Source organism: Eschrichtius robustus, chromosome 3, assembly GCF_028021215.1.
Source record: "Eschrichtius robustus isolate mEscRob2 chromosome 3, mEscRob2.pri, whole genome shotgun sequence".
NCBI lineage: Eukaryota > Metazoa > Chordata > Mammalia > Artiodactyla > Eschrichtiidae > Eschrichtius > Eschrichtius robustus.
In genome coordinates, this window is record NC_090826.1 from 83,799,135 (window position 1) to 83,943,313 (window position 144,179).

General features: G+C 42.7%; 3 protein-coding genes across 4 annotated transcripts; 1 reads left to right on the top strand and 2 right to left on the bottom strand.

Moving 5' to 3' along the window:
* The first annotated feature begins 321 nt into the window (after positions 1-321).
* SLC44A3 (solute carrier family 44 member 3) lies at positions 322-83,554 on the top strand. Of its 2 annotated transcripts, none has more exons than XM_068540362.1 (15): positions 322-348; positions 824-931; positions 4,308-4,450; positions 6,644-6,780; positions 7,708-7,801; positions 25,817-25,977; positions 27,639-27,728; positions 29,207-29,331; positions 33,418-33,604; positions 43,919-44,084; positions 54,761-54,917; positions 57,374-57,460; positions 78,127-78,264; positions 80,346-80,582; positions 81,667-83,554. In XM_068540362.1, the coding sequence occupies exons 1-15, from the start codon at positions 322-324 to the stop codon at positions 81,763-81,765; spliced, it is 1,956 nt and encodes a 651-aa protein (XP_068396463.1). In that variant the 3' UTR covers positions 81,766-83,554. The 2 variants fall into 2 exon arrangements, with proteins under 2 accessions (XP_068396463.1, XP_068396464.1); XM_068540363.1 differs by having other exon boundaries at positions 57,377-57,460.
* On the bottom strand, positions 83,430-110,669 carry CNN3 (calponin 3). The gene is made up of 7 exons (XM_068540364.1): positions 110,367-110,669; positions 89,530-89,651; positions 89,256-89,322; positions 88,292-88,429; positions 87,824-87,940; positions 85,834-85,980; positions 83,430-84,534 (listed from the first exon to the last, which is right to left on the bottom strand). Exons 1-7 carry the CDS (start codon positions 110,421-110,423, stop codon positions 84,193-84,195), a joined length of 990 nt encoding a protein of 329 aa, XP_068396465.1. The 5' UTR covers positions 110,424-110,669; the 3' UTR covers positions 83,430-84,192.
* Positions 110,670-139,259: 28,590 nt separating this feature from the next.
* On the bottom strand, positions 139,260-140,117 carry LOC137761167 (regulator of G-protein signaling 2). Its single transcript, XM_068538071.1, has one exon. It carries the CDS (start codon positions 140,109-140,111, stop codon positions 139,476-139,478), a length of 636 nt encoding a protein of 211 aa, XP_068394172.1. The 5' UTR covers positions 140,112-140,117; the 3' UTR covers positions 139,260-139,475.
* Between the last annotated feature and the right edge of the window lie 4,062 nt (positions 140,118-144,179).

Genomic DNA, 144,179 nt, shown 5'->3' on the forward strand with positions numbered 1-144,179 from the left:
TCACTGCGGTGGCCGCCCGCTCACTAGGCCCCAGAGAGGACGCGCCCAGGGTCGTGGCGGGGCCAGCGCGGACGTCGCGCTTCAGCGGGCGACACGGGCTTCCCGGGCGCCGCACCGCGCGGAGGGTGAGGCGGGCGGCCCGGGTGCTCGCGGCGGCCGGGGGCCCCTCGGGGCAGCGCCCGGGGCGAAGTCCGTGGCGCTCGAAGGCGGCCGCGGGGCGGCGCTGCGCCCCTTCCCCCCGCTTGACTGCCGGGCCCCGGGCCGGCCTGCCGCGGGCTCTGCGTGGGCTCCCAGTGCGCGGCCCCTGGGGCGGAGCGCAGGATGCAGTGCCTCCGCGCCGAGCACCTGGTAAGGCCTGCGCCTGGCCCCGGGGGAGGGACCGCGGGGGAAGGCTCGGGCCCCTCCAAGCACCTGCCCTCCCGGACGCTTCCGCCTCCCCGGATCCCCTCGGATCAATACCCACCGCCCCCCCCTCCCCCGGGCGCCGCCGCGTCCTGGGGGCACCTGGCGGGGAGGACCTCGGACCCCACTCCTCGGGCGGAGGCGCGGGAGAGGCTGGCCGCCCAGCACCAACTTGGGGCCGCCTCTAGGGGCACCTCCAGGTAAGGACTCGGCGACTGGGACCTTAACATCCGCTCTGCACAGGACAGGTGTTTCAAAGGCTCCATGAGAGCTTCAGGCGGCCACGTTTTTAAAACAAACAAACAAAAAAAAGGAATGGGTTATTTTGAGCAGTCTTCAAGTAAGTTTCGACTCATTTTCCAGGTTGGGACCTATATGATTATCCTCTTTTCCTCAATACTCTTCCTTCTTTTTCTGGAAGGTTTCCACGGAGAGAACCCCCAGGCAAAGACGGTGGCGACCTCAGATTTATAGGAAATGCACAGATAAGGCCTGGTTGTTCCTGTTCTTTCTCTTTTGGGCTGGTTTGGTAAGTGTGAGCGCCTGGCAGGGAAGAGACCAGAGTATGTGTGTGTGTCCCGAGATAGCTGTGCCCCAAATGTAAATCGCGTCCCCAGGGCCTTTCCTGGGGAGAAGGCTCCGGGTGGTACGAGGTTAAAGTTTGTGCTTCAGGGAGCGATCTATCTGCCAGTACCGCAGGGTAAACAGCTGTTCTCGGAAATTCCTGTCAGGTGTCTCAACCTCCTAGGCTCGGTAAATTGGAGAGGTTGGCTTATTGCCGTGAGTCACGTTCTAATGCGAGACTCTGAGAACCACCGTTTGCAGTGGGATTGTTATTTAATAGGCCAGTGTGTGTTCTCTTATTATCGCAGCTCACTGAGGGGAAGTTCTTTTACCATCTCATCTCAGCCCCCCAAATATTGATAAAATGTTCCTCTAACAAAGGGAAATCCATTGTAAGCCTAGAAATATCAATAAATTCTTCTTACTTTAGCTGAGTGTAACGCCCTCTCCGTATGTTGTGTTTAGCAGCTAATAGGTAAACAAGCCTTTGCTATAAACCCTCTAGTTTGATAGGTAATGGGATTCCCCCTTCCTACTCTGGTTTCCAGGTGTGTCTGATTGATGGTAGACCTCATCATGCTGTGCCATTTTTGTCCTGGGAGGGTCTCTTGGAAGCTGAATCTTGTAGCCTTTGTACTTATGTTAGAGTTGTAGGTAACAGCAGAAAAAAGCTCAGTCAACTTCTTCAAAGATTATGTTCATGAAATCATCCATTCCAGACTGAGCCATAGCTATTTGCTGCATAGTAAATGATCAATCTATAAAGCTGGACAATAGCTATCACATAATTACCTCTGTTGAAAGGAAACAAATTTGAATAAACCCTAAAATATATTTGTTCTTCTTTCCAAGTAAAAAAGGCATTTATTCAGTTGTTGACTTACCGACTCGTTTCTCACAGGCAGATGGGTAACAGGCACAATGGAAGGTTGGGCCTTAAAGGCATAATTGAATGTTCTGTGTTGCCTCTATTATGACCCTTGGATCTCTTCTCTAGGAGCTGCAAGAAACTGTACCTACAACACCTCCGCCTAAACTTGCCCACAGATGCTGGTATTTCTCTCTGGCCCTGCTATTGTATAAATGCAGGGAGCAGCTGTTCTGCCAGTACCTGGCAGCTTTGAACTTGGGCTGTTAATGATCTTCCCTAGCCCCTCTACAATTCAAACCTAGTGCAGCACTACCAAACCTTCAACCAATGGCTTTCTGGGGAAAGGATTTGTAGATGGCCCATCACAGCCTGAAGAATTAAGAACCATCTGAGAGGTGGTACAGAGCTAGAAACTGCTTTAAATTTATATGTCCTTTGCAAAATAAATCTGAAATGCCCACATTCTCTTTACTATATTAAATTTGAATAATGATAGTTCTTCCTTAGGTGACTAGCTTTTAGTATCTTTGCAACATTTTTTTAACCACAGCCAAGATAGCAAGGAGTGTTTTTTCTGCCTCTCTGCTGTTCGGCTTTCTGGTCTTTCCTGTGACATCCTGACCAGTGACAAGGCACATGAGGGATGGGATTATTGATGGTGCTGCCCTGAGTCAGGGCTAGACAACGGAGGTTTGGGGTGAGGGGCCAGAATTGTGAGCAGGGACAGTCTAACAGAAAGAGTGCCAGCCTTTCTTTATATGTGCGTAAGACACAGAACAGAACGGCTCAAATCCTGGACCATCTCTGCCTCTACTACCTCTCCAGTGTCCTCTCCCACCTTGCCTTTTCTTACTCATCTTTCAAGACTCCTTTTTCCAGATCTCCCCCAGTACAGTTGACGGTGACCTCCTTGATAACCCCACCATAACTGCTATACATGCCTACTGTTTGGAATTGCAATTGTGTGTTTGAAATTGGAAAAAAATTTTGATGGTTTAAAGTAGTAGTAGTATGACAGGGACTCAGGATTACCCAAATCTGTTCCCCCCAGAAAACCCCCCCCAAAAAAAACCTTCCACTCCTCCACACAAGCTTCCCAAGGGGGACATTAACATAAAGAATGCTGATAAATGGGAAATATCACTTCATTATTAGATCTCTGGTGAGCCGGGCAGAAGCCCAGGACTCCTTTCCTCCCTCTAAGTCCAAAACCAATCAGGATCTGACCACACTCTAGAAGGAAGGGCAGGAGGGGAGCACCTGGGGGCTGGGTCAGCCTATCACGTCAGCCACATGGGCCCACGGTCACACCCAGAGCCACAGCCTCAGAGTAAAGGGTAAGGGGTCTGTCCACCGGCAAGGGTGACCCACTCGTCCTGGAGTTTGACCTCAAGACTGAGGAAGGAGGTGCTGGCGGAGTAGGAGGGGCAGAGAGCCTCCTTCCCCAGGAGGTCAGCTGTTTATAAGCCCTGAGCCCTGCCTGTCTTCTAAGCCGAGTTCCTCGGGGGGGCAGGGGTTCGGTTGTGTTTGTTTCTATGTCCCTCAGCAACAGAGTCTCTAGCACACACTGGGCACTTTAAGACTGTTATTTTGATTCCTAAATTAGTAATGAATGTAGAGTATCTGAAACATATTTGACTTTGGGACAACGTACCTTTGGAACATATGGTACCAGTGCTATATATTCCAAGTATTAAATGGTATTCTACGCATTGTAGATTGAGAAACTTACAACACTAAGCTTATGTTATGGGAAGATACAGACTCAATCTGAGTAGAGGGCCCGTCAACGCATATTAAGGGAACAGTCGTTTGAGCTGAATATTTTAAATATTCCACATTCATCATTCCACATTCAAAAGTGACTATAGATTGCATGATGTTCTTGTCCAGCAGAATTCCTGAGATTCTTTATCTTGTGTATTCTTAAGGACTTACTCCAAAACACCATTTTCTCACTTGTTATGGACAGAGGGTTAGAATCCCCTAAATACAAGACAAAAAGAAAAGTTGGGGAGGGGAGTGGGAGGAGAGGGAGGTGGAAGGAAGTAAGGGTTGGACGGATGAATAGAACCTCAGGGAAGGTAGCATAGCCTTGCTTATGACCTTAGATAAAACAAGAACCTCAAGTGGAAAAAAATTGAATTATCCTGGTGAACTTAGGCCAAGAAGAAAAAAATGACAGACCCTTGGAGAAGAAGGTGAGAAGCACAAACTGGTGAGAAAATAGAGAGGAATCTGCTTCAGTGTTTTAGAATGTCCTCCCTCCCTAACCTGTTAAAGTGCATAGTAGAGGAGCAGCGCGCTACCTGCTCTGATTTGCTGGTATTACTGATGAAGGAGGAAAGTGCAGTGATGCTGGGGAGATTCGGTTCCACCCGGTTCCATTTTATACCAACATCCAAGGATGTGGGGGACCGGTTTCCAGCCCTTGGCCAGGCTCTCATGGCGGCTACTTGGGTTTTGCCAGGTGTTCATCATGGGCTACTCAGTGACGGCTGGGGCCACAGGAAGACTCCTCTTCGGCTACGACAGCTTTGGCAACGTGTGTGGCAGGAAGAACTCCCCAGTAGAAGGGGCCCCTCTTTCGGGGCAGGACATGACCCTAAAAAAGTAAGTTTTCAAGTAAGTCCCCAACCTACAGAGGGGCTAGATTTCAAAACTTTGTATAAATTAGTCGTTTGAGCCTGGAAACTGTTTTCCCGCTCAAAACTCTGTCCGCCCAACTCAGGAGAGGGAGGCATGTGTGTGGTAGTAAGGACACAGGTTTTAGAATCAGCCAGTCCTGAATTGAGATTGGGCGGAGTACTTAACCTCTCTGAGCTGAGTTTTCCTCTTTTTAAACTGGTTATTAGACCCACCTCACAAGATTGTTTTAAGGATCCACTGAGACACTGCATGAGCTAAGGCTTAATAAATGTTAGTTGTCACTATTATTATCCATAATGTATCAGAATCATGTTACTAATTATACACCATCCACAGTCTTGTTTCTATGTGGAAATACCTGAATCCCACCTGGGAATGCTGCAGACCTGTGTCCCACTCCCTCCCCAGCCTGCACTCTCAGCTATGGCACTCTCAGCTTTGGTGTCTCACTTTTCTCCCACCGACTCCAACACAGAAACAAAAAGGGGAGAGAAGAGACAGGAATCCCCTGAGGGGAGAGAAATCCCTGGCCATGATTTTCTAAGATGGATACAGCTTTGTGATAATTTCAAGACTTGATAATCAAAAGCAGCTCCTAGGAAAGAAATCTTAAAGGTCTAGATAGGTCCTGAGTATAAGTTTGGAATCACCAAACACAAATCTCCGACCAGGCCTCCTCTACCCCTGAATTTGCTCTTGAGGAGGGGGCTTTGCACTGCTGAACATGGACTGCCTGAGGGGCATTTCCCCCTGCACTTGTGGGTGTCACTCACAAAGAAGACAGGAGAGGAAGGGGCTCCCCAGATGCACCTGTGCTCCTGTTTAGACATTGTATTCATAATGCAATGCTGGGAAATAGTCATCCTCTTTGAAATGAAAAATACATATTTTATTATTCTCAATAGCCAAAAGGTAGAAGCAACCAAGTGTCCATCAGCAGATGAATAAATAAACAAAATGTGTGTATATATATATACTGGGATATTGTTCAGCCTTATAAAGGAAAGCAATTATGACACATGTTACAACATAGATGAATCTTGAGGATATTATGCTAAGTGAAATAAGCCAGTCACAAAAAGATATTTTATGATTCCACTTATATGAGATATCGAGAGTAATCACATTCATAGAGACAGAAAGTAGAATGGTGGTTGCCAGGGTTTGGGAGTGATGAATTATTATTAAACGGGTACAGAGTTTCAGTTTTGCAAGATGAAAAGAGTTCTGGGTGGTAGTGATTGCTGCACAGCTATGTGAATGTTCTTAATGCCGCTGCACACATAAAAGCTTTAAGATGGTAAAATTTTATGTGTATTTTACTACAATTTTTAAAAATTAATAAGTAGAATAAAGTACGTATTTATCATACACCTAGGAAATCTGTTCCCCCATCTCCTGTTACACCACCCACCTTTCTCCCAACCCTAATTGGAGGAAAAAGAAGCTTCTGGCACCCCTTCTCCGGTCCCTCCCCTGGAGGACTGCCTACAGGGCTCTTGGTCTGACATTCTTGTGATCTCAGCAACCCGGATAAGTGTAGGGCATGGGCCTGAGAGCTGCCACTGCCAACCAGCATGTGACCCTGTTAATGTCAACAACCAGTTTTGTTCTTGTGCCCACTGGCTGGGCAGCTGCAGCAGGAAGGGTCTCATGAGTTTCCTGTCTCAAACTGGGAGGCAGGGGGAGGGGCAAGCCTTTAATTCACAGCCTCGGCCTCCTCCTCTCCACTTCTCACTTCCCTGGGTTCAGCTATTCTCTGAGGTATAGTTGAACACTCTTGGGTACAAATATGCTTTCTGTGGACTTCATGAGTAGTTCATGCACTGGCCTCACCTCGCAAACCAGGGACAGTTTAATCAGTCCTTTCCCTTCCTCAGGGACTTCCTCCCTAGTGTTGTTAACATCCCAGAAAATGCTGAATCTGGCAAAGGGAAGTTTTGTTAACATTTGAATATGATTCCCAAGCTGCACAACTCCATAGATGAACCCAGGTAGGCATAATACATGTTAAATTATGTGGAAGTATTTGATGATGAAAGTTTGCCTTAATTATTCCCACATTTGATAGCGTGTGGATGTTTTTAAGTCCCACAATCAAACTCAATGACAGGAAATGCTCTACGACATTCTTCTCCTGTTTCATTTGTCTCCTAGACATGTGTTTTTTATGAATTCCTGCAACCTGGAAGTCAAGGATGTGAGGTTCAGTTCCCCCATTCTCTGTGTGTCCAGCTGTCCTGAAGAGCAGCTTAATACCCTGGAAGAGGTCCAGCTCTTTGCAAACACTAGTGGTAGGTACCGAGGGATGGGGTCACTCTTCCTTCTGAGGCTGGGGACCACGGCAGGGTAACCTGTGCAGACCTAGATAACTTGCCCTGCCCTGGCTTTCTCTGCAAAACTGGAAATTGTCCTTCCTGTGGGTGCCTCTCCTTGTGTAGAAAGGGCCATAAACATTTTCTCCTGAGCTGTTCAATTTCATTCAGGTTTATCTGGAATTCATCTGAAACCCTAGCTGTTCTCTGCTCACTGCCAGGGACTGGTCTGCGGTAGAGAGCGGGAGGAGACAGCAGACATTTAGGGCCCAAAGGCAAGGTCAGATGGAGGTCAGAGAGCTCTGTGCACTTGGCACATCCAGTCCTAGAGAGGCACCCACAGGCTTTGGGTTGAATTGCCGACAGGTATGTTCTTTCATTAAGATGTTCGGGCCATGGATAGTTTCACTGACCAGTGGGATAGCCGTTAAGCTGTTCCAAAAGCATTTGTGTAACTTGCTCTGAGCCTGCTTTTCAGATTTATATTTTAAGCATTAAATAAGCAAAGGAAAGTAAAAAGAAATTCGAGACAACCCACTGCAAATTTCATCTGCCTGTGAAATGGGGTGCCAGAGTTTTAAAAACTGTTTGCAAGGCTGGGTTAAAAATATGAAGCCTATATAATAACTCATCTTCCTATCGTTTTAGTACCAATCATATAACTTTCAGTTTCGAATTTGGCATTTTGGAGAGAGAAAAAGAGAGGACCTAGCTCAGTCTCAGTTTTGATGCTGATTCTTTTTGTCTTAGGTCACCCAGAGACCTGTTTTCTAAACCTGAATGATTTATTCTGTTGTTTTTTTTTTTCCCAGTTTGGTAAAATGACTATGGTTTCCTTACTGGCTCCCCTAGAAAGATAAGCACAATGTAGGAAGGTGGTATAGTCTGTGTGTCTTCTGCTTCCAGGGTCCTTCCTGTGTGTTTATAGTTTGAATTCCTTCAACTACACCCAGAATCCAAATGCAGATTCGCTGTGCCCCAGGCTACCAGTTCCTCCAAGGTAAAAGCTTCCATACGTTTTCCTTATCCATTAACAAAAGTTATTGGGTACTTGGTGGGAGGCTGTTACTCTTCTGGGTATCACAGAAAGCAGCGCAAAGGAGTTATCCAGTAGACCCCCTGCCTGCAGGGAGCTTACAGTTTACAGAAGGCCAGGGATAAACAAGGAGGGGCTATTTGCAATATACATATTGGTTTAGGACTATGGATTAGAAACCAGGCTAAATAAGGAGAAAACTCAACAAACAGTAAAAATACACGTAGTCTCCAACTGACAACCCTGGAGCTAGCAAAAAGTACTATATGAATTATTACCAAATGAATGATTTTATAAAGTAGTTGGTGTGTTTTTTCTACTCCAGCTATTTATTACAAAGTAGAAATCATTTACTTTTGCTTTTTTATTGCAACCAGACATTGTTAGATTTTTTTAGCTCTAGATTTCTCCCTGAGAAACAGGCCTTGGTGGGCAAGGCCAAATGGGTCCACACCTTTCTTCTCAATGAGAATAGAAAACAGGTCCTTCTCAAGAACACCACTCAGTGAACTGCTTTCAGCGTCTTATTCATCCCTATCAACTAGGGCAGTACTTGGCACAGAGGAGGTCCCCTGTAATTAAAGTTGTAATGGTGAAGCACTAGTTGCACTGCCATGGTAAATGGCTCACGTGTGAGCCATTGAGAAGACTAAGGGGAAAAATGCAATTAATAATCATTGCCACCATCAGGATGCTGAGATGTACTGAAGGAGGACTTGGGTTTATTTTGCATTACCATTCTTTTGAAAATTGTACATATGTTTACAGTGAATAGGACCTCTGTGCAAAATCCCTTCAAGATAATGACAATTTAAGTAGAACCAAGGCATCATGCCAACCCCCTACTATAGTGTTCATCAAACTCGTGACTGGGATTCACAGTAAGACACGTATTACATCACAACCCCAGTATACATACCTTCATACATACTTCTGTATATGGAACAGAAGTAAAAGTCTCACAAAACAAGAATTCCCCTTACTGCATATGATTCACACTAATAGTTTCTATTCTATTTCACTTTTTTAAAAAGTAATCTATTTCATAATCTTCTAACAGGTTGCAAATGCAGCTTGAAAAATGCTGAGATAACAGGTGCAAAAAAATGAGATTTTAACAGAATAGGAGGAAGAATATATCCTTGTGCTTTTCTTTCCTAAAATAAATACTTTGTGTTATAAGTAATTGAAAGAGGGGAGAATTATTTCCAGAGGAGAATACCATATCATTTTTCTATAATAACTTATTTTTTTAATTCTGCTTTTTGTTAGATGTCATAAACATGTCTCAATGAAACATAACTAAATCCAGGGAAAAAAAAACCAAAAATGTTGTAGTAACTTGAAAGAAAATTATTTAACAGGTGGAGAGAAGTTTTCTTTAACTTTATACCTTTTGACCAACATCTCCCGTTTTCCCTCCCTCCCCTGTGGTGACCACCATTCTCTGCTTCTGTGAGATTAACTATTTTAGATTCCACATATAAGTAATGTAGTGCAATGTTTGTCTTTTGAGAAGGATTTTTTTAAAGAACACTATTTGTAACTGGACCTGCAGAAGGAACTGAAAGAGAATAGAATTTTTAAGGCTGTAATTTAACCAGAGTTGGATGAACTCTCCTCTTACTGTAAATGCGATGGTAACTGTAATTCCATGGGAAGCTTATATCTTGATATTGATGATGATAACAGCAAACATCTATTGAGCTCTGATACTTGCCAGGTACTTTTCTAAGCTCTTTACATGTATTAATTTACTTGGACCTCATAAAACCTCTGTGTTGTAGATATTGTTTCAACCCTATTTTACAGCTGAGAGAGCTGATGCAGGGGTAGGTTAAGGTTGCACAAGTGGAAGAGCTGGCATTCAAACCCAAACAGCGTCCATATTTGTTCCTATAACCCAAAACACACAGTCAGGACTTCGTTGGTTCTATTCTGCCTGGCAAATGGCCTCCTTAGGCCCACACCAAGCTTGGGGGTGGGGGGCGGGGAGGATGGTCCTGTACCATGTGTCCTCGGGGCACCATCTTTTCTACCACTCAAGCCGATCCTACTCCTTTCACCCCTTAAATGCAGACCTTTCCAACACTAACTTTTCAAGTGAAGACAAAACTGCTGATCGACTGGCTTTTCTTGGATGGAGTTAGGGAGATAGAAATAGGCTCGAGGGCTCCATTTCCTTTTCCTACACAAGCAAGTGGTTGTTTTAAGATGGAAATTATCATATTTATCATGGACGAGCAGTGCCAAGAGTGAAAAGCTTGAAAACGTGAGAAGTGTGGCTATACGGCCAAAGCACATTTTCTAAATACCTCTTTTTGACTAAGCCAATTGTTTCTTCTTTCTGGGTTGGTCACGTGAGGTATAACATACCCTTTTAGAGCAATGACTGAATATCAAGAAGATTTGTATACCTAGGAATGAGCTTCTAAGAGCAGTGAAAAAATACTGCAGAAGATGACAAGCAAGCATATCTTTTTCCTTTTGGTGTTCTGTGTAATATTCTATTTTGAGTCCCCCATATATTTAAAAATGTAAAAGGCTTAGGGCTTTTCCTTCCAGTAAATTCTGTTTCTAGCCTCTCACGTTGGTGCCTGTGCATGTCACTGCATTGTTTGCTTGAATAAATTCCATGTAGAGAGTCACCTAAATATACAGTCAGCTCTCCAAATTACTTCCAGCATATCTGAGTGGCTTTGCTGGTGGGGAGAGGAAAAGCAGAAGTGGGGAAGAAACCGCAGTTTGTGGCCAATAGATGCATCTCCTGCCCCAGCTAATGAGGTACTCCGTAGGCAGCTACCTGGTCAACCACCTACCAGCTAGCTGGTCACCAGGGGTGACCCACACTTTACATGCCTCTCTCCATCACTCTCCGGGGTAAGATGGGTCATTCTTTACCAGTACAGGGAAGTTAAATGCCTAAAAAGCACCATGTTTAACAAACTATGTTGACAAAATTAAGGTCTTAGGGAAAATTATGTTTGGGGAAAAATAAAATGACATTGAATCTATATATCTGAACTTATTTTTCAGAAACACTAAATGAAAGTTCAGAAAACATTTTCTTTCAGAACAATTCAGATTCTTTGGTATTAAGACTGTTTAGTAAAAGCAAAGAAAAAGAAAATAGAGGTTTAGAAGTTGGAAAGCAGGAGGTAAAATTATTACTCTGTAGGTGGTAAGAAAATTAACTGAAAAGGTACAAATGACAAGAAAACTTTGGTGGCAGGGAACAAGATAAATATACTGAAATCTGTAGCATTCATATATTTTTTGAAAAGACTCTTTTTACCACAGCAAGAAAAAGCACCTACAAAAGCACAAAAGTGCCTAGAAATAAATTTAACAAGAAATGTACAAGAGCCACAGGAAGAAAACTTTCATATATTCCTGAGCTACAAAGAAAGCTTGAACAAATCAGAAGACAGAAATTGTTCTTGACAGTATGACTCAACATTATAAAAATGTTACTTCTCCCTACATTATTAAGATGTTATTTCTGCCTAAGTTGAGCTATAGGTTTATCATGATTAAAATAAAAATAATAGCAGGATTTTTTCAGTAGCTAGATAAGCTGATGTAAGTTTGCAAGGAAAAAAGTTTCTTAAATGGCCAAGAAAAATCTGAAAAAGAAAAACAATGAATGAAAACCAGCCCTTCCAGTTTTTAAAACAATGCTTAATAATTAAAATGCTGGGTACTAGTTCATATGTAGAAAGATCAGTGAAAGATATTATATAATCCAGGAATAGACCCAAATTCTTACAAGAATTTAGTAAATGATAAAATAAAATGGCATCTCAAATCAGTGACAAAAAGATGGACTATTCAACATATAGGTTGGAACAGCTGGGTGGGCATCCAGAGGGAAGAGCTGGATCTATACCTTGTGGCTTATACGGATAAATTCCAAATGGATTAAAGATTTTAACTTATAAAGTGAAACCAGGAAGTACTAGAAGGCATGGGAGAATTCTCTTATAGCCTGGAAGTAAGGAAGGCTTCTAACCATGACTTAAAACTCAGGAGACATAAAATTAAAAATTCATTGACTGCATTAAAAACAAATATTTCTGCATGACAAAACACTAGAAGCAAAATTAACAGGCAAATAAGTTGCTATTCATATAAAGACGATTAATCTCTAATTTATGAAAGGTCTTACTAGTCAACTTTTAAAAGACCAATATCTCAATATAAAAATGAAACAAGAATATGAATAGATGCTGCAGAGAAAAAGCACAATATTTTTTAAAGATACTAAAAAAGAATGAACCTCCCTCACGATAGGGGAAATTCCATTTAAGACTCTAATGTTTTCACCCCATAGACTGGCAACATATTAAAAAAACACCCTTGGCAGGAGTGTAGGGAAATAGGCACTTCCATACAATGCTGAGGCAGGATCCTAAAGAGGGTAATTCATCAATATTCATCAGTCATGAAGGTACATACATTCATTAATTTTTTTATTGAAGTATGGTTGATTTACAATATTGTGTTAGGGGACTTCCCTGGTGGCACAGTGGTTAAGAATCCGCCTGCCAATGCAGGGGACACGGGTTCGAGCCCTGGCCTGGGAAGATCCCACGTGCCGCGGAGCAGCAAAGCCCGTGCGCCACAACAACTGAGCCTGCGCTCTAGAGCCTGCAAACCACAACTAATGAAGCCCACTAGCCTAGAGCCCGTGCTCCACAACAAGAGAAGCCACCGCAATGAGAAGCCCGCACACTGTAACGAAGAGTAGCCCCCGCTCACCGCAACTAGAGAAAGCCCACACGCAGCAACGAAGGCCCGATGCAGCCAAAAATAAATAAATAAATAAATAAATTTTTAAAGAACTCTTAAAAAAACAATATTGTGTTAGTTTCAGGTGTACAGCATAGTGATTCAGTTATTTTTTTTTTTGATTATACTGATTATATGTTGTTATAAGATATTGAATATAATTCCCTGTGCTATACAGTAAATCCTTGTTGCTTATCTATTTTATGTATAGTAGCTTGTATCTGTTAATCCTATACTCCTTTTCTCTCCCCTTTGGTAACTGCAAGTTTGTTTTCTATGTTTATGAGTCTGTTTCTGTTTTGTGTATAGATTCATCTGTATTATAATATTTTTTAGATTCCACATTATAAGTGATATCATATAGTATTTGTCTTTGTCTGGCTTACTTCACTAAGTATAATATTCTCTACGTCCCTCCATGTTGCTGCAAATGGCAGTATTTCATTCTTCTTTATGGCTGAATAATATTCCATTGTATGTATATACCACATCTTCTTTATCCATTCAGCTGTTGATGGACATTTTAGGTTGCTTCCCTGTTCCGGTTATTATAAATAGTGCTGCTGTGTACATTGGTGTGCATGTATCTTTTTGAATTAAGAGTTTTCATTTTTTCTGGTATATACACAGGAGTGGGATTGCTGGATCATATGGTAGCTCTAATTCTAGTTTTTTAAAGGAACCTCCATACTGTTTTCCCTAGTGGCTACACCAATTTACATTCCCACCAACAGTGTACAAGTGTTCTCTTTTCTCCACACCCTTTCCAGCATTTATTATTTGTAGACTTTTGATGATGGCACTTCCAACTGGTGCGAGGTGATACCTCACTGTGGTTTTGATTTGCAATTCTCTAATAATTAACGATGTTGAGCATCTTTTCATGTGCTTGTTGGCCATCTACATTTCCTCATTGGAAAAATGTCTGTTGAGTTCTTTGCCCATTTTTTAATCGAATTGTTTATCTTTTCAGTATTGAGTTATATGAGGTATTGGTATATTTTGGATATTGACCCCTTGTCAGTCTCATCATTTGCAAATATTTTCTCCAAATCCATAGGTTGTCTTTTCATTTTATGGATGGTTTCCTTTGCTGTGCAAAAGCATTTAAGTTTAATTAGGTCCCATTTGTTTATTTTTGCTTTTGTTTCCTTTGCTCTAGGAGACAGATGCAAAAAAATATTGCTACAATTTATGTCAAAGAGTGTTCTGTCTATGTTTTCCTCTGGGAGTTTTTTAGTATCTGGTCTTACATTTAGGTTTTTAATCCATTTTGAGTTTATTTTTGTATATGGTGTTAGAGAATGTTCTAATTTTATTCTTTTACAAGTAACTCCAGTTTTCCCAGCACCACTTATTGAAGAGGCTGTCTTTTCTCCATTGCATGTTCTTGCATCCTTTGTCATAGCTTAATTGACCATAGGTGTGTGGGTTTATTTCTGGGCTCTGTATCCTGTTCCATTGATCTGTATGTCTGCTTTTGTGCCAGTACCATGCTGTTTTGATTGCCGTAGCTTTGTAGCATTGTCTGAAGTCTGGAAGGGTTGTACCTCTAGCTTTGTTCTTTTTTCTCAGTATTGCTTTGGCAATATGGGGTCTTTTGTGGTTCCATATACATTTTAGGATTATTTGTTCTAGTTCTGTGAAAAATGTCATGGGTATTTTGATAGGGATTGCATTAAGTCTGTAGGTTGCCTTGGGTAATATGGTCATTTTAACAATATTACTTCTCCCAATCCAAGAGCATGGGGTGTCTTTCCATTTCTTTGAAACTTCTTCGGTTTCTTTTTCAATGTTTTATAGTTTTCAGCATATAGTCTTTCACCTCTTTGGTTAATTTTATTCCTATGTGTTATTTTAAATGAGATTTTAAATGGGACTTTTTTAAAATTTTTGATATTTTGTTATTAGTGTAAAGAAATACAACAGATTTCTGCATACTAATTTTGTATCCTGCTACCTTGCTGAATTCATTTATTCTAGTAGTTTTTGTGTGGAAATTTTAGGGTTCTCTACATAGAGTATCATGTCATCTGCAAACAGTGACAGTTTTACCTCTTCCCTTCCAATTTGGATACCTTTTATTTCTTTTTTTGTCTGATTGCTGTGGCTAAGACTTCCAATACTATGTTGACTAGCAGTGGTGAGAGCGGGCATCCTTGTCTTTTTCCTGAATTTAGTGGGAAGGTGTTTGTTTTTCACTGTTGAGTATTGTGTTGGCTATGGATTTGTCATAAATGGCTTTTATTATATTGAGATATGTCCCCTTTATACCCACTTTGGTGAGTGTTTTTATCATGAATGAATGTTGAATTTTGTCAAATTTTTTTGCATCTATTGAAATGATTATGTGGTTTTTGTCTTTTGTTAATGTGGTGAATCACATTGATTGATTTGTATATGTTGAACCTTTCTTGCAACCCTGCAATTAATCCGACTTGATCATGGTGTATGATCCTTTTTATGTATAGATGGATTTGGTTTGCTAATATTTTGTTGAGATTTTTGCATCTATATTCATCAAAGATATTGGCCTGTAATTTTCTTTTTTGGTAGTGTCTTTGTCTGGTTTTGGCATCAGCGTGATGGTAGCCTCATAGAATGAATTTGTGAGTGTTCCTCTCCAACTTTTTGGAATTGTTTGAGAAGGATGGATATAAGTTCATCTTTACATGTTTGGTAAGATTCCCCAGTGAAGCTGTCTGGTCCTAGACTTTTGTTTGTAGGGAGTTTTTTTTTTTTTTTTTTTTTTTTTTTTATTACACATTCTATTTCACTTCTAGTAATGTCTGTTCAAATTATCTGTTTCTTCTTGACTCAGCCTTGGCAGGCTGTATGTTTCTAGAAACTTTACCATTTCTTCTCGGTTGTCCAATTTGTTGGCATATAACTGTTCATAGTATTTTCTAATGTTTTAATATTTCTGTGGTATAAGTTATTTCTTCTCTTTCATTTCTTGTTTTGTTTATTTGGATCGTCTCTCTTTTCCCGTTGGTGAGCCTGGCTAGAGGTTTGTTGATCTTGTTTATCTTTTAAAAAAACTAGCTCTTGGTTTTATTGATCTTTTCAATTTTTTTATCTCTATTTTATGTATTTCCTCTCTGATCTTTATTGTTTCCTTCCTTCTGCTGACTTTGGGTTTTGTTTGTTCTTTTTCTAATTCTTTGGGTGACTGGTTAGGTCATTTATTTGAGATTTTTCTTGTTTCTTGAAGAAGGCCTGTATCACTGTGAACTTCCCTGTTAGAACTGCTTTTACTGCATCCCATAGATTTTGTAAGGTTATATTTTCATTTTCATTTGTCTCAAGGTATTTTCCAGTTTCTTCTTTGATTTCATCATGGCCCATTTTTTTTTGTTTGTTTTTTTGGGGGTTTTTTTTAGTAGGATGTTGTTTAGTATTTTCCTCTTTTTCTTTCTGTGGTGGATTTCTAGTTTCATACTCTTGTGGTCAGAAAAGATGCTTGAAATAATTTCTATCCTCTTAAATTTGTTGAGGCTTGTTTTGTGACCTAGTACGTGGTGTATCCTGGAGAACATTCCATGTGTGCTTGAAAAGAACGTGTATTATGGTTTTTTTGGATAACTGGTTTATTGTGTCATTTAGGATCTCTGTTGCCTTATTGATTTTCTGTCTGGATGATCTGTCCATTGATGTCAGTGGGGGGTTAAAGTTTCCTACTATTATTGTATTCTTGTCCATTTCTCCCTTTATGCTTGTTAGTATTTGTTTTATGTATTTAGGAGGTCCCATACTGGGTGCATAATATTAAAGAGTGTAATATCCTCTTCTTGTATTGAACCCTTTGTCATTATTTAATGTCCTTCTTTGTCTTTCTTTATGGCCTTTGTTTTAAAGCCTATTTTGTCTGATATGAGTATTGCTACCCCTGCTTTCTTCTTGTTTCTATTTACATTAAATATATTTTTCTATACCCTCATTTTTAGTCTGTGAGTGTCTTTTGCCCTGAAGTGAGTCTCTTGCAGGCAGCGTATTGTGGTTTCTTGTTTCTTTTATTCAATCTGCCATGCTGTGTCTTTTGAGTGGAGCATTTGGTCCATTGACATTTAAAGTAATAATTGATAGGTATGTATTTATTGCCATTTTAATCCTTGTTTTCCAGTTGTTCTGTAGTTCTTCTTCATTCATTTCTTCTTCTTTTTGTTTTTCCTTTTGTGATTTGATGACTTTCTTTTGTAGTATGCTTGAGTTCCTTTCTTTTTTGTTTTTTGTGAATCTGTTCTGTTTTTGATTTGTAGTTACCATGAAGTTCAAGCATGTTGACCCACAACTATATCTATTTACTTGCTTTAAACTAATAGTCATTCAAGGTCAAACACATTCTAAAAGATCTACATTTTTATACTCCCCCGCCCTCACATTTTGTGCTTTTGATGTCATATTTTACATCTTCATGCTTATCCTTTTACTATTTATTGTAATTACAATTGCTTTTACAGTTTTTTATTGTTGTTTAATCTATGTACTGGCTTATTTAAGTAATCTTCAACCCTTTTATATATTTGCCTTTTCTATTATGATTTTCCCTTTCCTATAAATTCTTGTGGCTTTTCTATTTAGAGAAGACCCTTCAATGTTTCTTTTAGGGTAGGTTTAGTATTGCTGAATGATTTTTGTTTTTGCCTGTCTGGGAAATCTTTATCTCTCCTTCTATTCTAAATAATAATCATGCTGGGTGGAGCATCCTAGGTTTTCCCCTTTCAGGACTTTGAATATATCTTGCCACTCCCTTCAGGTCCTGCAAAGTTTCTGCAGAGAAATCAGCTGATAGCCTTATGGGGGTTCCCTTGTAACTGACTCTTTGTTTTTCTCTTGCTGCCTTAAGAATCCTCTCTTTAACTTTTGCCATCTTAATTATGATATGTCTTGGTGTGGGTCTGTTTGGGTTCATATTGTTTGGGACCCTCTGTGCTTCCTGCACCTGGATATATGTTTCCTTCTTAAGGTTTGGGAAGTTTTCAGCCATAATTTCTTCAAATACAGTTTCAATCCCCCCTACCTTCTCCTTCTGGAACGCCTATTATGTGTAGGTTGGCACATTTTATGTTATCCCATAGATCTTGTATGTTGCTTTCATTTGTTTTCATTTGTCTTTCTATCTGCTGTTCTGACTGGTGATTTCCATTATTCTATCTTCCAGTCACTTATTCATTCTTCTGTGTCATTTATTCTGCTATTAATTGCTTCTAGATTGGTTTTTACCCTGGCAGTTGAATTGTCTCTTTTTGATTGGTTCATCTTTATAGTTTCTAGCTCCTTGTTACAGTGATCTGCATTTCTATCAATCATCTTTCTTAATTCAGTTATCATTTTTATTGCCAACTTTTTAAACTTGGGGTGTAGTGGATTGGAGAGGTCTGTTTCATTGTTTGTTCTTTCAGGGGATTTTTCTTTTTCATTTAATTGGGAGTAGTTCCTTTGCCTTTTCATTTTATTTAACTTTCTCTGTTTTTATAAATTTAGGAGACACAATTATCTACTGTGGTCTTGAAGGGGTGTTTTTATTTGGGAGCATCTCTGTGTAGACTGTGCTTGTCCAATGTCTTTGGTGCAAGTTGCTGGTTTGGGTATGGCTGCCATCCAGGTCTTTCCTCAGAGTTTGCTGGCCATTATCCCCTTGATAGGAGGTGTAGTTTGTGTTGTAGTTTCTAGACCCTGTGCAGGATATGAGGTGGGGCTTCCCTTCTGCTCTGTGGCCATTGTCACCCTGTCAGGGACAGGGTCTGCTCCCCAGTTGTTGGATTAGAAGCCCTGAAGGTCAGGTTAAGTCAGGCTCTATTGCCCTTGAGTGCGTGCCCCACCCCTAGGGAGGTGCATACTAAAGCAAGTGAGGCCCGTGCAGTCACAGAGGACCTGTGGGCCCCCATGGCTCTGCTTAGAAGCAGCCCAAGATCGCATCCCTTTCTCTGTTGTGTTCATCCCAGATCTAGTGCAAGGCTGTGGTGTGGAGTGGGCTGGGGCTGCAGGTCAGGATGTTGTGGCTGCAGGAGTTTAGGTGGCTGTGCTCCCGCCTGCCATCTATGCTGCTTCGGTGCCAGTTTTCTACCAGGACCTGTCTGCCCCAGGTCTAGGGCTAAGCTGTGGTGTGAAGTGGACTTCGCTGGGGTGCTCTCACTGGGAGATAATCTGCTACTCCTGAATGCACTGACAGTGGCCATCACCGCCCCACCCGGACCGCATTCCAGGCCCTCTGGGCTGTCTCTGTGTAGCTAGATGAGTTCCCAGGGCCTGTCTGCCCGAGATTCAGCCCTTAGCCTCTGTGTGCTCTTGTGGCACCTCCCTGTGCTCACCCTGACAGTGGCCACTATGGCTCCACTCGCCCCATCCACGCGCAGTGGCCTCTGTGGCTTTACCTGGATCACACCCCAGGTGACCTGGTCTGGTTCTGCATGGCTAAACTGAATCTTTGCCCTGATCTCGCAGCAGGCTGTGGTGTGGAGTGAGCAGGGCCAGGGTGTTTGCCCCTTCTGGTTAAGAAGTACGACGAGGCAGCAGCCGCCCGTGCATGGCTCTCTCCACCCTGATTGTCAGCAAGACAGCAGTCACACACTCCTTGCAAGCAGAGTCTAGGCTTCTCTAGCCCTTCTGTCTGTCGCAACAGATTTTCCAGCAGGAAAGGGGGCTTGCTTCTCCACACAGGAGCCCAGGACTCGGATGCCCAGATTGTGGCTTGACCTGCTTGCTTCTCAGGGGCACAGGTCCCAACCCAGTGCCTTTTTTGTCCTAACTGGTTATGTAGAAATCTTTCTTGCAGCCTTGGTGGTATAGGAGTTCTTCTGCTGGTTTCCAGTTAGTTTTCCATGAGAATTGCTCCACATGTAGATATATTTTTGATGTGTTTGTGGAGGGAGGTGAGCTCCACATTCTCCTGCCCCGCCATCTTGATCCCACTCCCTACATTCATCGCTTTTTAATCAAGCATTTCTACTTCTAGGAATTTAATCTTCAGGTGTACCTGTACCACTGTGAAATGACATTTGTATAAGGTTATTCACTGCAGCGTTTATAATAGCAAAATAATTAAAGCAATCTAAATGGCTTTCAATAGAGGGCTGCTTAAATAAATAATGGTATATCACTTAATGTAACACTATTTAGCTCTTTTTTTTTAATAAGAGACTAGCAAGCTGGGAATAGCTGAGAACTTTCTCAGTCTGATAAAGGGCATCTATGAGAAATCTATAGTTAATATTATACATAATGGTGAACTATAAAATGCTTTCCACCTAAAATTAGAAACAAGGCAAGGATATATGCTCTTACCACTTCTACTCACCAGTGTAATAGAGGTCCTAGGAATTGCAATAAAGTAAGGGAAAAAAATAGATTGGAAGAGGCAAAACCATCTTTATTAATAGATGACCTAATTGTTTACATCAGAAAATCCAAAGGAATCTACAAAATAATTACTTAGTGAATTTAGCAAATCTGCAAACTACAAAGTCAGGTTACATTTCTATGTATTAGCAGCAAACAATTAGGAAATAATTTTGAAGTCCATCTTCAGCACTATCAAAAAAGTATAGAATAACTAGGAATATATTTAACAGAAGACATGTAAGCCCTCAACTGAAAACTTTGATAAGACATTGCTGAGAGAAATTAAAGAACACCTAAATAAGTAGAGAAATATACCTAATTCATGAATTGGAAGTTTTAATATTGTTAGGATGTCTCTTCTCCCTAAATTGTTCTATAGATTCAACACAGTGCCCCAATATAATTTTTGTAGAAATTGACAAGTTTATTCTAAAACATATAGAAAATGCTAAAGACATAGGTTCACACACACACACACACACACACAAACTTGAAGAAGAACCAAGTTAGAGAGCTCATAACACCTGATTTCAAAAGTTATTATAAAATTACAGTGATTAAGACAGTGTGGTATTGGAATGAGGATAGACAGATAAGTGGATCAGAATAGAGAGCCCAGAAATAGAGTAACATATACATGGCCAATTGATTTTTAATGAAAGTGGCAAGGCAATTTCATGGGGAGAAGAAGCCTTTTCAACAAATGGTGCTAAAATAAGTGGAAAGACACGGGGAAAAATGACTTGGTCATTTTGACTGAGGACTCTTACCTTATACCACACACAAAAACTAATTTTTAGATAGATCCTAGACCTAAACCTAAGGCGCTAAAACTATAAAGCTTCTAGAAGAAAAATAGAAGAATATCTTTGCCGCCTTGAAGTAGGCAAAAATCTGAGAGGGCACACAAAGCACTATACATAAAAGAAAAAAAATGATACATTGGACTTCATCAAAATTAAAAACTTCTATTCATCTAAAGATACCGTTAAGAAAATGCGAAACAACAAAAAAAAAGAAGCAACAGTCTTGGAGAAAATATTCACAGTATGTCTATATGACAAATGCTTAAATCCAGAATATGTACATAAAGAATTTCTTTAAATCAGCATCTGCAATCTTCTTCTTTAAAGGGCCATATAGTAGCTATTTTAGGCTTTGTGCACATTATCCTCTCAGTAGCCACTAGTACTTAACTCTGCCAGTGTAGGGCAAAGGCAGCCATAGAAAATACGTAAAGAAATGGATTGTGCTGTGCTCCAATAAAGCTTCATGTACAAAAACAGATGGTGGGCTGAATTTGGCTGATCCCTACTGTAAATCAATAACAAAAAGCCAAACAACCCAATAAAACCAGGCAAAAGACTTGAACAGACACTTTTCAAAAGAAGACAAACAAAGAGCCAGTAGGTACATGAAAAGATGCTTAACATTGTTAGCCATCAGGAAAATGCAAATTGAAAATACCATGAGCTATCACCACATGCTTACTAGAAGGGCTCCCATTTGAAAGGTGAACCATATCAAGTGCTGGTGAGGAGGTGGAAACAGAAGTCTCAGCCATTGCTGGTGGGATATAAATGCTGCAGCAACGTTGGAAAAAGTTTGGTGCTGCCTGTAAAGCTAAGCATACACTTTCCATATGACCCAACAATTCCACTTTTAGGTAGTTACTTGGAGAAATGAAAATGTATGTCCGTAAAAAGACATATACGAATGTTGCTAGCAGCTTTTTAAACATTATGATGATGGTGCATCTGTTTTTAACTGAAGTATAGTTGATTTACAGTGTTTCAGGTGTACAGCAAAGTGGTTCAGTTATACACACATATATATGTATGTATATAAATATATTCTTTTTCAGATTTCTTTTCCATTATAGGTTATTACAAGATATTGAACATAGTTCCCTGTGCTATACAGTAGGTCCTTGATAGCAGCTTTATTTTTAATAGCTCAAAACTGTAAACAACTCAAATGGCAATCGACAGGAGACTAGACAAACAAGTGGTAGTATATTCATACAGTGGAATAGTACTCAGCAGTTAAAGGAATGATCTGCTGATACATGTGACAGCTGAGTGTAAGAAGCTGGACACAGAAGAGTGCATACTATGTGATTCCATTTAAATGGGATTAGACAAGAGTCAAAACTAATGTTTAGTCATAGAAATCAGATTAATAGTGCCTGTAAAGGGATGGAGATTGATTGGAAGGGGGCATGAGGGAACTTTCTGGGGTAAAAAAGCTGTTCTGCACCTTGAAAGGGCTGGTGGTTACATTGACATATGTATTTGTCAAAAGCCACTAACTGTATGTTTAAGATCTGTACATTTCACTATATGTAAGTTTTACCTCAGTAAAAATAAGAGGAATCTCTTATATTCTAATATGAGCAGAGCTACAAGATGTGTTAAGTTAAAAAAAAAAAAGCAAACTATAAAGCAGTATGCAGTGTACCACCTTTTCCATAAAAAGGAAATGTCATAAGTGTGACTTATGTGTTTATATACATATAAGTATGTATACGTGTGTGTGTGTATATTTGCTTGTATAATCATTACATCAAACATAACCTATAGGATGTAGTTAGAAAGCTACTCTAGTTTTGTTTCTCTGTCTCTTTAAATTTATTCAGCCAGGCTAGTTTTTTCTCTGCGCCTGAATGAAAACACAGTTCCCAAGACTTCTCTGGTTACATTTAGGTAGTAAGGACTCAGTCACTTTAAGTGGTAAAAGACACTTTCAATTCAGGAATTAAAATGTTCAGCGCAGTGTGACAGACTTCAAACTTGACCGGAAGTTGAAGCTTCTCCCTCCCCCAGGTTGGGTCAGGAGCAGGGGGGACGGCTTGGGTCAGGGGAGGTGCAATCCTCTGCTTCTCTCTCCTCTCCTGCTTACTCACCCCTTCCTTTCCCAGCTTGCTAAAATGGGCTTCTGACTCTTGGGGCTGACACACCAAAAGCGAAGAGAAGACAGAAGGAGCCAGGAGCATTTTTACTTGACTAGTACTGATTCTAGGATGAGTCTTCTGGGCTTGGGAGGTGTTCCAGACAGCTTTCTCCATGAAGCACTTTTCGGGTTATTTGGAAAGTTCCACCAATGGGCTTTCTCACCAGCAGTGCCCCTTACATGGTCGAGTGCATCTCTGCTCTGGCTGATCATTTCCCCATTCCTCTGGTCGGGCCTTCCCCTTTCCCGAGGCACTGAGCAGCTACCCACAGCTTCTTTCCGCTAAGGTCCCCACAGTCGTCCATGTGGCTGTTCTGGACACCAGCCCCAGCCCGTTCTCAGGACTCAGACCTTAACCCGTGGGTTAAGGTCTGTAGAGCCTCTGAATTTTCCAGGAAACACTTCTCATCTGATTTAGGAGTAGTATCCCTCACCCTAAGGGACAGCGATATATTCACATGGCAGTTCTCTCTCTCAAAACGAAAACAAAACCATCTCTTTAGAATTGCTCTTTTACATGAGTCTATGCACTTGCCAACACCTGTACACAGTCAACTGTATCCAAATAAAAAATACAATCAACCAAGGTATCAGGAGGTCTCAGGATAAAATGTAGACTACAGCAAATGAATTTAACTTATTATAAATGTATGACGTAACCTAACTGAAGGGGGTAGAGAGAAAAGGAGCTGGCCTAAGTAACTTTGGGAAATAACCCTGTGACTACATACTGTAAGCTAAACCAAAAAAAAAAAAAAAAAAAAACCAAAAAATTTAAAATACTGTACATAAACACTGCGCTCTAGTTGGTAAATTTGTTTCTCACGGGGTACTATTTAGCAATTTTGAAGCAACTTACTAGGGTTGATGATAAAGTAAATACCCATGAGTCCATACTTATATAAATAAATTACTGATTAAGTAAATAAATAAATGGGAGAAAGGGGATAAATCTTTACAGAGGATCTCAGATAACGTGTGTAGATATTCCTCCTCCAGGAGGTGGAACTTAATTTCCCTCTTCCTGAGAGCAGGCTGGATTTAGTGAATCACTTCTAAAGAACAGAGTGTAGAAAGAGAAAAATAGTCACATTCCAGTGGAGAAAACTGGCAGGTACCAACCACCTTAACCAAGTGATTTCGGGCAACTTCAGCAGTAGTGTCATGTTGCTGTTGTGTCCCCTGATGTGATCCTCTGAGAATAGCTCTTTGCCTCTGTGGTTTTCTTCCTATAAACCCATAACTGCAGCCTAATCATGAGAAAATGTGAGGGTCATTCTATAGCTTGAAGGACATTTTATAAGATACCTGACCATGAATCTTCAAAAGTGTCAAGGTTATGAGAAATAGGGAAAAACTAAGAAACTGTCACAGACCGAGAGAGACACAACAAATAAATGCAGTGTCGTATCCCAGAACAGAAAAAGGAATTGGTGGAAAATGGTGACCTCCAAATAAAGACTGTGGTTTAGTTAATAGTGTAGCACCAATGTTGATTTCTTAATTTTCACAAATGTACTGTGGTTATGTCAGATGTTAACATTAGGTGGAGGTGAGTGAAGGTACATGGGAACTCTGTGTACCATGTTTGCAATTTTTCAGTAACACTAAAGTTATTACAAAATTAAAAGTTTATTTTATAAAATGCTCTTCTAATCTCCAACTTCCAACACTCTTATATTCAGTGCGGGTGAAGGATTTAAGAGAATAACCAGTTTTCTCCTACCTCTCTTTTGACAAGCCCTGCTTGGTGGCGTCTGGCATCTCATTTGGGGATATAATTTTTATTATCTTTGAACCTCAGCAGCAGACTCCTATTTAAATTTCCTATCATGTTCGTGTATGCTAAAAATGTCTCTAGAATGATATACAAGAAACCAAAACAACGGTCGCCTGTGAGGAAATGTACTTCCGTGGCTCAAGGAGAAGAAAGTGCAGTTTCTCACAGTTTATCCTATTGTACCTTTTGGAATCTGAGCTGTGTGAATGTATCACACTTGCAAAATTTTTAATTTAAAAAAAAAAACAACGGCTCGGTTGTATTACTCTTCTCTTAAATCACCATTCAGTGACTCGGGAACTCTTATATACTGTTGTGACTCCTGAGAAAGATCCTTCCGTATGTTCTGTGTTGAGCTTCACTGGGGTTTCAGAAGCCATTTTGCCTTCATGGCAATGCGATGTTGGTGACTGCCTAATGTTTTAGCAACTTGTCAGATAATTTGGCACTTCTTGGGTCAGGATTATTTCCATTGTTTGGGGCCCACAGAAGGAAAGAAGAGCAGGATGTTATGAAGGTATGTGTGGCCTCATTAAGATTCATTAGGATGAACATTCCTGGGCATTTTTCCATTTCAGGAAGGGCCCCAAAAGAGGTCAGCTTTCTCATCTACCCAAGGCAGTGATCAACCACAGCTTCATTCATACATTTATCACTCATTTATTAAGCACTCACTCTGTTTGTAGCAAAACTCTCAAGGCTTTTACGTCTTCTTAAAGAGGATAGAAATAAAGCTGGTGGTTTCATTAGTACAGCTTCTGATTGAGCCAGTCCTTGTCTCTAACAGTTCCTAAAAGAAATGTGATTCTTGTGTTGGAGTTGGTAGTTTCTTATCCAGGAAGGGCCAAGACATGAGAGTCAGAAACGTCACTCCCCAACATTAGGTTTCTGGTGTCTATGGGCCTCCATAATCAGTTTCCCATCCAGGCATCAGCTGAACACTGTGGCAGCACAGATGCCTGGCTTTCTAAGGTGTAGACTGCAAACAAGATGTTAAACTTCTTTTTATTACTGTGGATCTTATACATTTTGGTTGCTGAGAATTTTAAATAAACATCTTTTTTTAAGATAAGTAATTAAGTAAACATCTTTGCCACTTATTCTTTTATTTTTAGCAAGTCTTTTCCCTTGTTTAATCGATGCATCCCTCAAACGCCTGAGTGTTATTCCCTGTTTGCGTCTGTTTTGATCAATGATGTTGACGCCCTCCATCGAATTCTAAGTGGAATAATGTCAGGAAGAGACACAATCCTCGGTCTCTGTATCCTCGCCTCCGGTAATTTTCAATTAATTTTATTTCAGTGACTATTTATACCAAAGTTTCTAGCACTTATGTATGTTGTACAATGGAAATTAGCCTCTTGACTTCAATATAAAACTTCACTTCATATATCTTCTTTGTAGTTATTTTCAGTGTTTCAGGTTCCAGTGGAGGAGGGGGCAGTAAGACTGGGGAAAGGCCAACTGGCTCTCTGCCCAGAGGCCTCACTAGGTGGGGCTGCCTTAGAGAATGACCACGTTCCAGGGCCTGCTCCTCAGCTCTGAATAAGGATGGATGTGCAGAGCAGATTGCCACTTTGTGAACTGGCCATGATAAGTATCAGGAACGCATGTCCTCTGGCCCGTGTGCCCTCTTCCCCTAGGCAAGCCCGATCACAAGGCTGCTTGGCGAGCAAGGGAAGGAGGTGTGTGCATCATGTTAAATAGCATCAGAGGGCATTGGCCTGATGTCTCCAGCTCCTCCTAGGAACAGGCCTGCTGGGTTGGAGGAGGGTCGAGGTCTTGAGCCAGATCATGCCTTTTCCCGGCCTTTCTGGAAGCAGCCCCCCAGCCGCTCGTGACTGACCGTTTGACTTCCCATTTGCTGTTTCAGCTCAATGAGCCCCTTTAAGAGTCGACCTTCTCTTTGAACGAATTAGTGCTCTCTGCTGCTGTAGGCAATAGTAGTGGCCTCTTATTTACCCCGTTATTTACAGCGGCTGCCTCCCAACCTTGGGAGGTTGAAAGAAACTCTTTGATCAGCCATTAACATAATTTTGCCAGTTTACAAATTGAGTTTTCCATAATTTCATTACCCAAAGGTTACTAATTCCTGAATGCTTGGGGATGCTTAACTAGCCGCCATCATGTAACTTCCAGACTTCTTATGACCCAGATGTGCCAGACATCGTGCTTGCTGTTAACACATTAAACCTCATCAGAACCCTATCACCGTTTGTAGGAGAGGAAGCTGAGGCTTAGAGAGGTCTGAGGTTTGGCCAAGCAGAGGTGCAGAGCTGAGACTCAGCCCAGACCTATCTGATTCTAAACCCATGTTCTTAACCACTACACCCAGATATCTATATGTAATCTTGAATTCTTATTCAGAAAAAAAAAGTAATATAGTATTTATAAATTCACTGAAGTACTGAGAATAAATTCATAGGCTTAAAAACCCCCAAATTGGAAAATGATGTGCAGATTTTTATACATATATCTTATAATTATAATCATAAATTTTTCATGTTTAAAGGCATTCATCTTTCATATTTGATGAGAGTATCTGAGAACACAAAATTAGAACTTTAGATAAGTTATGAAATCAAAAGGGTTAAGTTTGATAAAAAATTTTAGATGGTTCATTTGGACTTAAAAGAAAAAAAAAGAAAGTTTAGGGTATTTGGGAATAACACCTGCTTTAAAAGAAATTTTTTTATATTCCGAAAGAATGCTAGCCCTTTCAGGAAGTGGCACTGTCACAGACCTAACTTGTGTATGCTTCAGAGAGCGGCCTGGGTGTGTCTTGTTCTTCTGTTTGGTAGATGTCCAGGATATTTAGAGATTGCAGGCAGTCCTCAGCCCTCACTCCTTTGGAAGGTTTAGGCATTCCAGCCCCATCATCATCCCCCGCAGGCCTTGGTGGTTGTTAGAATTTATACGTTTTGCTTAATTTTCTAGCCTTGTCTTTGGCCATGATGATCACCTTCCGATTCATCACCACCCTTCTGGTTCACATTTTCATTGCACTGATTGTTTTGGGGTTGCTGTGTAAGTATTTCCACTTGATTGATTTCTTCTTGATTAAATGAAAAGCCTTTCCATGAAGTGTAGAACTTAAAAGCTGGCATTTCTGAGCTACATGGGGTCTTAGAGAGTCTCTCGTCCAACTCCCTCACGTTACATATGAGGAGACTCGGGCCCAGAGAGGACAGGGAGGGCCACAGGATTGCTTCTGTCTCACAGATAACAGCAAAGTTCCTGCCCAGCCTTCTGTCTCTTCTGCACTGTGCCGCCTCTCAGATGAGCCGGCCAGGTGAGTGGTACTGGTTTCCACACCATTAAAAGTCAGTTCCAGTGCCTGTTGGAAGCCCTTTAAAGCAGAGGTCCCCAACCCCCGGTCCGAGGCCTGTTAGGACCCGGGCTGCACAGCAGGCGGTGAGCGGCGGGCGATTGAGCGAAGCTTCATCTGCCGCTCTCCATCCCCCACCCCGTCGCTCGCATTACGGCCTGAACCATCCCCCCACCCCCCACCCTGTGCGTGGAAAAAGTGTCTTCCACGAAACCGGTCCCTGGTGCCGAAAAGGTTGGGGACCGTTGCTTTAAATGATGTCTTCTGAATTTTCACATCACCCATTGACATGTGGGTACCCACACTGTCATGCAGAGGCTCCGGCCAATCTGAAGAGACGCAGGCCCTGAGCTGGGGCAGGGTCCTGGAGACCCTGCCCGGTGCCCACTGTTTTCCTTTTCAGTGCTGGATCCTGGATCCATCCAAAAGTTGTCGGGGAAGAAGGTCCGAGGGGCAGAGGCATGCAGGGAGCTCAAGGCAGCAGCTGTTTCCAAACTAGTATAGGGTATTTTAATTTTTAATAATTAGCATAACCAAATAAATAAATAAATAATTGGCATGACCGTAGGTGTTTCATCCCCTAAACAATCAGTTCTGCAGATCACAGGTGCCCAGCGTGCAGGCGCTGGAGGACACGCACTGTGGCTTGTGAGGGTGCCTTCCCCACCTACGGCTAGTAAAGACCACTGTGACCTCCCTGTCGTCACTGTGGATGCAGTGCAGGTGGCACTGAGTACCTCAATGCAGAGCATTTGCAATGTCGGGGCATCCGCCCAGTTTTGTAGGTGACAAGCCAATATCCAGGCTGCCCCTGGAGTTGTCACCCGCAGAGCTCATTTGGAAATTTTAGACTTTAGACTCTAATATTGTTCCTCTCACCATCCCCGTAGGTGTAGTTTCCTCCCTGCTCACACCCAGCCCCACCCATGGGCTAGGCTGACAGGACACATCTGTGTTCCGGAGTCACCTCCCTGCATCTCCCAGAGACAGGCAGTCACCCCAGGTCTGGCAGGTCCTCAGCTGGCCCCATCCAGCTGCTTCAGAGGGCCGGTCATTGCCTGCAAAGCCCCAGGGATTTGGGACCCACTGCCTGAGCAGGGCCGCCTGGTGTGAAGGGAGGGGCCGGTGGTTAGCTCATGGCATACGCGCTGAGTTCTGCTGGTGTTTTGCTTTCCAGTTGTCTGTGGTGTCTTATGGTGGCTGTATTATGACTATACTAATGACCTCAGCACAGAATTGGACACAGAAAGGGAGAATATGAAGTGTTTGCTGGGGTTTGCTGTTGTGTCTACAGTTATCACGGTAAGAAACACCCTTCCAGCAGTAGATCAAGTAGCCGGCCAGAACTCTGAAATCCAAATAATTAGATTTTAACCAAAAACAATGAGCACTTGTTTTTCTTTCACTGCAGAATGTATATACATGTTAGTGTAGTGAGTGTACATATGTGTCTAGTGCCTTTGTGTTTTATTTGCGATACCTACGTAGGAATGCATTGCAGCCTTCACAAAGATGAGTAAACGCTCTGACTTCGTTCCAGGTCACTTCCTCCATCTCAGAGGTTGGTTCGTTCCCTTTGCTGACTCATTACCCTTGCACACAGTAGAACCGCTTTCACCCACAGGCAGCTATAGGGTGGACGCTGCAGCGTGGAGAGGGAGCCAGACATACAACAGTTCCCATTTCCTGGTTTGCGGAGAGTCGCCACCCCTCTAGCCAGTGGATGCTCCGCTCTCAAGGCTGTGACAGCTCGCACTGCCCTTGAACACAGAGAGCCCTTTGTTTCCAGACGTGCGGCTGCTAGGCTAAGTTGGTTTGAGAGAACCGCCGCCTCCTTGGTGAATTCCCTAGTTGAGAGCCGGCAAACAGAGAACATTGAGCCTGGAGATACTGGTTGTTGGGGGAGGGTGGTTGGCAACTGAAAATCATTCTGGTCCCTCCCCTGGTGCCGATAGCAGTTCTGGAATCACAGGGCCCCGGAGAGGGTCAGCAACTGATTTCAGGTGGCCCACGGGCATCCTTTAGTGTGTGGCTTGCTAACCGTTTCATGGAGGCCTGGCAGCCGGGGTTTCCACACGCCCATTAAATCTTTCAGCAAGGGCAGATTCTCTCACCAGCTCAGCTCTCTCCTCTAAGGGAATCCTTCGGTTCTCACGTTTGGCACAGGCTTGCCGTTTTCTCCTTTCTAGTGAGGTGTCAGGTTTGTGTTTGTCACGAGAACTGCATCTCAGTGAGCAAGTATCCGAAAAAGCAAAGCTCCTGGTTCGTCCTGGGACCAGGCCCGTAGCTGAGCCAGGGCGTGTGCAGGAGGCTGGAGAAGAAAGGCCCCCTTGCACCCCAGGCGGCGTGCTGGGCTCTTGGGCACTAGAGGCAGGGAGGAGCAGGGCTGGGAGCCGGGAGAGCTTGCTTCTCCCCCTTCCCCCACCCCCAGCCCTCCACAGGGCTCCCTTTGTCTTCACACACTGAACCATTAATGGCCGCCAGATGCCAGGGTCGGGGGAATGCTCTTCACCGAGGGTCAGGCTAGGGAAGAGGTAGGCTGTGAGAGCAGAGCGAGGAAACGCCCCACGGCTCGCACACCATTCATTTAACACGTGTGTCACTGCTGCTCAGTCTCTACCAAGGACTGGGTGCTGGCGCGCTTGTTCTCATAAGAGCCCTAGCTTCTCTGTCACCATCACCATTTACTGAGCGCCTGTTATGCCCAGGGCCCTGCACTAAGCAATGCACCTGGCAGGACAAAGCACAAAGATAACACATGCCCCACGATGATGTGAATTACAGGGCTAGCAACGCCATGACGTGGTACACGGGGAGAGAGGGCGGCCTATGAGGGGGGCTGCCTAGGAATATTATTTCAGTGGTTTCAATAAAACCACTAGCAGCGATGAAGAAAATGGGACGAATGGCATCGAATGCTCGCCTCAGTGTGTCAGCCTAGGGGCACAGGCTGAGGTGCAGCAGTTTGCAGCTTAGAGCCCAGAAGGGTGACGTTGAGGCTTGACCCCTGCGGTGAGTCAGCTCTGCTGTCCACCCCGCCCAGCCCGCACCCCTGGCACCATCCCCAGTGGGTAATGCTGATCTCCCTTGAGACTGGGGAAGTGACGGGTTAGAGTTAACTCATCACTTGTGGTCAATATCCTGGTGTACTTTGAACGTGAGGGGAGCATTTTATACATATATATGTATATGTAATACAATTGAAAAACACACGCATTGAAACACACACATTTTACCATTCCACTCAGGAGCTAGAAGCCAAGTTTATTTGCCTAAAGATTGTATCATTTTGCCTCATTAAAATTTTTAAAATTTTAAACGTTTTAACGTAACGTAACGTAAATTTTAAACGTTTAAAAAACGACAGCAACATAAAATGTCCCTCTCCCTTGTTGATTGTGCTAGGCATTGAGGACACAGAGATGGAAATTCCTACTGTCTCCTCCGGGCATCTTCCCTGGCTCCTCAGGCCAGTCCCCACAGCTACGGCAGGAGGCCCTGTTCCCAGCCCCGGGAGCAGTTTTGCAGAGTTTATCCCACTGCCCTCTGACTTTCCTCCACTTGATTATGAGGTCCCTGAGGGCAGCAATGCCCAAGCCCAGCTGGAAGAGGAAGGGCATCTAGGCCAAGGGAGTCGCATGTGAGGGGTCACATAGACAAGAAAGGAACCTGCAGGAAGTTCCCTCGGCAGGAAGGGACGATGCCAGGAAGATCCTGATTTACAGTGATGATGATTTCGATATTTATCCAGGAGCTTTGGGGAGATGTTGAAGGATTTTGAGCAGGGAGATGATATCCTTGACTCTACCTTTTACAAAGATCCCTTTAGCTTGGGTTGGAGGAGGGATTGAGGCAGGGGTAGGGGGCTAAGGGGATTAAAAGCAGAAGGTAGTGCGGAGGCTACCGGGGTCTGGATGAGAGACGTTGAGACTTGAGCTGTGGCATCAAGGTGGGAATAGAGAGGAGAGGATAGATTGAGAGCTCTATCGGGAAACTGAGTCCGAGGTGATTGAGATTGTGCTGTGTGCTGGGACTGTGCCAGTCCTTGACAATAACAGACGGCCCTGCCCTCAAGGAGCTTGATGTAATGTGAAATGCAGACAATAAACATCTACAGTAGAGTATGTTGAGTGCTACAGTAGGGTAAGTATGGGATAAAATGGAAGCACGCAAGAGAGGAACCTGATTTTTTCTTGGAGAGTCCAGGAAAATTAGGGCCACTGGAGTAGGGAATACAGGGGAAATAAGTTTTTGTATGAAGATAATGAATTCGGTTCTGGACAAGTTGAGTTTGACACCCTGTAGGACACCCAAGGCCTGGTCAGTAACTGAAGTGCTTACTCATCCAGCACCTAGAGAAAGGTGAGGCTGGAGATTTTTTTTTAATTGGCCGCAGGATCTTAGTTCCCCAACCAGGGATCGAACCCGTGCCCCCTGCAGTGGAAGCGTGGAGTCCTAACCACTGGACCCTGGAGATTTTTATTTAAAGGTTATCAGCATCTAAGAAGGATTCAAAAACCACAGAGGAGTAGGAGAGACCACCCAAAGGATCCCAAGAAATAGCAACTGAAGAAGTAGAAGGAGAGCCAGAGGAAAGAGCAGTCACAGAAGTCAAAGAGAAAGTTTTAGGAAAAGAGGAGGGGACAAGAGATTCACACGCCATGCTGAGGTCAAGCAAGATCTGGAATGTTTCCGTGGGATTTGACATTCAGGAGGTCAGATGAGGTGACCTTGGGGAGAGCAGTTTCAGGAGAGTCTTGGGGTCTGGAGGTTTACAGGCAGCTGAAGGATGAGTGCAGGTATGGACGTGCAGGTGGCTGGTGTGGACCAGTACTTGAAGAAGCTCGCCTGTGAAGGAGATGAGAGATGACGGTGGCTGGACCGCGGTGTGAGGGTAGAGGGAGGTTTGTTTCTTTCATACGATATTTATATACAGGGAGGCCAAAGCCAGCAGAGGAGGAGGCACAGAAGGTTGCTTTGAGGCACGATCACTGTCCTCTTCCCTCATACATGTGTCCCCTTGACCTTCTGCAGTCCTTCAGCATTCTCTGAGCATCTTGGGTGCTGTGGAGGGAAAAAGAAATAGACAGTTCCCCGACCCCAGAGGACCTTATTCTCGTTTTCTCTCATTCTCTGACCAGATTGCAAGCTCCTTCAGAGCAGGGGCTGTGTCTTGTCCACTGTTGTAGCAGCAGGATCTAGCATAAGTATCAGCACATAGTAGATGCTCAGTTAGTATTTGAGAATATGTCTATTCTATTATAATAAAAGTAGGGAGTAACTATCTTAAAAGAGTTGTTTGCCGAGATGTCAGTAAAATATTAGGGTTTGTTTTCAGCTCTTCTCAGTTCTTCATTATTTTGAATAATTTAACCCCTTTCTCACCAGGCAGTTCTGCTCGTCTTGATTTTTGTCCTCAGAAAGAGAATAAAATTGACAATTGAACTTCTCCGAGTCACAAATAAAGCCATCAGCAACTCTCCTTTCCTGCTGTTCCAGCCACTGTGGACATTTGCCATCCTCATTTTCTTCTGGGTCACCTGGATGGCCGTACTCCTGAGCCTGGGAACTGCAGGTAAGGGTAGTGGGAGTGGGGTCCATCACCCTGGAATCATGCACAGAAGGCCTCACCGTTCTGGAACCATTGGCCTGTTTTTGTAAGGACCAAATTTCCCATGCAGCTAAAGGCATCTGATGGCAACAGTGACGGTGCTTGGGGCTCTGTCATGGGAGAAAAAGCAGGAAATTCTTTTTCCTCTTTTGTATCAGTATATGAAAAAAAGAACCCAGGAAAGACCCTGTTAAAATGTTGTGCTCAGAAGAACGAGCTTAAGTTTAAAGCAAGTGTGCACAGATGTTCACATTGCTTTGCTCCTGGGAAGACAGTACTGTCCTCCATTCTGCTGTCATATCTATACAGTGGTTTTCCACCAGAGATATTCCTCAGAATCTGCTATGGTGCTTTACTAAAATACAGATGCCTGGGCCCCATCCTCAGAGACTCTGATTCACTCGGTTTGTGGTAGGGTTATATTTTTTTGGATGCCTGTAAGAGAGCAACCACATTCTAGAACAGTGCTATTCAAAGGGTTGTCTGACACCGGATAAGGAGCTTATGCCAGAATGTATATCCCTCCATCACTTCCTCCGTCAAGAAAGTCTTGCTGTGAAAAAAAAAAAAAATGTCAGCAGAACAAGACGATAGGCCTAGTGATGCAGCTGACCTTCCTTCTGGCACAAGCTCCTTATCTCACTGTGGACTAATCACATACAGGGTGAGCCCAGGCCACTAGTCTATGGCCCCATTTGAGTGATACTGCTCTAGATCTTCTCTCACTCACTCCTCGATTTGATTTAGTTAAGGCCCAAACTCACACTCTGATGTGAGTACAAAAGAGTAAGTTGCTTTCGGAGACTGTCACCAGGCAGATAAGAACCACAGCAGATGTCAAAGCAACAAGGCTAACATAATTTCTTAATGGTTTATCAAGTTTATTCTGTCCCCTGTAGGCTCCAGTTGTATATGTAGGAATAACTACATGTAGTAGATTCTTAGTAAACTAGGTTCTCTTACCTCTCTTCTGGAGTAAACTGAACCCATGGAGATTACTCCAAGATGGGCAGCCAGCTCTCTGGAGGTCCAAGCCCTTGGAAGCCCATGTTTCCAACTTAGAGATGCTCTAGGGGCAGTCTGTTCTGTCGGGGGTCTCTGGAAGCTTGCTGAAGGCCCGCAGTGCACTTCCGATAATTATCCAGCAGGGAACCTTGTTCAAACAGGCACAGGAGAGTAATCAATCAGGATGAGGTTTGTGTGAGAGTGACGGAAACCTCAGAACAGTGGCTTAAACAAGATGACAGGTAATTTCTCTCTCATGTAAATGAAGCCCACAGGAGGAGACCCCATGCCAGCATGGGCTGCCAGAGGTCACAGACCCACGCGCCTTTTTTCTTGCTGCACAGCCTACCACTTGCTTCCACCTCATAGCTGAAATAGACACTCGAGTTCCAACCACCCTGTCTTATTCGGGCTGTGAGGAAGGTAGCAGGGAAGTCATGACAACACTTCCACCTACAGCCATTGGCCAAATCCCAGTTACATGGCAACTCCTGTGTGCAAGGGGGGACAGGAAATGTCATTTCGTTGGTGGCAGCCATGCACAGCCTAAAAATGAGAGGTTCTGTAAATGGCAGGGCAGTTGGAAGTCTTAACTAGGGCAACACTGAACAAGCATCTTCCAGCTCATTTCCTTGACGTGGTCTTAGTCCTGGTGGAAAGGGAAGCAATGGCCTCGGTGCCTGCAGGAAAGCAAGCATTTGTTGAAACTTTCCCAAATTCTAAGCTCTGCACTAGGTGCTTTCTTATGTTCTCTCCTTTAAGTGTCTCAACCCCCTTTTGATGCCTGTGTTGTTATGTTCAAGTTACAGGCAAGAAAACTGAGGTTCTGAGAAAGCAATTTGCTGAAGGTCCAGCTAGAAAGTGTGATGGCTCTTACTGACGCCAGAGCTCTAGAACAGAACCTGTGCTCTTTCCACTACCTCGCATGTCCCTTGTGTCTGGGATACAAAGCTAGGAGATCAAATTAGACCTCCTCAGGTTTGTCTGTTCAAGTTGAAGCAGTATTGTGACCACAGCAGCTGGCTGGTGAATGCAGGCCTGTAATGTGGTGTTTGGGACCTGCGGCCAGAGGGCAACATGACAGGGCCAGAGGCTAAAGCCAGATCAGGCTGGGAGTGAGGTGTGGCAGGAGGTGGCAGGGCTTGACGCTCTGGTGGTGGACTGTGGCGCTGGGCCCTCGCCCTAGAGAACCACAGAGGAGAGGTGAGGCCTCGGGAAGTACAGCTCAGGACCAGGGAGGGACCTTCCTACTCCAGCCTCCAGGGCACAGCTGCCCGCCCCGCTGTCCTTATGGGCTGTGAGTCTGGGTGAAGGGAATTGTCTCTGTGGTTAAACCCTCAATGATTTGGAGCAGGACACGTTCTTTCGTTCTTTAATGCACAGATGTTAGGTGAGCACTGGGGGGACTAGGCCCTGGCAAGGCACTGGGGAAGAGTGGTGGCCTCTCCCCACGGTGAGGATGGCAAAGGCTGATGAACATCGCAAGAGGAGAAATTTGGGGAGCTATGGAGCGGCACAGTGGAGCTCCAACCCCCTCTGCGAGTCAGGGAAGGCTTCTCAGAGGATGGGCGGGAAATTACCAGAAAAAGGGAAAGTACGGAGAGAGGCAAAGGGGATTTAGTGGGGTCATGTCCAAGCACAGGAGGGAACCTGCTCACAGGGGACAAGGTGAGAGCTGTTCCTGAGAGTTGGGGATGTAGTCGGAGAGGAACACGCCCCAAGGCCAACTCGGGGTGAGCTACTAGCAGGGCTCTCCTTCAGTTCCCCCACTTCGGCCCCAGCTGGGCCCAGGGCCTGGGGACATTACACAGCCTCAGCCCAGGACCGAGAGGAGGGGCAGGGAGAGAGTGGGCTGCTCTGTAGGGCCGAAGGCAGCACATCAGAGGGTCACATATAAAAGCCCAGCCCTTCTCTATCTGTGGAGGGAGCAAAATGAGCACAAGGGAGAGGAGTTGAAGGACAGAAAAGGAAACCGGGTGCCCAGGACCTACCGTAGGGGTCTGTGGGCAGGTGGATGTTCGGCTTCGCAGGAGAGGGTGTCACACAGAGTGACTGCCTTCCCCCCTTCCCCGCGGCTGGGCGTCATAGAAACCAGATCCGCTGTCCCCTTAGGCCACCTGCCTCTCCTTTCCACTCACCTGTGGGCCGACCCAGGTGCACAGAACTCCCTTTGACTTCAAAGGCCTTTTCATGCAGTGCCAGGACGATGGGCTCTGGGCCTGGGCAGGTCATCTGCTGCTTGTTTTGATCTTCAGCAGATGCCCAGGTGATCCGGGTGGTGAGAGATGCCTGCACAACACCTGACTGTCTCATTTCATGTCCCTCAGGAAGTCCCAGAACCCTCAGGCTCTCTCTTCAGTCTCCACCCAATGTTCCCAATGCTGTGGGGTGTCCTCAGTGGGTAAATACTCTAAGACTTTTATTGTGTCAGATGATTGAATGAGTTAATATTTTAATGTGTAAAAAAGAAAAGAAAATGCAGAAAAAGTGAACTTTAGGTTGATCATTTTGTGCCATTTTTTTGATGAGCTATTTCTCTAGTGACTGTTAATCAGTCTCTTAACTAGTTGACAAACTCTGGCTTGTTTGAGGATTGTTTCAGTGGAGCATAACGAGGCCCTCAGTAATGACAGCAACTAGTCAGCTGGGACTTGTCTGCCACCAGCAATGTGACAGTGACTACTAAATCCAGTGAAAATAGTAGTTACAGGGAAAACGGAAATAACCTTGGGAATCCAGTAGGTGCAGTTGGCAGGTTGGAAAGAACCCAGTTGATCTGATGACCCCCAGTTACCCTAAGGTGGTTGGGATGCCCCAGAGTCAGAACAGTAGAAGAAAGAGGCCCATTTGGGGAAGGGGGTCTTTCTCTCCCAGTGGTACTGCAGTTAGAAGAGGTCATCGCAGGGATGTGCTCAGCGTGCTTAAAGGCAAAGGACCATGCTTGGAAAGGAGGCAGCAAGGTCGGACAGAGGGTCTCCCATCCAGCGACCTGGGATCCAGGATGGCTCTGGCCTTCCTTGTATGTTAATCCTCTGGGCTTCCTGTTTTCCTTTTTATACAGTGGAAAAATGGTGCTTTCCCCAGGCTGCCTCATAAGGATGTTAGGAGGCTGAAATGGGACCAGAGCTTTGCTCTGCAAATAAGAGACAGTATATGTTCCTTATATTAGGAACTAATGTCAACTAGAGAATGTCTAGTACTAGCTTCAGCTTTGTGGTTTATTCTCTGCTCTGCATGGCATATTTGAGAACACAGTCTAAAAGAAAATTGTCCTTTTTTTAAGTTATCAGAGATCTAGAAGATAATTGAAGTTATTTCACAAAAGTTTCCTAGTGGCCCAGTCCTGTCCTAGGAACAGGGGGAAGGGAGATTGATCAGGAGAAATTTAAAACAGCTCCTGGTTTTCAGAAGTTTATGGTCCCTGTGGGGAAGTGTGAGGGAAAACAATCTCCATGAACATCTAGGTGCCTTTGCACCTGCTGTGGTCTTTGTCTAGAATCTGCTCCTCTTCCTAACTTTCACCCCAACTTTTTCCCCCAAACTTCATGGAAAACTAGTCATTATTCAAGATTTGTTTTGAGTAATATATTTCTTGGAAAATCTCCTATAAATTGCCCAGGCATACTTAGATATTTCTTCTTCATTTTTCCCTGCATTTTTTATATTCTTCATTCTTTCAACAGATATTCATCAAATGCCTGCTATGTGGCTTGGGTACTGAGATGCAGCAGTGAACCAAATAAAGGTACTAGTGAGTGGGGAAAGAGAGCATAAATAAGTAAATAGATTATGTCAGGTAGTGATAAGGCCTATAAAAAACAATAATGCAAGATAATGACTTGTGTGTTGTCTTCCCTCAAGAGAATGAACATCTGGAGGGCCTGGGCTGTGTCTTTTTCTTTCTGTCTCTATGGTCAGTGCACAGCCTGAGTGAGTTCAGTAAGTGTGTGCTGAGTCAGTAAGTGAATTCACATCAATGTTGTGTTCAATGAGATGTATACACAGAAAGAACGAGGTGAACCACAGGTGCGCTGTCAGTGAGATTTTCTTCTCTTTTGCCCTAATCCTCGTGCTGTCAGAGCAGAAGCTGAGCCAGCAGGGGGCACAGGCAGGATGGGTGTCAGCAGGACACTGAGCCAGTTTGCTGGAAGAGGCCAAGTGTACAGAATGTGCCAGAATATAGAACCCTTTTAAGTCGGGCCTGCATCCTTTGGGAAATTATCCCAACCAACTGGACTGCCTCCCTTGAGAAACTGCCATTTACATTGATCATTCATATTGATATCCATATCACCTCATTAATATGATATCAATATCACCTCAGTCTTTCAAAATGCTTTAAAGCTTGCTTGTAATACCCAGACTTATAGCTAGCTGCATGATGCATTTCCTCCAGGCTATAATGATGATCTCTAGGAAGACTTCTAGAAAGTTGTCTCGAATCTCTATGATAGGATGTATTACTTGAGGAAGGTTGATTCATTCATTCATACAATCATTCATTCAACAAATATGTATTGAACATTTATTATATCAGACCCTGTTACAGATGCTGGAGATACAGCTCTCCTTCTAGTTTGGAAGCTAGAGGGAGATTGGTATTAAATGAGTAAGTGAATTTTATAGTATATTAAAAGTTGATAAGTGGTAAGGAGAAAAATAAAGCAGAGAAGAGTAATAGGAAATGCTTAAGGAGGGGGGTCCAATTTTGAATTTAGTGATTGGGGAGGGCCTTGTTGAGAAGATAATTTGTGAGCAAACATTTGAAGGAGGTGAAGGCAGAGCCATGAGACTATGCAAAGGAAGGGAAAATGTTCTAGGCAAAGGGAACAGCAAGAGGGAGAGGTGCTGGGGACACAGCAAGAAGGCCCATTCAGTGAGAGTGGCCTGATCGAGGGAGAGAATGGTTCAGGTGAGTGTCAGAGAAAGCACAGGCTCAGATCCTGGCGCGTTGTAGGCCATTATAGGAACTTTGTTTCTGAAATGGGAAGTCATTACAGCATTTTAAGCAGCATAGTGGCATGATCTGACTTACATTTTCATGGCAGTGCTCCAGGGAGGAGGTGATGGTGCCTTAGAACAGGGTTGTAATGGTGGACATGGTGTGACATACCAGATTCTGAAGGATTTCCTGATATTAGATGAAGAGTGTGAAAGAAAGAGGAGTTGGGGATAAAACTGAGGTTTTTTAGCTTGAGCAACTGGAAGATGGGATGGCCATCAACTGAGATGGGACAAGACTTTGGAGCGTTTTCGGGGAAGAGCAGAAGTTCTTTTTTAGTTGTGTTGATTGAGATGCCTTTTAGACAGCTGGATGGAAATGTCAAGAAGGGAGTTAGCTGTTTGAGTCTGAAGTTTCTGGAGAGGGCCAGCTAGAGATCTCATTTGGGAACTGGGGAACACATGAATAGTATTTAAAACCATGAGAGTTGAATGAATGTAGATAGAAAAGAAATTCAAGGGCTGTGCGTTGGGGCATGTCAATGTTAAGAGGCCTTGGAGATGAGGAAGAATAAGGAAAGGAAACTGAAAGGGAGCAGGCAATGGGCAGGAGGAGAAAAATGTGCTGTCCTGGAATTGGGGTGAAGGGTTCAATGTGTCAAGTGCTGCTGATAAGTCAGATAAGAACTAAGGATTGACCATTGAAGTTAGCAACATGGAAGTCAAACAAAACAGTTTCAGAGAAGTGTGAGGGAATGGATCACGATTAGAGCAGTTTAAGAGAAAGGCGGAGAAAAAAGAATTGGAAAGAATACGAGACAGTCTTAGAAGTTCAGCTGTAAATAGGAACAGAGAAATAGGAAGGAAGCTGGAGGAGGAAAGGGAGTCAAAAAGTAGGTTTTTTTTTTTTTTTAAAGATGTGAGGTGATTAAAAATGATTCAGTAGAGAGGAATATTCTGATGAAGCAAGAAAGAGAGGGAAAATTTCTGGAGTGATATCTTCAAGTAGGTGAGAAAGGGGATCTAGTGCAGGGGTTGGCCTTAGGATCACAGACAGTTTATCATATTAAGGGGGTCCGATTATGGACACATGCTGATAAGGGGTAGAGATGGGGGTAGGTGCTAGCAGAGATTTTCCGATTCCTTCAGTTTTCTTAGAGAAACCGGAAGTGAGGCCACTGTCTGAGCATGAGGATGGGAAAAAACTCTTAGAGGCTGGAGGAGGAATTATAAACAGTCCAGAAAAGGGAAGATGAATAAACTAAAGTAGCAAATGTGGTATTCACTCTGATGATATCTTCTTTCTGATTTTTGTGTTTGCCTTTTTCATTTTTTCCCCTAATGGCTAATGTCCAGCATAATTCTAGCATGCAGTATATGCTAAATAAATATTTGCTCATTTCAGACCTGGAATCATATCTACTTATACCTCAACTATAGCTAACCTTATATTGTACTCACTGTTCTAAGCACCTACCTGTTTAATACTCGTAACAGCTATGTGTATGGCTTTTAGAGCCGTGAGACTAGATGGAATCAACAAGGGAGTGGAATTAGTGTGGCATGAGTGTCCTCAGATTACAGATGATGAAACAGAGATTTTAAAAGGTCCCACAACCTCATAACTTGCCTGAGGTTGGTCAGCCATTAGGAGACAGAGCAGAGATGTGAATCTCAGCCTGCGTGACTCTCAAACTGTATAACTACTGCCCTGGAGTTCATCTTGTCTTCCCTCTTCATCTTTACAATAAGAGAACCGAGGCCCAGGTTGCTTATCACAAACGTCAAAGCTGAGATTGGAACCAAGCCCTCTTCCAGTTCAGTGTCCTTTCCACCACCATCCCCCTAGATCAATCTTATCTTGGGATCCAGTTCCCAGGCCCGTTAGCTACACTTAGTGGTAGCTATATTGTAATGGTCCTTAGTAACCAAGCAACTGGTATTTTGATGAGAGGCTCTTGCCTGCACCGACCCAGCCATCCAGGAGAGGGCAGTCCTGTGCGCATAAACACGCCTGCCCCACCCTAAGCTTCTTCCTGAAGCCAGAGCGCCTGATTCTTCAGAGAATGTTTGCTTAAAGCAGTGGTTCTCAAGCAGCAGTTCTGTCCCCCACATGGCATTTGGCAATGTTTGGAGACATTTCGGGTTGTCATAACTGGAGGAGGGGAGGGAAGAAGCTCCTGGCATCTAATGGGTAGAGGCCAAGGAAGCTGCTAAGCATCCTACAATGCACAGGACAGGCCTCCATCCCTCCCGCCCCTAACAAAGAATTATCTGACCGCAAATGCCAGTTGCTATGTTGAGAGGTTGAAAAACCCTCCCCTAAAGGAAAACCTTTAAATAGTCTGGTATAATGGAACCAGAAAAATAAATAGATGATGGCTTCAGTAAAGATGTTCAAAAACAAGTAGCCAGTCAAGAATAATTTATGAATTCTGCTTCTGTGAGGAATGCCAAGGGTGTGAAGGCCTGCGTGGATCATGATTTATCCCTTTAGCCATTCTCTACTTGCTGACTGTTGCCATCAGTGTGCCAAGCTGGGATGTATGTGAATGTGCCACTGGCAGCACAGGGCAGCCCCAAGGAGAGACGATCCCCCCTTAGCACCCAGGGCCTTTGTACTTACTTGCCTTTTGTCTGTCAAGGAAATCATCCCTCCTGTTCTTTGGAAACGTCATCCACCCCCAAACCATGTGTGATGTTGTAGACCTGTTCTTGCAAACTGTAGTCTGTCCCCATCACTGGCGACCTTGTGGGGGCATCAGTGTGCATGTTGACTGGCCCCATCACTTCTGCTATTCCAGGAGTGGCTCTCCAAGTCTCCACTCACCTGATCTACCTACACTTGCTTGTTAGTTGTGAGGGGTCACCTCCTTTGGGATTGGGAATGCTTTTCTGAAACACACCCATTTTGGAAAAGCATAAGCATTTATCAGTGCCTTACCTGAACCAGAGATTGCTTCCAAGCCAGAATGAGCCCAGTGTTCAATAAGATATTAACTTCTCTCTGTAAACCAAGCTGCTCCGCTATTTCTCACAATGTGACTCTTGTTCAGCAGAACACAGAGCGTGAGTTACTAAGACCAGCCTTAGTCTGTGGAATTAGTTTGCTCTACAGCATGATTATCTTCTCTCACTTCGTTTGCACAGACCCTATTGTGAATGTCTAAAGACACATGAATTATGAACCTAAAAGCAATTTATAGCTGTGAAAGGAAATATGAAACTATCTTTAAATGTTCTTCAAGTTGTAGGTTTTGCCAAAGACCAAAGTGCCATCTTCTTTCTTACAGTAGTTTATTTAAAATACACAGCAGAGGACATCTAGAAATCAAATGCAGTTGCAGAGCTGGGATTTGGTTTTACTAGATCCAAATGGAATTGAATTGAATTGCAGAGCTAATTCAAAGGCTTCTTTAGATGAGAGCAAATAAAGCAGGGTATAACCAGTGAATGGCAGAGCATTGCTGGGGTTACCTCACTGGCCTCAGTTTAATACAGTGTTGTGCTCCTGAAATTTAATAATAATAATAAAAATCGTTATCACTTATGTAGCGATATTTCTTTGGGCCAACACTGACCAGGTAATCCCACTCTACTCTCTCTTGAACTACCACCAGCATATGGGTATTACAGATAAGGATACTAAAACTCCAAGAGGCCAAATAACTTGCCCCAGGCTACCCAAAAAGGGGTGAAGCTGAGATTTGAACCTAGAAGGTTAACACTGAGGCCCAGTAGATATTTTAAATGTCCTAGAAGAGTTTGCTCTTGAAATGAAATCTGAAATGAATCCCTTTGAAAAAATGAAGATCCTTGTCTCTTTTATTAAGTCTAAACTTTTGGTGAAGTGAGGTTCTATAACAGTCCTAATGGCTTTGTGTGCTTTCATCAACATAAGTTTTGTTTGCATCACTAAGTGTTGTGGTAGAAAAACCATGGGTTTAGAGTCCAGTGTGTCCAGGTTTATATTCTCCCTCCACTAGTCATAAGCAATGAGACTTTGCAAAAGTCACTTGACTCTTCCAAACCTCAGTTTTCATATCTGTAAAGTGGGGTGAGTATTAGAGTATAGGTCAAGTGCCTTGCAAATTGCCTACCAATCAGTCATCATAATTATCCCTGTTAATATTATTCATAAGTTAAATGTGTGTTCTCAATTTTTAGTTTTTCTATGAAGATCTTATATTATGGTGGGTATTTCAAACTTTACTTTGGCATCTGTGTTTTGTGTAATGCCAAAGCCCAGGTATGAGGAAGCATGGCCTGTTGAACCTTCTTCCATACTTAGGAAAACATAGGTATAAAGCATGTTTGTGTTTTAAACTTTAGGAGCTGCACAGGTCATCGAAGGCGGCCAAGTGGAATATAAGCCTCTTTCAGGCATTCGGTATATGTGGTGGTACCATTTAATTGGCCTCATCTGGACTAGTGAATTCATCCTTGCATGCCAGCAAATGACTATAGCTGGGGCAGTGGTTACATGTTATTTCAACAGGTAGGTCTAGCATGTTATTCCTATTGATTTGTCTATGTGCTTCATGTTGTGTATCTCAAAAGATATTTTGGAATTTTGACATGACCTCTCAAAAGGGATTGGCAAGAGTAAAAGACCAAGCTCAAAATTAGGCAGGATGTTCATTTGGTAGTAAAAAGAAATGTTATATCTTAAATCTGTCACATTTCCAACCTCTTTTACTTTAAGCTAGAAAACCCAGAAGGAAGACCAACAGGGAAGTATTTGTACAGCTTAGAATTGAAAGATATCCAAAAGAAAGGGTGGACTTCTCCTGTAAATATCCATTCTTACTGACTTCAAACTTTAAAAACATTACTGATCTATTTGGAGCATACTTCAGTAAATTCTGCGAGCTTCATTTCATCCTCTGCAAAATGAGGAGAATGTTTTCTTGGAAAACAATTTTAAACCCTAAGGGAATTGTACATGACTATAAAATATAATTCATGTTCAGATAGTTAAGTGCTAGTGAATTAATTACTTGCTTCTCTGTTCGCTATGATACTTATTTAAGTGTTTATCCTCCTTTACCTCATCAAAATAATTGAGGACACACACACACACACACACACACACACACATACACATCTCAACCCTTTACCTTTTTTGTGTGTGCTACTCTCCATGAGGCAAAGATAAAGCCACAGGCAAGAAGAACACGGCCAGTAGAATGACAGGGTTGGACTCAGAACAGGAAGTTTACTCCTATGGGGCTGATCCTCCTCTAATCTCTCAGCCTAAATGAGCAGAAAAACATGAGGGTTCGTGGGGGTAAGAAAGTCAACCAGGGATGATTCATGCCATTGATCAATTACCTCTTGATGATAAGGAGTACTGTGGGTTTTATTACAGAGGTGCTGTTGGGAGCCTCCATCATTAGAGAGCCCATAGGATGCACAAAGGGCTGTAGCCCTTGGCATTGAGAACCTTTGAGCCGTTGGAGGGGGTGGTGTGTGCTGCTTACTCCTGAGTAGAGGAGCAGAGATTATTCTAACCAAATTGGCCAGCAAGTCATATCTCTCTGACAGCAGTGATTCTGTGCTATTTTAGTACCACAAAATCAAAGCATTTTCATTGAGAGCTTTTTATTTAACTTCCAGTGAAGTGACTATCTCCCTATCTCTGTGCATTCCGTGGGAGAGGAGGCTGGTTTGAGCCACAAAAACCTAGAGAGGCTCAGTGTAAAATGTGCTTCCAAAGATTAGTTAAAGGTCTTCCTAAGGAGCAGTTGGGCCCCAGGGCCCCTCCTTCACACCGGCAGAAGACAAGACGGGAGCTTTGCTCTCTGGAGAAGTCATCAGAGAGGGTCTGGATGTGGGGCATCTGATACAGCTGAGGCTGGGGCAAGGCTCTGCACTGAAAGAAGGGGGAGCAAGTGAAAGTCTAAATATTGAATAGTATTCTACCTACTACCAACCCACACTCCACAGCTTAGCCTCCAGGATGTTGACAGCCAGGTTGATATTTCATTGGCAGGAGATTATCAGATTCTTCTTTGGAGAAATTGTCTAACCCAAAGAAAGGACCTACAGATGGTGCCATGTGGGGGTCCCCCAATGAAATGGCCTGTTTCCCTGACTCTGAACCAGGTCGTGAAACTCACCGGTCAGCAGTCACCCTCATATAGAACCTCTAATTCACTTTTCAGTGCCTCACTCTTAAATGTGAACTGATAACCAATGATTGTTAAACATTAGAAGAAGCCTCTAGTGAAAGAAAAAGATCAAAATGAACAAAACAAACAAACAGAAAGAACTTAGGGAAAATAGGGACAATGCAGGCAGCAGAAGAAAACTACAACAACGACAACTATAGTATCCTCAGAAAGAACCAAGAAATGTTGCTTCCATAAAATAAGAATAAAAAAAAAAAAGAATATTGAGAGAACAAGAAAGACCTCTTTGTAGTTAAAAATATGATTGCAAAGTGATATTTTTCTATTGAGGGATTAAAATATAAAGTTGAAGAACTCTTTCAGAAGGTAGAACAAAAAGATAAAGAGATGCAAAATGGGAGAAAAAGGATAAAAAATCAGAGGCTAATTTAGGACACCCAACATCCGACTAATATGAGTTCCAGCAATAGAGAACAAAGGAAAAAGAAGGGAAGAAATTATCAAAATTTCCCAGACCTGGAAGACATGAGTAAAGAGAAGATCCCAGAAGCTTTACAGAGAAAAACAGATCACAGGCAAAATATCAAGAGCTAGAATGGGTAAAAGACCTATATACTGAAAACTATAAAACTTTGATGAAGGAAATTGAAAATGAAACAAATAAATGAAAAGATATCCTGTGTTCATGGATTGAAAGAATTAATATTGCAAAAATGTCCATACTACCCAAAGCAATCTATGGATTTAATGCAATCCTGATCAAAATACCCATGACATTTTTCACAGACATAAAACAAATAATCCTAAAATTTATATGGAACCACAGAAGACCCCGAATAGCCAGAGCAATCTTGAAAAAAAGAACAAAGCTGGAGGTTTCACACTCCCTGACTTCAGACTGTACTACAAAGCTACAGTAATCAAAACTACAAAGCTACAGTGGCATAAAAACAGACACATAGATCAACAGAACAGAATAGAGAGCCCAGAAATAAACTCATGCACTTATGTTCAATTAATTTATGACAAAGGAGGCAAAAATATACAATGGGAAAAGAAAGTCTCTTTAATAAGCGATGCCAGGAAATGGACAGCTACATATAAAAGAATGAAATTAGAACATTTTTGCATACTGTATACCAAAATAAACTAAAAAGGATTACAGACCTAAATGTAAGACTGGAAACCATAAAACTTGCAGAAGAAAACAGGCAGAACACTCTTTGACATAAGCCATAGTAATATTTTTTGGATCTATTGCCTCAAGCAAAGGAAACAAAACCAAAAATAAACAAATTAAACTTAAAAGCTTTTGCACAACAAAGGAAACCATCAGCAAAATGAAAAGACAACCTACTGAATGGGAGAGATATTTGTAAATGATATGACCAATAAGGAGTTAATATCCAAAATATATAAAGAAGTCATACAACTCAATATCAAAAAAATAAAGAACCCAATTTAAAAATGGGCAGAAGACCTAAATAGATATTCTTCCAAAGAAGACATACAGATGGCCAACAGGCACATGAAAAGATGCTCAACATTGCTAATCATCAGAGAAATGTAAATCAAGACCATGAGAGATCACCTCACACCTGTCAGGATGGCTGTTGTCAAAAGGACCACAAATATCCGGTGTTGGCAAGGACATGGAGAAAAGGGAACCCAAGTACACTGTTGGTGGGAATGTAAATTGGTGCAGCCACTATGGAGAACAGTATGGAGGTTCCTTAAAAAACTAAAAATAGAACTACCATATGATCCCACAATTCCACTGCTGGGTATACATCCAAAGAAAATGAAAGCACTGATTCAAAAAGAAATATGCACCCCAGTGTTCAGGCAGCATTATTTACAACAGCCAAGATATTGAAGCTACCGAAGTGTCCATCAGTAGATGAATGGATAAAGAAGATGTGGTATATTTATACAATGGAATATTAGCCATAAAAAAGAATGAGATTTTGCTATTTTGAAACAACATGGGTGGACCTGGAGGGGATTATACTTAGTGAAATAAATTAGAGAAAGACAAATACTATATGTTATTACTTACATGTGGAATCTAAAAAATAAAACAAATGAATGACTATAACAAAACAGAAACAGACCTACAGATTTAGAGAACAAACTAGTGGTTTCCATTTGGGAGAGGGAAGTGGAGAGGGTCAAGGTAGGGATAGGGAATTAAGAGGTACACACTACTATGTATAAAATAAATAAGTTACAAGATATATTGTACAACACAGGGAATACAGCCAATATTTTATAATAACCTTAATGGAGTATAATTTTTAAAAATATTGAATCACTGTGTTGTACACCTGAAACTAATATTGTAAATCAACAGTACTTCAATAAAAAGTAAAATTAAATTAAAAAAAAAAACTAGAATGAGATCTGGGGCTTCCCTGGTGGCGCAGTGGTTGAGAATCTGCCTGCCAATGCAGGGGACATGGGTTCAAGCCCTGGTCTGGGAAGATCCCACATGCCGCGGAGCAGCTGGGCCCGTGAGCCACAATTACTGAGCCTGCGCGTCAGGAGCCTGTGCTCCGCGACAAGAGAGGCAGCGATAGTGAGAAGCCCGCGCACCGCGATGAAGAGTGGCCCCCGCTTGCCACAACTAGAGAAAACCCTCACACAGAAACGACCCAACACAGCCATAAATAAATAAATTAATTAATTAATTTAAAAAAAATAGAATGAGATCTGATGTTCAACAGCAACTCTGAAGCAGGGAGACAGTAGGACAAGGCTGTCAAAATTCTAAGGAAAGATTATTTCCAACCTAGAATTCTAGACCTACTCATACTATCAGTCAAGAGTAAAGGAGGATAAAGTCCTGTTCAGGCATACAACATCCCAAAAGATTTCCTCCCCACATCCTTTCTCCACTGAAACTAATGAGTAAGCCAGGGAGGAAAGCATGAGTTTCAGGAAATGGGCTCCAACACAGTAAAGAAAAGAAGGGAATCCCCAGGAGGGTAGCTAGTCAGCAGGTATAGAGCACAACCAGTCCAAGGAGGAGCTGGAGAGCAGTGGGCTCCAGGAGGGATGTCTCCAAGAAAAAATAAAAAGGAAACTGAGAATATAAGATGTGTTGTTTGAATATGTGGAGAAAAAATTTATACTTTGGTGAAGCATTTGGTGAAGTCCATGGAAAACCAAGCAAATAAAAAATGTGAAACATTATTAACTTAAGGAAAAACCAAAAGTTGTACAGAAAAGGAAATATAATCAGAATACACTGTTTGGATTAGTTGTATTTTTTTTTTAAGTACTGATTTTATTTTATATATGTACTGATAATGTAAACCCTAAACATTAACTAAAACATAGTGGTGAAAGATTGAAAGTTTTTTCTCTAAGATCAGAAACAAGACAAGAGTGCCCACTCTTACCATTTCTATTCAACATAGTACAGGAAGACCTAGCCAGAGCAATCAGGCAAGAAAAAGGGGGGGGGGGGGGGGAATGCATCTAAATCAGAAAAGAAGAAGTAAAATTACCTTTGTTTGCAGATGATATGATCTTATATATAGAAAAATCCTAAAGACTTCATCAGAAAACTGTTAGACTTAAATCAATGAATTCAGTAAAGTTTCAGGATACAAAATCAGCAGACAGAAAATGGGTGCATTTCTATACTCTAACAACAAAATATCTGAAAAAGAAATAAAGAAAACAATCCCATTCACAATAGCATCAAAAACAATAAAATATTTAGGAATAAATTTAACTAAGGAGGTGAAAGATCTGTTTACTGAAAAGTACAAGGCTCTGATGAAAGAAAGACACAAACAAATGGAAATATATCCTGTGTTCATGGATCAGAAGAATTAATATTGTTAAAATATCCATATTACCCAAAGCCATCTATAGATTTAATACATTCCCTATCAAAATTTCAATTATATTTTCCACAGAAATAGAAAAAAAATCCTAAAATTTGTGTGGAATCACAAAAGATCCCAAATAGCCAAAACCATCCTGAGAAAGAAGAACACAACTGGAGGCATCATACTTCCTGATTTCAAACTATACAACAAAGCTATAGTATTGTATGGTACTATATGAACAGTATGGTACTGGCATAAAAATAGACGCATAGATCAATAGAAGAGAACTGAGATCCCAGAAAGGGGAAAAGATAATATCTTCAATAAATGTTTCTGGAAAAACTGGATAACCCCATGAAGAAGAATAAAATTAAACCCCTGTATTACACTGTTCACAGAAGTTAATTCAAAATGGTTTAAAGACTTAAAACATAAGAACTAAAACCATAAAACTCCTAGAAGAAAACATAAGGGAAAAGCTCCTTGACATCAGTCTTAGAAATGATTTTTTGAATATGACACCAAAAGCACAAGCGACAACAGCAAAAATTAGTGAGACTACATCAAACTAAAAATCTCTACACAGTAAAAGAACCAGTCAACAAAATGAAAGGGCAACCTGTGGAATGGGAGAAAATATTTGCAAATTGTATGTCTGATAAGCTGTTAAAAAACAAAATATATAAAGAACTCACACAACTCAATAGTAAAAAAAAAAAAATCCAGTTAAAAAATGGGCAGAGGAACTGAACTTCTTTTCCAAAGAAGACATACAAATAACCAACAGGTACATGAAAATGTGCTCAACATCACTAATCATCAGGGAATGCAAATCAAAACCACAATGAGATATCACCTTATACCTGTTAGAATGGCTGTCATCAAAAAGACAAGAGATAACTGTTGGCAAGGATGTAGAAAAGAGGGAGCCCTTGTGCACTGTTGGTGGGCATGTAAATTGGTACAGCAATTATGGAAACAGTATAACAGTATGGAGGTTCCTCAAGAAATTAAAATCAGAACTACTATACAATCCAGCAATCCCACTTCTTGGGTGTATATCCAAAGGAAATAAAAAAATTATCTTGAAGAAATATCTTCACTCCCATGTTCACTGCAGCACTTTTCACAGTAGCCAAGGTTTGGGAACAACCTAAGTGTCCATCGAAAGGTGGATGGATATAGAAGATGTGATATATATAATGGAATATTATTCAGCCATGAGAAGGAAGGAAATCCTGCCATTTGCAGCAACACGGATGGACCTTGAGGGCATTATGCTAAGTGATATAATTCACAGAAAAACAGTTACTGAATGATATCACTTATATGTGGAATCTAAAAAAGCTGAACTCACAGAAACAGAGTAGAATGGTGGTTACCAGGGGCTGGGGGTAGGGGAAAGGGGAGATAACTGGTTAAAGGGTATAAACTTCTAGATAGAAGATGAATAAGTTCTGGGGATCTAATGTACAGCATGGTGATTAGCTTAATAAGACTGTATTATATACTTGAAAGTTGCTAAAAGAGTAGATCTTAAATGTTCACATCACAAAAAAGAAATGGTTAATTATATGAGGTGATGGAGGTGTTAGCTAACGCTATGGTGGTAATCATTTTTCAATACATAAGTGGATCAAATCAACACATTGTGCACCTTGGACTTACATAATGTTATTTGTCAATTATATCTCAATAAAACTGGGAAAAAAACATTAAAAACTTCAGTGTAATTATGTTGAGAAGAAGAGGGGTGGGAAAATGAGTGTGTTGGGGAGTTTAGGCTGTGTAGGAGAACGAAACCTGCATCTTCCATGGTGGGAAGTCGGTTGACAGTCTCTGAGGCTGAAAACAAAATCAAGAAATAGCAGTAAGAACAAGTAATTTAGAAGTGTGAGGGTGAGTTCCAGAAGAAACAGCTAAAATATTACCTCCAGGGAGAGAAAATTAGTGGTGGGGAGAGAAAACTGTTGTTTTTCCTGTTACGCCTAGCAGTACTATTTGACTTTTTAAGATATTTCATATATTTGATTAAAATAAACAAACTAATTCAAAGTAAAATGCATGCTGATTTATTTTTAGCACTACTATTTCATTTATTAAAGAGTTCTGCATTCTTTTTGACTGTGTGCTAATTTTGAAACCTCAAGGTTTTTCCTTATCTCAGGGCTCACAATTCTTTGATCTCATGTTCTAGCCTGCACGCAGGGTGAGAATTAAATATAGCCAGAGTGCATTCATCTCTGTCATTCATTTAAGCAGTAAGAGGGCTGAAGAGTTCATACAAAGACCATCAAGTACCAGGACATGGGCAACCTGTGTAATTTCCCTTTTACAAACATTTGCTTGAAGAGGGGTCAACTGAGAGCCATAAAGATGTGGCTGAGGTGTGATGGGAAGGAACCAGCACTGCTCAGTTTGGAGAAGGGACGCACGAGGCATGACTTCATCCTTTGCAACTGTACAAAAGATGGCTTCCAGCTGCTTTGGATTTGCTGAGGAGGAAGTGAGGAAGTGGAATCACGGCGGAGCCTAAGGAATTTAGGTAGGAGACAGATGAGTTTCCTAACCCTGACAAGAGCTGCCGAGGACCTGTTCTTCATAGCAAAGAGCTTCCATTTCCTTTGGGACTGGAAAGATGAATCTCACAGCTTCCCCACAGTCATCACCATCCCATCTTGCAGTAGTTTTACTGAAAGAAATATCAGGAAAAGGGCAAGGTCTCTGCAGGGACACACCATGCTCCTTTGCTCAGGACCAGATTGACATTGGAGGCCATCCATCCTGTGCAGCCCAGTCCTTGTCCAGGAGCCGTAGCACAAAATGCATTTTCCATACTGTTGAAGAGTTCTCAGTGAGCGCTAGGCTGGATCTAACCGGAGCTAAAACGTGCCTCTAGGACCCCGAAGTTGCTGGATTCAACTTATGCTCTACTGTCCAAGCAAATAGTAGTTGCAACACAGCACTTACGTACCATGACTCAGAGGCGCTACAGACTTGGATGAATGGAACCATTAAATGCTTTGCCCAGTGACTTGAGCTGATGCAGTGTCCTGGGGCCCTGGCTCCACTGCACAGGGCCAGGCACCTTTAGCACTCAGCAGGCACAAGTTTAAAAGTAGGGGAGCTAGGCGTATGGGGCGCATCCTCGAACCTCCTGCTTTCTCACACTGCCCAGGGTCTTCCTACTGCCACCACCCACAGAACCCGGTAGAAGATGCTCAGCACGCAGTACTCCCTAGAGACAGAGGCGCAGGCCTGACGGGAGGACCTAGCATCCTCACAAGCCCGTCACTGAGCCGCCCAATACACCCCTCGCTGCACTGCAGTCCCGAACGCCAATTCTCAAAATATGGTCAAGTCTCAGTTTAAGCTTCACCAGGTGTAATCAGAGCCTCTTCCTGAAGGCAGTTTTGGCTGGTTGTGAAGGTAACAGAGATGAAGGCCCCAGCCACATGCATAGCGGAGGAGGGGTGATGATAAGATGATGTTACCTTTGAACATGGAAAGAAGGTCTAGGGAGAGAAAGTGGGGACTCCAAGACCCTCCGCTGATTGACCTTTCCCTGTGGGGTGGCGTTTAGTTCCCAGGGCGGGTATTGAGTGACGCCTGGCTCCACAAGCTGGCCTGGTCTGTGAGCTGGCCTTCTTTTCAGGTTTTCTCTCTCATGTGGTAACTCAGCTTCTGGAATGTCTACATCTTCTTCCAGCCAAGCCCTGGAGTGGCTGGAGCCGTCACTGGGGTGCAACATGGATGAGGGCAGTGCAGACAATGCAGACACTCCTCTGCCTGAAATGGTTAATCCCATCCCAGCAAGACCTCGGAAAGCGGGTGCCTAACCCCAAACTTCCGTACCTGGAGGACCAGCCCCCAAGGCCCTGTTCACAGTGGCCTGTGAATCCTTTGTTTCCCTACCAGATGGAAAGCAGGTGCTGCCCTCTTCTCCCCGCATCCCCTCTTGAGCACCATAATATGTTCTAAGGCGCATAAATCTCCTAAACGGGAAAGTAAACATTCTTCCTTTTAAAAAAAAGAATGAGGAAAGGGGAAAAAAAATGTGTCCGATTTTCCTGGCTGTGCTACTTTTCTAGTTTATCAGATCTAAATGAATTCATATCAGCAATAGCTTCCCTGGTATTTCCTATATTCAACAATATTGAGTTGAAACACACATCGCCCTTTTTGTGGCACAACTGGATTGCAGTTATTCTGCTCCCAATATTACTTTCATATTCTCTATTCCTTCCTGGATGATTTAAGTAACAGCAAAATACGGCTGTTGCCAACTCTTGAAACATTTCTGGCCAATTTCCTTTTCCTCCCTCAAAACCTAGATTCTTGTCAAAACCTTAATTCATAGTGACTTATTAGCAACCAGAGCAAGTTGTAGAATAATCCATTATGAAGAAAGCAAGCTTCACTGGGAATCAGTGAAGTAGCTTTTCGGACAGGGCCTCATTTTCTAGAACTGGCATCAGAGGGTCGGGGGAGGGGTTGCATCAGCCCTCCCTCCTTTGTTTTATCTTTCAGGTTTGGGTAGGGGATGTGCCCATTCTGTTCTTTTTCACTTTTTTTCCTGCCTGTGAAACTGACTTTTGCATTCTTGAGAGCTGTGTCATGACAAGTCCCGTAAATGATTCACAGTGAAGTGACCTTTTCAGAGCAGAGTAGAAATCAGCTGGGTTTCAGGAGCTTGGAGCTGTGTGAAAGCCAGAACGTTTCCTCCCTTCGCTGTAAGCTGGTTCCTCTCTGGCTGCCAGTCCTGGTCATGTGATTTGGTGGTGATTTTAATCACCGAGCTAATACTGGCAATATTTACAGATGCATGTGTGTAATTTAAACGTTGGGGATTATTATATAATTAAACTTCTGAAAATGAAAATGGGATCAATACGCAATTTAATGGATTGGTGGAGGTGGTAGGCGTGGTAAAGAGGAAAACTTATTTAACTCATCAGTATTTTTTTTTTAATTTTCTGTTCCATGTTTGTAACATTGAGCACCACCAAAAGGAATTAACTTCGTCCAAGAAATCATTTAACCTTAGCTACCAAGTAGTGTAAAAATTTTGCCAAATGCGGATGGCGTCCCTGCTTTCTAAATTGTTAGTACCACGGATGATTTGAACCAGAGAGAAGTTTCTCGTTTCTTTCTAAATAGTGTTTTTTAAGTGCTGTCTTTTTTTCTCCTGTTCCCAGAAATAAAAATGACCCTCCTGATCGCCCGATCCTTTCATCTCTCTCCATTCTTTTCTGCTACCATCAGGGAACAGTTGTCAAAGGGTCATTTTTAATCACTGTGGTGAGGATTCCAAGAGCCGTCCTCATGTACATCTATAACACTCTGAAAGAGAAGGTAAGGCAGCACCCTAAAACAGAGTGCACTCCGTGTTTGGGTTACAGAAAAGTTAATCGCTGGAAAACTACACTGGGTCCCGGGACAGGAATGTGACCTGTGCCAGTGGCCGTTCAGAAAGCTCCAGTGTTCTTCAGGTCCCATCCCCCCACCCCCAGAAATCTTTTTGTCCCCGTCCCTGTTTTGTTCATAGCTTTGTTTGTTGGATTTTCTCCAATGTGGTGGCAGAGGTGGGGTGGAGAGGGCATAGCTCTGAGTTTGCTGGTTTTCCTTCTTATTTAAATGCTGAACAAATGGGAGGAATTCTTAAGATGCAATTTAAGCAAGTTTTTACGGACATTTATCATGCTTTATTTTTTAAAGAAAGAAAAGTACACTATAAGATAAGAATAATGTTTGTTTGTTTCTGTTTTAATGCTAAAATATTCCCCACCTTTTGTGTTTCCTGGAGGGTGACCTGGGAAGTTGCTGGGGTGTGTGTGTGTGTGTGTGTGTGTGTGTGTGCACGCACGTGCTTGATAGTTAGAAATGGGCAAGCTGACCTCAATCTCAGCTCAAAAGACAGAAAACTGTGGGGCTTTTGTGCCTGGGGGTTTTTCTCCTCCCTGGTTTTTATTTCCATGCACATTTGGTTATGAATGGCAGTGGAAACCAAAACACCAGGAAAACAGCTGTTCTCATGGTATTTCTGGCCTGCCAAACAAGGGAAGGTTGGATTTTCCCCAACTTTTCTGTTCTCACACAATGTTAATCTCCACCCCATCCCCACCTCAGTGTTGGTGACTTGGTCAGAGTTTCTCAAACGTGCATGAGTCCAACCTTTTGGGTATACGTATGTGCTCTTAGTTAATTGGGGAAGTTTTACATGTGGGTTCATAATTATACTTTAGAATTGTTTTTGTTTGCTCTTTTAAGCAGAAATCTGAATTGTTGATATTTAAGTCTGTAATCAAGATTTAAGATTAGTATATTAATTAGGAACAATTGATTGAATTTCACATAAAATTATCTAGCTTCCTCATCTTGAAATGCATGCTAAGCCGTTGCCCCTGATCAGAGAGTATTTTCTTGTATTTCTGCTGAAGTACTGCTTAGCTACATGTCTGTGACTTGAAGAAGCATTTGCACATCCAGGACAAATCAAGCTACTCCGGCTCTTGCATTTTGAAATTGATCCTTCAATCTTAGGAAACTTGGGAGAAGGATTTCTTGAAGAACAGAGCAGCTTTTTTATTTTAAATATATTCATATAGTTTATATATATTAAATATATTCATATTTAGGTATTATAGGTATATGTATGCATTAGTAATAGATACTCACAAATTAATGAGCAGTAGGGGACTAGCTATCTCCCCTAGAGCTAGACACCTGAAATTCTTTGGGGAAACAGCCTCCATAAATCTGAAAGAGAAGTTAGTGGGTCATCCTCTCTGGCAGAAGTCTAAAAGGTTATTTATCACTCACCAGATCCCATAAGGACTAAGGGGCCAAACTCCCTTTTAGTGGTGTCACTGTTGGAGAAATGTGTCCTTTCTTAGGTTAAAAAAAATGGTCTTCCTCAGCAGCCTTACAGCCCCATACTGTACCTACAATTTAAACATTTCACACGGCCACTGTGAGACCCTTCTTACATTAAGTGGCTTATTTACAACCATGGCCAGGCTGAAAAGTATCCAGGTCAAATTTCATCCAATTGAATTAACATTGGGACAAGAAAATGTCCATGTAAGGCTGAGTTATTCCTGGGGTCCTCAAAGAGAACTGTTTCAGTATTGTTTTCAGGAATCCTCCACCCTGGGTCTGGGCACATTCCATCACCCCTTCCCCCAACAAGTTTCGTTAAATTATTCATTCCTGAGTTATACACAAGTTCAAGTTATATTTCGAAGGACTAATTTATCCCTAAAAATTTAGCCCTGAAAATCTCACTATAGGATGTATTTCCAAAAAAATTAAACCTGACTCTTTTTTTATGTGGATACGTAACTAGTATCTACAGTGCATTAGTTTTATTGTCTCAAGGATGTGAATTTTTCATGAATACAGACTTTGGTTTGAAAAAGCAGAGTTTATAATTGAAGACACTTAGGGGAAGGTGAAGAGGGAAGAGAGATTCTTTTTTTTTTTTTTTACTAGAACCAGGAGGTCTAGTTCACCTTTGCTAGTAAATATGGAGTAACCCATTTCCCTTTCTGCTGAAGTCAACAGCAGTCCTAACAGGTAAGCCCACAGGAGAGAAACCTTGCTCATCAGTAGTAGTAATGATAATAATTAGTAGTAGGAGTAGCATATACAGAATAGAAGAACTTCTGTACCGAGTGAGAACTGCTGCAGTGCTTCCCCAGGTACGTGGATCTCCAAGTAGGAACACGGTATGTTCACAGAAACTGCCTGCTTACCTCTTTCCTGTGTTGTTTCTGACACTGATCCTTTCATTCTTAACCTGACCCCAGCAGCACGGTGCCTGGTCGAGTTGTGTGTCCCGTTGCTGCTACTGCTTCTTCCGGTGTCTTGACAAATGCCTGTGCCATTTCAACCAGGTATGTCTCCTGCCACGTGCCCCAGGGACACAGGGAGGGGCCTGCCAGTGGGCATCATCTCTTAGGTCAGGGGTTGGCCAATTTTTCTGTAAAGGCCAGATTGTGTAAAAGTTTTCAGCTTTTGGGTCATTCAGTTTGGGTCACGACTACTCAGCTCTGCTGCGGCAGCAAGAAACAGCCATAGGCAAGATGTAACTGGATGGGCCCGACTGTGTTCCAGTAAAACTTTACCTGTGGGCACTGAAATCTGAATTTTGTATTTTTCATGTGTCAAGAAATATTCTTCTTCTTTTGAATTTTTCCAGCTATTTTTTTTTTAAAGTAACTATTTCTTTTTTTTTTTTTTTAATTTTATTTATTTATTTATTTATGGCCGTGTTGGGTCTTCGTTTCTGTGCGAGGGCTTTGTCCAGTTGCGGCAAGCGGGGGCCTCTCTTCATCGCGGTGCGCGGGCCTCTCGCTGTCGCGGCCTCTCTCGTTGCGGAGCACAGGCTCCAGACGCGCAGGCTCAGTAATTGTGGCTCACGGGCCCCGTTGCTCTGCGGCATGTGGGATCTTCCCAGACCAGGGCTCGAACCCGTGTCCCCTGCACTAGCAGGCAGATTCTCAACCACTGTGCCACCAGGGAAGCCCTCCAGCTATTTTTAAAATGCGAAAATTATTCTTAGCTCTGGCCAGAGGGAAGCACTCTGTGTCTGATGGATCTGGCTCCTCAGCTGTAGTTTGCAGACCTTTACCTTAGAACTTTAGGTCACTAATGCCATTCTTCAAATTCTGAAAGAAATGTGTCTCTCTTTTCAGAAATAAAAAGAGGAGGGGGCTTTAGAAACGAACACAAGGCGTGTATATCCACTGAGAGCTAATTTTCAATGTCTTCTCCAAGAACTATAATTTTCCTGAAATAGGAAAAAAATTGCCTCCCTAATTTTTATATATTTTGCCAGCCTTTCCCTTTCAAGCTATAAATACTCCTTTGAAAATCAGAAAAATTGCATACTGTGATTGTTTGAATTTCAGATTTTTTTTCTCCTGAGTCTTTCAAACTGATGGAAATTTAAATATATGTTTTATTTTTCTGTAGATAATTTAGGAAATTTTAATAACCCTTAGTAAAATTTACACAAAGCATTATTTTTATAAGTCAGCAAGCTGTTTTATACTTTGTCTCACTTAGAAAAGTACTTCTTATTATTGCCCCTCTTCCTAATAAATATACCAGTAGAAGCAAAGGGACTAATTAGGCCATCTATGTTTAATGTCTTGTAAGTGGCATTAAGAATATCTTTCATTGTTCAGGGGAGATTGTAGTCATCTTGTAGTAAAACCCTATATTTAAGGCTCTTCTTAAGAATCTTGGAATACATTTTAGAGTGTATTTAGTTTTCACTTGGATCACTTCAAGCCAGCATGTATAAAACACAGTAAAATACCACAGCACCTTCAGAATGGTGGGTCCTGTAGCAAAGTCAGGCCAAACTCTATGAGTGTCTTGTCACAGTGTAATATGCCAGCCTCTCTCCCCTAGAACTCTGTGCACATATCCAGATACCAACTTATTCCGCAAAGATTTTGAGATGCATTACAAAAAAGTACTGTGATAAAATATACGTACATGAAAATCAAGCTAAGAAACATATAGACAGACGAGAAAGACAAAAGCAGTGGGACCATTGATATACTAATATGTTGGCCACATGGCCCTCTAAGAACTGAAGTTTGAGTTGCAGTGCCCTCATTGTATTATGTAAATTCAGTTTCTTTCCATGTCCCTCGTTCACTGCCCCATGGAAGCCTAGGGGCTCCCTGTGGGTGCTGCAGGGACCACCACTTCAGGAGGGGAAAGAAATGGGTGAGGAGGAGGAAAGGTGGGTTCTGGGCCCATACCACCACCAATACCACCACCATCACCACCACCACCACCATCACCACCACACCACCACCACCACCACCAGCACCAGCACCACCACCAGCACCACCAGCACCACCACCACCACCAGCAACACCACCACCAGCACCACCACCACCAGCACCACCACCACCAGCACCACCACCACCACCAGCAACACCACCACCAGCACCACCACCACCACCACCACCAGCACCACCACCACCACCCACCCCTGCCTTGCAACCAGAGCAGCTCCACTTTTATCTGGTTTAGGAGTGAGATTCCACTGAAGATTTCATTTGAAGACAGGCTCTGCTGCTTGAACATGTTTGAAAGCCACTGTCTCATACTGTGTTCATGTTTGTTTTCTCTGCCCTCTTATCCTAAGTGATGTATTTGCTGCATTCTGAAGTTTCAGCACCTTATATTAGCCCAGTACCTTTTCTTTGGGGAGTTCAAAATGTTTCCAAGATCCTAGGTAGTGTTAGTATTAATCACACTATAATTACCATTATAAAGGGGAGGAATCCTTATAACAGATTTACAGTGGGAATGATTGTCCCTGAATCACAGAAAGGCTCAGCTATCCTCGAGGATCCAGCTCATAGTGAATCAGTGTTGCAAACAGGGATAGGTCTTCTGGATTCTGTTCATGGTGCCCGTGCACTAGGCCTGGGCCTAAACCAGCTGTCGGAGCAGCTTTAACGTGGGGTGACTCCTACAGGACTAGGCACTGCCAGCTGATGTGGGCACCACTGGGAGGCCTAAGGGTTAGGAGATTGAGAAAGAAGAGAAGGAAGAATGGAGAAGAAAGAAAGAAGTGACGTGAATATTGGCGGGGAGGGAAAGGTCACCTCTAGTCTAAACTACTGGAAAGCAGAGTGAAATAACGATTTGTAAGAATAAAGATAATTGTTGTATAATGGTAGTCAAAGCTATTGTTGATCTCATTTGGCAGTAGACAAAGGAAAGTGAGCTCAAAGTGAGAGAAGGAATTTAGATTAGCCTCTTGAAAAATTTCCTGGCACGGGAATGAGTTGCTAGGAAAAGATTTTCTCTGGAAATCAGATTTATAAGAGTTGAGGCTTATTTTTTATTTTGCTAGTTTTGTGCAGAAGGAGCTAGGAAATGCTAGAAGAGAATGAGATCCATTTGTTACCAACAGAACCCAGATGCTCTTCTTTACTTAAGATCAAGTAGCCGGCTGTGTTTCAGCATTGCTGCTTAAAAGCCTAATCCGTCTTCACCGGTCCTGGGAGGGAGGCTGGTGGTAGTTGCCACATTTGTCGACACCCAGCCTAAGACTACACGGTAATTCACTTGCGGGGTGGGGGATGAAATCCCACATCTCATCATTTTTCATTACTTGTCTGTCTACATCATAAATGCCAAATGTGTAGATAGCTGAAAATATTATGTGTGTACACCTCACACATTTATTTATCCAACATCTATTTGTATATGCTGTATTCAAGCCATTTGAACCAGGTGTAATGGGGGAGGGGACTGTGGTGAAACAGAGTCAATATAAAGCAAGCCAGGCCTTCCAGGAGCTGACAAGCTGGTGTGGGGAATGAGGAAGATCATGAGGCACTTGCATGAGATGCTTAAAGAACAATATGTGCTGGAATGAGAACTGCGAAGTTCAGGAAAGGGGAGTCTTGGTATGGGGAGGTACTTTGACCTGATGATTAGGAGAGCTTGCACAGAAGAGGTTGGATTTGTCAGGCGTGAGCATAGAGCACCACCGGAGGTCACCAGCTGATAGCGACAACAGTAGCCGTGGCCTCCTGGCACTCACTGTATGGCTAGTTGTGTGCTCAGCACTTTCCCTGCATTGGATCAGTTTTGAGTTTGAACTGCAGCCCCCTGAGATAGTTATCTCCAATTTATAGATGAGGAAACCGAGGCTTAGAGAGGACGCATAGTTAGTTAGTGGCATAACTAGGGTTTGAATCCATATCTGTCTTGCCTCTGGGACCCAAGCCCATACTTACTGTGCATTTTGAAACAGTCGGAGAGGGAGTCACAACTGCTGTCTGGGGTGGATCGCTTGAGCGCCTGCCCAAGCCAGAGTCCAGACAAGTCAGTTGCTGGCTGTTGAGCAAGGCTGGCTTCAGACAGACTTTTGTAGAGGAGGACAGGAAAGGTGTGGGGACTGTGAAGGCGTTGAAGGCTGGATCATGCAGAAAAGGCTAGTCAGGGTGGTCTGAGCCCACCTCCTCCCCTCAGACAAGTCAGTGTCAAAGCTTCTGGGAGGCCAACTGGCCTGGTTGTTCTCAGAGATTTTCAGACGAGGAGATCCTGCAGCCTCCCCCTCCCTCCCAGCACTTTCCAGGAGCCCGACTGAGAAGTCCCCTCATGGGACTCGAGGCTAACCCTTCGGCAGGAACGGCCTGCCCCTTATTCTTACGGTCCACACACGGTTCCTCGTGAAATGTCTCCCTGAGTGCATGTTCTGTCCACGGAGGACACAGATGTCTGTCCCAGAGCTGACGGTGGCTTTAGGTCAGTGTCCCTCTAGGTGTGAAACCCACTGGTGGGCCACAGGGCTCTTCCTGATGATTCCAAACTGATTGAATATTCCAGAGTGTTCTTTCTTCAATTCTTACAGGCACATTCATTCTTCTTCAATTCATGGATTTTAATTTTCGCATACAACTAAAGGCTTTTTACCAATCAATAAAGTGCATAGGGTGTTACTTAAAGCTTACTGAAATGTGTCATTTATGAACCAACATTGATGTTTTACTTAGTTTCCTGAGGACTCAAATTCATAATTCTGTTAAGATGTCTTTGACTGCCAAGGCAATGCCTGGTGACCCTGCAATGCTTGTGAATGAGCCCAGGCAGAGCTGGGATTTTGCAGACTGGGGCAGGAACCCTTTGCTATGAGTGCCACCAGAGTCGCCTTGGATTGGCTGTGTTGTTCAACTGCAGTTATACTTGCCTTGTTTACCACTTTACTTCTGGTGAGTATTTGGCTCTTGTTTAATGTGTTGTATTTTTATCATGGTGAGCATTGCATTCCTTTTCAATTCTTTGTTCTTCCAGCAGAAGTGGGAATGGGTATAGGAAATGAGCTGTGGGCTGAGGTCAAACAAGTTTGAGAACGACGATTTCCATTCCATCTCCTGGGAGGAGCTCTTAGGTAAAGGCAACCCCTAGTCAGGTGTGGCAGCAGCTGGCTTTTGCCGTCTTTGTGGAACTTGGGTGAATCCCTCCACCTTACTGAGCTTTTGCAGAAGAGGATCAGCTTAAATGACCTGAGGTCCTCGTGGGGCGTGCTCAGCCTTGCCGTGGTGCCGGCCGAGAGCTGGGGCACGCGGGTACCATGTTGCCGCATCATATCCGTGATCCGCTTTGTGCGGGATGTGGGGCAGGATGGAAAATGCGAACTGTGTGTCCTCCCACTGTGTCCCGAATGGCAGGATCTTTTTTTTTTATGTTGGTTTTCTTATCCATGGTGAGGACTTACCCTGGGATCACAAAGATCAATGATGCTTTACGTTGCCCGGATCTCAGGCCTCCAGAATCTTTGTTGAGTGGACTGAGCATGTGAGTGGACCGCTATCTGCATCCCCTTCCAGCGATTCTCCCAACACTGCTGCTGTAGTGACAGCAATAAGTACATTGAACTGGTGATGAGATGCTGGTAAAATGCCAGTCACCTCGGTCATTCTCAACAGTGGAGAGTAATGTCCAGCAGCTTTAACCTCCCATTTCTGCCGTGGGCCATTATGCAGGGTAGCTGGGTGCCGAGTGGATCTCTGCTGTATCTCCTGGTCAGATCTGCCTTCATGCAGCCCATCAAGCTGCCAGCTTGCTTTACTGTGGCGTCCGTCTAGATATGAGATACCAAGAAGTGCACAGATTATTGCCTCTTGGCATTTGATTTGAAATGCCCATAGCTTCCTGGCTACCTAACTAACAAATATACTGGTCAGAAAGGCTCCAGATAATCTTGTCGAGTCCAGTGCAGAGAAAAACTTGCTGCTACTAGGAAAATATACACATCTCTCCCCTCCCTGCTTCATAGCCCACCCCTACACCCCCGCCCACACTGCCTGCCAGTGCTTGTTTCTCAGGGCACGTAAAGTCGGTCTCTGTCTTCGAAGCCTTTGTGGCTGACTGGACTCTGTAATATCCCAAAGCCTTCTCTCCCGCCTCCACTTCCCTTGCAGTTAGCTCCATTTCAATGCTTCTCTCTCTCACAGTCCCTCAGGAGCAAAGGCACTGGGTAACTTTTCCATGTCTGATTCTGGTTCATCGTCAGCCAGCTGGCAGACCTCCAGGAACTCCTCTCCTCTCCCCAGAAAAATGTGTGCAGCTCAGAAAAGAAAACTAATGAATATTGTGCAATTTCTCGAACTCGATTATGAAAATGATGTAAAGGTTCTTAAGAGGACACAGTTCTTGGGGTAGTTGACATTGCCTCATCACAGAGCATGCAGACAGCTGTTCTTTCCATGACAGCAGTGGTTCTGAATTCTCCTGTCCCCACCGACTGGCTTAGAGCTATTCTGGGGCAGCCAGCTGATGCTGAGAGCCCCGGAGAGATGCCTCCGTGTGTGCATGCTGTAGAAGAAACTCGCATGTGTGTCAATATGATAGTTTACATTAAAGTCCATTTCTAGATGATGGTAATCCTCACAGCCCAGCTGCCTTGTGGCACATGCTACTGTCCTGACTTTAGATAGAAAGGAATTGAGATGCCTATTTGTCAGAGACCCCAGGCTGTCTGGGAGAAAACCAACTGTATCCTCATGTTTCTTGGTGTGTGGCTCAGAACCTGCTGGGCTTAGCGCTGAGGCTTTATGTGGCTTCCTGGAGAGCAGCCTCTCTGGAGCCCGGCTCCCACCTGCTGTGGGTGTGTTGCAAGGCTTGGGGCTCAAGAGGGTGTGGCCCTAAAGCCCTCTGCCCTAAATGGGCCTCAGCAGCCTCTCCTCCTTCTGGAGAAAGGCCCAGTGTGCAGCTGCCATCTGTCCTTTCTGACTTGAAATTCTTCTACCTTCTCAGAGAAACAGTTAATGTTTGTTGAGTGAATGATTGCCTCACTATAGGGAAGGGAGGGTGAGTTTTGCAAGGGGCCCTCAGCTAATCAGAAAACCTCTTGGGAGACAACTGTTAGGCTCTCTCCAAGGTGTGCAGCTCCTCAAGACAGGAATTCCTACCACTTATTGGGCATTTCTGTGCAGCAAGCACCATGCTAACTGCTTTACATGTATTAACTCCCTTCATCCTCACAAATAATCCTGTGAGAAAGGTACAATTATTACCCTTTTTTTTTTTTTTTGTAATATATGATGACACTTAGGTTCAGAGAGGTTAAGTAGCAACCTGCTCCAGGTTAGACAGGAGGAAAGTAACAGAGTTGAGTGTTAAGGTTTGGGAGACATAATAAGTCATCCCTCTTCCTCGTAAAGTTCTGAACAACTGAGAGACCCAGGAGGCAGCAGATGAAGATTAACAATATCACCTTGAGTACCTAATGGCTGGGTTGGAAAATACATTGTAGGAGCAGCTTATTAAAGTTTCACCCTTGAAATGGAGAGACCACCTCGCCCTGTCCCAGGCCCAGCCAACAATGTAGACCTGCCCCTGGGGTCTCCCCTGTGAACTCAGCTGATAAGCTGAGAAGGTGTGTCCTCAGTGCTAGGTAGATCCCAAAGAGAGTGACAGAGGGCTGCGACAGCCTGTGCTCTGCTCTTCCCTCCAAACTCACCCTTAAGTCCCTCAAGTCCCTCAAGTCAACCACCTCCTCTGGGAACGAATGGCCGTGGAAATACAAACACAGGGTTACCTCCACCAGGATTTAAAACCAGGTCTTTACCAGTCCACCAGGGCACCCCTTCCCCAGGGAGGAACTCGGACCCCAGAACTTAAGAGATCATGGAAACCCTGCCCCTCATTACAGCAGAATCTGGGGTCCACAGGGCTTGAGTGCTTCAACCAGGCTTACACAGTGGGCAGGGCTCTTTCTGATTCTCCTCTTCTCTACCTTGCATCTTCTCTCCCCCCACCCTCCCGAGCTTCACTGAGACACTGGGGACAAACAAGTATGTCACAGTACACAGAATGTCGATGGGAGCTGCCCCGGCTCACCTCATAAACAGAACTATACGTAGGTCACCCCACTCCCTTGGGCAACATGGAAGTCAGGGCTCTGCTCACAGGGCAGAGGGTGGGGAACGCTGGGATCTGGGAAGGATGGGATCTCACCTCTTATTAATGGTACCAATCCTCCAGCTTCCTTCTCCAAGCATCCTCCCTTCTCCTTACACCTTAGCGCTCCCCTTCTTCTGGAAGATATTTGTCCACCTCTTATGAGAGCTCCTCCTTCCTCCCCCTCCTCCCTCTCTGGACCTGGACCATCTGTTCATTTCCCAGCAGTGTGATGGAATGGGAAGAAGGCAGACAGGTCGGGGTTTGGATCATAGCTTCTCCACTTACTGTGTGGCATTGGACAGGTCACTTCACCTCTCTTACTTAGCCTTGGTTTCCCCATATATAAAACAAAGTTCTTAACACCTACCTCATAGGCAGCTGAGAGGGTTAATTAAACTAATACACATAAACATGGTGTGGTGTCTGGCTCTTAGTACGTGCTCCATAAATGTTAGTTTCTTCTGTGAGGGGAAGGAGAGGCTTAGTTATTCACCACATACTGGAAGTCTACCATGTACCAGACAAATTGGGTATAACAGTGCCTGTCTCCCAAGATTATTATAAATAATTAAAGAGATAATGTTCGCAAAGCTCTTAGTTTTGTGCCTAGCATGTAGAGGTATGTGCTGAATAAATGGGAGTCATTATCATTATCAACCCGCTAAGTGTACAAGCTCTGATTCTGTCCTGTGCACTTAGAGCAGTGCTGGGTTCCTGGGGTTATTATTCAGCCAGGGGTATATCAGCATCCACAGGGAACTTCTCCAAAAACACCTTTCCTTCCCCACTACCCTCAGCCAGCATCACTGCACTCATGACTTGCTGGGGGGAGTTGAATTGCTAAGAGCAGCCCTTCTGGTCCTTGCAGTCCAAGGAACTTAATGACTAAGTTTCCCCTCACAAAGGATGATGGTGAGGGAAAGCCAGTACTCAAATCCAAACCCATAACCAGAAAATGACTGTGGCCCGAGGTTAAGGAAACATCCCCTGCATAGCACATCGGTTTGGCCCCCTCTTTTCTGCATCTAGCGTTCATTTTCTTCCTCTTCACTCCCATTTTCAAGGGTAGTTGTGTCACTGCCTAGGGAGGATGACTGGGACTGTTTCCAACAACACTGGTTCAAAAGGTCATCTGATCCAAGGAATCGCCATTTGCTTATCTGTAAGACTCCTTTCATAAGTCTGAGCTCCATGCAGGACATAAAGCAAACCCTAATGTTCTTTGTCCTTCCCTTCCTGTCATGACATGCTCTAGGCATGCTGCAAATATGCTGAGGGAGATTGCCTGTGTTTTTAACTTTGATCTATGAAAACTATCTTTGGAGTCAGCAAAATTCAGTTTCCCCAGAAGTAAGGAAGCAGGTGACCCATGAAAACACTGTGCTCTGATGGACAGTGTTCCACGTGGGGCTGAGGCAGCTGCCCATTGGCTCCCCCTGTGTTCTTCTCGTCCGCAGCCTAGTGTCCGCTGTGGGCACCATGCTTACCACCGACGCTGGCCCATCATCTGTGACGGCAGCCAGGGTGGGGGCCGGGTGGGGGCATGGTTCAAATGGAAGATAGAACTTTGGTAATCCAAGTTCTCAACATTGCCCTAAGTGCTTAAGAAATGGAAAGATTGTAGATTAGTTTCGACATTTCCCAAATTCATTTAGTGTGGGAAATGAAATTAAACCATTAAATAGCTCCTACCCCAAATCTAATCTTCCTCGTGATGGAGAGCAGGTTTCTTCATGTCATTTCTCTTTATCTGCATCTGCTTCTGGAACAGAGTCATTGTCAGAGTGGCCACCTCTGAAGCCCATGCTTCATCCCCTTCCATACCCTTCTAAGCAAGACACTGACTGTGAATACTGTCCTCAGCTGTCACTCCCCAATTGTCTTTGTCTTAGACATTAGACTTGTTGGGAGAAGGTAGTGATTGTTGGCCAGAGACTAGAGAATGCATTCATAAAAAGATTTTAAAAAAAAGGAAGGCGGTGCGAGTCACAGTGGTCAAGGGAATAAAAGCCACTTTGATGCAGCGGCTACTGATTCCATGTTCTGCTAAAAGCTAGAGTCTGACAGTGCTCTGTGCCGCCACTGCCTGAGTCTCATCTCTGACTGACTTCCACACAGATGTGAACCTCATCCACAATCTCAGATGTGCAAGAAATACTGTATCATGTCTCTCAACCTAATTTCTGTCTGTTAACTCCCATTCCACTGGACTGGCAGAAAGTTTAATCCATTATTCTTGGGCTATCCCCCCATGGGTTATATGAGGTGTCAGGTAGCCCCAGGCATTAGTACACACAGGTTGCCCTTGAGACATCCATCTTCCCATCTTCATGGCTCCTTCAAGCTCTGCTTGGGAAGCAGGAGTCTTTTGGAAGGCCACCTATGGCCCTGTCTGCCTAGATGTGCTAGTGGTAGGGTAACCAACCCTCCTGCTTTGTCTGGGACTGTTCTGGTTTTAGCAGTGAAAGCCTCCCATGTCTCTGGAACCCCCTCACTCCTGGCAAACTCAGACCCTAGGAGTGGGCACTCCCCTTTAGAGTCTTGCTACTTTTCCGTGCTCTGCTTTAAAAAAAGCAGAGCTGGACGCCTGGTCAGGACCCCCAGATCTCTAACCCCCCCTTCTTTCCCCAGTGCAGGGGAGTCTCATTTTCTAATCCAGGGGTGGAGGAAGACCTGCACACCCACCTGTTGCTCCCAGACTCGGGTCATGTTGGGAACCCCCTTCGTTCACCTTCTCCACTGGTAGGAAGGGCCTGAAGAGCTTAAAATTTTGGAAATCAAAAGCCAGTAAGAATTGCAGACTGGGTGTCTTCTCCTGCCCCCCACCAGCTCCCTCCCCTCACCTGGGGGAATGAGCACAGGGCCCCCGAGTCCTGCGGGAATGAGGTGGGCAGAGAGGCAAGAAAGGAGGAAATACATGCGGGAAGCGAAACAGAAGTCAGGATAGCAAAGTGAACCATCACACACACACACACTGGGGATAGCTGGACAGTCCTCCTTCCATTTAGAGTCTCATCTCTATAGACATTTCAGAAACGAGGTCTGTGAAAAATAGGAGAGGAAGTGACTAAGAGAATTTTGGCTCAGCATTCTTATCTAGGCAGGACCAGAAAGTTCCTAAAAGTTTCGGCAATTGGATCCAGTCTTTGATGTTCTTCAAGTGATTTCATCTTCCCCCTCCTTTTGCCTTTTATAGAAGGCCTCAGCTGGCATAGGGGTGAGGCAGAGAGAAGCATTTGCTAGACTTGCATTCATCCAAGCAGTGAGACAGCTGAGGCCAGATGACTTCATGAGGATGAATCTCAGTGGGGGTGAGAAGGGCCCTCTGGGCCTGCTGGCCATGCCCACGTCTTGCCTCCATCAAGGTGGCAACAAAAACTTCCTGAGATCCAAGAACACAAGCCTGCCGGCCTGGCTCAGTGCCCTGTGCCCAGCCCCGAGCTTAGTAGAGGCACACCCTCCATACGCGTCTGTGGATGGAAGGACGAGCCCCTACTTTCTCAGCCCAGCCCTGGTTCGTGCTGCCTTCACAGAGCCTGGAGCATCTGCTAAGAGCTGCAGGGAGACAATAAAGAAAAAGGAAATACAAGCTCAAAGAGCTGCCCTTTCTTGTTGGAGCTGCCCTAACAACACCTATGACTGACTGCAAGAAAAGCTGCTTTCCAAGCAGAAGTGCCAGTGGGTAGAGAAGGCCAGAATGGAAGGGCCGATAGTCTTTGGAGCTTCAGAAAGAAGAGTTCTGTTATTACAGCCAGTGTCTTTAAATAAATGCATTTTTCTTAAAAGAGTTTTCATTGCATACTGGGCCAAGCCATGCACAGAGCAGTAATTACTCCCAGCAGCCTGCGACCTTTCAATCGACTACCAGGCTCTCTGTCAGCAGGCCTTTCTCGTGCAGCCTAACAGGTCAGCTGTTGCTTCGCCAGCCCCACACCCATCAACAGTGTGTTCATGGAGGGACACACACCTGACTTCAAAAGTTATTCCCCCAGATGTGCAACATGAGAAAACATGTAAACATTCCCATTTCTGCCCTCCATCTCCCTCTTGCCATTTCCTCGGGCTGAGCTTCAAATCAGAGATATTTGGCATTCTCTTAACTAAAGAACCAATCTTCTCAGGTCTGCAAATAACATAGCCATTTATTGAGTTTTGAGGGTCTGCCAGGCACCCTGGTACACATTTTACATATGCCGTCTAAGTTTGTCCTCTCAAGGACTCTGTGTGTTAAGGGGGTATTACCCCCATTGTCCAAATGAGGAAGCTGAGGCCCAGAGGCTGAAGAGCTTATCTAGAATGCTAGCTGCTCTGTGGGGATCCATACGACTCCAGGTCTGTAGCCTTACTGGCTTCATTGTGCTGCCTGCAGTTCCTTGTCAAGGGTAAGAGTAAGGAGGAGAGGAAACCAATGGTCTTCACTCACAGGGGACAGCCCATCCATTTAGTCTTCTTTCTCATAAAGCCTAAGATCAAAATACAGTCCAAGCATTTCCCATCCCCTGCGTTTCCTATTTCACAGGCTGCAACTTTAATTTTGCCTCATGGAAGCCCAGGCCTCCCTTCACCTCTCTTATTTCCTCCACTGATTATACCCAGGTCAGATGAGGTGAACGCAGGGAGAGCCCTCTGTGGGCCTGTGGGGAGGCAGGCGGCACTCGCTGCGCAGCCCTGTATCCAGATCTGCTCATCACTAAGCATCACGTCCTTGTCCCGGTGGCTTTTCACTGGGAGGGCGGAGCTCTGCTAGCACATCAATGATGGCCAAGTTCAGCAAGATGCAGGGGCCTCCTTGGCTTTTTCTGGATTTTGGGGAGGAAGGGGCATGGCTGTGAATATCTGATTCATGTCCATCTTGGTCACCTCTGTCTGGTCACTTAGCCTGTTGAGACTTCTGTTTCCTCATCAGTAAAACGAGAGGGTTTTCCTGGGTGACATCTGGGGTAGCCTTTTAATCCTTTGGCTTTGCATGAAGAAGTATTATTTGGAGGCCATTCTTGATTTGCCAAAGCATCTTCCTGTATCCATTCAATGAGCGTGAACCTCACGGGGAGGGCGTCTTGGCCAAGGAATCCCACCCCCGCCACCACGTCCTGCAGGAGAGTGACAGAGCAGCTGGCACAGAGCAGAATGTAAGGCGGCGGGCACAGCGGCTGTGCTGGGTACACTCCATTAAGTAACTAAAGCCATCACCACAGAAGAGGCTGTAAATGTTCAAAACCCTGACAAAGTCAGAATAGTAACGAAACGCACTAAATTCGGGACATGGGAGAAAGCGTGAGACAACTAACTCATCTTTCACCATCCATGCTGCTGAAACTTAAGCCACAGTGTTAAAAAAAAAAAAAAAAAAAAAAAAAAAAGCACTCTAACCTCTTAATGTTTTTCATAATAATTTTAGAAAGTTTTCTTTAGAAACCTAGGTCTTGTGTGTGAAGATACATTTGTCTGACATTCAAATATTCCTTCAGTTTCAGTTTCTTTTGCTGAAGTCAAATTCACATTCATGCTTTTACTTAAACCGTACTTTTTGTTTCCATTTTTATAACTGTTGCTTGCCTGCCCATACTTCCTCCCTCTGTCTGTCTCCCTTCTGTGTATCTTTGCAGGGAAACATTGGGGTGAGGTCCATGTGATGTGAGCAGTGGTTATTTCTGAGGGGTGGGATCAGAGCGATTTTCTTGCTTTCTTCTTTGTCTCTATGTTGCTTGATTTTCTTTAATGATGAGCATGAAAATGATAAAGCCATTATTCTAAAAAATAAGCCAAAAGGAAATACATTTAAAAGGAGCAAACAGGACAGCACTGCCAAGCGCCCGGCTTTACAGTGCCTCCACCCGACCTGGTCCCAACCCCGAGGCGCCGGCAGGTTCCCCCACCCGCCGTCTCACGGGACTTTTGCAACTGGTGAGCGGTGAACTCTTGGGCTGATCCGAGCAGCGAACGCCAGGTCTGGAGGTTGTGCCCCACCTCCCTCAGCATGTGTTTGTGATAAAAACAGGGCTGAGATGAAACTAGCTTGTGATGGTTCCTGCAGGTTTTACCAGAAAAGACCCTTGGATGTACGGGGATCACTCTGGGCTCAGATTTCACTGTATTACTTTTGGTTCTGAGGAAAGTATGAATACCAGTGTTATTTATTCATCATCCAGTTTCTCAGGTTTGTTTTCGTAGTTCTTGTTTTATTTTGAGTTAACAAATATCAGAATTTTGTTAGGAAGGCATTCCAGAAATAAAGCTGGCTATTCACGGCATGGCTTTTGGCAAATGCCTTTCCTCCTGTACGGAGGGAAACTCTGTTTACCTTTTTGAAGAGTCAACAGAAGCTCGGGTTCACAGTTCTGCCACCGAAAGAAGGGCTCGCTTCAGTTTTGTGGGAGGACGAATGGCTGCCCTTCGCTGATGAAGGACACAGCGTGGGCTGGGCTGGCTTCCGGCTTGAGTTAAGGAGGAAAAATGTTCTTTCTGTGTAAAAGCTGTGATTAACATTCTTGGACAACTCTCAAAGTAAAGAGGTAATCCGACTTTTCTGTTACCTAAAAGTACACTTAAATCTCTTTCATTTCTCTTCAAAAATTAGAATTTCCTGTAAAATGGGAATAATATACCCATGGTGATGATTTCAGTGAGTCGTGGTGAGAAGCAGATCAAGTAAGATAATAGCAGGAGGGTGCCTAGTGCACTTTGAAGTACTGCACAAACGTGAAGCATCTTTAGCTAGAACCTGAGGGCTCGTGTAAGTGCGAAGTGACATTACTTAGTGGAAGCCATTCAGCCAGTCTTTGGAGGCAACGTGATTGGAACCCAGCCTCTTTCTACTAAACTGTCCTGCCACATCCTTGGCTCTTTTTAATGACACATCTCCTAAGAGCACCACTTTATTATTTTGAACCTTTTGGAAGGAAAAGCACAGAGTACAGCTCAAAGTAAATGTTTTCCTGATGGGCCTGAATGAGTCAGAGGTCCATTTCTTGTAAGTGATGCAACTTCTGTCGCATGCGTGTACCGGGGGTGTGCTACCCAACCTCTCTGCATTCTAGTCTCTGCAACTACTTCATCGTCCAGTTGTGGTTGTTAAGAGGATTAAATGCATTCAGGGGAATATAGAATAGGGCCTGGCACATAGTATGCACTCTGTGATTCTTGCCATTATTAGTTACTATTATTATTTATTTACACACAGAAGTTGCACACCTGCCTACTGATAGCAAAAGAGAAAAAAAGGCCACAGGGACAAATTAGAAAGCTACTGCCAGGTCTGTGGCAAGCCATTCGGGACATATCACTAAGGCATCTCTTGAAGTGGGGTGGAAGGGAGCAGAGCACCTGGAAAGAGTTACAATTCCTAGTACTCTTTTTTTTTTAATTTATTATTTTATTTTTGGCTGTGTTGGGTCTTTGTTGCTGTGCGCGGGCTTTCTCTGGTTGCGGCGAGCAGGGGCTACTCTTCGTTGTGGTGCGCAGGCTTCTCATTGCGGTGGCTTCTCTTGTGGAGCACGGGCTCTCGGCACACAGGCTCAGTAGTTGTGGCTTGCGGGCTCTAGAGCGCAGGCTCAGTAGTTGTGGCGCACGGGCTTAGTTGCTCCGTGGCATATGGGATCTTCCCGGACCAGCAATCGAACCCATGTCCCCTGCATTGGCAGGCAGATTCTCAACCACTGCGCCACCAGGGAAGTCCCACAATTCCTAGTACTCTTATTTTCTCCCCACAGAAGGGCTCATTTGCTTTGGGCCTGGCCCCTGGCTCATGACCGCTAATGACGCCAACATGCTCAATGTCTGAGTGGTCACGGCATTTATGTGCAGCTCAAGCAGAGCCCAGGAGGCGCAGTGGAAGTGCCTGGGGGGCTCCCCAAGGGCTTTGGCGAGAATGAGCTTTGGGAGGTGCAGGGCTTTGTAGCTCAGCGTTAGACGGTAATGAGAGATCTGCCCTGAACCTTCCCAGGGCAGCCTGGGAGAGCTTCCAGAAGCACAGGCTGAACCCTCCTGTCACTCCCCTTGCTCCACAGCATGGCGTTTCATCCCCGCCGAGATCCGGGTCTGGAGGAGTCCCACCACAATTCTCTGCTTGACCCCTGAGTCTCAGTTCACTGCCTTCTGCTGCTGCCGTGGCCCCATCCACCCCACGTTCCCTGCAGCGGCCCAGCCTGATGCCACTAATGTGATGTGTAACGTCTTCTACCCCCTCCCCTCCCCCATGCTCTCTCCTCTCCCTCACCCCAGGCCGGGCTTCCACTCCACGTTGCTCTCTCACCTGTGCTTGAGTTGTAGTTCATTGTTCACGAATCCTCCCAGCCACACAAGACCTCCACCCACCCTCCCCTGCAGCTTGTGACAGACCTTGGTGGACAGTCCATGCGAATCTGAAAGCAAAGCCACCTGTACGTGCAGGGAGTCCTCAGTCCCAGGCAAAGGAACGTGAATGCGACCTAGTGTTGAGGTGCTTCCATTGTCGAGCGGGGAATCCTTCCTTGTATCGATTTTGTGTTTTCACGGGTTCAGGCTCAGGCACAGATGTGTCCACTTGTTTGGTGATGCTAAAGAAACAGGTACACTGAATTTTGTCTAGTAATAAAAGCCTGGTACCGCTACCTCCTTTTTCCTTGCTTCAGGATCTCCTGATTAACCTTCACAACCAACAAAACGTGTTCCCTGTTCCTTATATCTATCCTTTCCACATATTGTTAGGGTCTGCAGATCGCCTTAGCGTTCTGTCATGCCAGGCAAATGCAAATGCTCCGAGCCAGGACTTACAACACTGAACATTTACTGCAGTCCATCTTCCAGCTGCCTGGCAAGGAAGCGCTTCTCCTCAGAATAAGTATAAATTAGCTAATGCTGAAACTGCAGAAATTCTCAATCCATATCCTGTGTCATGAGCAATTCTTCCCTCCTCCAGTTCTTCATTCAGACATTAATTCTAGGTCTCTCTGCGGCAATCAGGGTTGAACCTGTGGTAAAATACTAGTGGTGTAGTAGCTGCAGGAAGGCGTATATATAATTTCCCTGTCAGAGTGGTTTTAATGCCATCTTTCACTGGGCATGATACATTAAAGAAAAGATAAATGGTTATGGGCCCCCAAGATCTGTGGAGTCAACACATGCATGAGAAAGTACTATTTTACTTTTAATCATTTTAGCCAGGGAGCAAAATCTATTTTTATTGCTTATGAGCAGTTTTGCTAAACTGACTACGAGGTTATGATCTGTAGGTAAAGGAAGTCCCACAGAAACTCTATTCCCAGCCTGAATCAGGAAGAACACCAAGAACCTCAGTTCAGAGGGTAGAAGTGGGGCCGTGGGGGGCTGGGGGCAGAGCCCGAACGCAAAGAAAGAGGCTGAGCGGCGTGTGGTGTTGCCGTGGAGCAAGACCATGTGGGGGCCTGGGACGTGGTCTGGGAAGCAGGTCCTGCCCCTCCTGGGTCCCTGAGAGTGTGAGGGATTAAAGTCTACAGATGAAGAAACCACGGGTCCTTTCCGCACCTCCTCCGCGCTTAAAGAATGGCCTCTGTGTTTCCCAGTTGTAAATGAGTTCATCGTCGGTGAGGTCTGGAGGAAAATAGCCACCCTTTATTACGTGCTTTCTATGTGCCTGCGCTTTGCTAAATGCTTTATAGGGAATGTGTTCTTTAATCCTCCCAACATCCCTTTGCAGTAGGTGCTATAACTCACTTTACAGATCAGGACATTGAAGTCTGAGAGGGGTTAAATCATTTGCCCAAGACCGACAGCCAGTCGGTAGTAAGAACTAGGATTTGAGGAACTTCCCTGGTGGCGCAGTGGTTAAGAATCCGCCTGCCGGGCTTCCCTGGTGGCGCAGTGGTTGAGAATCTGCCTGCCAATGCAGGGGACACGGGTTCGAGCCCTGGTCTGGGAAGATCCCACATGCCACGGAGCAACTGGGCCCGTGAGCCACAATTACTGAGCCTGCGCGTCTGGAGCCTGTGCTCCGCAACAAGAGAGGTCGCGATGGTGAGAGGCCCGCGCACCGCGATGAAGAGTGGTCCCCACTTGCCACAACTAGAGAAAGCCCTCGCACAGAAACGAAGACCCAACACAGTCATAAATAAATAAATAAATAAATAAATAAATAAATAAATAAATAAATAAAAGGACGTGAATTTCTAAAAAAAAAAAAAAAAGAATCTGCCTGCCAATGCAGGGGACATGGGTTCGAGCCCTGGTCCGGGAAGATCCCACATGCCGTGGAGCAACTAAGCCCACACGCCACAAATACTTAGCCTGCGCTTTAGAGCCTGCGAGCCACAACTACTGAGCCCACGTGCTTCAACTACTGAAGCCCACGCACCTAGAGCCCATGCTCCACAACAAGAGAAGCCACGACAATAAGAAGCCCACACACCACAACGAAGAGCCCCCGCTCACCGCAAGTAGAGAAGCCTGCGCACAGCAACAAAGACCCAACGCAGCCAAAAATCAATCAGTCAATCAATAAAATTAAAAAAGAACTAGGATTGGAACCCAGAGACTGGCTACAGGGCCTGTGCTTACCTTAACCACCATGCTTCTAAATAGCCTTTTGTTCTAATTAAAGTTGCTAGTGTCATGTCCACAAAGTTAGAATGAAAAAAAAAAAAGTTCCCTGATTTTCCAGAGCACCTGGGGCAATGCCTCTGACCTTGGTTTCCAGTCTGTACCTACCCACCCTGCACATGTGTCTTCAGGATGATGAGCTGGTAGTCAGGGCTCTGAGAACCTTAGATGATCAAAGATGCTTGATCAAATAATGAGCAATGAGTTTCCACATCCCCACTCAAGACTTAAGTCCACCAACAGCCAGTTTGGGATATTAAAAGCAATTTCACATGCATTCTACATAAGTCAGAAATCAAAAGTTCTTTTGGAATACCATTAAGGCATTTCTGCAGGGACCTCATCTGACATCTGACTGAGAATATCGCCTCTGAGGCAAGCAGGGTGCCCTGTGTGGGGAGGTGAATACCCAGCCTTTCATCTTTAAGAACCAAATATTCCTCTCTAGTTGGCCCTGGGGAAGAGGGGGTTACCAAGAGAGGGTCAGTTAATTCCATGGCCTTAGTCTCCTTCTCCTCTGTAACTCAGCTTGCTTAAGACCTGCATCACTGGGGCTAAATTACTGCAGTAGACTCCAAATTGGTTTCTTTACAATGTTTTTGAATGGGTGTATGAAAGGATTAGTTTTATATCATGAGATAAAAAAACTTTCATCCTTTAAGCCAAAAGGCAAGGCAAAACCCAAGCAGGTAGCATTCCAGTGTATTTTCCCAGGGAAGTTATAAATTGTAAACTGCAGTGCAAGTAGCATTTTAAAGATTTCAAGGGAAATGTAAGAAATACATGGTTTTGAAATTATCGTATAGTTATAAGGAAAAGGTATTTTGGAAAAATGACCAAAGAAATCTTCTTATATGAACACATATACCCACTTGTCCTCTTTGACTTAGTAATCTCATTTCTGGAAATTTATCCTTAAGAAATTATCCAAAATCAGGAAATTAAGATGTTCATTGCATAGTTATTTATAATAGCAAAATATTTGAAATAGTCTAAATATGCCCTAGCTACACACACACACACACCCCTGATAAAATGTGTATTTATTAAAAATTAAAATTATAAAAGCCATGGAGCAACATGAAAATGCTTATTTTCTGTATAAAGGAAAATAAGTCAGATATATAACAATGACACTGAACCATTTAAATTGTATATCTTTTCATTTCTAGAATTTCTATTCTGTTTGTTTTCTACACTGCCTCTTCATTTTTTATACCGTGCTGTTCATTCTTTATGGTCACTCTTCCTTCTATTATCTCCATAACATCTTAAAGATACTTCCTTGAATGCTTTATTTCAGATGGTTCTCAAGGTGCAGATTCTTTTGTTTGACGTGCTGTTCATTTCCTTGAGTCACCTGTACATTTTTCCTGTGAAGGCTTCTTCATCTTCTTCAAGGATGGTTGTCTGTGGGCCTCCACCATTCCCTGGCCTGGGGGGATGTGGTTTTGCTCTGCCTATGGCCAGACCCTAGTAATTTCAGTGGTCCTAGGCAGATGTTGCATTTCTTTACCACTTTCCTGGAATGGCTGATTGAGTTTGAATATAAATTCTGTATTTACGCAGACAGCTCAGTTTCCTGGTATGGGCCTGAGCGTTGTTTCTTAGCCCCAAGGTGTTAAATCCCCAGCCCCTCACTCCTAACCTTTACTGATTCCCTGCCCATTAAGTCTTTGGGTTCAGCGCTCACCATTAGCTAGGGTCTGCTTTGTTTCTAGCACCTATACTTCTTTTCCTCCCCTCAAACTCTGCTGTGCATTAAGATAGTTATGCTTTACGCATCATTTCCATATGTTTGTAATGGTGATGCTCAATCCACCATATTGACCAGAAATACTTATTTATCTTTTCCATTTATTACAATTATATGAAAATATATGTGTATATATTCCAGAGACTGGAAGGGACTTTGAAAATGAAATGACCTGTTATGGGTAGAGATAGTGGGTTAATAGTAACTATTTTTCTCTATTTTGCAAATATTCTACATCGGCATTATATTGTCTTTACAACAGTAAGACTCATCATCTTTTTAACTATTGTCTTTTGTTTTCAGAATGCATACACTACAACTGCCATCAATGGGACAGATTTTTGTACATCAGCAAAAGATGCACTCAAACTCTTATCCAAGAATTCAAGTCATTTTACATCTGTTAACTGCTTTGGAGACTTCGTAATTTTTCTAGGAAAGGTGAGATGTCTTCACTAAAATAATAAAGGAACTTGGGATCCAAAAATTAAGCCATACAACAAGACCGTGAAGGACAACTACTGTTTCCTGAGTGCTTACTCTGTGGTAGATGCTGTGTCTCATCCGCTCATTTAATCCTCAATCCTGTGAAGTAACCCTGTTTCGCAGATGAGGAAACTAAGGTTTAATAACTTGTCCAGGATCCCACGATAGGTAGAGCCAGGATTCGAATCCTAGTCTTACTCTTAGCTATGATCATTTCTTTCTACCATTCTGAATCCTGCTTTCTCATATCTAAAATGAAAATGCTACTAACCTCAGAAAATGAATGTTTTATAGGGGTTGTTTGCCATAAAAATATATGGAAATAGTATTGAAACCTGATTACTTTAAGAGCATTGAATCCATAAATATAAAGATAGAATGGTTAATGTCCCAAATGGAGCCAGTTACATTTCTGCTGTCATCTTTTTCCAAGGAGTTGTATGTGGTCTTGTGAAAACCTCATTTTTCCCATCTGTGAACTAAGGATAACACATCCCCTTTCTGGGTTACAGGGAAGAATCCCTAAAAGAGTGATGAAAGCGGTGCTCCAGCCCCTACTTGGCCATGCCTCAAGTTGAAGGTTCTTTATACTGTGCTAGCGTGTCTCTTTCCGTGTCACCCACTGGGCTTAATTCCACACACCTGTTTGATCCTATTTCCAGTTGACTGCCCTTCAAATTCTTGACCGCAGATGTCCCGACCCTCCCTCCACATCTTCCCTCTTCTAAGCTAGACATCCTTGCTTCTTCCAGCCAGTCCTCCACATAGGACACGAATGCCGGGGACATTCGTGGTGCCCTAAAATGAACAAGGTATCAGTCTCCAGTTGTGCCAATGCCAAATATGGGGACTCTTGGCTCCTCGTTTAGCATTTTGTGTTTCTGTGGCATTTGGCGTATATCTCTGGTGCGTTACTATCATGGTTAGCTGTCAGTAACAAGTTAGAACATGCATGGACTTCACAGGTGTGTGTTAATTGCACATATATTTTAAGGCACAGCTGGGCCCCAGAGACTTTTCATGGGACAGTAGCTCTAGAAGAACAAACTGATTACGCCTTTCAAAACAGCCTAATAATCTAAGTTGTAGTTCTATCTAAGTGGCATTGTTTACGTTAGCTTGGTAGGATTGTGGATGATATATTTTGTAATAACTACTTACAAAAATTTTTGGAAGGAGGTTTCATTTTTTCTTTTTTTATACATTTATTTATTTAGTTTTGGCTGCGTTGGGTCTTCCTTGCTGCGTGCGGGCTTTCTCTAGTTGCGGCAAGCGGGAGCTACTCTTCTATAACAGACTTGTATTTTATTTTAGGCAGTAATTCATTTTCCTATATTTCCCAAAAGGAACGCATAATTGCTGATTTTTTTTTTTTTTTTTGAATGAAGTGGCATGCAGACATTCGCGTCCATCTTTATGGATATCCAAGTGCAGTGCGGGCTCCAGAGGGGCTCCAATTTGTCTGTTAAACAGTTAGGTACATCATGGCCTGTAATCATATTCCTGGAAATATAATAATTACATGTAGCAAAAGCCTATTATCCTATTATCTCCCTACACCAGCATTGGAAAGCCCATCCACTTTAATCCCCAGGGTAAAAGTACTCACATATTGAACTACAGTATGTCCACTCACTGGATTGTTGTGCTGTTGTTTTTAAAAATAGCATTTATAAAAAAAATTTTTTTAATGAAGATGCTTTTTGTAGTGTTTAGTGAAAAAAACACTAAAAATTTTGTGAGGTACCATTACATCTGCATAAATACAAAAAATGGGCACAGATAAAATGAAAGTATGTATACTCTTCTCATCCTCCAAACTAGCTGGGTTTTCTTTTGGTATCATAGCTTTTCATTTTTCTTCTTCCTATTTCATTGTACCCAATTTTCTGACAAGCACTGTTTACAGTAAGGCACATACACTCCCACACATGCACATACATGGAAACTATTGCTTATACCTGACAAATGTCTTTTCTAAAATATCCTAACCAACCAACTTATAAACATTTTCAACAAACTCTTGTTCTGGACAGGTGCTAGTGGTGTGTTTCACAGTTTTTGGAGGACTGATGGCATTTAACTACGACCGTGTGCTTCAGGTGTGGGCAATCCCACTGCTATTGGTTGCTTTTTTTGCCTACTTAGTAGCCCATAGTTTTTTATCTCTGTTTGAAACTGTGCTGGATGCACTTTTCCTGTGTTTTGCTGTTGATCTGGAAACAAATGATGGATCATCAGAAAAGCCCTACTTTATGGACCAAGAGTTTTTGGTAAGTAAACATCTCATTTCCTGTTTTAGACTCCATCCTCACAATCTCAAAAGCGTTGAAGACTCACACATAAAGGAGCCTTGGTTCCCAGCTTATTTTCTCTTCCGGAGGGCCACATGACCCAGATGTCCTGAGAGATTTGGGCTGTATTTTCTGAGGTTGATCCCACCTCCCTTACTGAAACCTTCTCCCTGGAAAGAAGTGAAGCTGAGCAATTATCACTAAGCAAATGACCCAGGGTAGGAGGGTCTGGATGGAGTAGCAGTGCAAGTCCCCTTTGGTGCTAATGGCTTGGTCTGGCCTTTTGGATGGTCTGGAGATTTCACAGTTGATCTTTTTCTAAGGCATTTTTGCATCCCCAAGCATCATGTCATACCCGTTGTATTTTAGGGAACGCCCACTCCAGTGTAGACCAATCACCTTCAGCGCCAGTATGACAGATATGCGATTCTGAGGCCCTTTATTAACCACAGCACACAATGTTGAGGAATGCCACACCCTCATTAGAGCCCCCATACTGCTATCTGGAAATAGCAGGCAGCTGTTTCCAACAGCTTTTGCAACACAGTTGTTGCTGATTTGCCTTATCCTGTGTAGACAGGCATATTTTAACAGCTGAATGAAGTCTCTCATCTCTTTCTGTTGTCTGGGTCAAGTGACATTTTAACAATTTTCTTTCATTCTGTTACCCTAAAACCTAGGCCCTTTTGCTTTTAAACAGAGCATGCAAAGCACTCCTTAGTCCGGCCAGGCAGTGAAGTTTAACAAGCACTTCTACAGTTTTATAATTAAGTGTATCCTCATTCTTCTCCAAATAAAAATACAGTAGCACTTTAACATATTTGATATGTTCTCCAAAGAAAATATTTCTGATGGTGGTAGGAAGCTAACTAGGTCTTCTTTCTCCAATTTACACTTTTCTGATTAAAAACCTACTTTGAAATCTACCCCCCCCCACCAAGATATTTTACTTCAACAGGGAAAACTTTAAGTATTAAATTCCCCGAAATGATATGGCCAAGTAAATGATTGCCAATCTGTGCAGATACAGAACACTGGTCTAACTCATTCTTTTGTTTTTCAGAGTTTTATAAAAAGGATCAACAACTTAAACAATGCAAGGGCACAGAGAGACAAGAACTCATTAACGAATGAAGAGGGAACAGAACTCCGGCCTTTGTAAGATAAGCGCCCATCAGGTATTTGTACCTGGAAAAAGTTTCCTTCTCTTACCGACGTGGACCCTATTCTTCCTCACTGTTTTTGTCCCCACTATTTGACCACATTACAATACTAGAACCATAAAAGTATACAACCTTTTTTGTACCAACTGGGACTGAAAAACCTTTTAACAACATGTTTATGTGGTCAATTAAAAAGCACATTATGTAAAAACCAATTTAAAGGACAATTCCTCACTCACAACCAATAAACCTTAGCAAAACTCTCTGGAATATTGCCCTAGTACAGAGGACTTTTCCCTACCCTTCCACTCCTGGAAACGTGCTAAATATGTTACAGCTTTTCAAAGTACAATTCTTAGATTTAGGGACAATTAAAACCGAAAGTGTAAAAGGAACTACCACCTGATGGGCGTGGTATAGAACGGGCAGAAGATTAACCAGATGTGAAAAGTTAAATTTTGTTAAAAGTACAAGGCTACGTCTTACAAATTAGCAAATGTTCTGCAGAAGCGGTTTTCAACCACAGCCCCATCTGAGATTGCCCGGAGGAAGGTTTAAAGTCCTTCTGCCTGGACCCCATTCCCAGATTTAGATTCGGTGGTGGGTCAGAGGAAAGGGCCACGGTGGGCGTGCACTGGCGGCTTTTCCTTTTTAAAGCTTTAAACAAATAGGAACATCTAACGTGTTGATTGACAGCCTCATTTCAACTAGATAACAGGTAAACTGAATTACTAACTCTCCTAACAGGACGCCCAATCTGGCTTATTTGGCAGGGCAAGCAGTGCGATATAAGGTTTCCCTAAACCCCTCTTCCTGGAGGGCAGGAAACAGCATGCTAGCTCGGTCTCCTTTAACAAATGCAAATTACAACTTTTTTCTTAAACAAGACTATTAGTTGAGCTCTGACAGTCTCCTTTAGGAAAAGGATTTACAACAGGGCAGTTTCTCCGAGGCATTAACCTTAGTCACTGCAGCACGATGAGCAAGTCAACTGCGCTTTTGTGGGTTCATCAAACACCCCTATGTCCTCATTATCTGCCTCAGCAAAAAACAAGCAGGCACATTTCACCCCCAAGGCCTAATAGAACCAGTGCTATCAGAGGAAATCACTTGGCTGAGAAAATGTCACAAAGTGTGTTCGCGACTGAATTTTTTATCATTACAACACTTAGCTGTTTGACCTCCTCTAGGTCATAACTGAAGGTTAGGTTTTGCTAACACTTCCTACTATAAATCCTAGTTCATTATTATCAAACAGCATGTCCTATTCCTGATCCAGTATGTTTCTTAATATTTATTCACGCTAGAATATGAATATAAAATCCCCCCACCCCATCCCCACCAATGTTCCCCAAGATGATTTTAAGAGTATTCCAAGTTGGATTTAGAATGAACTGGAGGCAGATGAGTCACAATGGAATAAGCAAAGGTCAGATGATAGTTTGAATCCTGGCTGGCATTTCCTGTGTGCAATGGGCAGGTCCCTTCGTTTTTCTAAGCCTCCTTCTCAAGCACTCAGTGCACTGGTGTATAGATTCAGTAAAGAAATGTTCAAGTATCTTATAACAGTACCTGGGAAAGAATACTTACTTACTTAAAAAAAAAAATCTGACTCTACCCATCTGGAAGTTAGCCAGAAAATAATCAGCCTGTGGCTCACAGGAATGTTCAAAAAAAATATTTATTTATAAAAAATACAATGGGATAAGTTTATGCTGAGAAATGCAGCAATAAATACAGTGGAAGAAAACAGAGCAACTCTACATCGATACATTGGCACAAACAGGAAGAGCAAACGCACCCCCCAAACCTCGATGTCTGCAGGCCAGCTTTGTACACGCTCCTTTCAAAACACCACTCGGAAAAGATCTTGTCGGCTTAGGTAAGAATGAGTACACATATAATCACAAATGCACACTGATCAGGACTTTATTTAAAAATTAGCAAACAATACTGTAGAAACATTGATATATAAATTTCTAAAATGCTGCATCTTAAATTTAGTTGGCAAAGACCACATTTAGCTATAAGCATGAGTTTAGTCTTCCATGTAGAAACCAGATACTAAACTGTAAAAAAAAAGCTTCCTATTGTTTGAAAATACCAATTTAAGTAGAGGATTGTAAAAATGCATAGATCTTTAATAAAAGAATTGACTGTACAAGAGTACTCCCCTTTCACAGTATTCCTTTTTACTTCATACGCGAGTTATTAGTTATGCTGTAGGATTTAACTGTTACAGCACTAAAAGGCAACTATTTAGGGAAGAGGCAGAAAAAGGAAAAAGGAATGTATGTAAGGCAGTATTTCCTTTAGGTACAATAAGCATAATAGTGTTTTAGGAAGACAAGATAAAAATTACTCAAGGCTAGCTTGGTTCTCACTGAATAAAAACAACGGGCTAAATACTGAGCTCCTCTGTGAATCTAATAATCAATGCCTTGGTCTCCATATTGGTAATCTCTGGGGTAGTCATCTTGGTACTCGCCATGATATTCATCTGGGTATTCTGCCTGATAATCACTATCACTGATTTCCGACCCATTTGTTCCGGTTCCTTGGCTTCCATTGTGAATGACAGGTTCTGTGGGAGCAGCACAGTATTTGGGGTCATATACTTGCCGCCCAAGCCCGTACACACTCATTCCTTTCTGGGAAGCGACTTTGTTGGTACCCATCTGTAGAGAAATTGTCGAGTTGTCCACGGGTTGTAATGTTAGCTTCTGATCGTAGATGTCTCTTCGGGTACCCGGTGCTAACATCCCCGCCTGGTATTAAAACATAGTATAAAAGTTAAAACAGCAGGTAAAATCTATTCTTGTTTTTTGCATTTTATAAATTATGAAATTCCCATCGAATGTGAACACTAATAACGGTTCAGGGGTAAAGCTAGCTCACCGAAATATCCTGATGCTGACTGTCTTACAAAGCAATATTCACTGGCTTTTCGAGCTAAGGTCAGCCCTTCCTTCAAATCCTTGCTCTGCTATAAAACTGCTATGTGGCCTCAAACAAGTTAACTTACTTTTAGTTTTAGGTTTCTCATATGCAAAATGGAGACAATACTACCTACTTTGGAATAAGAAGATTGGACATAACGAATATAAAAACAAAGCATAATGCTGGCATACCTGAAAGCTACATCTGAATGCCTATTATGACCATACACGCTATCCAGGTTACCAATTTCAAAAGTCTGTAATACATTCAACAAAAATTATGCTGAGCAGTCCTTAAGGACTTGAGTCTTTCAGAAGGCTCTGAGACACCAAAGAGCCAGCTATTTCAGAACAACTACTCCCCTCCTTTTCAGAGTACTGTAACTCACCTCATTTCTCCACTTATGCCAAGCACATGCTTTCAGATTTAATCGATAAAAAAGCAAACCTGAGTGGCAGCTCTGAGACAGTGCCCCATGTGGCAGGACATATTCCATAAAGGGTAACAACACCACACCTCATGAGGTCATGATGAAAAGCTTTTTCAAACTTTATCCCCACTCTTGTTGGATGTAAGACATGTCCCGCTCTGATATGGTTATGTGCACACCGCCTTGCGAGGTGCTGGTGATCTATTTATTCTTCACAGGAAATACTTCCATCTTGTGTGGTGGTAGGATACTAGCATTCTCACCATGCTGTATTTCCATCTCCTTAGATTCACACATTTACCATGATGCTAGCTAGAGTTCTTTGTAAAACACCAGATAATTTTACCCACCAAATTAGTTGAGGGCTTCTTTAAAAATAAAAGAAGCATTAGAATGAGCAATTCACTTGGATTTGGAGCAAGAATACTGTAATAAACGTATCTTTTTCTTCTGGTTAGGTAGAAAGGCCAGCTGTTCTAACTGCCAATAAAAGCCATGGGCCACACCATACTTGTGTGGCTACAGAAAAGGCCCGTTGATTCTTTTGCTTTCTCAGCAAATCTTACTTTCCCGAAGGAATATATATATATCGTACAAAAAATAACCGCTTTGGATTCAGTTAATAAGAATAAGGTAAGTGTGAATTTAAATAGCCCTTTTGTACTCTTTGAAACAAGTACAAAAAGGTATTGCTTACCTGGCTGGCTCCTTTGTTGGTGCCCATCTGCAGACTAATCGTGGTCTGATCAAAAGGTTTGTCAGTTTGCATTTTGGGATCATAAAGATGCCTCCTAGTCCCATAGGCTGTCATACCTGCTTGGCTGGCGCATTTGTTGGTTCCCATCTTTTAAGTTAAAAATAAAATCACTAATTATCAGAAGTCAACAATATATATGACACAAACAAAACTTTGTTCTACTGAAAAGATTTCTTAGAAGGGATGCAATTGACAAGTCCCTTCCAATGCTGAGGTTGCAGTCAACTAGATACAAAATCTATGCTTTTACAAATAAATTTCAAGGTGCTCACTTTAAAAAGAAAAATTTCAAAAACTTCACTGGATATAAAGCCTCACAACATAATTCATCAGATACAAACATGCACATAGAAAGAGAAGGACAGACACACAAAAAGTTATTACAGTGGTAGAATTATGAATAATTTCCTCTCCAACTCTTTCCCCTACCCTCTTTAGCACAAATAACCAAATTTATGGGTACCTGCTTCAGCCATTTAAAGGGACAGAGCAATCTTTGGCTAAACAACATACTTTTCTACTCCAAACATATTTTGCATAAAATGTGACAGTAAATGCCAGGTGTCTTCTCTGGCAGCTTAGCAAGGGATTAAGTTTCATTAAAATCACCAACATTTTAATGGGAAAAGAACCACATTTTATTCCTCTAATTCTCATGTCACTAGACAGAGTCAGAGAGGGGCAGAATGAAGAATCTGAACTTAGCAATATTCAGAGGAATAATAATTAACTTTTATTCCCCACTGAGAATAACACGGCTTCAGGACCAACCAGTACACCTTGTTCTACTGGTTGGGGACACATTTCTACTGCTGGTCTTTTTTCCTTAAAAAACAAGATTTATTAAAGGAAAACTTTATTACTACAACTCAAACCTGTCACTGGAGAAGATTAAAAAAAAACACATATAAGCAAAAAGGAAGGGAGGGGAAAAAAATCATTGAAATCCTACCATTTAGACATTCATTGTAAAGATTTGTGTATAACCATCTAGCTTTTTTAGCTTATGTTTCTGTGTACATATCCAGATACACATATACATACAAAAATATGCATGTTCATTTAAAAAATAAAATTGGGATCACACTGACTCTATAGTATTGGGTTGGCCAAGAAGTTCATTTGAGTTTTTCGTAACATCTTCTGAAAAACCCCAAACAAACTTTTTAGCCAACCCAATATTTTATGACCTGATTTGTTTTCCTTAATCTTTGAACTGTTGTATATCATTTTCTTTATTACTAGTTCCTTTTATGGAGCTCTCACAATTTAAACAACTGATTACTGTCTGGAAATTCAGGTTTCCAGTTTCTCGCCACTGACATGATTTTGTACTGTATAAAAATAAATCCATATGTCAATTATACCCTGATAAAGCTGAAATAAATAAATAAATCCAACTCATGTAGACTGAGTCCACAGTGAGGCACCGTATCCAGCAGGTATCAGACAGTAAAGCCCTTCTTAGCATATTAGCCATTTAACAGTGGTGTTTTTGTGACACTCTGCAGGGGAACAACATGAAGGGAAAAAAATACCTGAACAAAGTATTCCGCAGGACTAATAAATCATGCTTTACTAGGGTAAAAAAATGACTTTGCTATTGAGGTTTTCTAAAATTGTTTCATTTGGTCAATAACATTTAGGAATTTATAAAGTATATTTTCTTAAAAAAATAGGACAATGTAATTAGGGAAAAAAATCATTTCCTGGAGAAACAATTACTAAGTCAGATGGCACGCTTGAGGTTTCTTCTAAAACCATCATCGTCTCATGGGCTTTAAATGGACATAAATTGTATACACCACAGGTCCATCCCAAAATATACACTATAGTATATCTATCAGTTCCTTACTTATGAGAGACGCTTTGCATGGTAAGAATTAATGACATTGAATAAGTAACTGATATGCAATACCACATTACTTACCTGCAAACCAATTACACTTTGGCCAGCTTTTAATTTTCCTTCATCAAAACGTCTTGTTTGTTTTTCTGCGTACTTAACTCCAATGTCAATGGTTGTATGGAATCCTTTTGTTTTAGCCTAGACAGAAATATGCACACTAACTAGTGATTCTGCCAACAGAGTTTTACAGAAGGAACAACAAAGAAATGGTACTGTCCATAGATGAAGGTTTCATTTGTTAAGACCCAAGCTAGGGGTAAAAACACATCCAAAGCCATTCAAAAACACCCCAGCCCTCTGAAATGTGAGTATTCTGATTAAGCTATCCAGTACTAGGCAGCTGATGTCGGCAGCCTTTCCACAAAGCTAATAATTACGGAAGAGACAGCCTCCTCCCTGCCTAGTCTGAACTCCTATGAGAGCAAAGATGCAATTAATCACCAACATAGTGGGGGATTTTTTAACCAGTCATTAAAGACGTATACGTACCAGACCTGCTAGGGCCACCAGCGTAGTCTGAACCTGGGTCATGTTTCCATTCTCAAAAAGATCATTTGCTTCAAATATGTCATGTGGCTTCATACCATAAGCCTGAATAGCTTTGATAAAGTTGCCAATATTCTCCAACTATAAAGAAAAAAAAGCATACAACTTTTGGAGCTAAATACTGACATTCATATTATCTAAGAATTCCAAGGCTTTATGACTAGGTACATGATGCCAGGCAGAAAGCTACTTGGCAAGGACTCTCAACCAGATACGTGGTAAGCGTAGCTCTCTCTGGAAAAGGAAGAGTATTTTCATAGTTGGTCACATAATGATCTTTTTAATATTTTTAAGCAGTCAAGTTTTTTCAGTTCTTTAAAGTCAAGATCTTGCTTACATGTTTTAAAGAATTCTGTGTCTGACCTATCCAGGGCTGGAATTTTCTTTGTCAAAAGGTACAAAATTAAATTAATGCACAATTTATTATGTTTAAATTTTAATTAAAAAAATGTGTGGTTACTAAGTGTTTATCCTCATAACTCAAAGCATATGCTCAAGACAAAATATCCAATTTTACTTTATCATACACATTCATGAACTAAGACTATGCTTAATACAGTGCTCTACAGTCAACCCTTAGTTGTTATGTTAAATTCCTTGCTTTTTCCTTCATTTATCCTATGTTCTAGGACCTAGACCATAGGTTGTATTTCTCTGTGTAAGCTGTGTCAAATCCTCTCTGAGAGTATACAGACTAAATACGTAATAGGAAAACTTCTAAGCTAAACATCTAATAGTCACAGAACTAATTGTAAGTAATTACGGAAACATTAAAAATAACACTGTAAAAAACAATATAGTCATGTGCACAAATTTCTGCTAAAATGTCTATTTTAAAATTGTTATCAAGTTCTCACTGCATAAAGAGTAACCGACTGGAATCGGGGGTTGCTGGTTTGGCTGTTACCTGAGGCCAGTTTAATGAGGACTCATTGACCTTCTTCACTGAGCCTGGCTGTAGCTTGTTTATGAGTCTGAAAAGAAAAGCATAAGTGATACCATATTTATTGGAACAACAAACAAGGACTGGAATGTAAAGTTGGTTCTTCTGACATCTGTAAAGGAAAGCATTAAAAACATGTGCAGAATATCAAGGTTTGACACCCTGGATTGGCAAGGTGGGCAAGACAGAGGCCCGTGGAAAGGACTGGAAGAGGGGCCACATCAGGACCAAAACTTACTCGCAGAGGATTATGCCATCTTTTAGGCCCAGCTGAAAGTTGGTGCCAATGCTCATGCCGGTCACCTCTTCTATCCAATTGCGAAGATCTTCTTCTGCCTGATGATCATACTTGGAAGCAATCTGAAACACAAGTTAACTAACTTTAGAAGTTTCACTAAAGCACCCAAAACTGCTGCCTTCTTCTGCTTTAATTATCCATTAAGACCAAACCTGTGACCTGCAGTAAATTACACTCATTGGAGTTCACTGGCAAACCTAACCATTACAGCTTGAGTAACTAATAAATGTTTTTGGTTAAGGAGGTGTCATACAAATTTTGAACAACACATGGCGGGAAGCTGGGACTGAGGGGGAGAAAATATGGATCAAGATAAAACAGATTCCCATTCATGACACACAGGAAGTGACTGGGGCTAATAGTGTATTACAATATGGCACCAGCCACAGGAAATGTTAAAGATTAAGTCATCAGTTACCACATTCCAAAAAAGAGTGAGAGGGAGTGAGACCGGCAGGATTCTGATACATCCAACTATTTTACACAGTGTTGCGATACCTACCAGTCTAATAGTTTTGTTGCCCGGAAAGCTCTGGTGTTTCTATGCCTTCTATTCAGCCAAATACACACTGCACCCTACACACACACACACACACGCGCGCGCGCGCTTTCCTTGTAATAATCATTGTACTTACACTAGAATACTGAAATTCTGCTTATGTATAGTCTGTATCATATTAAGACTCCTCACAGGAAGGAAAAGCATTTGATTCACTTTTGGACCCTTAGTACCTACCCAGCATTGCATCTAACACCCAAACATTTAATAAAGTTAAAAGCTGTTAACTCTTTACTTACAGAATTCTACGATAAAGGCAACATTACCAACACAGATGCTTTACTATCATACATGCTAAAAATACCTGCTAAACACAGGTTTTGAAAGATCCCTTCATAATAAGACCATAAACCTCAATTAAAAAAATAATAATACAGTGTAAGTACTGTTAAAGATCACATGCTTAAGTTCTTATGCTATTCCTTGTCCCAGGCTCAGTCCTTATCAATCAGAGTTATTAGGGAGAAGAACACACCTGGGAAGAAGGAAAGATTAGGTGTCATTTTTCTTCTCATTAGCACAGGTGAAAGTGCCAACAACACACAGGCAATGCCCAGGGGGATGGTAATGACGGTGAGCTTAGGAGTCAGCTGCAGCGTTGCTGGAAATGGAAATAATCAGTAGAAATGTTTGCCTCTGTAACACACGATTAGGTTTAATTACCGAAAGAAATGAGATGGCATGAGGACATTTTCGTCATGGAGAGGCCCTCCAAGTTCCAGTCTACCCCAGTCACAGAGGAAACCTTCCCCCTGCCCCCCACCAAGTGTGGAGGAGGGGCCTCTGCTTCACCAGAGGGCAAATGACTTCACTAAGTGCTGTGTCATTTAAGGAGACAGCAAGTCCTCACCGTGTGCACTGCTTTCCAAGTTAGAGAAATGGGTCTACACCTTTGAAGAAAAATGGATAATTTATTTAAGCTGTAGATTTAGTTAACCAGCATCACAAATGGAAATTCAATGCGTTTATATTTTCATGTTAAGATAACTAACACTGTGCAGTGTTTCCTGGATCAAGTTTTGGCTTGGAGGTTAGTTTATGAGAGAGCTCAGGCAAATGTTAATGTGTTAATTTCCTGCTCCCGGGACCCCCAACCCCTGAAAATCGCACATCTATTCTGACTTCCTGCCAGTCTGAGGTACACTGGCATCTGGCTGTGTGGACAGGGAAGGAGGAGGTAGTAACGCGCGAAGCTTCTGCCACAGGGACACGCAGCCGCTGGTGCGCAGGAGGGAGCCATCGTTCCTGTTACACCCCAGACAACAGTCCTGGATAATGTACCTCCTCAACACATCAAACACATCCACTTACACACGGCACCTTTAGAAAACGGATAAATAATAGATTAGAAAAATTTTAAGACTGCTATATTTTCACACTGGAGTCTTGTTCTAGGTGGCTAGAAAAAGAAATTCTCTCTATATGAATTTGGGGGTAGGGGGAAACAGAAAGGCACAGGTAAGGAAGAAAAGTAGGAAGTAGTACTCCTTAAGCATCAGCTATGAAAAGCAATATCTAAGAGTGAGTTGAATTTTTTTCAGAAGCAAAGCACTCTCAACTAGGAGATGCATTTCAATAAATCTAAAGAAACACAATATGCTAGGGTAGGAGGGGCTCTGCCTTGGCTAGAGCCTGGCTCCCCCCATCTTGCTATGGGACACCGGTTCATTCGTCTCACTTCCGAACCAGTTCCTGTCTGTACGACAGGAAGGCTGGCTGCATAAGGGCACTAGGTCTCCTCCCATTCTAAGCTGTGTGTTAAATAACTTGGTCAATCAGCAAAAATTGTAAAGAAATTCTTTCTCTTCATTTTTTCAAATGTAGAGTTGGAAGTTATGTTGGAGGAGTTTTGTCTTTCCTGGGGGGTGGTGGTTAGTGGGGGTGGTAATTCTCAACCAAACGAGACCCATTTTTATTCAACCAAAAAAACATAAAAGCCTATTTATGTTTCCTTTGTTCAAAATGTTTCTGACAGGTTCGGTGCCGTGCCCCAAACCACAGAGTGATTACAGATCTAACATGAAATATCCGAGTAGGAACGCCAGGGAGAATTTTCATCTCCTCTGTTCACTGTTCTAATCAAGGGAATGATGAAAGAAAAATCAAGGACTGGACTCAGATGAACCCAGGTTCAAACCCTGACTCTGACTAGTTACATGTGGGGCTCTGGGTGGCTCACTGACCCAGTCTCTGAGACTTAATGTAATAGCACATGCACAGAAAAAATTCTTAAGCATGTACATGCAAAGCCAAGAGCCCAGGTGATAAACTAAAAATGAAAACTAGGTATGCTTCCACATCATATAACTATTGGTTTTGACTTAGAGTTTTCCTTTAAGTGAAGGAGCAGCAAGGATTTTTCTACCCAAATACTGCTAATAAATGAGCTTTCTGAAGTCACGTCAGCTAAATAGAATTCAAGATTTAGGAATGTGTCCTTTTTTTTTTTAAGTTCAAAATTAAAAAAGAAAAAAATTCTTCAAAATCATCTAGGGAAAAAATCTATTTCAAGTTGTCTCTTAGCTTCTGGCCTGCAGCTCTGCTCCATAGGATACAGAAATCATAAGTTTCCTTTAAAAGTATACTAGAATACAACCCAAGCTAATATAATTATATATTCTTTAACTACACAGGTTATTTTTAAATTGTTTGTTATACACATCTTTTAAAATCAAAGTACTGAGAGCAATTAAAAATAAATGTAAGCTTTGGCCAATAAACTTTATTTACTATTTTCATCTAAAAAGCCTTAATTACTGAACATCAGGCAGGAAGTAAATGCTGGTATTTCCTTCTCAGAACAAGAAAGTTAGCTTCAAAAATTACTTAATCTTATCTCATTAATACCTCATGGAAATTTCACTCCAGTCTGTTTAAAAATCACTCCTCCAAGTTGTTTATAAACATTCACTTCTTTACTATTCTTTAAGATTTATTTTATTTGACCTTCCTAAGCGGATTTCAGAATTTCTGCCTGGTGCGTTCAAGTCCACAGCAGCCCCTTGTTCCTCACACGGCCCTGCCTCCTTGCCTAAACACCCACGAATTCTCTGCAGCGGGGCCTCCCAACTCTTCTCACATCAAGACACATTTGCAAATGACTTTTGTACGGTCGCTGAGAACACCTGCTAGAGGCTTCTCGCTAAAGCTCACCAAACGCCCCCCCCCCACCCCAAATACAATCAAAAAGCAAAGAAATGAAGACTTAGAAAAAAGCCTCTAGGGCATCTGATGGGATTGACCATCCTCCTGCCATCCAGTGCTTCTGAGCCCAGGGCCCGTGCCCAGAGTGGCTGCAGCCTCTGCTGTCCCTGCATTCTCCTCAGAGCAGCTAAGAGCACCAGTCTGGAGTCACCCTTCAGTACAAAGGCCTTTCTTCTGGATTTCTAAAATAGCACTTGTTTATTTTTATTTATTTTTTTTAGGCCACCTGTTGAGGACCTCTTTTTTTTTAAATAAATTTATTTATTTTATTTATTTTTGGCTGCGTTGGGTCTTCGTTGCTGTGCGTGGGCTTTCTCTAGTTGCGGTGAGCGGGGGCTATTCTTCGTTGCGGCGCGTGGGCTTCTCATTGCAGTGGCTTCTCTTGTTGCGGAGCACAGGCTCTAGGCGCGCGGGCTTCAGTAGTTGTGGCGCGTGGGCTTCAGTAGTTGTGGCGCACGGGCTTAGCTGCTCTGCGACATGTGGGGTCTTCCTGGACCAGGGCTCGAACCCGTGTCCCCTGCGTTGGCAGGTGGACTCTCAACCACTGTGCCACCAGGGAAGTCCCACAGCACTTGTTTTAAAAAAATTAAACAGGTATAAGTATGTAGAGCATGCGTTCTCAGTGGGGGGGGGGGGGTGATACCGCCTCCCAAGGGAGTGAAAACCACCTTAGATATTACAATAATTTGTGACCCTCCCCAACAAACTCTGTTCCTTTGTTTTAAATTTGGTGGAGGTCGGGAGGCAATTAGGAAAAACGTCTAAAAAGACTCTTTGGGAAAGAGATGCGGAAAACAAAGTTGAGAAACGCTAGACAGAGTAAAAAAGTACAGGTCTCTCTTCACCCCTCCTCCAAATCCTACTCCCTTTCCCACCTCCCCAGAAGTAAGCTCCTGTCCTGTCTGCCAAGTCTTCTTCCAGACCACATGCACATGTCTTATAGTGAATCGTGTACAGAACAGCACTAGAAAAAGATCCCCTTCAACAACACAAGCCCTGAGGGCCCAAACTTCCTAGCAGTAAAGGGAGACACTAGATCAGATAAAAGCCCGCTCCTTCTGGCTGTTAAGAATTGCCCAGCCCTTCCTGGCACTGAGGTCTGAGAAGTTTCCCTCGCAGAATCCCTAAGAGGGGATACTGAGTAATGAGGAAAACTGAGCTTCTAAAACATCTCCACAAATTGACCCAAACAGTGCTGTTCCACACTGTTCTATGGAGCATTTGGTCAAGACGCAATTTAGTAGAAAGATGGGGCTGTACCTGCATGAGGCAGAGTGATGATCATATATGTACGAGAACTGTCTGACAGCCAGCTTATACCCAGGATATTGTAGAATCTGCTAAAGAATTAAGACATGTCTTTCCTCTATATTCCTTCCCACAGTACATTTTTTATCCCATCAGTCGTTAAAACCTGAAGCAGACAGACAGGTTACTGTCTCTGGTGGTTACAAGAGTGTCCCCCAAATGTCAGTCATGTCTGAACTCTCACTAGACGCCATTTTGAGCCACCAGAATAATCCAGCATTACCCCAAACTCTCTAAGTAAAATCATATTCAGTGTCAGCTTCCCTCTCTTTCAAGTGATCCTTGTGTGTCTTGGATTCTTCCTTCAACTTCTTTCTGCATTACTCCTTCCTTTTGTCCTTCATTCAAATGGCCACTGTAACAGGCATGGTTCAAAGGCAAAGTCTCTGTCCTAAAAGCTGACATTCTAGGGCTTCCCCAGTGGCACAGTGGTTGAGAATCTGCCTGCTAATGCAGGGGACACGGGTTCGAGCCCTGGTCTGGGAAGATCCCACATGCCGCGGACCAACTAGGCCCGTGAGCCACAGCTACTGAGCCTGCGCGTCTGGAGCCTGTGCTCCGCAACAAGAGAGCCCGCGATAGTAAGAGGCCCGCGCACCGCGATGAAGAGTGGCCCCCGCTTGCTGCAACTAGAGAAAGCCCTCGCACAGAAACGAAGACCCAACACAGCCAAAAATAAATAAATAAATTTATTTAAAAAAAAAAAAGCTGACATTCTAGTGGAAAGAGACAAATATTAAATAAGGTGTGTTAAGACATTCGTCAAAAAAAGAATAAAGTAGGGTATTTAAAATAAGGGGAGACCAGAAAGACTGGGACCACCACAGACTCAGACAAGAAACAAACAGTAAATTTCCATCTGCAACATCAAGATGCCGCTTCCCTTCCTTTGCTTTATGACTTGTCCTTGTTGATATCTCATGCAAGAGAATGAACAGGCTTTAACAGGGTTGACCTACCTTAAACCCTTCCCCCAACAGATCCTCCAAACATGTAAAATACCTTTGCAAATTTTTAAGTATTCACGCTGGGGATACAACAGACCAAAGATCACATGCTGTGAAGTCAAACTTCAAAAACTTCCAAAAACTGTGTTCCCAGTTCCAGAGTGACATAAGTAAGTAACTTAACCCTGGTGACCTCATTTCTTGCAAGTTGTCTCCTTCCTTCCAGGGCCATTGTGAGGAGGAAGCCCATCTCAGTGCCTGACGCACCTCAGAATTAACACTTGCCATTTATATCAGCTTGAGTACGGAACTGGTATGAACCAAACCCCACTGCAACCTGTTCCCTTTACCGTCTACAATTCAAAAAGAGCATTCCACCACAGACAGGCTCACCTCAGATACTGCCCATCCCCACCGTCCATTCCCGTCACCACACATCTCCACTCTCCTTCCTGCCTGTGTTTGCAAATTCTCATTCTCTTCCAGATTACTTACTGCTGGTGAAAGGGATGAAGTAACTATTTTTTTTTTAAGTGAGTTTGTCAAAAAGGAAGCAGACTCACAGACATAGAGAACTAGTAGTTATGGGGGGGGGCAATTTAGGGGTTGGGGGTGGGAGGTACAAACTACTGGGTGTAAGACAGGCTCAAGGATGTATTGTACAACATGGGGAATACAGCCAATATTTTGTAAAAACTGTAAACGGAAAGGAACCTTTAAATATTGTATAAATTTTTTTAACTTTTTAAATAAATAATAATAAAAATAAAAAGTATAAAATTAAAGAAAATAAAAAAGAAGTAGCTAGTACAAATGTTCAGTCTACTATCATCAACTTTAAACACTGGATTAAAATCAGATCCTGTGGGAATGATAAATACCAAATGTAAGACAGCAATTTCTACAGGAAGAAAGAATGGGATCAGAGAGCAATTGTATTTTTAATATATATTTTTTCTTTAAACTGGAAAAAAAATTTTTTAATTTAAAAAATTAAAAGTGGGTTTGTATTTTATGGGGAGTAGGGAGTAGGAATTCTAGAGAAAATCACTTTACATTGATGTCAAGGTAGATTGCGTGCCTTCTTCAAGTTCACTATAGAATCTGAGACTCATTCTATGGCATGAACTTACTAAATATTTGAGAGGAAATTACTATATATTCCAAAACTAGGGAAAATCACATCTGCCTGGGGTAAACCAGAGTGACGTCTAAGGGCATTTTAAATTTTGGCCCTTCTCTGAGAGGTACAGCCAGATCTTCAGATCAAGGTATCAGCATATGGCACCAGCACAAATTTTTCCCTCCAAACATGTATAGTCAAATAAATACAAAGATACTATGACTCAACGTATGAATACTGTGAAACTGACAAGAAATGAAAGATGTTAAAATAACTTAAGAGGAGTTGGTCCAGTGCCTAAAGCAAATACTATAACTAACAAATGGTAGGAAAAATGCAGAAACAATAGAAGGTCAACTTTGTCTTCTCTATCTAGAAAATGACCATCAGACTACAAAGCTTAGAACATACATAGTTAAAGGTGGATTTTGAAAGTTGAAACTTAAACAATGAGGAAATAATCACAGAGGCTGGATTCCCAGAAAAATCTAGACTCAGAAATAATGATTAATAAAGATGTGCACACTGAATAGCTCACCATGTGAGAAATCTTGGCAGACAGTAGTAACAGGAACCTAGAGATGGGCCCACTCCTGCCCACTCCCACCCGAAGTCAAGGGTGTCTCCACTACAGGCTGAAGAACCCGGCTGTCACGCTCGAGTGGACTACAGAGAGAGGGTGTGCACTCGGAGGGGCAGGGCGGTCATCACCAGGAGCCAGGGTAGGTATGCGAGGCATATCCAAGAACACCTGCCTATGTCTTCTTGAGGTCAAAACAGGCTTCATTCATCTTTCTACCCCTAGAGCCCATGCCTGACCCATAGTGGGTACTCAGTAAATGATTTTTTATTTACCGATAGTATTACCAGACTAGGGAAATGCCACAGATCTAAAGATCTCTCTTGTTACGGAAAGGCATCTGCATTTGAATGCTTGCTTTTTATGGGCGTCACATCGCCTAGATCTCATCTTAGATGGATCACTAGGGACATATCTGTTTTACTTTCTGATAAAAGTCCCTTATGTCTATGGCACTCCTGAAGTCCAGTTTCGTAACCCTAGAAGTAGGGCCTGGTCAGAAGGAACAACCATGCCCACTGTGCTGATCTACGTCAAGGGAGGAGGAGCTCCCAGGGATGTGTACCCAGAGGCTTAGATTGACATCTGTGCTCTTCTGTTCTGGTAGCTAACAATTTGAAACTATTGGGCATACTTAATAAACTAATAAAAAATAAATTGGGAATAGTTAAAAAGAAACAAAATTCAGATTCAGAAAGATCCTAGCTTAATAAACAAATTCTTCAAGATACATGTAAAATCCTGTCCAAAGTTCTAGAACTAACTAGTAATGCTTACTCAGTGAGCCTAAAAAAGCTAACGCTATCTTGGTCTGCACAGGTCTACAATTATTTATAAAATACTACTGCTCATCTTATTTGTTCGATGGAAACAGCCTCATGAGGTAATCAAGGAAGGGATTATTTAAGTGAAACAGGTGTGCGAGGAGTATGTGAACTATAAAATCTTAGGCAATTAGTCACCTCTAGACTCAGAAATCAACTTGCCAAAGCAAGGACTGGAATCCTCCTTCGAACCACCTCACCAGGTGATGACATTGATCAAAACAGAACGAGTTAGTGCTTTGTAGTCAAACAAAGGAGCTAGTTAATAATCCCACTGACTCTGGTAGTCAATTCTGTGGGCCACACTCTAAAAGGGGACATTTACAAACTGGCATCAGTTTTGAGAAGGAGCAAACTGGGTGGAGAAAAGATTAGGAGAATCATACACAGCCTATCGTGAGAGACTGGTCAGCCAGGAATGGCTACATATGGCCTAGAAGGGACTTTGGGGGCAGGAGAAACAGCTTAGTACCATCTAAGTATTTAGCTGGAAGTCATACAGAAATTCTGAATGCCACACATAGGGCAGACCACGGATAAAAACGCAGAAATCCTAGGGAGCCAACCAGAGAGGCACGCAGGAGTGGAGAGAGCACGTGCGCCAATGCAGCAACGGTGGGAAGGAGACCCATGAGAAAGCTTGCTGGAGGACATCCTCTCACTCGGGAAGGAGGCCGGCTGGGTCTTGAATTTTATGTCACTGTAGAGATCTTGCTGAAAGGGGATCTTAACAAAAGCCCCCAGAGATAAAGGAAAACAGAGATGCTCTTCAAGTTTTTGTTTGCTTTGCCTCACCTCTAGAATATTTAAGGGTCTACACCTCACTCATCACAGTATTTGCAGGTATCCAGATTTTTTGCTGCTATCCAGGTTTTCAACACTTGTCTCCTCAGCAGGACTCTAGATGCCTCCTAAATAATCTGAGTTGGGCATGTGAATAGCACTGAAAAATCTTCCTTTCTTTTTCCATAATTACAAGGAATATCATGGCAGTAGCTTTTTTGTAGCTTGGGAATGTCTATTCATTCCTCATCGATTACTTGGCAAGTCTGCTTCATAGGATGAGTCTCGGAGTCCATTATGACCTGAGGAAGAAGGCATGAAATCCACCCCCACTGTCCCGAGTGTCAGCCGTAAACTCGTCTCTCTGGAACTGGGAAACCCTTTCCGCTCCCAGACCACTGACCACATTCATCCAAGTGCTCCCAGCTGTCTACCCCAGAACAGAGTCAAAACACACATTGCCCCCCTGACTGAACTACTGATGAGACGAGGGTGGAAAGGAGGCCAAGGAGGAACAGATCCCAGCATCTCAGTCAGCTTTCAGTACATCTGGAGCTCCTCTTGGGGATCCTCTTCTGCTTACTACAGCTGAGTCTGCCCACTGGAGAGATGGCTTTATCCAACCAGCGAAGAACAGAGTTGAAACACCTCCTTTTAAATGTAGGATAGATGCTGGTTAGAGAGATTTCACGGGAGTCTTACAGAGGTATTAACTGTGCTAGATATCACTGCCGTTTTCTCCCCAATGAAAACTAGAGGGTGTGAAATTTCAGTGAGGTCCATGGCACTCTCCACATCTCAACAGTAAAAACTAACTCCACATTTTACCTGATTGTAATGTCATCTGAGAGCACAGAAACGCGGGGAGAAAGTGAGTTCCTCTGGAAGCACTGCACCCTCCATCAGAGTGCTGCACCGCAACACCAAGGTCCCCTGGACGTTGTGTCATGAAAGCTTGCTAGGGGACACCCAAGCACAAAGAACAAAATAAGCCCAGCTTCGCATCCTTTCCAGGTCAAGGGCCGAGGGACTGAGGAGAGAGCAGTACCCAGGCTGCAAAGGGGCCCCAGCAGGACTCAGCGGAGAGAAGCAACTGAATCAACAGTGTATTCCACGAGCAGGCCTTGGCCTGGACCCTCTCCTCTTCCTCCTGGCTGCATATGCCATCATACATCAGTGGTTCCATGAGAAGAGGAACACAGCACTTGCAACAGAAAAGGGGATGTCTTATCCACCTCAGTTCTGTTTTCCTGGTCCTTTTCCTTTTCCTTTCCCAGCTTTTCATGGCGAAGAAGCTTCTTTGCTGCTTTGCTCCCACCCACCATGTGTACTGAGCCCTTCCTTTATTTGGTCCAACAGTGGGCACAGACTACCCCCTATCTTGTCTGAAACAAGCGCATCTTTGAACCTGCTGCCAGCCTCAAACACTGTCCTGTTTCTCTTTTATTTCAAGACAAACCTCTCCATTTCCTCACTTAGTACTCCTTCCTAACCCCCACCGGAAATTTGCTCTACTGAAAACGATCTCTTAAAAGGTCACCAGTGATCTCTCTGTGGCCAAGTCCAGTGGCCTGTTTCCTCTTCCTGGCCTCTCTGCAGCACTCCTGCGGCCCCCTCCCGTCCCTCTTCCCGCTGGCTTCTTGTTAAAGGACCTGGAGCTTCCCTCTCTGGTCTGCCTTCTCCTCCTCCCCTGAAAGATGCCGATTCCCCGAATTTTGGCCTCAAATTAAAATGGTTAGGGGCGTGGTCTCTGGAAACTGAATGCTCTGTTTAGAATTCCATCTCCACCATGCCTCAGTTTCCTCACCAGTAAATCAGAGATCATTAATAGCACTTCCATCAGAAGGTGCTGAGAAGAATCAATGACTTAATTTACATAAATCTTAAGAACTCAATAAATGTCCACCCCTAACCTTCTATCTACGCTTTGCTGGCCACTTCTGTCCAGATACTAGAAAGATTTCCTCTTTCAAATCCAATATACCATAAAAACCACTTACTTGATACTACTATTTGATAGCTATTTTGATAAGAGATCATTTTGATGCTGTCTGAGCTTTCTATTTAAAAAATTATCTCATCACATAATTTATAAGAGATGCCCTCGCCCCATTCTTTGGCCTCATCTCATTCCCAACTCCCACTTGAGTCTGGTGGGGGTGACAGATGGCGTAGGGGTCACAAATGTCACTGACTCAAGACTTGAAAATAAAGAACTAAAGCAAGTGACTTGAATTTTGACAAGGCTGCTTTGATAATTTTATTTGTTCTTAACATCAAGAGGAGATCTTCCTTCTCTTCTGAACCATTGGTGGGAACTATACAACTGTTTAGACAGCAAGTTGGTAATACCTATAAACACATTTAAATGTTAGGTCAAAACTTACACACTTTTCCACACAAGTACTTTTTAAGGCAATATCCACCAGTAGGGAAGTAATGAATAAATACATAGCGGAAATCCACACAATAAACTATAATTCACTTTCTAAAATGTTAAAATGATATTTAAAGTTGTACAAGCAGTTGGGTGGGGCTAAGGGATGCAGGATACTTTCACTTCTTTACTTTTATATTTTGGTACAGTTTGCATTCTTCTTGACAAATATTTCATTCACAAAATAAGGATCAAAAAAGAGAAGAGGTTCTCATAGGCAAGGAAGGTGGCATCCCAAGGTAGATGCATCATCTTCATGCAGAGATGACTTGTCCGTGGTCATGGGCTCAGCAGGGATTCGGACCCAGGTCTGGCTCCAAAGTCTAAGGCTTTTCCACCACTGGACGTTCTCCCTCTCCCACCCCTCTAACCTCTCCCTCCCACCCCTCTCCCACCTCTCTAACTGAGATAGGAACGCTAAGCTATACACAGAGAACATAGCACGGGCAACTACGCCGCCTGCAGACAGAGGACCAAGAACCAGGAACAGGGTGGTGACTTAGACACTGTGGCTTAACACAAAGTCCTTCCAACTCATGGAGAAATGAGAGTGCAACCAAAAGTAACCACCACCACCATCGCTGTAGCAGATCGATATACCGTGAACGTGCTGCGGCTTTGATTCAAACCAGCCCCGGAATCTGTAGTCTCAAAGGGCGTTGCCAGCATGGTTCAAAAGTTCACAGTAAGAGATTTGGCAGAGATGCCTCAGACTTTAATTCTTCCCCTGGCCCCTATAAAAAGTAGCTTCCTACCGCATGCATGTTTTAGAAAATGCTGTAAGACCGACTGCAGAAGAGGACGTCAATAGCAGAGTTGTCACTGAAAGGAGAAAAAGAAAATGGAAAAACGAAGCCCAGAGAGGAAGAAATTTAGGAACGAAAGCCTGGCTGGCAAAGCCCACGCCTGTGTGTGTGTGGCCGAGGTGAGGTTGGGGGATGGGGGTTTATTCAACATCCAGGCCTCTGAATAAAGGGAAAAGAAGAGACAAATGCACGTCCATTCAGGGGGAGAGATCTGGCTGTGTGCGGACTCTGAAGAGCAGCCCTAAGGTTCCAGCTCAGCTGCTAAGGGCTAAGGACTCCAACAAGCTCAAAATATGCTATTAAATATAAGTATAATTTCTATACTCGATTAGAAGTATGAATGCTGTTGCTATTTTTGCATCCAAAGTAGAATCACATGTTTGAATTATGAGAGACTCACTACACATGGTATTGATTATTTTCTCTATTTCCTCCCACGTGAAACGAAAGGAAGGAGGGAAAACTGCAATGATAAAGCACTCTCTCTATCCATTTGTAGAGCCTTCTGCAGCGCTAAGCAGGCAGAGAGCCTTGAGATAATAAAGAAAGATTAGTGTGCAAACATTTGAGAAGGGGAGAGAAGAAACAACAGTGATATCATAGCCAGCATGCCTAGCCACCACTCAGCAGCTAGGATCCCCTAGAAAATGTGTGGGGGAAGAGAGGAAAAGGGCCATAAATGCCTAGCTTATGACTTGCCCAGAAGAGTCCTTCCCAGCCCAGAGGGCCTTCTCTTTTCTCTGCACTCACATCCCTAATTCCTGGCCTTCCCACGGCAGATGTGCCCGCCCAACAGCGCCCGGGCTCACACCCTGAAGCTTCCTGGTCCTGGGAGGAAGGAAGATGTTGAAGAGGTCCCCTCCCTACCACCCGGGGGAAAGCTAGGAATTAGGCTTCTCTACTCATGGACTTGCTTCACACAGGTCTAGGTAGATCCTTCCAAAGACCATTTAAAAGTGAAGGCCTCCAGTGACAACACTACAAGGTAAATATGTTTATCAGTCCACTGTGGAGGAATACAAGCCCTGTCTGAACCAAGAAATGAAAGATGTGTCTTGTCTAACAGAAATCGACTTCTTAGGAAGAAAAACCCAAGTAATGGCACGCCCAGAAAACAAGGCCTCTAGCTCTACACAGAAGTCCGTGGCCCTGTGGGCAATGTGGACAGAGTGAGAACAGGGAGAGAGACCCCGGGATTTCACCGCAGTAGTGCATCACAGGCTGCCGGGGGAGGAGGCCTGGACCAGGACTCTGGGGGCAGATCACAGTCCTGACACAGAAGCGAAATCGAGAGGTACTGCTTGGCTCTGTGGTCCCCTATTTGCCAGAAGCCTCATTCAGATACAAACACATTCGTGCCTGAATGTCCAAGTCCTGGCGATAATCTCAAAATCTAGAAGATAAATCAGGAGAACACGGGACCGAACCTACCCAGCAGAGCAAAATAGAACAATTGCTAACATTTACATAATGTGTACTTTTGGTTCTAGGCATTATTTGAAACACGTTACGTGGATTGTCTATCTTGCTTATTTCTCCCCAAAACCCTATAGAGGTAGGTACTAGCATATCCTCATTTTACAGATGAGACACAGACAGGTTATTTGCCCAAAGTCACAGGGTAAGAGGCAGAACCAAGATTACAACCCAGTCAGTCTCCAAGGCCACCAGGTTCTACTTTCTCACTGAGAGGAACCTAGAGGGGACCTACCCGACATCTTCAAGTTCACAAAGATTCCCATGGTCATGTTTTCATAAAATGTGCAAGATTCTTTTGTACTTTTTGTAATGATAAACCCTAAACTATATAAGCTTCAGGCCCCACAAACAGTGTGGATCAACCCCAGGCTCAAAAAACCCTTAACAAAAACTTGAGCACAAGTACATATGAATAATAGCTAAGAGCCCACCATGGCTACGAGTTCAGAGTTAAGGAAAGCCAATGCACGTGGTATATGCTATAGAAGGCTAATGCCTAGAAGAAAATGAAACTTGCGGAAAATTCTAAGAACAAGCTCCTTTCCACCACCTAGTCATATTGAGATGAGAAATAAACATTTCCTCTCTCTCTCAGATATAATGGTCATAATTGGCTGAAAAACCAAAACCATCCAATTGTGCTTCTTCTTCTTCTTCTTTTTTTAAATTTTTTTTAATGTAACAGATAATATTAACTGTGGTTCCCGATATACTGTTAAGTGAAAAGAAGACACTCACTAACCTCATGATTCCACCTGGAAGGGGAAAAGGCATAGGGAAATAGAGGATATGCCTCTGCTTGATGATGGTAGCAGCAAGGTCTTCATTGTCAAGCTTATTTTTGGAATCTTAAAGAACAGAGGCAGACAAAGGAAAGAGTGTAAAAAGCTGTAGATCACAGGATAGCAAGCTTGATAATGATCCCCATTACTATTCCAGAGTAAATAAGTCTGAGCATTTTTAAAGAGGTAGCATGGTACCTCTTCTCAATTCAGCAAACTGTCTATTTCTTTAACTGTTTTGGTCAAGACAGGAAAACAAACCAAAAAAGCAGGCAAACCACAATGGCACATCAGAAGGGGCCTCTACTGTTCCTCCCTAATCTGGGAGTCTAAGAAAGAACTTCAGCAACAAAGGAGGAATTATCTTACTGCTAAGTTTTCAGTGTAATATTAACTAATAAAAGAAATTGCTCAAGAAAAGCAAACTATAAAAATCACCATGTCCTTCAAAAACATCACACTTGCACCACAGAATTCCTTTACACAGACTTGTCAAACATGGTTACTTTCCAGTTTCTAGAGATGGTAAAATCTATTCCTGATGGGCAAATTAATGAAATCAGCAAATATTTATTGGGCATCTACTATGTGCCAAGTTATATTCTAAAATATAGATCTTGATATATCTCATCAGTGAATAAGATGGAGATCTTATCGCTGGTGGAAAGAAACAATAAACAAAAAGTTCTGAATTAAAAACCTATTTCTGGGGACTTCCCTGGCGGTCCAGTGGTTAAGACTTCCTTCACCTTCCAATGCAGGAGGTGCGGGTTCGATCCCTGGTCAGGGAACTAAGATACCAAATACCTCGCAGCCAAAAAACCAAAACTAAAACAGAAGCAGGGACTTCCCTGGTGGCGCAGTGGTTAAGAATCCGCCTGCCAATGCAGGGGACACAGGTTCAAGCCCTGGTCCGAGAAGATCCCACATGCCGCAGAGCAACTAAGCCCATGCGCCACAACTACTGAGCCTGTGCTCTACAGCCCGCGAGCCACAACTACGGAGCCTGCACGCCTAGAGCTGGTGCTCCACAACAAGAGAAGCCACTGCAATGAGAAGCCTGCGCACCACAATGAAGAGTAGCCGCCCCCCCCACCGCCGTTCGCCACAACTAGAGAAGACCCAACGCAGCCAAAAATAAATTACTTAATTTTTAAAAAAGCAATGTTGTAACAAATTCAATAAAGACTATAAAAATGGTCCACATGAAAAAAAAATCTTAAAAAACCTATTTCTGAACTGTAAAGTTAAAAAAAAAAAAAAAGCTAAAGCTAAACCCATCAATACATTTTTACCATGATTCTGTTCCTCTAGCAGAAAACAAGGCAGACCACCTCCGGACACAGTTTACAACAGGAGTCCACAGACACCCTGGGGTTACTCTGATCCGAAGAGCAAACCGGTTGTCCAAGTGGCACTGGGCTGGTAGGCCGGCCTGGCCTCATGGGACATTTGGTCCTATTTAATTATTACTATATGATTGTTTAACCTACTCTTCAATGACTTACAATTTCAGTAATAAGCCTTCCAAAATGGTTTTTATCTGTTAAGGGATACCATTTTGAAACCAAGATTCTGTGAGAAGCTACTTTGCTCAAATCAGACACTCCCTGGGAGCAGAAACTGTTAGAATGTGCATTCCAATTCCATTCTTCTTAGTATCTCAGTTAGACTCCTCCCAAGAAACATGCCCAGGTAAGATCATTTCAGCTCCACCCGCTCCCGCCCCGAAACTAATTTCCTCCACGTTCCCTGAGACCTGTAAGAAAGCTCCCGGCACCATGTGCTCTAAGACTGGTGAGGGTATGCTTCACTGCATCCTCAGCTCGACAAGAAAGTACCCGACTCCAACATCTTGTTCAGAGCCAAGTGTCAGGAAACGCTGTGCTTCCTTTTGGGCCCTGTCATGTTTCCATGGCTTATAAGGCACAGAGGTATTTACCTTTGGTCCCCAAGATGCAGTCAAGGGCCTGGCGTAACCTGTATGATACATGTAAGACCTTACTACTTTACGAGTGTTTCCATCCCTCACTGAACTATCTACACCAGTTTCTATATTCCGGACCTTCTACTCCATTATAGTCTTGGTAGATTGCAAGTTATGATCCTTTTCTTGTCATTAGAGACATATTGATTATATCGCAGGCTGAAGGATTCTACTTTTTTTTAGGCTGTTTTCAAACATCTTCTTGCCTATTAAAAAAAAGTAAGTCTGTATGTTCTACCAGGTACTATTATCTTATCAAACAAGTGTCTTAAATTTACTGACTTTTCCCTGAAATTTTACTAATTAAAACTATCTGGGCTTCCCTGGTGGCGCAGTGGTGGAGAATCTGCCTGCTAATTCAGGGGACACGGGTTCGAGCCCTGGTCTGGGAAGATCCCACATGCCGCGGAGCAACTGGGCCCGTGAGCCACAACTACTGAGCCTGCGTGTCTGGAGCCTGTGCTCCGCAACAGGAGAGGCCGCGATAGTGAGAGGCCCGCGCACCGCGATGAAGAGTGGCCCCCACTTGCCGCTACTACAGAAAGCCCTCGCGCAGAAACGAAGACCCAACACAGCCAAAAATAATAAATAAATAAATAAAATAAAATAAATAAATAAAATGATTAATGGCTGTGTATTTAAAAAAAAAACAAAACTATCTAAGATCAAATACTTCCTCAATTCAAATATAAAAAGACCAAAGGCTTTTTTAATAGAAATGGAATACTTAAAGAGGCAGTGACATACAAGTCTAAGAAATATAATACCAATACTAGTTTTCTATTACTAAGAACTAATAGCCACAACATAGTCATTGAGTACTTACTGCAAGCCAGACACATCTCAACAATGCAGAGTTTAGAGGTGGTAACTATCACTTCCCCCATTTTACTGATTAGGAAACTAGGACAGAAATACCAAATAATTTGCCCAACATCATTCAAGGCAGTAAGTGGCAGAAGGGGGATTAGAACCCACATCTGCATCACTCCAAGGTCCATTCCACACTATCTCCCCCCACTCTGTTAATGAGGTTTTAAGAAAAAAAATTAATATTTAAGCAACATATCAGTTATGCAATACATACAGAAAAAGCAGGAAGAAATCAAAAGGTGTGCAAACCAAGCAATGACAAAGATCATGTTCCATAGACCCACTCAGTCAGGTGGTTCTGAGCCCTCAATTGAAATGCAGTATCTCATACAAAGGACTAGCAAACATGGATATTTGATTTCCAAGCCCAGAAGAGATTAAAACAGCATTAAATGAATAATCATGATGCCAGGAACTGACAGGTGAACAGCAAAAATAGCGGGGAGGAGGGTGGACAATAGTGACATCTAGCAGAACATCCCTAAGTACCTCACTAAACTAAGATATCACTCTTAGAGTTAAAATTCTTAGAATATTCTAAGAATTTAGAATTCTGTGATCTTGAGCAAATCCCATCTTTCTGAGCTTCAGCATCCTGATCTGTAAATGATGTTGGATAATCCCAGGAATCCTACCCACCTCAGAGGGCTGCTCTACTGCTGAGATCATCAAAAGACTTCCTATGGGGCTTCACTGGTGGCGCAGTGGTTGAGAATCCGCCTGCCAAAGCAGAGGACACGGGTTCGAGCCCTGGTCGGGGAAGATCCCACATGCCGCGGAGCAACTAAGCCGGTGCGCCTCAGCTACTGAGCCTGCGCTCTAGAGCCCGCAAGCCACAACTACTGAAGACGGCGAGCCTAGAGCTGTGCCCGCAACAAGAGAAGCCACCGCAATGAGAAGCCCGCGCACCGCAACGAAGGGTTGCCCCCGCTCACCACAACTAGAGAAAGCGCGCGCAGCAACGAAGACCCAATGCAGCCAAAAATAAATAAATAAATATATATATATATATATATATAAGACTTCCTATGAAAGAATACTGTATGAAAGGGCCATATAAATGAAAAGGGTTATTAAGGATGGTTTGATGCTTAAAGGGATAAACTCACAGTTATATAAACGTAAAGTTTAACTTTCCAAAGGTTCTGAAAGCTGAGGTTTTACTATTTTTAAAAACGTATAATAATTACAATGATCTAGCCTCAGTCCACGCATTTCCTTCAGTCTGCTCAATGATAAGTAGGCAAAGGGCAGAAGTTGTTTCATTAGTCAGCCAAAAGAAATTAACATGGATATTAACGTCCAAGAAAAGTAAGTCTCTAGAAGGACTGCCAAAGTTATCAGTACCTCATTTACAATGCAAAAGGTAGAGACTCAACTGTTGCCAGCCAAGAATCACAAGGGCGAATTAAAATTAATGTGCACAAGCCAGGCCAGGGTATCACATCCAGCAGTTTGCACATGCTGAGTCCTCCGACAGGATTTCTAAAGCTCCGCTTGCAAACCTTGGAAAGAACGGAACAATATTCTGCAAGTTTTCAATTGGTGGGGTTTGTAATCAATCATACACAAACCACTCACTTTTCTGTTCTTTACAAAAATGTTCAGAAAATCGTTTTCTAAAATGGGCAACAGACTTGACAAGGTAAAAGATCTAAATTTCAATTCTGGATACATAGACTAAAATAAACTCCTTGCTTCAGAGATTGTTTAGAACTTATTAACAACTGAATTACAATATGATCTGGAGACTATATAACGGGGTGAGAAGAGCCACAATTCTCCCTTGGGGTGTGACAATGGTGCGCTTCATGGACTCTACATAATTCACTCCACAGCGCGTACACCCCCAACGCTGGGATGTTACAACTCTGACAATGCCAGTGAATTCTACAAGCGGTAGGACGGTGCGGTGGCAATCCTGACATGCTTCGGCTCCCGGGAGGTTAATGGGAATTAAACCACAGCAGCCCTCCTTTGTGGCGCTTTGGCCAGAACAGCAGAAAGGAGACAATGAGGGTTCTGTGCGCAGTTCCGCGCCGATTGGCTGCTCTCTCCCCCCAGAAACCCCTGATGTCATGGGCTTGGAATGCAGGGAGGGAGGAAGGAAGGAGAGGATTTGGGGAGGGGGACGCCTCTCATCTCTTTCCCAGACCGAAAGTACTAAAGATAAACCCAACGCATTCTTATGCTGGGCAAAGTGGCAGAACCGAGGTTACCAAAGCCCAATCACTCCAAACTACAGCCCGCCTCAGCAAATAAACCCTAACAAAAGCAACCCACGAAGATTTCCTTGATATCGTTGAAGTCTAACGTACTACAAACTTCTCAGTGTTTTATAAAAATAAATCTCAAGTCTACAGCAGATATTCCCAAAACGGCGCACTCAGGCTTTGTCTCCGCTTCCCCCAGAAGCAGCAGCAACTGGCACCGGTATTCGACAACCGTGAAGGGTTCTGGACGGCTCCCGTTCTTCCGGTGGTCCCAGAGGTCCGTGCGTGGGATGCTCAGCGGTCTCCCACCCGGGGAGAGGCGAGGAACAATGGGGGACCCAGTTTGGCCACGTAACCGCCTAACTTTACTCACACACTTGAATTCGGCCTGGGGTTTGGAGTAAGAAAAGGTTCAGGGTTGGCCAGGAGCCCGGGCCGGAGCGGGTGGCGGAGGCTGCTCGCTGGGTCCCCAGCCGCGCGGACTGACCCCACCTAAGGGCGAATGACCACGCAGGAGCGCCCCCTTCCCGGAAGGGTGCGTCCTGCAGCCGCAGACCCGCTCCTGGAGCCGAAGGCAGGCGCTGCGGGATTCCAGGAGCCCGGGAACCCACCGCTCCGCCGCCAGTCCCGGCCCGCGGCGCTGGAACAAAGCCAGAAGAGAGCCCGGGAGCCGGCGCTTGGAGCCGGGGACAGGTCGGGGACGCGCGGCGACTCTCGCGCCGCTCCGACATCTCCTCTCCGCGAAGCCCGCCATAGACAAGGCGCACTGGGCGAAGCGCGGCCCACGCCACCCCCGTCCCAGGGTCCCCTGGGCGGCGCCCTGCATCCCACCTCTGGCCCCGGGGTCCTGCCCCACCCTTGCCCAGGCGTACCTTGTTCTTGACTTCGGCCGAGAGCCCATAGGAAGGGCCCTTGTTGAAGTGGGTCATGATGATTCGGTCGGCGGGAAGAGGCTGAGCTCTGGTCCGGGGGTTTCTCGCACTCGGCTTCCCCGCTCTGGCCCCGAGGAGTGGCCGCACCACAAGATGCTCGGAGCTTGCTCCCCTGGGCGGCGCAGGAATCGCCCGGACTCGGCGGCGGGACGCGGGCGGTGCCTCGGCTACTCACTCGGCGAGGTCCCGCAGAGCCTCCCGGTCGGCTCCGGAGTCCCGCACGAACTGCCCCCCACTGCCTCCTCCGGACCTTCAGGGATTGGCCGACTAGCCCGACCAATGGAGGGCCTCCTCCTCCCGCCTCTCCCGCGAGGGGGCGGCGCGGCCAATTGAAGGGCGGCGGGTGCGGCGCTCCCTCCCCGCGCGGGTCCCTGGACCCCGTCCCCGCCCTCACGCCATACAGGCCCGCGGCGAGACTGCCCCTCCTCCCGGCCCGGCCGACAGGGCAGCGCAGGCGGAGGCAGGCTCCGCGATGGGAGCCGGCCCTGCCCCCGCGCCCGGGGGCTTCCCAGCGGCCCGGAGTTCGCGTCAACTTCCAGGCATTCGCTCGGGGGCCGGCGGAGGGGAGGGAAACCCACCACGGCTGGCCCGCCGCCGACCCGCCTCCTCCTTCTGCCTCCTCCCCGCCTCCAGGCCCAGCGGGCGCAGGTGGCGGGCAGGGCCCTTCCACCCGCTGCGGGAAGCACCAGGAGCAGCCTTGGGGCCCCTCTGCCTGAGAAAGGAGGCCAGTCCTCCGACACCTGCTTCTTCCTCCCATACCTAGCAGCTTCCCACGCCTGTTGGTCTGACCTCTCCCCTGCTGCCGCCATGGGAACAGTCAAGGCTTTGGGCCAAATTCGAGTTCACTCTGTGTGTGCTGTGCGGAAAAAAATGGGGAATGTGCCATGGCAGAGCCTGGGCATTTCAAGTCCTTTTCTGGATTCGCACAAGCTCCTTTTTACAAGCATCTTTATCCGGGGTTCAGCTAATCCAAAAACCCAGGTGGCTGTTCTTTTTTTTTTTTTTTTTTTTTTAATCTGTAGGCTTCTTTGAACCAGATCTTTGTATAGAGATAAATATCCTTGTATCCTTTAGGCCAGAAGTGGCCTCCATTCTTTAGTGGTCCCGCTTCCAACCCACCACTTTCTTTCCCTCTGATCTCAAAGTAATTTGATAGAGAGGAGGAAGGGAACAGAACTTTCGTCACTCGCCTGAGCGCCTGGCACTGTTCTAGATGCCTTCCAAACACTTTCTCATTTACTACCCCCGAACAACCGGTAGGTAGACATCATATCCGTTGTAGAGGTGAGAAAGCTGAAACTCAGAGACCTAAGTATCCTGACCCAGGTCTGCCAGCTTCCAAAGCTGTGCCTCCTGCCATCACTTTCTCCTGCACACTTAGGACATGTTTCCATCCCTGAGACCCTAGTAGAAGAGTTTGGTTTAGCAAACACCAGCTACTGTGCCAGAACAGACCATGGAACCAGGTGTGGCAACCTGCTTGAGAAGAGGAGCCAAATATTTTACCGTAGTTGAGCCATCCTGGAACAGAAATGAATAAGTCAACTTTAAAAGAAAATGCACAAGACTGCTATTAGCTTTTCAAGGACTTTTGCATGACTGGGGGTGGAGGGGAGAAGGTGAAGGAGGCTAATAGGGAGGAAGGTGAATGATTTATATGTGATTTGCTAATTTAGTCAGGAGGTAGGAATGATAAGTAGGTCAGTCTTCCCACACAAATAAGACACAGTTGACCTAGGATTAGTGAGGCAAGCCATTTGGGCTGTTTTTCCAGTAGTGTGATAGTGGCCAAGTGTCATGGACAAGACCTCACCCACTTTTCTTTGGGAGTAAAGAGTGTGGGAAATGGTGGCCAGATCTGAGGTACAAATCACAGTTCTATCACATTCCATTCCTGCTATGATGTAAGCCTGTCTCACCACAGTGGCGACGGAGAACACAGGGTCAAAATCACTTTAATCTGCTTCAAGGTCATTCCTTGTAGAATGTACAAGAATCATATTCAACTTTGTCACGAAAACTTGACAGAAATGTGAGTTTTGTGTAACGGGAGTTATTGTTTAATGGGTACAAAGGTTTAGTTTGGGATGATAAAAAATTTTGGAGATGGATAGTGGTGATAGTCACAAAACAATGAAAATGTACTTAATGCCACTACATACTTAAAAATGGGTCTTTTTTAATCCCTCCCTCTTTCTCCTCCTTGCTACCCAACCTGGTCAAGCAAACACGGATACATTTTCTGTCCCTTCGTATCAGTTTGTGTTTCCTAGGATTTTATATAAATGGGACCATACAGTGTGTCCATTTCAAATGGCTTCTTTCAGCAAAATTATTTTGAAATTCATTGACACTGTAGCATATATCAGTAGTTCATACCTTTTTATTACTGAGTAGTATTCCATTGTAAGGCTATATCACTATATATATATATATATGTATATATATATATATACACCCATCCCCTTGTTGATGAACATTTGTGTTGTTTCCCATTTTTAGCTATTGCAAATAAAGCTGTATGAACATTCATGTACAAGTCTTTTTATGGATATATGCTTTCATTTTTCTTGGATAAATACCTATGAGTGGAATGGCTCAATCATATGAAAGTTATACGTTTAACTTTTTAAGAAATTGCCAACTTTTCCCAAAATAATTGTACTATTTTACATTCCCACCAGCAGTGTATGAGAGTTCTAGCTTCTCTACATCCTCGCCAACACTTATTATGGTCAATGTTTTTTAAGTTTAGCCACTCTAATAGATGTGAGGTGGTATCTCATTGTGGTTTAAATTTTAATTTTTCAAATAAGTAATGATGTTAGGCATCTTTTCGTGTGCTTATTTTCTCATGTAGTATTTGTTCAATCTTTTCTCCATTTTTTGTGTTTTCCTATTATAGTGTACATCTTTAACTTATCATTGCCAGGACAGACTTAGAAAATCCTGACCAAAGTCTAACAATCAAATGTGTCAGCAAATGTTAGAGTTTAAGTAAAATTTCACATTACAAAATAGCTACCAGGATATGTCCCAACAATCTCAAGTATTTTAACTGGAGCCGTCTTTAATATGCAGAACACTTTGAATTGAAATAAATGCTCTTAAAGAGGTCACTGCTACCTTTCCAAATACCCATTAATTAAAAGCAGTTGGTGGGGATCTTTAAGAAAGTGCTTTCACGGATACAAATCTGTAGATCATATTGTCATGTACCTTCCCACCAGGACAATAGTAAAAAATGTTTTGGAGAATATCCCCTGTAAATACACAATGCCAGAGAATTACAAAGAAGTATAATAAGAAGGAAACAGTCAGTTCTATTAGAAGGCTCAGAGGAGGCTAAGCGACTTTTAAGCAGCTACTATGTGCTAAACAATATTAGAGGTGCTTTATGGGCAGCGAGATCATACAATTTATCACCCAAATAGGGATACTTTTGAGAGTGAAAGGGGGTACTGCTAATATTTTTTGTCTCAGGCAGTCCTGATAAGGCTCCTTGACAGTGTTCCTTTTTGCTCTCAAAAGTGTCCCTGTTTAGATGATAAATAAAATGGTCACTTCATTTATAGACATCCCTCACAACAATCCTAAAATGGTAAATATTATCTATACCCATTTTACACTCAGAAACTGACTCAGTAAGAAAAGATACACAACCTGGCCAAAAGCAGATGGTTAATAGAAAGCAAAATTAGGATTTGAAACTGGGCTTGCTTTAGGATGATTTCTGAAGAACCAACTTCTTAGATCCCTCAAGAATCTAAAATCACCCTTGTAAGGCGCATCTACTCCTTTTTAAAAATTTCTGGCTTCATCTGGGGAGTACCCACCACTCACTTCATGGGATACTGTCAGTCTCTCAATCTCAGAGCCACCTCCTTCCCCACCAGAGGCTTTCATGTGGCCGACTTCTCAAAGGGTTTGCCCTATCCCCCCGAGGCACGGTTACTGGGTCCAAGGAGGCACGTGATCCAAGCAGGGCCCACCATTGTTCTTTTTGGTGAACAGATACAGAAGCTGCATATTTTGGTTAGAGCAGACAGAAAACTAACTCAAAGTGACATAGACAAAAAATGGGCTTAATTGGTTCATCTGACAGAAATGGCTGAAGTCGTTCTAACTTTAGGCATGACTGGACCCAGGGGCTCAATCAAAGTGTATCACAAGCCAGTGTATCTCCATATACCTCTTCTCTTCCATTGACTCTTCCCTTTTGGTGTCAGATTTACCACCAGAAGGTTCAGGCTTACATCCTAACCTCTCAGTAGCCACAAAGAAAAGGAAAAAAAAAGTCATAATAGAAAAATGAACCATTTCCCAACAGTTCAACAAAAGTCCCAGAACTGAGTCTCACTGACATGCTTTGGGTCACCTACCCCTCTCCACAGCAATCTCTTAGCCACAGGGAGAAAAGCCCTGACTGGCAGGTGTGGGCCTGAGATGGTATGGAAGGTGATTAGGCAGCTCCTCCATCACCACAGGAGCTGAGAAAGGGGAGACGCATAACCCCAGAGGAAAAGGATGTTGGCAGGCCAAATAAAACGATGCCCATGTCATCTGCACGTGCTCTTCTTCCTCAGGTGTACATTAGAAGGGCCCCCTCACTTCCATGGACCTCTTTCAGAAACTTGCACTTAATTTTTTAATTCATTTTAAAAATTATTTTTCCCAAAGGGGGTCCCTAAACTTGTATACACTTCAGACAAAAAGTCTGGAGATACCCTGTAAGGGAGTCATCCAGAATCCCCTTCTTTTACCGCCAGTTAGGCACCAAGATCTTGTCAATTGCTTACCTACATTCCCTTCTCTTCATTCCCAGTAGCCTGAAGTTGAGGTTCTTACCATCTCTAGTCAGGGAATGGCATCCTGCCCACAGGCTTCCTCTCCCAGATTTATCTTCAAACCTGATGCCTTTCAGCATGGATTTCCTCAAAAAAAATAAATAAATAAAAGAATATTACTAGGAATTCCCTGGCGGTCCAGTGGTTAGGACTCCATGCTCTCACTGCCAAGGGCCCGGGTTCAATCCCTCGTGGGGAAACTAAGATCCTGCAAGCCGTGCAGCACGGCCAAAAAAATAAAAATTAAAAAAATGATAATAATAGAATATTACTATATGATCCAGCAATTCCACTTCTGTGTATATACCCAGAAGACTTGAAAGCAGGACCTTGAAGAGATATTTGTACACCCAAGTTCACAGCAGCATTATTCACAATAGTTAAGAGGTGAAAGCAACCCAAGTGTCTATCGATGGATGAATGGAAAAGCAAAATGTGATATATACATACAATAGAATATCATTCAGCTTAAAAAAAATAAAAAGAAATTCTGACACATGCTACAACATGGACAAACCTTGAGGACATTATGCTAAATGAAATAAGTCAGTCACTAAAGGAAAAATACCGTATGATTCCACTTATATCAGGTACCTAGAGTAGTCAAATTCACAGAGACAGAAAGTAGGATGGTGGTTGCCACGGGCTGGGGGGAGGGAGAAATGAGTTCTTGTTTAATGGGTACAGAGTTTCAGTTTTACAAGATGAAGAGTTCTGTGGATGAATGGTGTGATGGTAGCACAACAATGTGAATATACTTAATGCTACTGAACAGTATACTTAAAAATGAATAAAATGTATGTTATGTGTACTTCACCATGATTTAAAAATCCCTGATGCCTTAATCACTTTTCTAAATACACTATGATCATAGTATCCACCCTACTTAAAAGTCTAGTGGCTCTTCATTTGGCCACAGGGCCAAGCCCCAAGCTCTTCCGCTCACAGGGTTGTTGTAATGAGGATTTCAAGAAATCATGTGTGCAAGTGCTTAACTATATGGCAGTGCCTGGCACAGAGCAGTCACTCAATAATTGGGTGTTATCACCACTGTCATCACCACAGTATTATCTGGCCTCTCCATACTTTTCCAGCCTGAATAGTCCATGCTGTTTCACGGTTAGGTGCCTCTACATAACCTGATTTTTTTCTGCTTCTATTGTTTAACATCTATCCTTCAAAATCCAACTCAAATATCACCTTTCCCCAGAAGTGTTCCTTGTATCACAAACCTCCTGTAGATTTATTCCCTTTCCTGTGTGTCCTTTCTAAATATTTTGTAAATATTCCTATTGTTGCTCCTGACACAGTGTATTTAATTTACTTGTTTACATGCCAACCATCTTCCTAGACTGTGAGTAGATTTAGGGCAGAAAACTGTGTATTGTTGATTGCAGCATCTTATATTGAGGCTGGCATATACTCGATGGTCAAGATGCTTACTCAGTGAAAGACTACGACAAGCATTTTCTTACAAATCTTATCCCATTGAATCCTCACGACAAGAATTTTAGAGATATATTATTGTCCTCAGTTTTTTTCAGATGGAAGAAGCAGAGGATCAGAGAGGTTAGTGACTTGTTCAAGGTTGCACAGCAGTGATATTAGAAACAGAATTTAGGGTTTTCTTCTGCTTCTGAACCCCATGTTTTTCTTACCACACTATACTACATCATTATAATCCATAGTTTCCTCAGGGAGGGAGTGTAAAGAAAACAGAAAAGTGAGAGCTAAACTCTGGGATTGCTCAGATTTGGAGGGGAAAAAAGAGATGGAGCAAGTGAAACAACGAAGAAGTGCAAAAAAGTCACTAAAATGAACCCAGAAAACAAGGTAGAAGAGAGTTTTAAGGGCAAAGGTGAGTAACGATATATAAAATAAGTGAAGACAAGAAAAAACATTTTATTTTTCACTATGGTCCTTCTTGATGAGAAGCCCCAAGACCACGGTAGAAATCAAATAACTGGGTAAGACAGGGAAGGGTTGGTAAAGAAACGGAGGCAGCAGGAGTAGAAAACCCATCTCTCGTGGGAAGAAGCAAAGAAGTGTAGCGGTCCTTAATAAGAAGGCAGGTGGGGGACTTCTCCGGTGGTGCAGTGGTTAAGAATCCGCCTGCCAATGAAGGGGAAACGGGTTCGAGCCCTGGTCCGGGAAGAAATGCAGACCCAACGTAGCCAAAAATAAATTAATTAATTAATTTAAAAAAAAAGAAGGCAGGTGGGCTGAGAGAAGCAGAGCAAAGAATCCCTAGGCTTACAATGGAAGGGGCCCGGGAGAGCTGGACAGATTGACTGGTCATGGACCACAGGGGCCAGCCAGGAGCTGAGGGAGTAAGTGCTTCCTCTGGAGGTCCGGAGAGGAGGGCTGCCCCCCTCTCCCTATCCCCCACCTCCTGCCTCGGTCTCCCTTTCTCTCTCTCCTTCCTCTCTTCACTCCCATATTCATTCACTCATTCATTTTCTCCCCGTGTTTCCTCTGCCCTTCTCTCTCCTTTGGCCTTTATTCTTGCCTTATTCCTGCTTGAAGCCACTGCTAAATCCCAGTCATTTTATCTATTGGCATTCAGGATCAAAGAAATTGCTGTTGAGGTTTGGTGTTCAAAATCAAACCAATCCTTCAACAGCTGCCAGAACTTGGCAGTCTGGGGAAAGAGTTTAGGAAGAGCGGTGAGGTCCCAATCAGGGATTCATAACCTTCGCAAGACTGTTATGCAAGTGATTTTTGTGCAAGTGCTCAGGGACATTTTTCTGGGAGAGGATCCTACTGCTTTCGTTGATTCTCAAAGGGAAAGAGGATCATAAAGTTTCGGAGTCTCATTGCCTTTCACCTTCATCAAATACAGTTGCTTCTTTTGAGCTTCTTTACAATAATTGTGTTCTTGATTTTGATAAGGATGTAGTTAAAAGCTTCTGTTTGCAACGAGTAGGGTTAACATCAAGAATCGCAGCTAAGCAACCATTGTGAAGTGCAAAATGACTCACATTCCAATCTTTGTTGCTTATCGGAAAGCTTAGATAATTTAAGATGGTATCAAAATACTAATGCAGTTTAATTCCTCCGTAAACTTGTTCACTCAGAAATGCAAAGACCAGAGCTCCCTATTGAAATGCAATTCCTTTTCACTCTTTGAGGAAGCAGGAATCATTTTCTCAATGGTCTAAATTTCAGCACACAGCTATTCTAACAACGGAGAGTATTTCCACAGAAAGTTGCTTAGCACCTGTTTCTTGAAATAAACATGTTTACCTTTGGCAATGAAGACATTTGGAAAAGAGGCATTTTGTTCAATAGTATTAAAAACATTAATATAGTAAACTAAACTAACTGGTTTTTCTTTTACTTCTCATTACATTATAAACTCCAGGAGGGCAGGAACCAATCTGTTCAACACTGTATCTCCCACACTTTATACACAGTAGCTATTCAATAAATATCTAATAAATAAATGAAAAATAAGCTGATAACAGAATGTATTTTATAGAATGCATTTTTGAAGGCATGCCATTTGATCAACCCTTCCTTCACTCCTTTCATTAGCTTTTTGTTGAGTGCCCATCCTGTACTGGGGGCTCTTCTAGGCCCAGGAAATACAATGGTAAATGAGACAGTTAAGATCCTTCTTTTTATTTATGTATTTATGTATTTAGGCCGTGCCGTGCGGCCTGCGGGATCTTAGTTCCCCAATCAGGAATCAAACTCGTGCCCCCTGCATTGGAAGCGTGATGTCTTAACCACTGGGCAGCCGGGGAAGTCCCAATGGAAAAAGAATTTGAAAAAGAATAGAAAAAAAAAAATTTTAAGTAAAATTTTTAGAAATTTATAAAATAAAAATCACCCCAACACCTGCTCAAAAAAAAAAAATCCTTCTTTAGGAGCTTTCAATCTCCTGGGGGTGGGACACAGACCTTAATCAAGCAAATACAATAGGGACGATGATTTCTTGTAGTCATGAAGACAGCAAATCGATATTGTGCTAGAGAGTCTGTGTGCAGCTTCAGAGAGGGTGGTCAGGGAGCAGGTGATATTTAAGTGGAGATCTGAATGGCAAGATGAGCTGGAGGATTCAAGAAACACAGAGAAGTGGCTGGAGGTCTGGACAAGAGGGAGAAGGATGACGTGGGAGAGGTAGGCAGAGGCCAAATCAAGCAAGGTATTGAAGGCTGTGAGGAATTTGGCCTTAAAAGAGTAACAGTGGTGATCTGAGGTCCTGAAAAATTCTTTTGTGCTTGTTTTCTGAATTAAAGAAAGATTAAAATAAGCCCAGAGAAGTGAACTATTGAGGTGACTTAAAAATAGAAATTCTTGAGTGAGTTATCTGATACCTCATCCAAAAAATGAAATTTTTAAGTAGGTGGGCCCATTTCCCAGCCATTCTAGATAAATAACCACCTATTACATTATAATGCTTGTTCAAGTAAAATCCTTACTACTTAGGGGAGAATGTAGTCAACATAACAGGAAAACATTTTTCCACTCTTTTTTGTGTGTTTAGAATTGACTACTCTACTAGTTTCCATTTCTTTCTCCAGTTTTGCATTTTAAAATGCTTGGATCATGATCACAGATTTTAAAAATATTTTGACCTCACCCAGTCTTTGTTTCAAAAAGTTTTCAAAGAAACTGCTTTGTAAAGTGATGGAAGCACTCTTTACTTTCAGCTTGAAGCAGGTATAGGTATGATTTACAGGCATTACAGGCATACCTCGAAGATATTGCGGGTTCAGTTCCAGACCACCACAATAAAGCAAATGTTGCAATAAAGAAAGTCACACAATTCTTTTGGTTTCCCAGTGCATATAAAAGTCATGTTTACACTGCACTGTAGTCTATGAAGTGTGCGACAGCATTATGTCTAAAAACACATTGTATACACCTTAATTAAAAAATTGTTTATTGCTGAAAAATGCTGACCATCATCTGAGCCTTCAGGGAACCGTAATCTTTTTGCTGGTAGAGGATGCTGTCTCGATGTTGATGGCTGCTGACTGATCAGGGTGGTGATTGCTGAACACTGAAGTGGCTGTGACAGTTCCTTAACATAAAGCAATGCAGTTCGCCACACAGATGGACTCTTCCTTTCACGAACGGTTTCTCTGTAGCAGGCAGTGCTGTTTAACAGCATTTTACCCACAGTAGAACTTTTAAAGTTGGAGTCAGTCCTCTCAAACCCTGCTGCTGCTTTCTCCACTCAGTTTACATGATGTTCTAAATCTTTTGCTTTCATCTCAACAATCTTCACAGCATCTTCACCAGGAGTAGATTCCATCTCAAAAAATTAATTTCTTTGCTCATCCATAAGAAGCAACTCCTTATCCATTCAAGTTTTATCTTGAGATTACACCAATTCAGTCACATCTTCAGGCTCTACTTCTAATTCTAGTTCTCTTGCTATTCCCACCACAACTGCAGTTACTTCCTCCACTGAAGTCTTGAACCTCTCAAAGGCATCCATGAGGGTTGGAATCAACTTCTCCCAAATTCCTGTGAGTGTTGATATTTTCACCTCTTCCCGTGAATCACAATGGTCTTGATGGCATCTAGAATGGTGAATCCTCTCCAGAAGGTGTTCAATTTACTTTGCCCAGATCCAGCAGAGGAATCCCTATCGATGGCAGCTATGGACTTATGAAATGTATTTCTTAAATAATAAGACTTGAAAGTTGAAATTACTCCTTGATCTGTGGGCTGCAGAATGAATGCTGTGTTAGCAGGCTTGAAAACAACGTTAATCTCATTTTACATCTCCATCAGAGCTCTTGGTGACCAGGTGCATTGTCAATGAGCAGTAACATTTCGAAAGTAATCTTTTTTTCTGGGCAGTAGCTCTCAACAGTGGGCTTAAAATATTCAGTAAACCATGTTGTAAACAGATGTGCTGTCATCCAGGCTTTGTTGTTCCATTTATAGAGCACAGGCAGAGTAGATTTAGCCTAATTCTTAAGGGCCCTAGGATTTTTGGATTGGTAAATGAGCACTGGTTTCAACTTAAAGTCACCAGCTGCATTAGCCCCTAACAGAGTCAGCCTGCCTTTGAAGCTTTGAAGCCAGGCATTGAAAATCTGTTGTTTAGTGTAGCACCTTCATTAATGATCTTAGCTAGATCTTCTGGATAACTTGCCGCAGCTTCGACGCCAGCACTTGCTGGTTCATCTTGTACTTTTAAGTTATTGGATATGGCTTCTTTCCTTAAACCTCTGCTAGCTTTAAGCTTTTCTTCTGCAGCTTCTCACCTCTCTCAGCCTTCACAGAACTGAAGAGAGTTAAGGTCTGCTCTGGATTAGTCTTTGGCTTAAGGGAATGTCATGGGTGGTCTGATCTTCTATCCAGACCACTAAAACTTTCTATGTATCAGCAGTAAGGCTGCTTCGCTTTCTTATCATTTGTGTGTTCACTGGAGTAGCACTTTTAATTTTCTTCAAGAACTTTTCCTTTGCCTTCACAACTTGCCTAACTGGCGCAAGAGGCCTAGTTTTCAGCCGTTCTCTGTTTTCAACATGCCTTCCTCACTAAGCTTAATTATTTCCAGCTTTTGATTTAAAGTCTCACATCTTTAAGAAAGATGTGAGGCTCTTCCTTTCACTTGAACACTTAGAGGCCATTGCAGGGTTATTAATTGGCCTAATTTCAATATTGCTGTGTTTCAGGGAATAGGGAGGCCCAAGGAAAGGGAGAGTGATGGAGAGTGGCTGGTCAGTGGAGCTGTCAGAACACATACAACATTTATCAGTTAAGTTCACCACCTTACATGGGTGTCTTATGTTATACAGTTACAGTAGTAACATCAAGAATCACCATCATAAATATAATAACGAAATAGTTTGAAATATTGGGAGAATTACCCAAATGGGACACAGATACATGAAGTGAGCAAATGCTGTTGGAAACATGGTGCCATAGACTTACTCGATGCAGGGTTGCCACCAACCATCAATTTATATAAAATGCAGGATCTTCAAAGCACAATAAATGAAGTGCAATAAAACAATGCATTCTTGTATTCCAAATCCAAAAACAAAAATCAATTTCAGCTGTTGCAATTTGCCTTTGAATTATTTGGTTTAACTACTGTCCTGCCAGAAGTTATACAAGAAAAAAAGGATATTTTTCCTCCTATGGTTTCATGAGATTTAAATGATCATATACTATTATTTTTAAGCATATGTTCCCAAGGTGAAATTGGACTTACTTCATTAAAAACTACCCCTCAGTTATTTATCTTACACTACATTTATTCACATACTCTTATGTTTGCATATATGAGTTAAACCACCATTAGTCATTATCACACAATTAGCGTTGATAATGATCACCCTTTTCTTTTTTAACATCTTTATTGGAGTATAATTGCTTTACAATGGTGTGTTAGTTTCTGCTTTATAACATAGTGAATCAGCTATACATATACATATATCCCCATATCTCCTCCCTCTTGCTTCTCCCTCCCACCCTCCCTATCCCATCCCTCTAGGCGGTCACAAAGCACCGAGCTGATCTCCCTGTGCTATGCGGCTGCTTCCCACTAGCTGTCTATTTTACATTTGGTAGTATATATAAGTCCATGCCACTCTCTCACTTCGTCCCAGCCTACCCTTCCCCCTCCCCGTGTCCTCAAGTCCATTCTCTACGTCTGCGTCTTTATTCCTGTCCTGCCCCTAGGTTCTTCAGAACCTTTTTTTTTTTTTTTATTCCATATATATGTGTTGGCATATGTTATTTTTCTCTTTCTGACTTACTTCACTCTGTATGACAGACTCTAGGTCCATCCACCTCACTACAAATAACTCCATTTCGTTTCTTTTTATGGCCGAGTAATATTCCATTGTATATATGTGCCACATCTTCTTTATCCATTCATCTGTCGATGGACACTTGGTTGCTTCCATGTCCTGGCTATTGTAAATAGAGCTGCAATGAACATTGTGGTACATGACTCTTTGAATTATGGTTTTCTCAGGCTATATGCCCAGTAGTGGGATTGCTGGGTCGTATGGTAGTTCTATTTTTTGTTTTTTAAGGAACCTCCATACTGTTCTCCATAGCGGCTGTATCAATTTACATTCCCACCAACAGTGCAAGAGGCTTCCCTTTTCTCCACACCCTCTCCAGCATTTATTGCTTGTAGATTTTTTGATGATGGCCATTCTGACTGGTGTGAGGTGATACCTCACTGTAGTTTTGATTTGCATTTCTCTAATGATTAGTGATGGTGAGCATTCTTTCGATCACCCTTCTTTAATGCAAGTGTAGGGGAGGAAAAAACTTTTCCTCTACCCTCTTAGGTTTGGTCACTGATGACTGCAAATTAAACTGGCAAAAGACATTAACAGGAGAAAAGATTTACTATGCACACACATGGGAGCTTCACAGAAAAGAAGTGAAAACCCAAAGAAGTGGTTAGGCCTGAGAGCTTATATATCATTTTAACATAGGGCCATGAATATGGAAGAGTAACATGACAAAAGTAAAGAGGTTCTGGCTTCTAGTGGCATAAAACTGGGGGAAGGTAAATATATAGGGGAAATGAATGCAGATAAGGGTTATTTTAGTAAGGTTTGCTATGCAAACTCCAGTGATAAGAGTCTCTTGTGATTAAGGGTCTCTTCCTAGTATAGGAGAGGGAAGGGGCGGTGACACCTTCACAAAGGGAAATTTATGCCCTGATTTTAGTCAGAAAAGTGGAAGGCAGCAGGTTCCTCCTGTCTGGTGTTTCTTAATTGCCTTCACTTCAAAATAATCCTCATGCCAAAGCAACATATTGGGGGGAGGGCACATTCTGATCTTCTTCACATGTTATCCCCATCTTTCTATTACATCTTACATCCATGGGATGGGGTCATGTTTTATCCCTAGTTGAGTTCTGAGTGCAAAGCAGGTGTCCACTTCTTATTTATGAGTTAAAATTGCAGTATAGTCAATTATAATGCATACACCTCAATTTAAAAATGCAGTGTTACCTCCTGAAGACTACTGAGTTATTTATATAACCACCCAGAAGAGTGATTAATATATAACTTATCAGCTCCTTCAGACGTAAGCCAAAAATACTGTTCTAATCGGCATCAATCCACAAAGGATAAGTGAAGGTTGGCAAACGGTGCTCTTAAAATGCACACATCTTTTCATCCAGTTCATTTATTCACTCAACAAATATCTGTTGGGTGGTTACTGTGTGCCAGGTTCTGTTTTAGACTCTAGAGAGACAGCAGTGAGCAAGACACAGTACATGCCTTCCAAGTCATGGCTTTCCCTGCTTGGGTTTTACTATTTGAACTGATTCATGAAAAGTCAAGATGTTTGTTTTTATATCTTTGATTTAACCAAAAACACACGTGCCTCAAGATAGCAGCACACCCAGTCTTGTCCTACTCTTTTGGGACTACCTATGCTTCCAGGATGAATGCACACATCTCTGAGTTTACAAAGCCCTCCTCACGTGGAATGTCTCACTGATAACTACTGGGGTGGGGAGGGGGACACTCTCTGAGCCTCATACATTTCACCTTCACATTCTTTGTTCTAGGCAATGACTTGCTTTCAGTTATTTAGTAAAACAGCTGTGTCCAGAAAGCCTTTTTCCATGTCATCTTCTGCTTTACCTGCTCTCTCTCTCACTAAGCTCACCAGTCATCTTCTTCAGGAAGCCTCCCTGGCTCCCCCTAATCCGGTTAAGTACCTCCTCTGGGCTCCTATGACTTTTAGTTTTTAACCTCTGTCATAGAAATTATTGCATATTATAATTGTCTAGCCTCTCTTTTCACTAGACTGTGTGCTCCTTTAATTTAGAGATTAATTCTCTTACATCCTTGATGACCATATTAAAAGAAAGAAAAAAAAGAGACTTCCCTGGTGGTCCAGTGGTTAAGACTCCACACTCCCAATTCGGGGGGGCCCGGGTTCGATCCCTGGTCAGGGAACTAGATCCCGCATGCAGCAACTAAAGATCCCGCACACTGCAATGAAGATCCCGCATACCACAACTAAAGACCTGGTGCAGCCAAATAAATAAACATTTTTAAAAAAGAGAGAGAGAGAGAGAAAAAGAAAGAAGAAAGGCAACATGTGGGGTGAAACTGATAAGAATTCCCCTCAGAGCCCATTTTTCTGGAGTCAGACCCACTTGGTCCAAAGCCAGCATCAATAATTCTTAGTTGTGAAACTTCGGGCGAGTTACTTAACTCAGCTGGGTCTCTTGCTCTCAGCGCTAAGCAGGGGCTTAATAAGCATTTGCTTAATGAAAGAATAATAATGATCGTTACAGGCTTAATAATGACAGCTAACATCCATAGCACTTACTTTGTGCCAGGCACTGTTCTGAGCACTTTCCCCATATTATTACCTCCCTTAGTCCTCACATAATGCTGTGAGGTGGGTGCTACTGTATTCCTTCTACAGATGAAAGTGAAGAAACTGTGGCCCAGAGAGGGTGACCTGCCAGCTTACTCAGGGGGGCTCCAGAGTCCGTTCCCTTAACTATTACGCCCTGCTGCTGCCTGCTGGCTGCTGGCTGCGAGGGAGAATAGGGGAAGAGAGAAGATGACGAACACAAAGAACCCCCTGCCTCATTCTTCCTTACTGGTATCTCATTCCCCCGGGGGCGACACACCCATATACCCAAAGTGCTGCTCTCCACTCGGGCATCCTTTCCTTTCATCCCAAACTCTCACCTACCTACCAAACACACCTCACAGTTACTCTGTCTGGTTTGAGGGTCTAGCAGGAGGACACAGCTCCTGGAATACCCTTCACTGAAGAGTCTTTCTTCTCTACTTGGGATCCTCCTCCTCCTTGGCAGAACCAGCAGCTTTGGAAGATCCACGTGGAAGATACATAAGGACTCCACAGGAGTCCTTATTAATTGGGAGAGAGATGTTGGTTCCCTTTCCCATTTCTGAGCTTTCCTTCTCACTCACTAATCCACTTAATGCATATGCTTTATGTTTATATATTACACATTATTTATTTCTAAAACAGTACATATATGCCTCTAGGAATGGTTAGTCTCAGTACGGAAGCCTGGGTCAATAAAGTAGATGGGCGTCTCTGAGGACCCCTGAAATCCGTCCCACCCATGGGGTGAGCCCAGCAGCTAGGCTTGTATCCTTCAACTCTCCCCTCTCAGTTCAGCTGACTAGAAAACCAAGATGGGGCAATCAGTTCTCTTGCTTGGGTGTTTGATCCCTGGTTGGTCATTTCAACTTAGGTCTTATAAATTTAGAAGACATGAGGTGGTCATTTTCCATTTTATACGTAGAAAAGCAGAGAAAGCAGGTTTATTCGTTAGGTTCCAGGCTCCAGCTTCTTTCATAAAGACCAAAATAACACCAGCTTAAACAAGATAGAAGCATGTTTCTCTTTCCTAAAAGTGTCTGAACCTAGGCTGTCCAAGGCTAACCTGATGACTCCATGGAGTTGGACACCCAGGCTCCTTCTACCTCGTGTCTCTGCCACTTTCTACTGGCAGTTTCCATCTCCAGGTCGAAGACATAGCTTCAGCTCTGCCATCTTCAGCCACACCTAGGCAGTGACGAGGGAAAATGAGGAGAGGAGCTCACGCCTTTCTACGTAAGAGCATAACCTGGAAGTTGTACACGTACGTCACTCCTGTCTGTATCGCACTTGGCCAGAGCCTGGTCAGCAGCTGCAATTAGCGGCAAGGGAGGCGTGGAAGCATAGCCTTTGGCTGGTAGCTTTGTGTCCAGCTAAACGCTATTCCCATGGAAGGGGAGGAGTGATCGCGCAGGTACAACAAGCAGTCTCAGCTGGTTTCAAGCTCACACAGCTGGTCAGCATGGAGTTACCACGAAATAGAAACTCAGAGAAAAAGAGGCAGCGAGAGACTTGAGACCTACAAGGAGAGCCACACTGGTTCCTGTTGGCACTCAGTCCTCTGTTTCAGGCTCTTAGTGAGACCCAGCAGCTTTCTTTCTCTCACTTACAATAAAGGCTTGGTTTTGCATAAGCCAGCCCAAGGGTGCCTTCTGTTCTCTGACACCAAAAAGCCTTGTCTTAGACAGTCAACCTGATTATATGCTCCATGAATGCAACATTTTACTTTCATACTCCTGACTCAGCGTTTCCACAGCTCCCGTGCTCAGTAGACAAACATTGATTTGACTTAATGTATTGCTTCCTTTTGCAACTGGATGTATTGACTGTCTGTCTCCATCATTTTTGCCAGTTACAGACTGTAGGCTTCCAAATTACTTCAAAGAACAGAAAGGGTGGGCCTCCAGAGGGGATCGGGAATGTTTCAATTTGAGGCTTGAAGTGGAAAATACTAACAGCTTTGGCACAGGCCTTTCCCTGAAATCTGTCACCACTCAGAGGGAGGTGCCGTCATCAGTGGCAATAATGCAACAGCAGTGTTCACCCACCGTTATGCAAACTGGGAGGACCAGGAAGGCTTGGCCCCCTCGTGTGAACGGACAAACGATTGTAGATATGTGAGTTAAATACAAACTGATCCAGCTCACCCTCAAATTGAAAATACTCCAGCCCAGTCTTGGAGGAGAGTCTTTTATGAAACTTTTTTTTCAGTGTTCTAAATTTAACCAGCTGGAAAGAGCACCATGCTATTAAATTTTTTTTTTTTTAATGAAGGATTTGCTTTTTTAGTGGGAAAGCTGCTGTCATCAAAAGGATGGAAAACAATACTCCTGACTAACTCATTTGATACAAAGCCCAGCACAACAACATACCCAAATACATGGTTTGATGATCATCTTCAAGAGAAAATAAAGCAAGGGGTTTTGAGAGGCTTGCCTAACCAGGGCCAGTAAGCTGCATTCCGTGGTATCATAATGAAAACAGCAGGACTGAAGTTAAACTAAAGAATCTTACATGTCTGCCTGGCACATAGAAGGTATTCAATCAATTCTTGTTGAATGAATACATTTCAAAACTGATGCTGAAGCAGTTCGTCTAGAAATATCTATAACACGATACGTTTACATTTATCTCTTAAAACACAGGACTTGTGAGTGAATATCAAAATTAATTTATACTGACAATGAAATCAAGTCCATTGGGGGTAAACTGTGTGAAGGCAGCAGGAGGACTTTTAAAGTGTGATGATTTAAAAATTATCAATTACAGCACTGCCATGTCCTGCCTTCATCTACACATTGCAGTTAACTTTTACAGCGCTGAAAGATTCCTAATATCATCTTTACAATTTTACAGAGGGGTTATTGAGGACAGAATGCTGCTTGGCAGCATTTTTATCCTTTACTCTTTCAAGAACATGTTTTCAAGTCCTACGTTTCTGAGTCTTTTTTGAAAATGATATGTTCATTTATTGACGTTAAGTTAGATAATGCTCTGGTACCAGTATTTTCAAAAAAAAATATTTTCCCTTCAGAGGCAACTAGTTTAGCACTGTATCCGGAGGTCTCTAAGACCACTCCCAAGTTTGATGATTCATGAGAGGGACTCACAGGACTCAGCAGCCCGTCCTACTCACGGCTCTGATTTATTACAGTGAAAGGACACAAAGCACAGTCAGCAAAGGGAAGAGCAGGTAGGCGAAGTCTGGGGAAAGCCAGGCACAAGCATCTATGGGTCCTCTCCCAGTGGAGTCCCAAAGGACACACTTGGTTCTTTGATTAAGCAAAGAATTCTGCATGTGAGAGAGACGCCAACCAGATCTCCTTGGAGACTCAGTGCCCAAGGTTTTTGATTGTGCACGCAGGCAGCCTCTGCCTGGCACAAGCCCAAATTCCAGACTCTCAGAAGGAAAGCGGGGGTTGAGCATAAACCACGTTGTGTGTATAAACAGTTTGGACACAGCGAGCCGGTCTTATCAGTTAAGGGTGGGAACCTTCTTAAAATCTATGTTCCCAGACACTAGCCAAGGGCCAACCTTGCAAGCAGACCTCTCCTTGTATAGCAGTTTAGGCCTGTGTATTGGTTTCGCATGATTTCAAACCCACTTTTTTTTTTTTTGATCTAAGACTGAAGTTGTTTTGATCCAAGAGTGAAGTTGTTTACATTGAGGAAGCTGTGTCCTGATGTCATAAACATCTATTGTCATCTCTAAGCGCTCAGTAGCTCAGCTGTTGGCAGGCACTGCTGGGGGCCTATGGATAAGAACACGTGAGGAGCCACTCTGGCTAGGGGACATTTCAGCCTTAAACACCAAGAGTTGGTGAGGACTTACCAAGACCATTCGGTCTGGGCAAGGCTACCCTTTGCTGATCTAAATAGCTCTCTGAAGACTTTGGGGCACTAGCCCCTGCCTCGGCAAGGTGACTCTTTGCCAGCAGTGGTGAAAACTGTGCAGCAGCCTCGTGAAGGGGAACATCTTGCCTGCCAACACCAATGCTTTCATCCCTAGCAACAAGGGACTTCCGCTTCTCTAGCAGCTGGAAGTCAGCTCTTGGTTGGCTAAGCTGACTATTCTGAACCAGCTCGTGCAAAGGCACACCTCAACTAAATTTGGACTTTATTCCTTTCAACTCCCCCTTACCTGGAACAATACTGTAATTAATCTATCATTGGTTTGGACTATGTTATTTTTTTACTGGCTTATTAAGAGACTTATCCTGTATGCTATAGGCTTGTGAAATTATTATAATTCCCACAGTGAACCTATGTTAAATAAATTATTGGCAAACACATTCTCAGTCTCTGAGCATAATTTGTCTGAAAATAAAAGAGCCTGCTATGTTAACTCTTTTCTGCACAAATATCATCAGAAGAACATCAATAAGCATGATAATGACATTAATAAGTTTGAAGTTTTTTCCCCTAAGTTGATGTCTAGTTCCTCTCTTTGATCATTATGTAATTAACATTTATGGAGTCCTTATCACATACTAGGCACATGGTTTAAGTCATTTAATTTTTACAGTAAACCTAAAAAGCAGGTCATGTTTTTGTCCCCAATGTACAGATGAAAACATTTATATCCAGTGCAGTTAAGTAACTTGCCCAGTCTTACAACTAAAAACTGGTAGTACTAGGATTGGCCAGGAAGGTCTGACTCTAGAACATGTGCTCTGGGGGGAGTTCTTAAAAATTTCACTGTACCCCTTTTATATCTTCTCTTTCTTCCTTTTAATGTGGTCATTGAAAAACCTATACACATATACACACACACACACACACATACACACACACATCTATATCTCTCCATGTTGTACTAGTAGATCACAAGGACAACCAAGAACAGAACCTGGTGTGCGCCGGCCTTTAAAGACATACTTAAATGAACAAATGATTAACCTTAACAACTGAACATCTAGTGTTTATGAAATTCATCCTTAAAAATAACATCATGTTGATTCTTGAAACTCAGCAGAAGGAGCCCAAGGCAAGAAAGCTGGGCCAGCCACACGCATAAGTACTTTCCTTACCTGTCCATTTGGACCTTTTGTGAATTGCTGTGTATTTTTCAAAGTTTAGAAGACTTAAATCTTGCGAAATAATGCACATATTTATCATCACTTTTTGAGTTTTTCCAACGTGTAGAGCACAGGATTTCTGCTTTTTTTCCCTAAAAAACAAGAGCCCTGAGCAATGGAAAGTGTTTTGGAGGCCTGCCTATCCACTGTTCACAGATTCCTCTGGAGCTCAGCTTCTGCCCAGGTGAGGCCAGAACACTGTTGTTATACAGCACAATTTGATTTGTGAGAAAGTTACGTTGGGAACCCAAGTGCGTTTTGAAACAGGCCAACTGTCCTAGAGAGGTTGCAAAGGGCCTGGAGGACCCTGCATCTGGGTCCTAGGGCAGGGAGGAAAGCAAGTTTGAAGAAGCAGAACCAAGAAGCGTGAGGCTGCCAGGAAATTAGAGTTGAAAAGATTCCAGAAAGTATGAAACTGAGGAAATGATAATTGTTTCCTTCTCTGTAATCGATTGTTTCAGGGCTCTACCCCAAGGTGATAAAAATACCTAATTTTTAGATGGTGCTTTACTGTTTCTTCAAAGTACTTTCACATTCATCATTTCACATCCTCCTCACAGCAGCCTGGAAGGGAGGCCACATCTGTATTATTATGCCCATTTTGATGATGAGAAACTAAGACTCAAGGATAAGGTGACTTTCCCAATACCTTGGGACTAGTGATTTATAGTCTTTTAAGCTTAGACAGTACTTCTCAATCTTTAACGTGCAGACAAACCACTGGGGATCAGTAGGTCTAGTAAGTCTGAGCTGGGGTCCAGATTCTTCATTTCTAACAAGCTCCCAGGTGACGTGATAAGAAATCAGAATGCAGACGGCACTACTTTTAAATTATTTTTTTTTATGGTGAAATAAAACCTACATTCACAAAAGTATAAAAATTACGTGCAGAATGTGAGAAAATATTTGCAAACGATGCAAATGACAGGGATTAATTTCCAAAATATACAAATAGCTCATACAGCTCAATGTCAAAACAACAAACAACACAGTCAAAAAATGGGAGGAGGACCTAAATATATGTTTCTGCAAAGAAGACATACAGATGGCCAACAGGCTCATGAAAAGATGCTCAATGTCACTAATTATTAGAGAAATGCAAATCAAAACTACAATGAGGTATCACCTCCCACTAGTCAAAATGGGCATCATCAAACATCTACAAATAATAAATGCTGGAGAGGGTGTGGAGAAAAGGGAACCCTCCTACACTGTTGGTGGGAATGCGAATTAGTGCAGCCGCTATGGAGAACGGTATGGAGGTTCCTTAAAAAACTAAAAACAGAATTGCCATATGACCCAGCAATCCCACTCTTGGGCATATATGTGGAAAAGATGAAACTCTAATTTGAAAAGATACATGCACCCCAATGTTCACAGCAGCACTATCTGTAACAGCTAAGACATGGAAGCAACCTAACTGTCCATCGACAGATGAATGAATAAAGAAGATGTGGTATATATATATATATATATATATATATATATATATATATATATGAAATGAAATATTACTCAGCCATAAAAAAGAATAAAATAATGTCATTTGCAGCAACATGGATGGACCTAGAGATGATCATACTAAGTTAAGTAACTCAGAGAAAGACAAATATCACATGATATCATTTATATGTGGAATCTAAAAAAATGATACAAATGAACTTATTTACAAAACAGAAACAGACTCACAGACATAGAAAACAAACAAGACCAGAGGGCAGACAGCAGAAGCGAGAAGAACTACAATTCTGCAGCCTGTGGAACGAAAACCACATTCACAGAAAGACAGACAAAATGAAAAGGCACAGGACTATGTACCAGATGAAGGAACAAGATCAAATCCCAGAAAAACAACTAAATGAAGTGGAGATGGGCAACCTTCCAGAAAAAGAATTCAGAATAATGATAGTGAAGATGATCCAGGACCTCAGAAAAAGAATGGAGGTAAAGATGGAGAAGATGCAAGAAATGTTTAACAAAGACCTAGAAGAATTAAAGAACAAACACCTAGAAGAATTAAAGAACAAACAAACAGAGATGAACAATACAATAACTGAAATGAAAAATACACTAGAAGGAACCAATAGCAGAATAACTAATGCAGAAGAATGGATAAGTGACCTGGAAGACAGAATGGTGGAATTCACTGCTGTGGAACAGAATAAAGAAAAAAGAATGAAAAGAAATGAAGACAGCCTAAGAGACCTCTGGGACAACATTAAATGCAACAACATTCACATTACAGGGGTCCCAGAAGGAGAAGAGAGAGAGAAAGGACCCGAGAAAATATTTGAAGAGATTATAGTTGAAAACTTCCCTAACATGGGAAAGGAAATAGCCACCCAAGTCCAGGAAGCACAGAGAGTCCCATACAGGATAAACCCAAGGAGAAACACACCGAGACACATATTAATGAAACTATCAAAAATTAAAGACAAAGATAAATTATTGAAAGCAACAAGGGAAAATGACAAATAACATATAAGGCAACTCCCATAAGGTTAACAGCTGATTTCTCAGCAGAAACTCTACAAGCCAGAAGGGAGTGGCATGATATATTTAAAGTGATGAAAAGGAAGAACCTACAACCAAGATTACTCTACCTGGCAAGGATCTCATTCAGATTCGATGGAGAAATCAAAAGCTTTACAGACAAGCCAAAGCTAAGACAATTTAGCACCACCAAACCGGCTCTACAACAAATGCTAAAGGAACTTCTCTAAGTGGGAAACACAAGAGAAGAAAAGGACCTACAAAGACAAACCCATAACAATTAAGAAAATGGTAACAGGATCATACATATCGATAATTACCTTAAACGTTAATGGATTAAATGCTCCAACCAAAAGACACAGGCTTGCTGAATGGATACAAAAACAAGACCCATAAATATGCTGTCTATAAGAGACCCACTTCCGGCCTAGGGACACATACAGACTGAAAGTGAGGGGATGGAAAAAGATATTCCATGCAAATGGAAATCAAAAGAAAGCTGGAGTAGCAATACTCATATCAGATAAAATAGACTTTAAAATAAAGAATGTTACAAGAGACAAGGAAGGACACTAAATAATGATCAAGGGATCAATCCAAGAAGAAGATATAACAATTATAAATATATATGCACCCAACATAGGAGCACCTCAATACATAAGGCAACTGCTAACAGCTCTAAGAGAGGAAATCGACAGTAACACAATAATAGTGGGGGACTTTAACACCTTACTTACACCAATGGACAGATCATCCAGACAGAAAATTAATAAGGAAACACAAGCTTTAAATGACACAACAGACCAGAAAGATTTAACTGATATTTATAGGACAATCCATCCAAAAAAAGCAGATTACACTTTCTTCTCAAGTGCACAAAGAACATTCTCCAAGAGAGATCACATCTTGGGTCACAAATCAAGCCTTGGTAAATTTAAGAAAACTGAAATCATGCCAAGCATCTTTTCCAACCACAATGCTATGAGATTAGAAATCAATTACAGGGGAAAAAAAGTAAAAAACACAAAGACATGGAGTCTAAACAATACATTACTAAATAACCAAGAGATCACTGAAGAAATCAAAGAGGAAATCAAAAAATACCTAGAGACAAATGACAACGAAAACACGACGATCAAAAACCTATGGGACGCAGCAAAAGCAGTTCTAAGACGGAAGTTTAGAGCAGCACAATCCTACCTCAAGAAACAAGAAAAATCTCAAATAAACAAACTGATCTTACACCTAAAGGAACTAGACAAAGAAAGAAGAACAAACAAAACCCAAAGGTAGTAGAAGGAAAGAAATCATAAAGATCAGAGCAGAAATAAATGAAATAGAAACAAAGAAAACAATAGCAAAGATCAATAAAACTAAAACCTGGTTCTTTGAGAAGATAAACAAAATTGATAAACCTTTAGCCAGACTCATCAAGAAAAAGCAGGAGAGGACTCAAATCAATAAAAGTAGAAATGAAAAAGGAGAAGTTACAATGGACACCACATAAATAAAAAGCATCACGAGAGACTACTACAAGCAGCTCTATGACAATAAAATGGACAACCTGGAAGAAATGGACAAATTCTTAGAAAGGTATAACCTTCCAAGACTGAACCAGGAAGAAATAGAAAATATGAACAGACCAATCACAAGTAATGAAATTGAAACTGTGATTAAAAATCTTCCAACAAACAAAAGTCCAGGACCAGATGGTTTCACAGGTGAATTCTATCAAACACTTAGACAAGAGCTAACACCTATCCTTCTCAAACTCCTCCAAAAAATTGTAGAGCATGGAACACTCCCAAACTCATTCTACGAGGCCACCATCACCCTGATACCAAAACCAGACAGAGATACTACAAAAAAAGAAAATTACAGACCAATATCACTGACGAATATAGATGCAAAAGTCCTCAACAAAATACTAGCAAACAGAATCGAACAACACATTAAAAGGATCATACACCAGGATCAAGTGGGATTTATCCCAGGGATGCAAGGATTCTTCAATATATGCAAATCAATCAATGTGATACACCATATTAACAAACTGAAGAATAAAAACCATATGATCATCTCAGTAGATGCAGAAAAAGCTTTTGACAAAATTCAACAACCATTTATGATAAAAACTCTCCAGAAAGTGGGCATAGAGGGAACCTACCTCAACATAAAAAAGGTCACATATACGACAAACCCACAGCAAATATCATTCTCAATGGTGAAAAACTGAAAGCATTTCCTCTAAGGTAAGGAACAAGACAAGGGTGTCCACTCTCACCACTATTATTCAACATAGTTTTGGAAGTCCTAGCCACGGCAATCAGAAAAGAAAAAGAAATAAAAGGAATACAAATTGGAAAAGAAGATGTAAAACTGTCACTGTTTGCAGATGACATGATACTATACATAGAGAATCCTAAAGATGCCACCAGAAAACTACTAGAGCTAATCAATGAATGTAGTAAGGTTGCAGGATACAAAATTAATGTACAGAAATCTCTTGCATTCCTATACACTAACAATGGAAGATCAGAAAAAGAAATTAAGGAAACTAAGGAAACAATCCCATTCACCGTTGCAACAAAAAGAATAAAATACCTAGGAATAAACCTACCTAAGGAGGTAAAAGCCTTGTACTCAGAAAACTATAAGACCCTGATGAAAGAATCAAAGATGACACAAACAGATGGAGAGATAAAGCATGTTCTTGGATTGGAAGAATCAATAATATCAAAATGACTACACTACCCAAAGCAATCTACAGATTCAATGCAATCCCTATCAAATTACCAATGGCATTTTTTACGGAACTAGAACAAAAAATCTTACAATTTGTATGGAGACACAAAAGACCCCAAATATCCAAAGCAGTTTTGAGGGAAAAAAACGGAGCTGGAGGAATCAGACTGCTTGACTTCAGACTATACTACAAAGCTACAGGAATCAAGACAATATGGTACTGGCACAAAAAAAGAAACATAGATCAATGGAACAAGATAGAAAGCCCAGAGATAAGCCCACGCACCTATGGTCAACTAATCTATGACAAAGGAGGCAAGGATATACAATGGAGAAAAGACAGTCTCTTCAGTAAGTGGTGCTGGGAAAACTGGACAGCTACATGTAAAAGAATGAAATTAGAACACTCCCTAACACCATACCCAAAAATAAACTCAAAATGGATTAAAGACCTAAACGTAAGGCCAGACACTATAGAACTCTTAGAGGAAAACATAGGCAGAACACTCTGTGACATAAATCACAGCAAGATACTTTTTGACCCACCTCCTGGAGAAATGGAAATAAAAACAAAAATAAACAAATGGGACCTAATGAAACTTAAAAGCTTTTGCACAGCAAAGTAAACTATAAACAAGATGAAAAGACAACCTCAGAATGGGAGAAAATATTTGCAAATGAATCAACGGACAAAGGGTTAATCTCCCAAATATATAAGCAGCTCATGCAGCTCAATATTAAAAAAACAAACAACCCAATCAAAAAATAGACAGAAGACCTAAATAGACATCTCTCCAAAGAAGACATACAGATGGCCAAGAGGCACACGAAAAGCTGCTCAACATGACTAATTATTAGAGAAACGCAAATCAAAACTACAATGTGGTATCACCTCACACTGGTTAGAATGAACATCATCAGAAAATCTACAAACAACAAATCCTGGAGAGGGTGTGGAGAAAAGAAAACTCTCTTGCACTGTTGGTGGAAATGTAAATTGATACAGCCACTATGGAGAACAGTATGGAGGTTCCTTAACTAAAAATACTACAGTAATCAAGACAGTATGGTACTGGCACAAAAACAGAAATATAGATCAATGGAAAAGGACAGAAATCCCAGAGATAAACCCACGCACATATGGTCACGTTATCTTTGATAAAGGAGGCAAGATTATACACTGGAGAAAAGACAGCCTCTTCAGTAAGTGGTGCTGGGGAAACTGGACAGTTACATGTAAAAGAATGAAATTAGAACACTCCCTAACACCATACCCAAAAATAAACTCAAAATGGATTAAAGACCTAAATGTAAGGCCAGACACTATAGAACTCTTAGAGGAAAACATAGGCCAAACACTCTGTGACATAAATCACAGCAAGATACTTTTTGACCAACCTCCTGGAGAAATGGAAATAAAAACAAAAATAAACAAATGGGACCTAATGAAACTTAAAAGCTTTTGCACAGCAAAGGAAACCATAAACAAGACGAAAAGGCAACCCTCAGAATGGGAGAAAATATTTGCAAACGAAGCAACTGACAAAGGATTAATTTCCAAAATATACAAGCAGCTCATGCAGCTCAATATCAAAAAAACAAACAAACCAATCCAAAAATGGGCAGAAGACCTAAACAGACTTTTCTCCAAAGAAGATATACAGATGGCCAACAAACACATGAAAGGATGCTCAACATCACTAATCATTAGAGAAATGCAAATCAAAACTACAATGAGGTATCACCTCATACCAGTCAGAATGGCCATCATCAAAAAATCTACAAACAATAAATGCTGGAGAGGGTGTGGAGAAAAGGGAAGCCTCTCGCACTGTTGGTGGGAATGTAAATTGGTACAGCCACTATGGAGAACAGTACGGAGGTTCCTTAAAAAACTAAAAATAGAACTACCATATGACCCAGCAATCCCACTACTGGGCATATACCCAGAGAAAACCATAATTCAAAAAGACACACGCACCCCAATGTTCATTGTAGCACTATTTACAATAGCCAGGTCATGGAAGCAACCTAAATGCCCATCGACAGACGAATGGATAAAGAAGATGTAGTACATATATACAATGGAATATTACTCAGCCATAAAAAAGAATGAAATTGGGTCATTTGTAGAGACCTAGAGACTGTCATACAGAGTGAAGTAAGTCAGAAAGAGAAAAATATTGTATATTAACGCCTATATGTGGAATCTAGAAAAATGGTACAGATGAACAGGTTTGCAAGGCAGAAATAGAAACACAGATGTAGAGAACAAACATATGGACACCAAGGGGGGAAAGTGGGGCGGGGGTGGTGATGGGATGAATTGGGAGATTGGGATTGACATATATACACTAATATGTATAAAACAGATAACTAATAAGAACCTGCTGTATAAAAAATAAATAAAATTTTAAAAATTAAAAAAAAAAGAAAACCAAACAAAGGGGAAGAGGGGGAGGGATAAATTAGGAGTTTGGGATTAACAGATACACACTACTATATATAAAATAGATAAACAAGATCCTACTCTATAGCACAGGGAATTATATTCAATATCTTGTAATAACCTACAATGGAAAAGAATCTGAAAAAGAATACATATATATATATAAACTGAATCACTTTGCTATCCACCTGAAATTAACACAATATTGTAAATCAGTTATACTTCAGTAAAAAAAATTACGTGAATACTTTAAAAAATTGCTATGAAGCAAATGCCATGTGACACAAGCACTCAGGTAAGAAATGGAGCATTACCTGAAGCCTTCTCTCTGTGTCCCTCCCTGATCATTAACCCGCTCCCTTCTCCTGGGAGGAAACCCTATCTTGACTTTTGTGATCGTCATTTTCTTGCTTTTCTTTAGAAAACTACATTTTTTTTTTTTTTTTTTTTTATGTATCAAAATAAATTTATTAAAAGTATTCAAAGACCACTTCAAAGTTTAGCTGCCATCAGGACAGTTTTGGCACTCATAATGGACATTGTCGTTTTCTACACAACAGCACTCATTCTATTACACACACCGATTGACAATTCAAACAGACTGTTTCAGTTTTAGAGTTACGTGAGACAACAGTACTGATGATCTGTAGTCATAGGAACTTCAATACCCTTGCACATAGTAAACATAGGTTACCTAGTACTAAAGAAACTACAGCTAAACCACTATGTGGTAACAAGGACTGATTTAGGGAAAAATGTACAGCCAGCTCACTAAGGCCACATAACCCCAGACCTATTGATTGTAAATGCTTCTGGACCAATAGTGTTACATCGTTATCTTTCAGTCGCAAGCTCCTGCTTTTCCAGCGTGAGACACGCCACGTTTAGACCACGCTTTCCCTGTGCTCCATCAGTTACGGAAGCTGTCCCAGTACCAGCTTCTCCTAGACGGCTACTGGCTTCGTTTCACTACCCAACTCTGAATCAATAGTTCTGAGTGATGTTTCCTGAACACCCAGGCTGAATTCAAGGTCAGTCTTTTTGGCAGGTGACAGCCTTTCCCCTTAGGAAAAAAATGAAATGTCCTCGTTTCCGGGCTCCCTTTTTCATCTCAGGTAGCATGGGGCTCTGTGGTGATCTGTGGCTTTTTACACAAGTCCTGGTAGAATTCTGACTCCAAGAAACGGGGATAAGAGTTGTTCTCCATCAAGCTGTACACCCTTTTCTGGGCAGTTGTAAAGCAGCCACTTGTAGCCTCTTGTATGTTTTGGGCAATCAGAGTTTTGGTTTGAAAGTCTATGTTGATCTCTTTTGGAGCTTCTTTTTCTATGAAATCAGTATATATTTTCTTTGCTTTTGAGGACAGCTTTTGGGGTGACTTGGTTTTTTTGAAGTCTTCACAGGCCAGCCAGAATTCAATATTTTCTTCACAGAATTCAGATTTTAAAAAAGCCCTGAATGCAGCAAGACCATATTTACTGGCTAGCAGCTCATCAAATGCTTCTGACCACAGCTGGGCTTCCTCGGGAGAAGGCTTGGTGAAGGTTTGCTGTTTGCTTTTCTTGCCGGTTTTGGGCTTCCCAGGAGAGGAGGAATTTTGCAAGAAGTAGCTCAAACGGCTCTTCCAATCTTTCAATAGGGTTCGCTTCATCTTTTCCCGCTTCTCCTCGCTCTTGGGGCCGGTGCCTGCGCTCTTGTCCATGGGTCCGCAGTCGTGCTGGACAGCCAGGAACATAGCACTAGGCATTATCGTTTTCCGACTGAGACCACTACCCTCAGAAAACTACATTTTTGAGGTGATGCTTTTTCACCATCCTGGTTCCTGACACTTTGGAGTCACCAGTGTTTCACACATGATGATAGTACACAGGCCAAAGTGACAGATCTTGTCTTTGGAAATCTTTGGTAGGAGAAAATCCCTTAGAGGAGCCCACTATGCAAAAGTGTGCAGAAACAGTGGCACCCTGTCCCCCAAAATACTCACTATGGGAATGGAATGTCCTGGAAGAAATGGATCCTGGATCCTCGCTACTGTACCAAGTCAATATTTAACACATCAGTTACAGTTGGTCAAAGTCCATTACTGATGGCGGGACAGATAAGAAATGTCAGTATCCAGAGGAGACAATAAAACAGAGGAGGAGGGTGTTATTAAACGTTCCGTCTGCCTTTGGGTGGCCTTGCTCATGGGGGTTCCAATTCCCCTCACTTCATGGAACTATCAGCCCTGATTTTCAGTAAAACACATTTTCCTAAGACGACTGTTTGTAAATATGAATCTTTGCTTTGTGCAGCCCCTAGTCTGATTAAAAATTGGACTGGCGGCTTATTCAAAGGGGCTAGAGCATTGGAGCTGCCAATGCTTATGTTCAGCACTAGGTGTCCAGGAAGTATTGGTGTAGCAAAGAAAGAGATTGAAACTTCCCAGGTAACTTGTGAATAGGGCTGAGGTTGAAAAAAAAGGGATGGGAAGACTAAAAAAAGGCTCTTGCTTCTCTATAGACTGACCCTTCCCATGCAACCTGTACTTTATGTGTATTAGGTAGCTATTGCTGTATAACAAAGCATCTCAAAACTTAGTGGCTTAAAACAATAATGCATAATTTCTCATGCTTCTTTGGTTTGGCTGGGAGGTTCTTGTGCTGGTCTCACCTGGGCACACCTTGGCTGCAGAGTCAGCTGGGCTGGAAGGACCAACAAGGTTTCACACACGTAACTGATGGTTGGTACTGGTTGTCATCTGGGGTACCTCAGATTTCCTCCATGTGGCAACTCACTCTTTTGCTTTTTTTTTTTTTTTTTTGGCTGTACCACGTGGCATGCGGGATCTTAGCTCCCTGACCAGGGATTGAACCCGTGCCCTCTGCAGTGGAAGCAAGTGTGGAGTCTTAACCACTGGACTGTCAGGGAAGTCCTGCAACTCATTCTTAAATGTTTGTCCCAGGACAGCTAAATAGTCAGGATTTTTGTGAGCTAGTTGTAAAACCTTTGGTGGCCTGAAATCAGCCACAGTGGGAGTGTTTCAACTACAAAAATTGGCAAATGCTATAAATCAGGGCATCTTTTCTGGAGTGCTGGTTTATCAGGGCACTACTACCTACATCTGTGTGGGCCCTGCAGAACCTCAGAGAGTGGGTGCTCAGCATGTGCTTCTTAAATTGAGTCTTTGGTTAAGAGGTAGAGAGTTGCAAACAGTGCTGCAGTCTTATTATCAAAAATGTCAAAAAAACTGTAAAGTGAGGGGAGTAAATCCAAGATAGCTGAGTTTGTTTGAGGGATGTGATGTGATTACTAAACACACACATCCACACATACCCTCCATATTGTAAAGAGTATCAGCAGCTCTGTTAATTTAAACTGTTATGGTGGGTTTTGGACGGGGAGTTTGTGACTCTGGCATAAATATGTAAGTGTATACTTACATATCCTGAAATATAAAGGGAATAATTGAGTTTCCCACAGGACGTTATCCATAAAGCGACACTGATGTTGTATCTGAGAGAGATACGAACTTGAGGAAGAGGTCGCACAGTTCAAGAAACATGCCCCTTTGCTATGTTCATGTATCTTTGTCTCTTCCTCCCTGTGTTGTCTATGTTCTGTAGATTTTGATTTCTGTCCACCTGTGGCTGCCTCTGCACACATCTCTGCCTCTTCTGATGTTGACAAGTGGCTAGTTTGTCCATATTTCTCTGCATTTGTTTGGGTTTTCCTCAGATCTCTGTCTGGGTGAAAGAGGAACACAGGCAGCAAGGTTGTTTAATAGTTTTTTCTCAGGGTTTGCCATGCCACTTTGCTGAGCATCTCCCCCGTACCCTGGAATGCGATGGGGAACGTCTCACCACTGACCTGCTGTGTTTCTAGGGGTAGTTTGCATCCTGAGAATGACTGATTAGGTCCTTGGGATACCCTTCCATTACCATCCCAGGTAGAGTCTTGATTTCTTCTACTGCTTTTCTTCTTTTCCTCAGTGATCAGCCAGAAAAAAAGGAAGAATAAAAGCAAAGTACATAAACATATTCTACCCCTTTTTAACTGTGTTAAAAAATTCCATCTCCTCTTCTGGCTTTCTTTCCTCTGCCCAATCTTAAAAGTTCGTGTTCCCCAAGGTTGTCTCTTCTGAACTTTGGCTTCTGCCTCCCCTCACTCGTTGGGTGCTCCTTGGTGACTTAATCCAATCTCAATTACTGAAAAGGATGATTCAATCCAGGCAGCCCCAGACCCATGTATTCACCTACCAGCTGGACATCTGGACACACTGGAATATCCCAAAGGCTCCCAATGCTCATTACACCCTGATCTACATTCATTATCTATTTCTTTAAACCTCAATTAATGGGAGTCTTTCTAGTCATTTTATTCCTCACCTTCCAACAAATTCTAGTGATTCCACCTATTTCAGTTATCCACTGCTGCCTACCACAATGCCCACAAACTTAGTGGCCTAAAACAACAACGATTTACTATTTCTCATAATTCTATGGTTTGGCTGGGAAATCCTCTTCTGTTTCTCCTGGGCTCGTTACACTGCCTGCAGAGAGCTAGAGAATGAGCCGGCTGGGAGGTCCAAGTGGCCTCACTCACAAGTCTGGCAGTTGGTGTCGGGGGCTGGTTGTTGGCCAGAGAGCCTCAGCTCTTCCCCACCTGGCTTCTCGTTCTCCATTAGGCTAGATTGGCTCCCTCGTATCGGAGTCTCAGGGCAACGCTCCAAACAAGCAGCAGCTACAATGCAGGTTAGGCCTAAGTTTCAGAACTCTCATGTCACATCTTCTGCATTTTATTTGTCAACCCAAATCCCAAGGCCAACCCAGATTCAAGGAGGCAGAAAAATGGACTCCACTTCTCAGCGGGAGAAGCAGCAAAGTCACATTGCAAAGGAGCACACATACTGAGACGGGAGGAATTTGTGGGCATTAAACAAGCAACCACATGACCATACTAAGGATTATGGAATTTGTCCTATGTCAAGATCTATCACAATCTGACCAGCAATTTAGGAACATAACTCCGGTAGATTGTACATAATGAATTAGAAAGGCCAGAGATTAGAGGTAGAAAGTCCAGTAGGGAGTTTGTTGCAGGAGGCCAGGGAAGAAATGTGAGTGCATCAGTCATAGGGTAAGGATGGGGAGGGTGAATAGAAGGATGAGTGTAGAATTTCTGGAGCAGAATTCAGAGAGAGTTGAGTATTTACTATATGCTCAGTACTAGCATAGGTGATATAGAGAGATGAGATGGAAGATACTAGTAAAACAGAATCCAGCCAATGTAGAAGCACTTAAATGTTTGTATAAGTTGGAACTTAAAACATATTTAGGAAAAGGAAAAACCTAATGCAAAAAATTAGAGGTGGTAGTGAAGTGCACCCTCTTTTCTCCTTTTGATAACAGAAGCTTTCTCCTGGTAGACCCATTTGCATGTTTCAGATGGGACTGGTTAGCCTGTCTACATCCTCCCCCAAATACACATATCTTCCCACTCTGGGGGCACAAGGTCCAGCACTGGCCAGAGCAGTCCCCCACTCTGGCCATAGTACTGGTTCAGGGACGCACATATGTCCCAAACCTGGACTAGAAGCATCTGCCCCGGGATGGCCCACAGGCACTGTCTAGGAAGATTGTCTCTTTCTGCTGGGCTCGCCAAGCTGTGAGGACATGAGGCTGGAGCTGCCAATGCCATGTTGCTCATGAGGGATGGAAAGACTGAACTCTAATGGTACACTTTTTGCTCCTGGATTCCAGCCATGCTTAAAACAGATGTAGCCAAGATTTCTCTTTTACACAAACCAAGAAATCCTCTTTTTGCTTAAGCCAGT

Coding starts and splice junctions, on each gene's coding strand:
- SLC44A3 (XM_068540362.1), top strand. CDS start 322: ATGCAGTGCCTCCGCGCCGAGCACCTG. Junction 33,605..43,918: donor CCTGAGCCTGGGAACTGCAG/GTAAGGGTAGTG, acceptor TTTAAACTTTAG/GAGCTGCACAGGTCATCGAA. Junction 80,583..81,666: donor TTATGGACCAAGAGTTTTTG/GTAAGTAAACAT, acceptor TTTGTTTTTCAG/AGTTTTATAAAAAGGATCAA.
- CNN3 (XM_068540364.1), bottom strand. CDS start 110,423: ATGACCCACTTCAACAAGGGCCCTTCCTATGGGCTCTCGGCCGAAGTC. Junction 89,652..110,366: donor CGGCCGAAGTCAAGAACAAG/GTACGCCTGGGC, acceptor CTTGTGTTTCAG/ATTGCTTCCAAGTATGATCA. Junction 84,535..85,833: donor CCAACAAAGGAGCCAGCCAG/GTAAGCAATACC, acceptor TTTTAATACCAG/GCGGGGATGTTAGCACCGGG.
- LOC137761167 (XM_068538071.1), bottom strand. CDS start 140,111: ATGCCTAGTGCTATGTTCCTGGCTGTCCAGCACGACTGCGGACCCATG.